At 35.6% G+C, this 144,179-nt stretch overlaps 3 protein-coding genes across 5 annotated transcripts; all 3 read left to right on the top strand.

The window, feature by feature from the left end:
• The first annotated feature begins 7,706 nt into the window (after positions 1-7,706).
• Positions 7,707-10,102, top strand: LOC148955389 (uncharacterized). The gene is made up of 2 exons (XM_089101945.1): positions 7,707-8,328; positions 9,125-10,102. The coding sequence occupies exons 1-2, from the start codon at positions 7,714-7,716 to the stop codon at positions 9,170-9,172; spliced, it is 663 nt and encodes a 220-aa protein (XP_088958071.1). The 5' UTR covers positions 7,707-7,713; the 3' UTR covers positions 9,173-10,102.
• A 45,741-nt stretch (positions 10,103-55,843) lies between these two features.
• Positions 55,844-111,357, top strand: noi (splicing factor 3a subunit 3 noi). Its single transcript, XM_089108175.1, has 7 exons — positions 55,844-56,066; positions 75,738-75,785; positions 87,343-87,598; positions 91,927-92,213; positions 100,897-101,192; positions 107,780-107,960; positions 110,977-111,357. Exons 1-7 carry the CDS (start codon positions 55,971-55,973, stop codon positions 111,307-111,309), a joined length of 1,497 nt encoding a protein of 498 aa, XP_088964301.1. The 5' UTR covers positions 55,844-55,970; the 3' UTR covers positions 111,310-111,357.
• Positions 111,358-116,887: 5,530 nt separating this feature from the next.
• On the top strand, positions 116,888-143,750 carry LOC148955387 (uncharacterized). 3 transcript variants are annotated; one of them, XR_016143722.1, is made up of 3 exons: positions 116,888-117,001; positions 136,766-136,878; positions 143,365-143,747. XR_016143722.1 is itself a non-coding variant. In XM_089108173.1 (3 exons), exons 1-3 carry the CDS (start codon positions 130,398-130,400, stop codon positions 143,627-143,629), a joined length of 507 nt encoding a protein of 168 aa, XP_088964299.1. In that variant the 5' UTR covers positions 130,295-130,397; the 3' UTR covers positions 143,630-143,749. The 3 variants fall into 3 exon arrangements, 2 of the variants coding, with proteins under 2 accessions (XP_088964299.1, XP_088964300.1); XM_089108173.1 differs by lacking the exon at positions 116,888-117,001 and adding an exon at positions 130,295-130,526 and having other exon boundaries at positions 143,365-143,749; XM_089108174.1 differs by lacking the exon at positions 116,888-117,001 and adding an exon at positions 133,874-133,903 and having other exon boundaries at positions 143,365-143,750.
• Positions 143,751-144,179: the final 429 nt, after the last annotated feature.

Genomic DNA, 144,179 nt, shown 5'->3' with positions numbered 1-144,179 from the left:
CCTTCATATTTACAATTCAAACACAACTGGCTGATATTGCAATTTAAACTGATGAGCTTGGCTTGCAATATATACCCATACTCATACATATACATACCACTAATTTACATGTAGAATATTAAAACAATGCATAATAATATTAATGTATACAATTATTAATACATATTACAGCACTAAATGTAGCTTATTTTCACAATAAAACGGCCTAATACTTCTACAGACTTTTTCCTAGCCCATGGTGGTGCTGGTGCATAGCCCAGGATACTTCTGAGCATGAATGCACCAAAATATTTTAGGCAAGCTTTTTTCAGTGGGAATCTTTGTGTCTCATATTTTTTATAATGCATTAAAATATGCCTAACATCATCTATTACATTGCAGACCTCACATAATTTAGAATCTACTGACTTCCATTTAAATAAAACACTCCAAATTCGAGCATGGCCTGTTCTGAGCCTGAGTATGCTGATAGCCAGGTGTCTGCCTGGGTGGCATAGATTAGGAGTTGGGGTACCATAATCATACAGATCAAGGATCTGGTTCTGAGACCTTTGACCAAAAACCTCTTTCTTCTTCTCCTAAAAAGATATAATCTCCTAGATATATATCTCCTTATATCTTTTTATAACGTAAGAAATCATTCACTGAATACTGACATACTAAATTCTCCCCATACCTAGTACCCCATTTTGCCAGCTTATCTGCCTGCTCATTTCCCCTAATTCCAACATGTTCTGGTACCCATGTTGCTACAATCTCGTACTTGGTTGCAATCAGTATTAGCAGTATCTTTTCTAAAAGCAGCACTGATTTTTCTTGCTGGCCTATGACCATACATCAAATAATTCAGCACTGAAAGTGAGTCAATACATATCAAATATTTACCTACTGGCAAAACACTTGCAATAAATTCAGACGCTTTCAATAGTGCATACAACTGAAGTGAAAAGATTGACAACTTGTCTCTTACTTTAAATGACAGTGCATGACTTAGCCCAAGGACCACAACTGGAGCCCCATCCCCAGTGGCAAAGCATGATCCATCAGTGAATACCATCCTATGTGCAGTCTGTGTCCACTGGTCTACCCATTCATGCCACCTAGCTCTTTCCATCTCTGGTGGTTCCTCTGGACTACCCCTTGAGAATGAGGGGTAGTGCTATATTTGACTTTATACCTGTACTAGAAGCTAAACCTACCTCATCAATGACATCAAGAGTTGGGATAGGAGCAGGTGTTTCAGAGATGTGTTTTACTATTCGACAGTATGGTGGAGCTGATTTTGGTTAGAATCTTTGATTCTGATCATATGTTTCAATAAGTTCTTTGTAGGTAATGTCATTTGGGATCAACATCTTCCATGTAAAATACTGTGCTTCCAATTTCTTCATTCTAGTTTCTAAGATTGTCAGTCCTAGTTCACAGTATATTGCAGGTAGGGGGGTTGACTTTAGGCATCCAAGAATTTTCAGTATACAATGCAGGGCTGTATCCAGTTTTTTCAGGAGTTGGGCAGGTGCTTCTTGGGAGGCAGCCATAATCCAGGTTGCTTATTACAACTGCTCTCACAGGCTTTGTGGCAACAGAGAAAGGGGCCCCTCTCTTAGATAGGCAAATTGCATTGACAAAGTTGGCTCTGCTCTTGAGGTTTCCAATTTAATAATTCACATGGTGAGTCCATGAGAGTGACGTGTCAAAAATCAACCCAAGGTAGCAGAACTTCAACTGCTGGGATAGAGGTGTCATTGGTTGAAAGCCTTGGCGTTGAATGAATCTCTGTCCTTGTGAAGAGGAGCAGTGCTGACTTAGCAGGAAAGAATTCCATGTTGTTGACACTTGGACATAAACTAAGATAATCAAGACCCTTCTGGACAGCAGCTTGCAGGACATGCTTATCTCTTGATGTTGCAACAAGTGCAATATCATCAGCATACATATACAGATTGCATCTAAGAATATGTTCAAAACTAATATCACTGCAATAAATAAGGAAGAGGAGTGGGCTTATCGCCCCCCCTCCCCTTGAGGTACTCCCACATCTGGCTTAGTTCTTGATGGAGATTCACTCTCCCCCATATAAATCTCCAGTTCCCGGCTTCTCAAGTGATCTTCTATCCACATCCTCAGTTCTTGGCAGATTCGGAAACTATGTAACTTTCTCATCAGGTTATCCACACTAACCCTATGAAAAGCAGCCCTCATATCCAAGAAGGCTGCTAGTGTCTCCCTACCCTGCTTGAAACCAGATTTTATCTGGTGTTCTAACATTAGAAGTGCATCTATGGTTCCTTTATTAAGGAGAAAACCAAATTGTTCATGCTGGAGTGAATTTCGTAGTTCTGGGAGGATTCTTAACTTAACAAGGTGTTCCATAAGTTTGCAAAGGCATGATGTGAGGGCTATAGGTCTGTAGGAGGCTGGAAGTTTTGGATCCTTTCCTGTCTTCAATATAGAAATAACTGTGGTTTTCTTCCACTGTTTTGGGGCTAAGGTTCCTTAACATTTGATTGTGTATCAATGTCAGGTCCCATTGGCCATTACACCTGATTTCAGTCTCCTTGCTTGCTGAATAACTTCTGATACCGTAAAAGGGTCAAAAGGTATGTTGTATTTAGCAGAGTGGGTCTTTTGGTGATGTATTGCCCTTTCAGGTGCTTGTTCAGTGAACTGGTCCAGAAGAACATTGAATTTTGCTTGGGTTGAGGTAACTGGGATGCCATTTCTCAGGATTGGGGGTTCCTTCCTTGTTTTCCTTTTCTCCACAAATGCTTGGAAACTTCGCCACAGATCTCTAATGGAAGTTGACTTTTTGAACTTTGTCTCAATAAGAGAGGTCCAGCTTGCAGTTGTTTCTTGGATTATGGTCTGGTGGAGTTTTGCTAACTTTTTATTCAGTTCAATACTGTTTTCTGTGCTAGGGTTCTGCTTGATCTTGTTATCAGTTTGTTTCTTCTCATTGTGGGCTTTTTGGCATGTTGAATTCCATCCAGGGATTGAGTTGAGCTTTTTTCCTTAAATTTCTTGAAACCAAATACCTTCTGACCTGTACTGATTAGGGTGTTGGTGATTGTGCTTGTCAGTTTATCTGTAGTCATGGCAACTATATCTTAGATTTTGCTAAGCTGCTGGTCAACTTCATATCTCCAGGCTAGCCACATCTCTTCTTTAAAGCTCCATAGTTTCATTTAGACCCCGGCGCCGCGCCGATGTGGGAAGACCGGCGGCGGTGGGGCCAAAAAAAGCGCGCCGCGTCATGCCACCGGTAATATGTCGGGGGCGCGCCGCCGGGAAGATGTCGGGGGCGCCCCCCCGACGCGTTCAATGTTAAACGCAAACAATAATGTTTTCATCAGTCTTTCTCAAATCACAGCTTAAATTTACACCACATTCGAGCCTATTCATGAGTTCAAAAATTCACAGGTCGCTGGCTGGAAACTGGTCTTCTTCGTTATTCATCAAGAGAAGTAGAAATCTGGTAGAAATGAAATGGTTGTGTGAATTCTTAACATAAATAATTATCAAAATTAGTAGTTTTTTTTTCATCGAGCATTGCTGCATACAAAACATCAAATACTAAACAACCTACGAACAACCTTCTGCTAAGCAACAGAAATATATCAATTACAAACTAGTTTCCAAAAAAACTTGCCAATTTCATTTGGAAACAGCTTATTTCTGATGATAATGATGTGAGTTGGTCTAATGTGAAAACTAATTTTGCATGCTGAAAAGTCTTGCACCAGAATTTTTTTGGCAAAACAGGCCAAAAGCTTACCTTTTTTAACTATTGAAATAAGTAAGCTAATTAATCAAGCATGGAACCGTGTTACCATAACATGTTAGAAATATTTAACACGGAACTAACCCCCATCGGGGACATCTTCTATGGAACCCGAATACAAAGAATTTTGGCTCAATTTAATAATGAACCTATCTCGGTATTGAATATAACTTTTTGATGGTTCTAAATTCGATGTATTAGAATTTTCGCTCAATAGAACATTGGCCCCAGTCGGGCCAAAATTATGTTTTAGGGGACAAATGGCAGAGATCCACATTTCTGTGTTGCAGAATCTCTTTTAGTAGGCTGCTTAAAAGCAGGACTAGAGCTTTCAATTTTAGGTCATATGAGCCTTTTCCTAATCTTCTATGTCCATCGATGTAACTAGTTACGACCCCTGGGGAAATAAAATTCCGTGGAAAATTTTCGGTTACTGTTAGCACAGCGTTTCTTTTCTTACAGTTTACGAGAAACTGTTTGATAGGCAGCACTTTTTATGACATAGAAAAGTCCACAAAGGCGTAAAATTATTAAGGACTATGCACTATGCATATGTCCACAAATGCAGAAAAAAAAAATTAATTATTAAGACTGAAAGAAAAATAGCTTATTCAATCACAGACTTGCCGAATGTCCAATTAGTGAATCATAGGTGAAGTTATCTTTTTTCCTCTACATAGGTGAAATATTGCGAGTGAATGCCTCCCCCCCCCTAATTCTTTATTTTCTCTGTTGCTTTCTACCAGTCAGTAGTCAGTGTGTAAAATTACTTTTACTAGTTTGTGCACATTCTATTTGTTTAGCCTGTATTTTATTAAATTCCTTTAAAACTTTCGAAACTCTCATACAGATCCATTTTCTCATAGAATGGTTCTTTGCTGGGCTGGTTTGTGATATATTTTTGTGTTCTCTTTTATGTTATTTTTATCAGAAAAGTTGAACGTTTCTTTTCGTAAATTTGTTTTGAATAAGAGTTTTTTGGTTAAAATTAATTTATTATTTCTTTTAAGTAATAGTTTTAGTGCTAATATTAATGCAAAGGAATTTAATGCTAATAAAGAATCTGTAGAAGTTTTAACAAGAGCCATTTTTCAGAATGAAATCTTACTAGTGTCAAAATGCTGTATATGCATCCTCTAGTGTATTTGATCTTGAATTTACGTTTAATGTTAATGTTCTGTTTCTTCATTTTGTTTTAGTTTGCAAGAACTTGGTGCATGCTCTTGCGTTTTAGACTAGGAACAATGTGATAAGTCAAATCGACCAGAATATGTTAATTTTGTTATATAACGCTATGACAGACTTAACTTTGTCAGATGAATTCCGGAATTTTATTTTGAACGCGTGCTTGCAGCTACAGTTCTCTGAAGACTCCTTAAATACCCTCTACAAACTAGGACTACATAATAGCTTGTTGCAAATAATCGAAAACTATGCGATAGAAAATGAGTTTGATGGCTGCTTTACTGTAAAACCAAAATTTGAAGTAACTGAAACTGTAGTAGAAGAAAGTGTAAGTGATGAAGAATATGATAGAGATTGTTCCAAAAAGAAGAAACAGTTCAGTACAAAACAAACAGTTTCTCCTAGTCCTGGATGCTCCTATTACTCCCCTCCATCAAGCTCCTGTTCTAGTCGCCCTCTCAGTGCATCGTCTGATGTTTTTCAGAGCTATGACTATGCAAGTGAACCTGAAAATGAAGATGAATCAAGTGTGGTGGATGCAGAAGTTGAGAAGAAAAGAATAAAAAGAGATGAAAAAATTTTCAATGTGGACGAGTTGATTCGTCAAAGCCAAGAATCATTAAAGAGCTCCAAAATTACTGTCGATGATAGTATTTCAGCTCCTTGGGATGGCACTTATGATATTTACCCCAAAATCTGAATAGAGTATGATAAGAAAACGTTAAGAATTAGGTCAAGAACTTTGATCCACACTTTAAGGTTTTAAAGATTTCGTCAAAATGTGAATTGTATTTGAAAAAAAAATTGACTTATAGCCTCACTCAAATCATTGGAGCTATGCTTTCAACATTTAGAGACCAATGAAGGTATTGAAACTAAAATTCCCGATTTTTTGTTTTAGATACAGAAGGACTGTATATAGGAGTTTAAATAAAAAAAGTTAGCAGAGCATAAGTCTGACCCTGAATCAATTCCCGAAAATTCTAGTTGCCTAAATCCAAGGCCGTACCCAGGGGGGAGTACAGGGTTTGACCTCCCCCCCCCGCAATGTTTGTCTTACACGTAGAAACGTGTAAGCTCCTTGGAGCTTGAGTCTTCTAAATAATATTCACTGGAGAATGGGAAAAACAGATATTAAAAGTGATTTAAAAACTCTTGAAGTGCTTAGTACTTATATCAACGCTGGGAAACAACCATTGCTTAAATGTTGTAGTGTACTTAAAAGAATCACAAATAAAACAAGCCGTCTTTCTCAAATCATTTCTGAAGGCTTTGTTACACATCTTGGTAAATTGAAATTCAATTATGAGTGTGACAGACATAGTAATAGAAATCAAATTGCTGAGGAAGCTCTCAAATCAATCTCAGAAGCAGCAGCCACTCCCTATGGTTTACGTCAAATGGAATCCTTGCTGGAATCAGATTTTTTGAATATAGCCCTTTCTCTGCCTTACCTTAAAATGTAAGCTTATTTTATTACCTTATTTTCTTATTACCTTATTTCTCTGGCTTTGTAATTCACCAAAATTTTAAACCAAAAATTGCTTGCCTTTTCTTATTTTCTTATTTTATATTATTTATTTATGTTTTTCTTATTTTATTAGAAGAGCAATATTTTGGCTAACAAATAACTGTTGATCGAAATTTTGCGCATGAAATTTCTAATTTGGATTGCAATTATATATAGGGAGTAAAAGAGAATCTGATGACACCAGCCGAGTGTTCAGTAATATTTTTGAGTAGTTGAGGTTATACGTTAGCTAAGCCTCGCTAAAAGTAGAAATTTCTAAGAAAGTGACTTACTTTCGCACCTGAAGTTTCTAATCCGGGATTGCAATTATACATAGAGAGTAAAAGAAAATATGACGGCACTTGTCAATTGTTGGGTAACATTTTTGAATAATTGAACCTTTTTCTGATAGCTGAGTTTCTCAAAAAGTAAGACATGGGCGCCAAGTTTTGTATAACAATACTAGCTCACAATTTCTCCAAATGTCTTGAAGAAAATGATGTAGAAAGGCAACCACGGTAGCGCTGTACGTTATTCCCATTTTCTTTAATGAGAGCCCAAAAAAGTTTAGCCTCTAAAGTAATCTGTTATGCAAATTAGCTAGTATTCTAGAGAAGTAAATAATATCAACACATATGATTTCAGTGCCTTTCAACATGTTTTGAAACAAGTTTCTGAGAAGCTGAAAATTTTTTCACAAGCCCTGATTGCTGTTGCCAAGTTTCCAGGTTTCTCGAACAAGTCTTTTAGCATAGAAACTCGCTTTATCGATAACCAGTTTTTGTCCTACTACGATATGACGTTTCTCATATCTTTGATAGCTCAATATAAGCCTTGGCATATTTGGGAAACGTTTCAATCTATTTGTTAGCTCTTTCTCCATTTTTTTATGTTTTGTAGCAAAAAAACAAACAAAAAGATATGATTTCAAAGCTCAGACTTCAATTTAGGTATCTAGATTTAGCAGAAATTTTTAGCACTTGTAATAGCCAACATTGAATTATGATTTGTTCAGTCATACGCTCTAGTTGAAAACAATCCGTTTCACTATAATTTTTTATATCCGTAAAATGTTGGCTACTATTGGTTTGCACCATTTTATTGAGCAGTCTTTTTTTTTAGGCTTCTTAGAGTTTCGTCGTTTTATTTTTTTTTTTTCGATTTAATAATGTTCTTTTCTTATGTTTTATATAAAGGGTATAATCTTCACATTGTATATTCTAAAGATGACCGAGAGATGTTAAACTTGTTCGAACAGACCTTTCTAAAAATGATAAATATCAAGGATAACACAAGTGTTTTGAGTGCTATCCGAGAGTATGGACGACGATTTTTCCCTGTTCATGATTCGATCGTCAAGGCAAAAAAGAAAGCCCATCTGTCATGTTGTGTTGACGAGACGAATGTTTTCTTTGTTACGGATTCGGGGGAAAAAATTGGAGCTAAACGGGAGCAAATAAGTTTTGAATTTGAGGCTATGTTGAAGTTTCATGCTACACCTGAGATCCCTTGGAAAGACACAGACGCCAGGCTAGTGAAATATCTTGTACACTATGTCTCTGGGTGTCGTAAAAGTATTCATAAATGCTGTGCTCTGAAGGGCTTGAAGCAAACAGATAAGGGTAAGCTTCTTCACCTGGGCATATCTTATTTTGTTGATGATCTTGTTAGTGATATTATGTTCGATTTGATTTCATCAGAAGTTACATCTGAAAATGTTGCCGAGCTGTATGAAAATCTTCTTTCTTGTGACATCAAAGACTTTGAATCTGAAAAAGTGATCTTTCTGAGAAAAATAGTGAACAACAATGATCTAGACTTGATGAAAACTATGTTGAACTCTAATTTAAGGGTAAGGGAACATTTTTTGGGAGTTATTCGTGATGTTGTTCATGAGCGTTTTGAACGCTTTATTAGAAAATAAGTGTAATGTGTCTATGTTGATGTGTACATATCACTTTATGATGTGTACACATCATAAAATGATGTGTACTTGGGCTTAATATTTTCACATTAGGGGGTCACAGCACTCCGGAGGGGGGATAAAACACATAAAAAATTTGTTTATGTACATTTTTGTTACGTTTCTACGTGTAAGACAAACATTGCGGGGGGGGGGGGGTCAAACCCTGTACTCCCCCCGGGGTACGGCCTTGGATTTAGGCAACTAGAATTTTCGGGAATTGATTCAGGGTCAGACTTATGCTCTGCTAACTTTTTTTGTTTAAACTCCTATATACAGTCCTTCTGTATCAAAAACAAAAAATCGGGAATTTTAGTTTCAATACCTTCATTGGTCTCTAAATGTTGAAAGCATAGCTCCAATGATTTGAGTGAGGCTATAAGCCAATTTTTTTTTTAAATACAATTCACATTTTGACGAAATCTTTAAAACCTTAAAGTGTGGATCAAAGTTCTTGACCTAATTCTTAACGTTGTCTTATCATACTCTATTCAGATTTTGCGGTAAATATCATAAGTGCCATCCCACGGAGCTGAAATACTATCATCGACAGTAATTTAGGAGCTTTTTAATGATTCTTGGCTTTGACGAATCAACTCGTCCACATTGAAAATTTTTTCATCTCTTTTTATTCTTTTCTTCTCAACTTCTGCATCCACCACACTTGATTCATCTTCATTTTCAGGTTCACTTGCATAGTCATAGCTCTGAAAAACATCAGACGATGCACTGAGAGGGCGACTAGAACAGGAGCTTGATGGAGGGGAGTAATAGGAGCATCCAGGACTAGGAGAAACTGTTTGTTTTGTACTGAACTGTTTCTTCTTTTTGGAACAATCTCTATCATATTCTTCATCACTTTCACTTTCTTCTACTACAGTTTCAGTTACTTCAAATTTTGGTTTTACAGTAAAGCAGCCATCAAATTCATTTTCTATCGTATAGTTTTCGATTATTTGCAACAAGCTATTATGTAGTCCTAGTTTGTAGAGGGTATTTAAGGAGTCTTCAGAGAACTGTGGCTGCAAGAACGCGTTCAAAATAAAATTCCGGAATTCATCTGACAAAGTTAAGTCTGTCATAGCGTTATATAACACAATTAACATATTCTGGTCGATTTGACTTATCACATTGTTCCTAGTGTAAAACGCAAGAGCATGCACCAAGTTCTAGCAAACTAAAACAAAATGAAGAAACAGAACATTAACATTAAACGTAAATTCAAGATCAAATACACTAGAGGATGCACATACAGCATTTTGACACTAGTAAGATTTCATTCTGAAAAATGGCTCTTGTTAAAACTTCTACAGATTCTTTATTAGCATTAAATTCCTTTGCATTAATATTAGCACTAAAACTATTACTTAAAAGAAATAATAAATTAATTTTAACCAAAAAACTCTTATTCAAAACAAATTTACGAAAAGAAACGTTCAACTTTTCTGATAAAAATAACATAAAAGAGAACACAAAAATATATCACAAACCAGCCCAGCAAAGAACCATTCCATGAGAAAATGGATATGTATGAGAGTTTCGAAAGTTTTAAAGGAATTTAATAAAATATAGGCTAAATAAATAGAATGTGCACAAACTAGTAAAAGTAATTTTACACACTGACTACTGACTGGTAGAAAGCAACAGAGAAAATAAAGAATTAGGGGGGGAGTAAATATCATAAGTTCCATCCCCAATTTTTTATTTTATGTGACAAATCATTCTAAACCATTAGTTACAGAGCTACGAATGTATCTATCTAAATTATAAAGGAATTTTGCCCTTGTTGGTTTTTTCTTGTTTCATTCAATAAAATCATCAGCTGCTTCTCTTTAATTTATGTTAACGTTTTAGTCTGATTATCCACAAACCATTTTTAGGACATGTGTAGTACTTATTTTCTCACTTGTACAATTATTCATGATTTCGTTTTTTCTTCTCTAAAATTGGAAGAATTAAACTGAATACATTTGTGGATTTGTGGATCGATATGATCAAGTTTAAATATTGACCTATTAAATCTTGCATTTACTCGATTCTTTCGATAGCATTGAAAACCAGAGTTTCGCTCGACTACATGCAATAGCGAGATCTGAGTTTGATGATCATACAGAAACGAGTCCTTAACGGGCTCATTGCAAGGGACTCATTGCCTGATTTACAACAAAATAGAGGGCATGGAAAATTTTTGCAAATAACATATATAGACCGATCATTTTTTTTTTTTTTTTTTTTTTTGAGGCAAATTAATTGAATTATGAAGGATAAGGGAAACTGATTTAATTCAGAATTAAAAATACCAACGCCGTAAAAAGGGCCTGATCGACTTTTGCCCAGTCACAACGGTGCCGACGTACGCGAGGAACAGAATATGTACTTTGATGACCAAAATGCGGCAAAGTGGCTGAGAAATTTATGGGAAGATGATCAGACAACTGATAATCAAACACAACCTATGCTGCATCAACTTACAAATCTGACGATACTGCTAAGTGGTCCAAGTTGGAAGTTCGTGAGGACGTATGTGCATTCGTAAAATCAAATACTTTATCCAAAACACTCAAGAAGTCAGTGAATGAAATCACCTTAGCTACTGTTGTACGTGGCAAAGCTTGAACATTTAGCTCAGACAAATTACAGTTAAAGTCGCTAACTAAAGTACAAGTGAAATCTAAACGTCGAATGTCATCATAGGCATCACAATAGCGCTGCCTAAGTAAAGAACGATGTTGGCACAATGTTTTTTTAGACCAGGGCACTTCGTATCGAAGGAGTTGTCGTAGAAACTTGGAAAAGGGCTCACTCTATTGGAAATTGGAACGGCTAGTGCCCTTTTCAATTGTCGGAAGTGATTGGAAGGCAACTATCACCCCTTCCACGCCCACTATTTCCCCAAATACATCCAATCAAAATTTTGAGATGGTCATTTTGTTCAGCGTAGTTGATTTCCAGATAGAAATTATGTTTGGAGGAGAACACTCCCCCGCAGCCCTCAGGGCAAGGGTTGTAAGTTATGCACTGGGGGCATATAAGGTTTTCATAGAAAGCTTTGTTGTGGAAAATTCAAAAAGGGTTCATTCGGTTTGAAACTTAAATTACTTTTGCCCTTTTATAATCGTAAAAAAGGATCGAAAGGTACCGAGAGTCCCTCCAACGCCTACCATTTATCCAAACACATGCAATCAAAACTTTAAGATAGCCATTTTGCTAAAAGTAGTTGAAAGGTCTGGAATATCTTTCAGGAGAACATTCCCCCACATCCCTCAGAGCAAGGGTTGTAAGTTATGCCCTGGGGGCATATAAGGTTTTTATGGAAATCTTTGTCGTAGAAACTTGAAAGAGGGCTCAATCCATTGGAAATTCAAAGGGCTAGTGCCCTTTTTAAGATCGAAAGCGATTCGAGGGCAACTAAACCCCCTCTCGCGCCCACCTTTTCCCCAAACACAGCCAATCAAAATTTTTAGATAGTCATTTTGTTCAACGTTGTTAAAAATCTTAAAAATTAGGTTTTTGAGGATGATAACCCCTTCAGAGCCCTCGGGGCAAGGATTGTAAGTTATACCCTGAGGTTTCACAAGGTATTTATATATAGTGATGTTGTAGAAACTTCAAAAAGGGCTCATTCGATTCGAAATTAGAAGAGATTTTGCCCTTTTCAATAGTCGAAAGTGATTGGAGTAGAGCAGAGTAGAAGAGTAGAATATTTTTATTCATAACACGTACATAAATAAATGTCACAAAACAGCGCACATGCCTGGTGGCATACTTTAGCGCTGAAAATATTGCCAACGAAAATACACAGCCATTTTCTAACTAAATTTTACAACAACGAAAAAGAAAACCTTAATGAACAAAATGCTTAGCATGTCATAAGATATTTCTTCACCAGTCTTAGAAAATGTCGCTTGTTGCTGCATTCTCGAACTGATGAAGGAATTGAGTTCCAGATTTTTGGGCCAATGTGACGGCTGCTGAATCCCGCTCTCGATGTCGGGCGAATTTCGCATGAAAAGTCTTAACGATGCGTAGTAGGATAATTATGAAATTGAGAATTAGTTGAGAAAATGCCGGAGAAATTTACAGGTAAATTACTATATTGATAATCGTGACAAATAGTAGAGATAGAAATTAAATGAAGTTGGTCCAAAGAGAAAATTCCTGAAGTCCCATATAGGTGTCTAACTGAAGTTCTGCAATCAACATTAAAAAGAATCTTCATTGCTTTATTCTGAAGTTTTTGGAGAGATTTAAAAACGAACGAAAAGGTAGATGCCCAAACCAAAATGCAATAGAGAAAATATGGGTGGACGAAAGAATAATAAATAGATTTTAGAATAGCTGTAGGAAAAAAGTGACAAATACGAGTTAGCTTGCCAATATTTCGGGAAATTTTTAACGACAGTGTTTTTACACATTTATGAAACTACAAATTTTCATCTAAAATAATCCCAAGATATTTGAACTGATCTACCCGTATTAATTCAAGACCATTCAAGAAAAGAGAGAAGGTATCTGACACTACTGATCCAGTTCGCGAAAATAACATATATTGGCATTTTTTTTTTCATTAAGAGCTTGTAAATTCCTTGAATACCAATCAGATGTAGTTAGCAACGTACTTTTGAGGTTCTGGAAAAGAACTGATAGGTCCCAGTGAGAAGCAAAAATTACTACATCATCAGCAAACATTATAATTTTACAGAGGCAAAACTTCTGGCAAATCATTTATAAAAAGAATAAATAGAATAGGTCCAAGAACAGAGCCCTGAGGCACTCCGTAATTAATTGGAAAAGTTTCGGAACGGAGATCACGAGATTTATCAACACAATCTAGTCGTCTCCCAGAAAGGTAAGATGAAAAAAATTTAATAGCTTGTGTTGAAAACCCATAAGACTTTAGTTTAAAAAGAAGCAACGAATGATTTACGGTGTCAAACGCCTTTGCAACATCATGAAAAATCGCCAACGCGTGTTGACCATCATCTTGTGAATCATTAATATTTAGTAAAAGCTCATGAAGTGCCAGTTCAGTTGACTTTCCTCTTATAAAACCATATTGAGACGTATGTAAAATCTTGCTATCAAATAAATACTGTTTTAATTGACTATTTAGAATTTTTTCAAAGATTTTGCTGAAAATCAACAACAAAGAAATGATTCTATAATCTACAGTGTCAGTTGGACTGCCAACTTTAGGTAATGCTTTAACATTTTACTTTTTTAAAAGCTCAGGAAAAATCCCATGCATAAGTGATAGATTAAAAATATGTGCCAACAAAGGTGAAATACTTGACGCTATTTGCTTTACGGTTTGAGCCAAAAATCCAAATTCGTCCTTAGAAAAACTCCGTTTAAGCTTCAAAATAACTTTTTCAATCTCATGAGGCTTAATCTCAGAAAAAGAAAACGAATTTTCCGCATGCTGCTCATTAACTGGAACAGAAGGGGAATTCAGTTGCATATTCATAGTCAATGCAAGTCTAGAAGCAATATTACTGAAATAATCTCCAAAAGCATTTAAAATTTCATTGGTCTCTGTAACATTTTCTCCATTTAAAACAAGGCAATTAACACTAGTATTCTTACGACTATGAGGACGCATCTTTTCATTTATCAATTGCCATTTTTTTCTCATATCCGATTTATACTCCAAAAATTTCTCTTTATAATATTTTCTCTTCTCTTGTCTGATTATTTATTTTAGATTATTCCTATAAACTCTGATTTCTTCAAACGACTCAGGTGTCTGTAATTTTAAATAATTCTTAAATTTTTTTATTTTTATGTTTTAACGATGCCAAAATACCTTCAGTAATCCATGGGTCAAATTTCTGCGGAAACTTTCCATGCGAAACTCGTGTTGAAGAAGCCCGATCCCGCAGTCGCATCATTTGATCAATAAAACCTGAAAACGCAGCATTTGCGTCATCTGAGCCATAAACCGAACTCCAATCATGGTCACCAACTAACTGACGTAGAACTTTACAATCAATCCATGTATATCGCTTTTTTGAATTATCCATTGTTGAATCTCGATGTTAATTATTACTATTATTAAAATTTAAAAGAACACTCACCGGAAAATGATCTGACATATCAGACAAAATTACTGACGATTTTTCAGCATCAAATAAAACAGGGGAGAAAAATATATTATCTAATAATGTAGCTGTGTTAGCTGTAACTCTTGTCGGCAGAGAAATACTTGGAAGAAAATTAGAACACAACATCATAGTTAAAAACTCCTTATTATTTCCAACATCGAGATTCAAAAGATCAAAATTAAAATCACCGGAAATAATGACCGGTTTTTTCAACGCTTCTAGATTTTTCAACAGCGGTTCAAAAACTTAAAAAATCTTTTTGGGTTACCCGGCAGAGATCAATAAACAGAACCAAAAATAAATGGATTACAGCCCAAAGGTAGGCTACAACTTCAACAAAAATAGTCTCACAGAACCCTTCATCAAAAACAGAAAAATCACAGAGAATACTAAAAGACCATTCATCACAAATATACAGCATCTGATCTCTTCTCGCATTCTGACACCTTGTACGTAAAATACACTTCATCCCAGGCAGATCTAACATTGTAAGGGGTGTATTAGCTGACAGAAAAGTTTCGCAAACTCCAGCAATGTCTATAGGACTAGATGCAAGCAAAAGCTTCAGTTCATTGAATGCACTTTGTAGCCCCTGGGCATTTACATGTAACGATCTGATCGGAAAATCACAACTTTTTGTTTTATCCGATAGAAACTTGTCTGAAGAATAATCACATTCAGGTAGATTATTTACATAAGGCATATCTTTATCACTTCCGGTAGCTGAATTTAGAATAACATCTAATTTCAAACGAGAATCAAGAAAACGCTGAAAACGATCCATAAAACAAAAAAGGAAAAGAAAAATTCACAGCTTCTTAGTTTAGACGACAGGTTCATATGACACATTGCGAATCTGAACTACGTCGGAAATCGTTTTACACGAAATGATTTGCGAACCGCACTTGACATAAACAACACCTCGTATAGTCCATACACTTTTCAATTCAAACTTATTGCGCGCAAGCTTGTAGATTTCTTGCCTTTCCCTGGTTAGAGCCTCATTTACATAGATTCGGGTACCTTTCAAATTCTTGCGATTGCGCAGGATCTCAACTGCAGATGCCTCAGTAAAAAATGTAAGTTCAATAGGAGTTTTTATTTCCGAGGCACCTCCCAAACGCCTTGCACCCTTGACAACGGATTTATCAAGATTGAGTCCCATTTCACTGTTAAGTCGAGCTAATACTTTCTCACCAAGGTGAGGTAAATCACGCGCAGGAGATTCTATCCCAGATACAATGACCTTAGTCAGAAGAGAAGACTGGTTTATATTATCCAGCTAAGTTTCAAGCTTCTGGTGCTTAGTGCAATTTTGAAAAATTCTTACCCGCAAATCGCCAAGTAATTTCTCTATCAGTTAAAATTTATCCTTGAATTGCAGATCGATCGCCTCATAGATAGCTTGCGTAACAGTATCAAGAAAATCTGACTTAATCTGTGTCACCGGAGAACTCCCTAATCTACTGCACTGCTCTTCCACTCTCCTACGAATTTCATCCTGTATGTCGTCACGAAGGTTAACAATTTCTGACTGCATCAAGTTAACCGACTCAGATAAATCCCCGGCTAAACCTTCCGAGTCCTCCGTACACAGCCTTATCGCTCTCTGAACATTTTTTCTGTCATCTCTCAGCGCTTCTTCATATTTCTCCGCGTAAGCCCATATATTCTCGGACGTTAATATTTTAAATTCGTCAGTTCCGTAACAGCAAACTTAATAATTACTTCCATCACCTTTGACAGTTATCACCCGCTTAATTTTGCAAGGCCACAGCTTGTAATATTTAAATTGAGCAAACGCCCGGTTTCCCACTTGCATAGCTTCGGCAAATGACAAAATGAAAAAAAGCAAAATCTCTCTCTCAATACGTCCGCACACCTTCTGTGTATGAATGCCTAGCAGCGACTGATGACAGTGGGCGGGATAAAAAAAAAGGTAGAGCTGAAAACAGCCTATGGAAAATTTACCAAGTATCCAAGTTAAAATATCCAAAAAAGTATGATATAATTCTCTTGTGTTAACTAGTCAATGACTGAATCTATACTGAGGATAACTAACACCCCTCTCACACCCACCATTTCCCCAAACACATCCAATCAAAATTTTGAGACAGCCATTTTGTTCAACGTAGTTGAAAGTTTTTGAAATAAGGTCTTTGAGGATGACAGCACCCCCACAGCCCTCAGGGCAAGGGTTGTAAGTTATGCCCGGGGGCATATAAGGTTTCTATAGAAAGCGTTGTCGTAGAAACTTCAAAAAGGGCTCATTGGATTAGAAATTGAAAGGCCTAGTGCCCTTTTGAATAGTCGAAAGTGATTGGCAGGCAACTAACATCCCTTCCACGCCCACTATTTATCCAAACATCCAATCGAACTTTTGAGATAGCCATTTTGTTCAAAGTAGTTGAAAGGTCCGGAAATTGTATCTTTGAGGAGAACATTCCCCCACATCCCTCAGAGCAAGGGTTATAAGTTATGCCCTGGGGGCATATAAGGTTTTTATGGAAAGCTTTGTTGTAGAAACTTGAAAAAGGGCTCAATCTATTGGAAATTCAAAGGGCTAGTGCCCATTTTAAGGTCGAAAGTGATTCGAGGGCAACTAACCCCCCTCTCACGCCCACCTTTTCCCCAAACACAGTTTTCGATACAAATTTGGTCTTGGAGGATGATAACCCCTTTGGAGCCCTCGAGGCAAGGATTGTGAGTGATGCCCTGGGGTTATATAAGGTTTTTGTATATAGTGATGTTTTAGAAACTTCAAAAAGGGCTCATTCGATTCGAAATTAGAAGAGATTGTGCCCTTTTCAATAGCCGAAAGTGATTGGAGGATAACTAACACCCCTCTCACACCCACCACTTCCCCAACCAAATCCAATAAAAATTTTTAGATAGACATTTTGTTCGACGTAGTTGAAAAGTCCAGAAATTATGTTTTTGAGGATGACACTCCCCCCAAATCCCTCAGGAGAAGGGTTGTAGGTTATGCCCTGGGGGCATATAAGGTTATTTTTATTGAAAGCACTGTTGTAGAAAATTCAAAAAGGAATCATTCGATTGGAAATTGAAACGGCTAGTGCCCTTTTTAACAGTCGAAAATGATTGGAAGGCAACTAACCTCCCTCTCACGCCCACCATTCCCCCAAACACATCCAATCAAAATTTTGAGATAACCATTTTGTTCAACGTAATTGAAAGGTCCGGAAATTATGTCTTTGAGTATGACAGCCCCCCCCCCAGCCGTCAGGGAAAGGGTTGTAAGTTATGCCCTGAGGCATTTAAGGCTTTTATAGAAAACTTTGTCGTAGAAACTTCAAAAAGAGCTCATTCGATTGGAAATTGAAAGGGCTAGTGCCTTTTTTAATAGCTGAAAGTGGTTGGAGAGAAGCTAACCCTTTCACACCCAAAATTACCCCAAACACATCCATTCAAAAGTTTGCGATAGCCGTTTTGTTTAACGTAGTTGAAAATTCTGGAAATTAGGTCTTTGAGGATGACAACCCTCTCACAGCCCTAAGGGCAAGCGTATTGATTTATGCCCTGGAGGAATATAAGGTGTTTATAGAAAGCGTTGTTGTAGAAACTCAAAAAGGACTCATTCGAATGGAAATTGAAAGGGCTAGTGCCCTTTTTAATAATCGAAAGTGATTGGAAAGCTTGACATTTTTAAAGTAAAGATCGATGTGGGTATAATGTAATACTTGTCGTAGAACTTCAAAAAGGGCTCATTCAATTGAAAATTGAAAAGGTTAATGACCTTTTTAATAATCAAAAGTGATTGGAGGGCAACTAATCCCCTTCCACTCCCACCCTCCCATTGTCCCATTACGTTTAAAAACTAAATGTTGGCTCAAGATTAAACCATGATGCACGGTGTTAATGCTAATTCCCAATAAGGATTCTCAGCAGTATGCCAAGAACGACCGAGGCTATTATGTTCAAACTTTCGGGGCTACTTCTGCTCTTAAAATTTAACCAAATCAAAATAGTGCAAGGGTTTCCAAGCTATCTAAGAAAGTAAACAGATTGTTTTTACAAATAGTATCAAGTTTTCTATTTCAGGTCAACTATAGGAGGTATAAAACTAAATTAAACACTACTATTTGTGTCTAGATTTTTAAAAGGGTTTATTTTGTTAACAATTGCTGAAACTTTTTCTCCAGCATACAAATAACAGGCCAAACTGTAAAGAACTCCCTTAAACCAAAAATGAGCAAAAATAAAATCAAATAATCTACCAAGCGTGAAACTACCACAAATCAGCATCGATAAATAAATGAAACCAAAAACGAACAGAAATTACAATAAATAACCAAGTCAAACTCAAAACCAGTAGAAATTAACATGAGTAGGGCTAAAAACCTCTATGCCTTCCCAAGGCCAGAACATAATTTGCACTTTACTGAAAAAAATACGAGAGAATGTGCATTATCAGTTTAATATACATGATATTTAGTAATCAAAATATTAATATTATTTGATTTATTGAAGTTATAAAAGGAAAAAAAATAAATATGTTTTTAGTATAGTGCAAATTATGTTCGTTTCTATTCTACATTACTAGAGTCAGTGACGAGGTCATGGGTACAAGGGTTTTCGGTTTTTGTGCACTTTACACAGTAGCACGTGCCACCCTGCGTCTTGCGAAAAATGCAAAAGGCTGTCTTCTGACACGGGGGTATCGGAGGTAGATTTTCGGATTACGATATGGAGCACAAAGTGCTGCTCTTGCAGTCTGCAGCGAGGTGACCGATTCCGTGACAATTGAAGCAACACTAGGATAAGACTACGAACTCTTCATCTTAGATGCGATCATATCCGAGGTTCACTGAAATTTTCGGAAAGGCATCGAGGTTTTTTCATGCCAGGGACAGAATAATTGGAATGTTTCTAAACTTGTCACACTGTAGGGTTTTAGCGTCCTAAAACCCAACAGGTTCCTTGAGAGAGAAGTTGACCGATGGTTCCACCAACTTAAGTGCATCCACTATCTGCGTCTTGGTTTGTTTTGTGTGAACCACATGTTTCCATTTGGTATCAGAGCAACGTTACTTTGTTATATCACCATCCGGACACGGGCAGAATTTTTTGATAAATGCTTTGCGTCCGCTTATGCCTTTTAAAGGTGCTTTCACATTGCTACGTAAGAAATTACGTTATGTCGTTAAGTTACGTTACGTCTCTTAAGTTATGGAGCCCTTTTCACACTATTACGTCCACTTTCACATACAAACCCATAAGCCTCTACATAAAAATCCATAATTTCGTCACTATCAGCAGCAGCAGTGGCGGTTTTTTTTGAACTAGCAATATGTGGAACGGTGAAGACTCAAGCAGCTCTGATGATGAAATTTTGATGCTTTCTGCAGCTCTTTTGTGTGTAAAAGGAAAAAGCCCAAAGAAGAAAAAGAAAAGAGACTATTGGGTCAGACCTATTTTTACATCTGAAAACAGAGATGCATTTGGACAGTTGAACCTTCTACAAGACATGATTCTGTGTGATGATGAAGAAAAGTTTTTTAATTTTACCCGTTTTTCAAGAAGTGAATACCTTGACATATTTGAGCAAGTCAAAGATAAAATTCGGAAGCAGGATACAAAATTTCGAAGAGCTATTTCTCCTGAAGTCAAGCTGGCACTAACTTTGAGGTACCTGGCAACAGGAGCCTCCATGACTTCATTGCATTACGACTTCCGTCTGGGAATCTCTACAGTTAGTGGAATTCTAAGTGAAACTTTAAAGGCTGTTTTTGATAGTCTGTCACCAACTTACCTGCAACCACCCTCAACAAGTCAAATGGAAAAAATTGCAGACGATTTTCTGAAGAAATACAAAATGCCAAATTGTGTAGGTGCAATAGATGGGAAGCACATAAGGATGCAGTGTCCAAACAAAGGTGGATCTCTGGACTTCAACTACAAAGGTTTCCATAGCCTTGTACTACTGGCTGTCTGTGATGCCAGTTATAAATTCAGCTTTACTGATGTAGGCGCCTATGGCAGTGAAAGCGATGGTGGCATATTTGCAAGATCAGATTTGGGAAAAGCCATTGAAAACGGAAGCATACAGTTTCCTGCAAACAAATTGCTACCAGGCTCAGATATAGCTTTTCCCCACTTCTTGATTGGTGATGAAGCGTTTTCACTGAAACCATACATAATGAGAGCATATCCTGGCAAAAAACTGAATGATCAACAGAGGATATTTAATTATCGATTAAACTCGGTCAGGAGGATAATAGAAAACAGTTTTGGGCTTCTATCACAAAGATTTCGCATATTTAGAACAGAGATAATAGCCCAGAGAGAAAAAGTTTGTCAAATTGTGCTGACAGCAATCTGCCTTCACAATTTCCTTATTGTCAATAGAGGTGTCACTCCTGAAGGTAGCTCTTCAGCATCATCTGATGGCTTGGGAGATATACGCCTGGCCACTAGCAACCACAGCTCAAGACCTACCCGAAACCTACGAGACAAGTTGGCAGACTATTTCATGACTGAAGCTGGTTCAGTGAGAGGACAAATGCAGAGGGCATTTCAAGGCTCATTTTGATTAGTCCCAATATTTTACTTTTTTTTTCCTTTAATTAATTTTGTAAACTGTTTATGGATGACTGAAACAAAGAATTAAAGCAAAGAATAATCTCAGAAAGGTTATTAACATTATTTCAATCTCGTAGTGTAGTGAAGTTTGACAAAGTCAATTATTTTTTCATCAAGGGAGTCCATTTATCCCACAAAGCTTGAAACTTTTGCGTAACGTAACGTAAAAATAGAGCCCGACTCTATTTTCTATGTTCGTTATGCTATGTAAAAAATCCTACGTTACGTCGAACGTAAGAGAACATAACGACCAAAACATAACGTAACTTCTTGATGTGAAAGGTTACATAAGACGCATAAGGCAGTGTGAAAGGCATGACGTAGCAATGTGAAAGCACCATCGGGATTAATTGGGATTGGGATCGGGAAAAATAAATTTTTGGGATTTTCGTTTTGCTGCTCACTATAAAGGACTTTTTAGCTTGTTTGATTGTACCATGATCGAAATAGTTTGCTGCACTTGTCAAAATCAGATCAAGTTTCCTTTCTTTTGTCAGTGGTCAGCTTGTCAGTCAAAGCTGGCTAAGTGCCAGCGTTTCAGCCATTACATTCAATCAGAAATAGGTAAAACTAATCTCTGCGAACAGCACCAAATATCCAGGAACACGAGAAGCGTCAAAAATTTGTTCTATCCACGATTGGAACCTTTGCTACCACGGCCTTCAAAAGATTAAGGAGGCGGTATTGCTACTCCGGTTCGGGGCAATTTAGAGGACTTTTTAAGTTTGATTTGGTAATTTGTTTCAATTTATATTCCTTTCGGGGCTTATTTACACAGTTACTGCAGTATCTGTTATCTTTATGTTTGATGCGATTATTCATTTTAATTTCTGTTTGTTTTCGCTTTCATTGATTCACTGATAGTAATTTCCGTTTGTTTTAAGTTTAAATTTCGAAAAACTTTGTTTCTGCTCGTCAAGGTTTTAATATAGTTCTTTACTTATTTTTCAAAACTCATTTTTTTAAATCGTTTTGTTAATTGCAGTTGTTTATTTTTAATTGACATAATTTTATCGATGTCTACAATGAACATTTTTGTGAAGTATTTTTTTCGGTTTTTCTGCTTAAGAATCAAAACCTTGAATCGTAAGTTAAGTCTTAGACAAAATTGAATACTTAGTCAAATTTTTCAATTAACAGTAGCTAATAAATTTTTAATAATAGTTTTTAAAATATCTTTTGGGTGGATAGACAGAAGTATTATCATTCAAACGATCGAAAATCTTCGCAAATTTTGGTTATCTACAGGATTGAAACCACACTGATCCTTGTTCTGTACACATCTTTGAATGTACACAAAAATTTTTTAATGAATCTGCTTAAGCTTTATTTTTCTATTGTTTTTGTTTGTTAAAATAAATGTGTATCAAGGTTATTCATTATATAAATAATTGTATTTCTAATTAATTTGTCTACATGACCTGAAGGCTTGAAGCAAAACAGCATAACATAAATTCTAATTCTTAGTGTTGATTCTTAGCGTTGGGTGTAGTTTTTTTTTTATCGTGAAAGTCATGTTGGTTGGAAAAATCAACATATGGGTGTTTACGGCCAGATAAACGGGCTGCCGATTAGGGACAAAACAATTCGGGTCTATTTCGGCTGATGCCTATTAATAGAACAAACTTTTCCTAAAAACCTTTGTCTTCATTGTATTTAGGCAATTTATTTCCTGTCTTTGAGGTTTCCTTGTTTTTAACCCCATGTTCTCTATTTTTAAGCCAATCTTAGGATACAAATTTGCTATCCCAGTGTCAGGTATTATATTGGTAAGAAGTGAAATCTTGGTCCTATTTTTGACTGTTACAAACCAATGTAGCCAAAGTTAGTTTGTTTGCCGCATAAGAATCCATCTGGCCAAAAAATAATTTTTTTTAAAGCTGATTGGAGAGACGAAATATAAGCTGAGTTTTTGTATATCCAAAGTATTTTAGTCTGTTGGTCTAAAAAGACAATAAACATTCAAAGTTAAGTAACTGGGCTGAACAAAATTATCTCAATTATTAAGTGATCACAAAAGTTTTGGCCCATTGTACAGCAACACGTTTCGTTGCTGTTTTTTTTTTTCAAAGTCTCTCTGTACATAAGGGCTCCCTAAATTCATTAGCTTACAGATATAAGTTTTAAACTTTCATGAAAAAACGTCTTTTCTTTTTTGGGTAAACCGGCAGCGCACAAAATTGTCTTGCATCATGATCCCTTTCCCCAAACAAACTATTAAAAGTATCTTTTCCCTCGCAAAATACTCCTTCAAAGTTTCAACTCAATCCTATTGATCGTTCCCGAGACATTAAGATAAAATATTTTGATAGCCTGGGTAAATACAGGGTATTTTTATTTTCATCAATTCTTCATAAGGAACAAATTCAAAGTTTCGCTTAGGCTAGTAGTTCAAAAACCTTTTCGCACATCGTAAAGAACCATTTTCTTTTCTAAATTTTCTCCTAAAGACAAAATAAGAAAACCCGCCTCCCCCTGTGTTCTCTCTTCTCCCCCCACACTTCAAAAGTCTCAGCTCAATCCCCATCTTTCGTGTCGAACATGCCACAGATATGCCTTTTTGATAACCTGAACATATATTTTCTTTCGATTTGCCTTTGCTCTACCAAATGTCAAAATTGAGGTCATGGCTCCCAGCCTCCCGCCCCTTTGGAATTTAAACTGAATCCCCAGGCTGTTTCTGAGATAACTATATTCTGATAGCCTGGAATCACATGTTTTTTCTAGATTGCTACCTTACCGAGAATAGACTTTAGTTCGAAATGGATTAATAGTGCCAAAGGTTACAACATATTGACGACCAAATCTTTAGAATCTTCCCCTATACCGACTTCTCCCAAGTCAAGATTTTATATCCATTTGCCCCACCCTCCGGGACAAAATTTGAGGCACTTTTGCCCCTCTACACAATGCTTGAAAATTTTAACTACTGAAATGTTGTAGATATACTATTTAGATACCCTTCTTTATATAGTTTCTTTAGATTTACCTCTGCCCCCTCGCCCAAGTTGAAATTTAAGACCAAATTAAACTCACGAAACCTTCTGAAAGCTTCAAATTGATCTTCCAAGCTTTTCTGATGATCTGTATGAACATATCTCATTTGCTTTACCACAAATCTATTTCCTGAGTCAAAGTTAAATATATAATAGTCCCCTCCCCCTTAGAACTCCCTGAAAGTTTCAGCTTGATCCCATAGCCTGCTCCTGAGTTACTGTAGATTTACCATTTGGTAGATCTTTTTGACTCGAAAAGAAAGTCAATATTGCTCTTTATTCAGGCAGCGCTTTGTCACTTCCTTTGGTTTTAGATATGTAAGATTTAAAGAGTTTAAAGTTACCCATCGAAAATTATGATCCTAAAAAATCAAAAAAGGTGAGTGACATTGAAAAAGATGCACCATTAAATTCAGCAAATCAAAGTGGAAATTTTTAAGTACCTATCTGTAAAAATCTGTAACAATGTATTTTTCCAAGAAGGATAGCAAAGAATGCATATTGACTTGTTTGTGTTTGTTAGTTAGATCTTTTCTCCAGGGGTAATCGGACCATACAATCCTTATAGAATATCAGGAGAGGGCTCATTCAGATAGAAATTGTAAGTTTAAAGGATCTTTTTCAGTAGCAGAAAAGGAAAGTTGCCGAAGAACAGTGGCAACTTCAGCTATTTGTGGCACAAAACAACAATTTTAGCTCAAAGAGGGCCAAAAGGCTATCAAATAAAAATTCTTATGCAGCCAATAGATCTAAAATTATTATCGCAGAAAAAATATGAATATTGAGCTTTCTAGTCTCAATGGTAACAATGCCTCATGGTGGCTCACAGTGGTGGATCCAGGGGAGCGCCCCCTTAGCGTAGTCTAAAGTAGTGTACTTTACTTAATTAGCTAAAGTTTGCGTTAATTAAACTTGCTCCTAACACAGGTTTATCGGATCAACCTATTTTGTGCCCCCTCCCACCCCCTGAATTTTGTTTAACGGCTCAACCTATTTTGCCCTCCCCCCCCTTAAAATCCTGAATCCGCCCTTGGTGGCTCATGCACTTTTTAAAGATGTACAAACTATGCAAAATGCGTTATCGGCATGGACAATGATACTAAAGCTTAATTAGGTAATTTGATTCATTTTATAATTGACAAGATTGTTGGCAGGTGTGTGTATTGCGTATAAGCTATTATGAAGAAGGTCTGGTGAATATTTTCTTAGTCCTGAGGGAGTGTTGGCTGAAGCCTAAAAACTGTGTTAATATTTTAGTTCTGAGACATATTCTGGTTTCACCAACTTTTGGCATGCCCACCATGTTTACTAGATATAATTCTAAAGAACTGCATAGCTGCTGTGATGCTTTTGGTGAATCTGAAATGGTTTGTGATGTATTTTATCTGGAATTAATTTTGGTAGTTTTTGATGGCTATTATGCTAAGAAGAAAATGTGTATAGGATGTATTCTCCTTAATTTAGGCTGTACGGCTGGCACTACCAGTGCTTAATTTATTCGAGCTTTGTACTAAAATTTATCTGACCATTCGTTGAGTTGAATTAAACATAACTCCAAAAGCACACAAACAGAGTGAAATGGCTTGAGGAGAAATGTATTTTGCCTGGTTTTTCAATGGTATCAAATAGTAGAACTTTCCCACTGACAAAATCGATTATGAACTAAGAATTTGGATTATAAATTTGCAGTTCCACTTATAATCCAGGTCATGAAAATGATATCCCACAGAATAAGTAAGGATGCGAGCTCATGATCAGTATTGTAGCTGTGACAAAGACGCTTTAAAATACAGCCTTATAAATTGATTTTGTAAAAATTTTTGTACCATTGACAATTATCAATCTTGTTTCATCAATCTGGTTTTGTCAGTGGGAAACGCCTAATTTGTTTCGGTGTAGTTTATGCCAGAGAACTAGCGAAGCTAGTCTTGAATGATCGGTAACAGGGTTGCCACCCTGGCCTGGAAGAATTTACTAAATCTGAGAGGAAAAATTTACTAAATCGCATCTGTTTTTACTAAATGCTAAAAAAAATTTTCGCGTGCCGCCACCGCCGCACGCGCACCATCAAGCATTATTTTTACTGTAGTAGGATAATTAATAGGATTTCCACAATCTTTTTCCCTTTTTTCTTCTTTTTTTCTCTTTTCCTTTTTTCTATCGTTTTCATAGTATGATTGAAAATTCCGGAAACCTATAAGTCCGAAAACACTTTTTTGGATAATTTGGATGTACTACTGGATAGGCTTCATATTCCAAATGCGGTATATCTAAGACGTCAAACAATAGTCTGGAATCTTGTAATCGGTTGGCATCAGCAGCCAACGAGAAATAAAGATCAACCTGACGCCGGATCGTCAAGTTGATCTCTTCCTGTTCTGCAAGTGAATTAACATCCTGACCGTTCATCTGTTGCAGTACTTTTTTTTTTAATTGACATTTTCTCAGTGCCATCAGATGAATAGAGTCTTTTCACAATTGGTTCTGATGGTGCCTCAGTATCACTCGCAATTTCCACATCACTCAAGTTTTCATTGTCTGTCTCGTGTGCATTAGCAGTGCTAGAACCAGCAGCATCCAGATTTTTCCAATAACCAATCTCTTGAACAAATTCTTTTTAGCTCATTTTCTGTCACACTTTTTTTGATCATGTCAAAGAGGAAATCTCGTCGGTTTTGAGACAATTAAAGGAGGTGCTCATCAATTTACTTTAGTCTAACGGTCTCACAATCCAAGAGCACGGCTGACACCATCAAATCGTCTCGATGGAAATACTGATCAAACTTTGCCCTCGGTTTTTGCTTGAGCTCTACTATTGAGAATCTTTCATCCCCCTTTCCTTCCATTTGTGCCTTTAAAATTCCTCTACATAACAAAGCAACGTTCAGTGTCGGAAAGATCTCACTTTCAATTGCTTGCACTGTACTAAGAAATTCAGAAAGCAGCTTACAAAGGGCAGTCATGAACTCGAGATCATCTTCGTCCAGAACTAAGTCAGGTCTGCCAATTTGACAAAGGAGAGTCGATACAACAGTTTTATGGTTTAAAATACTTTCCAGTAGTGTATATGTGGCGTTCCGCCATGTGGGAAGATCTCTATTGAGCATCCTGTTATGGTCTTTTCTTCTCCTGCAGGGTATCTCCTCAGCCATTTGAACAATGGGCAGCTCTGAGTCTGCATCTGAAACCTGATCAAGCTTGCTCAGTTCTTCGATTACAAAAAAGGCTTCGGATTTCTGTTTTTCGAATTTGCAGCTTAAATCAGAGCCTCTGTAAGTCAAGGCTTTGACAATAAGTCGAGCCTTTTTCACCAAAGAACAAACTTTTGTAACTTTTGACACTCCATCAACTGTAATCAGATTGTGAAGCCCATGTGCAATACAATTTCTTGACTTCACATCCAGAATTGTACAGGCTCTTAATACATTTGCACCTCTATCACGAACTACAGTTATGTCCCTCCCTCCAATGTCAAAAAGCTTAACACAGGCACGATATTCTTTTCTAATGTTGTCAGCTGTATGTCGCTCATCACCAAAAAAGTTGGTTGAAAGAGTTATATTCTTCATCTCAAAATTTGAAGTGATGTACATGAGTCTGTGACACTGATAGCTAAGATGACGGTGATTATCCGTCCAGATATCCATAGCCATAGCTCCACTTCTAAACTCTGCCCTGTTGCCAATGATCTTTTTCACTGTTGTGAACGTTGCATCATATATGTCCTGTAAGCAGCAAATGGCAATTTTTCTTTCACTTGGCAATTCTTCTGCACCTGCAACAATATCATACTTTGCACAAAACTGTGAAAAACCTCTTCCATTTACAATATTGAAGGGACGGTTATCCTGTGCACACAGCAAAGCAATATCCCTGCCAAGAACATACTTTGCATCTGAATTCATACTAGCATTGGACCTTGGGGTCCCATATAATGCTGCAAATGGGCTTCTTCTTTGTGTCAGTAGGTCTTTTTTCATCTCAAGCTTGAAGGCTCGCTTTGTCTCTTCCTCTCCTTCGTGGTTCACCTGGAGATGTGTGATCAAGTTTCCCGGGCTTACTTTCCCCTTGTACTTTGCCAAACCTCGGTAAATGTCTTTGAACAGGGCATCCTTCTCAGCCTTTTGTAAAAACAACTTGCAATAAAAATGGTCTTTATGCTTCTTCATAGTACTCCCTTTTTTCTTAAGAAGTAGGCCACACAAAAAGGTCAACGCTGCAGACTTTTCGGATTTGTCCAGGAAAATTGAATAGAGTAATGCAGGCTCATTGTCAAACTGTTTCGGTTACTGGGTCTCCTTTTTTCATCTAGAAAAGATGCATAACATAGAAACAACATCTTGACGAGGAGTTACCCAATTGATATGTTGGTGTAAAATGAGTGCCCGGTGATGGCCAGTACTGGGCCGGGGTTTACAGCTGGTGATATATGAAAATCTGTGATATAGCAATTTTTTCATGAAATTCTGCCGGCACCGTTGAGCGCCAGTCGGTGCCAGGGAGTAGGGAACGCCTCGTCTCCTGATTTGCATTCGAATAACGTGCAAGAACATTATATCTTTTTTTTAGCTTTCGGTGTTGGGGAAAGACTTAAAATTTTAAATATTTAATCATTCAAGAAAATTTTTAAACAGTTAATCAGTCCTCTAAATTGTCGTACCCAGAAATTTTGTTTGAGGGGAGGGGGTGACCTAAAAAAAACTTCCTTTCGTGAGTTTTCTCTAAAGACTTAGAGTAAGAATATTAGGAGATTTTTCATAAAGGCTTAAAAATTAGAGAAAATGTAGGGGGGTTTGAACCTGCTAACTCACCCATCCCCTACATATGGCCTTTGTCTTCTATATGAACTAAAAGAAAATTTGTTGAGTCTATAGGAGTTAAAGTGGGTTCATACACGCTTCTATATTGAATTAATTTTTTTTAAACAACGTTTTCTGAACTAAGTAAAGAGAGAAGTTGAAACTTAAAACGGACAAAAATTATAACTTCACAGCCTATTCTCAATGGCTAGTTCTCAACTGATTTTTTATGTGATAGAAAAGAGCAACTTATATGAGATGAAAATATATGCAAAAATGTATTATCTCTGGATGTTCACTTTTAGCGGCTCATGAGTGAGCAGATGTTCAGTTTTTTCGAAGTTCATATTTACAAGTTTATCTGTTATTTTTAACAAAGCTGTTAATTTTTTTGTACCCCAAAACATGCAAGTAAATAATTAACAATGCCTCATATAGACAATGTACCCTTTTTTCGTTGAAACCACAGTAAAAAAAAAACTTTTTAAATTTATTGATTATTGTATTCTTTTCTGCACTTTTTAGAAAAACATTCCACTTTACCATTATTGTCCAATTTTTTTTTAATATGGGACGAAATCGAGAAAGACTATCATCTAAAAAATTCAGTTAGAAAATTTTTATTTCAGGCAAAAAGTATTATTTATGTTCATGCTACAGGCTAAAAAAGATATTTCAGTTATTAGTATCAAGAAAAAACATAAGAACAGAAAAAAAAATCAATCAATGTTGGTCAGCTTTGACCACCACTTTCTGGGGCTCCAGACCAAGTAACGATGCAAACAGCACCAATACTCTCAAGTTCCATTAGAAACGCCTTCAGAAATGCTATAACTAGAACGGAGCCCTTTTCATCCAGGATAAAAACATTTTGGCCATAAAATCCAGTCAAACAAGCTATATTAACAATCAGAAATAACCTAAATTATATGACAGCTCACAAAAACTCGATTTTTTGACAATTTTTAGAAACGGGAAGAACGCTTAGTTCAACATCCTATATAAGCGAAAAGTTTCAAATGAAAAAAAAAAAATAGGAAACGGTTATACAAATACATTTAAATAAAATTTATCTCACGAAGGGGCTGCAGCACAGCCCCTACTGATAGCTGAAACACTTACTGATATACTAAGAATTATACATACAAGATGACCATACAAAAGCCATGTCAATTTCCATTTGAATATAGGTCTAAATTATTTCTACTATGAGGATGAGCCCTTTTTGCAGTGTGATATCAAGGTGAACTTAAAGGTATGTGCCTAACATAGTAGATATCCCAGCAAATTCTGACACTTTTTAAAAGGGAACAGCTTCAGTTGGGAATCATTGTAGAACTTATAAATCAGAGACTGCATTCAGTAGCCTATATTGGTTAATATAAAAAAACTGCTATAAAAAATGTCGCGGATATTTCTTTATTTTATATATGATAAAGCTAAGATATATGATAAAGATATATATGATAAAGCTATATATGATAAGATTTATTTTATATAAGATTTTTTAAATATTTCTAAAGTGCTAAGACATAGAGTGCTACAAACATCAGAATCAAATTTAGAGGACAAATTATGTTATGGGAAGATGTTTTTGAAATCCTCCTTCCCCCCAAACTCAAAATTTTCCAAAATTCTACTTTAGAAGCTTTTAAAATATTTCTAAAGCACTAATAGATAGAGGGCTAATAGCATCAGAATCGACTTCAGAGGGCACGTTATATCACGGGAAGAGGTTTTGAAAATCCCCCTTCCCCCCAAACTCAAAATTTTGCAAAATTCTACTTTAGAAGCTTTTAAAATATTTCTAAAGCACTAATAGATAGAGTGCTAAAAACATCAGAATCGACTTCAGAGGACACGCTATATCACGGGAAGAGGTTTTGAAAATCACCCTTCCCCCCAAACTCAACCCCGCCGAGCTCTCATCAGCACGCTGACGCCGCTGCGGATACTTACGGCGGTGGCGTCACTAATAAGCCGCCATTTTTCTCTTTTTTTCTTACCGATATCGACCTTCGGGCTTCATCCTTCATCCCGGCTGATCTGTTTCTTAAAGATAAAAACTGTCATCTTGGGCTCGTCATCAGTGATTCCACTTCTACTGATTTTGGCAGTAGAATACTTATTTTTGAGCTTTTCTACTTCAAAATATTAAATCTACTTACTCTCTACTTATTTTTGAAGGCATCTACTCAAGGTTGCTACGGGACACAGTTTATATAATTAGCAGTATGATCATTCTCTATCTCACCTATTATAAAAACCCGGACCGGGGTGCGAGTGCTCCGGAGAACGTTTTGGCAGATATAAACATAGGCGGTATCAGATCTTTTCACGGGTAGACAAGTCAGATTTCTCTTGGACGCGAAACTTGGCTTCAACGTTGGAACACTAATTTTGAAGAAACTAATTTTAAATTAATTTATTCCAATACATGCATGAAAACCGGTAGTTAGTAGTGCAATGTTATTATTAGATGTTTTTAGGAATTAAAATAGGTTTCGAAGTCTCGAGTTGGTTTTAAAGGCATTTTGAGAAAGTTTCTGCCAAAATACGTGTTCCAGGGTAATTGGACTGCTGATTGCAGATCAAATGAGAGGAGCTGTTTGTACGCGCTGATATAAATATAAATATATATATATATATATATATATATATATATATATATATATATATATATATATATATATATATATATATATATATATATATATATATATATGTATATACATATATATATATATAATATATAATATATAATATATATTATGTTTAAGAGGTAATTACTTGGCGAAAAAAAAACTAAAAAAAAAAAAAAAAAAAAAAAAAAAAAAACTGTCGTCCTAATCCAGCAATCGAGACGAATGTGCACTTGAACGAGGCTTTTACCTTACCCATCTATCCAACTACCGAGGACCAAACAATATAACCGAACCATCAACCAAATAGAAATGTCCAAGTCCATGCAAAGTCGTCATCAATAAATGTAAGTCGTTGTAAATTTACAAGCAAAAACACCTTAAATATAGCAAAATATTTCCAAGTAGAACCTTCCATTCAGGGCACACCAGAAGAAATACCACCTGCCTTAACGGGTTTCGAGGCTTTACTTACTTTACCCGGCACGGTGGAGCCTCTACCATAAGATCTATATGGTAACCCTATGTCATGTAAAACTTGTGAAATACATGCATACTAGTCAAGCTATTAAAAATTACACACAAAAAGTGTTTCAATGTTTCCTTAATAAAATCCCAGAGATCACTGACAGAGACCATTCTGGAACAAATGAAGACATGTCCAGATGTATCTTTTATTGGTATCTGGAACCAATTACCAATTTAAAGATCCTCAAGCTTGTTTGAAAACCACTACAAACTCAAACTTCCAAAAAAGAAAAGCGCAAGAGAAATTATATTAAAATATCATTCAGTATTTCTTTATAATTTTTTGTATGTTTACTTAAAAGTTCATGATACATAAAACTAAATTTTTTGAATTGCCAACTAATTTTTTTGGCAGAAAAACCTCTTAAGATCAGTTTTTCGCTCAGCTTTTTACATACATCTATTTTTAAAATCTGTGTAATTACTGTATATTTTTGCATACCTAAATAATTGGGAATAATAAGCCGAATAAGTAATATTTGAATGTATATTACTTTCAAGGAATGGAAAATTAATTACTTCAAAATTAAAATCATCCGTTCTATTATATAATTTAAAAACTAATTTATTATTATTTGAAATATTAATATTTAAATCTAAGAAATGGTCGGAGTGTCCCATCCCATAGCTAGGCTCAAGAATTAACTCTTGTGGATAAATATTTTTTGAAATCTCGATTAACTCTGCACAATTTATTACTAAGAGATCGTCCAGATATCTTTTATTATTTGAAAGGTTATATTTTACATTGCTTGGGCTATTTTTATTTATCATATATTCGTATTCTAATTGACTTAAAAACAGGTCTGCTATGAATGGACTCGCATTCCCACCCATAGGAATACCTACAGTTTGTTTATATAAATTCCCATTAAATCTTATAAATGTACTAATCAGAAAAAAATCCAATAAATCACATAGCATATCCAAGCTATAACATCTATAACTAATACTACTTCTAAAGAAATTCGTCCATCGGTCTTTTTTATTAAAAGTATCCATTTTTAAAAATCCGATATTAGGCAAAAGAAAAGATTTCTTTATGACCATTTTCAATTTTTCGATTACTAAATTAAGTGACGAATTTGTATACAAAGTAGTAAAATCAAATGATCAAATGAAAATCAAATCATATATATATATATATATATATATATATATATATATATATATATATATATATATATATATATATATATATATATATATATATATATATATACTACGAAAACTTTATGAAAAAGAAATTTTTTTTTTAAAGAAAAGTAATGGCCATATTAAACTTAAGATCAGTAGAAATAGAAGCCTACAATAATTCAAACTCAAAACGACCAGAAATTATTATTAAAGAATAAAAAAGGAAAGGAGAATAATTGGTATGGCGGTAACACTGCATATAAATTTATATGAATGTATATATAGTGGGCTGTAATAATGCAAAAGGTAAATATAACATTGGTTTAAAAATGGAAAGAAAGACAAGGAATAAATTTACGACGATAATCAAGTAAAAAATAAGTTTTATTTGAACAATGCCATAAAGCGATGACATTTGATTATGATCTGAGATTATTATCTGAGAAAATAAATATCACGACGTGAAAAAAAATTTATAAACTATCCAGTTGCGGACCCCGAGGGGGGGGGGCGAGGGTTACCCCCGTAAAGTAGTCTAAAGTAGTGTAATTTACCTAATTAACGCAAGTTTGCATTAATTAAACTTGCTCCTAACGTAAGTTTATCGGATCAACCTATTTTGCGCCCCCCCCCCTAAAAAAATCCTGGATCTGCCCCTGAAACCATCACACCTACCCCACCACTGATGAGAAGAAAAAACAAATTCTTAATTTCAAACAGTTCATCAACCCCCCCGCCCGCTTTTTTTATAAAATCCTACAGAGTCCGATAAGGTGTATCCACGTAATAAATATATTTATTCAATCTATTTATATGATTTAATTAAAAAAAGTGAGATGTGACGCTTGCAAACCGCTTGGCTGGCTCACCAAGTTTTTTTCTGCTTTCGCAATTACGAATAATGCACTTGGTAACCAGTTCTCTGTGATTGACGATAACAGACTAATCCGCTAAGGCAGAAATAAGTGGGAGGAGCCTTTTGTTCGCACCGAGACCGAAGACCAGAAATGATCTGCGATAAGCTTACTGTCTATAAACTGAAAAAGCTTGAGATGAAAAAAGACCTACTGACACAAAGAAGAAGCCCATTTGCAGCATTATATGGGACCCCAAGGTCCAATGCTAGTATGAATTCAGATGCAAAGTATGTTCTTGGCAGAGATCATGCTTTGCTGTGTGCACAGGATAACCTTCCCTTCAATATTGTAAAAGGAATAGGTTTTTCAAAGCTTTGTGTATTAAGTATGACACTGTTGCAGGTGCAAGAGACTTGCCACGTGAAAGAAAAATTGCCATTTCCTGCTTACAGGACATATATAATGCAACGTTTACAACAGGGAAAAAGATTATTGGCAACAGAGCAGAGTTTAGAAGTGGAGCTATGGCTATGGATATCTGAACGGATAATCGCTGTCATTTTAACTATCAGTGTCACAGACTCATGTACGTCATTTCAAATTTTGAGATGAAGAATATAACTCTTTCAACCAACTGCTTTGGTGATGAGCAAAATAGAGCTGACAACATTAGAAAAGAATGTCGTGCCTGTATTAAGCTTTTTGACATTGGAGGAAGGGACATAACTGTAGTGCGTGATAGAGGTGCAAATGTAGTAAGAGCCTGTACAATTCTGGATGTGAAGTCAAAAGATTGTATTGCACATGGGCTTCACAATCTGATTACAGTTGATGGAGTGTCAAAAGTTGCAAAAGTTTGTTCTTTGGTGAAAAAAGCTAGACTTAGTGTCAAAGCCTTGACTTACAGAGGCTCTGATATAAGCCGCGAATTTGAAAAACAGAAATCCGAAGCCTTTTTTGCAATCGAAGAACTGAGCGAGCTTGATCAGGTTTTAGATGCAGATTCAGAGCTGCCCATTGTTCATGTGGCCGAGAAGATACCCTGCAGTGGAAGAAATGACAATTACAGGATGCTCAAAAGAGATCTTCCCACACGGTGGAACGCCACTTATACAATATTGGAAAGTGTTTTAAACCATAAACCTGTTGTATCGACTCTCCTTTGTCAAATTGGCAAACCTGACTTACTTCTGGACGAAAATGATCTCGAGTACATGACTGCCCTTTGTAAGCTGCTTTCTGCTTTTCTAAGTACAGTTCAAGCACTTGAAGGTGAGATCTTTCCGACACTGAACGTTGCTTTGTTATGTAGAGGACTGTTCAAGGCACAGATGGAAGGAAAGGGGGATGAAATGTTCCCAATAGTGGAGCTCAAGCAAAAATCGAGTGCAAAGTTTGATCAGCATGTCCCTCGAGACGATTTGATTGTGTCAGCCGCGCTATTGAAATGTGAGACTTTTAGACTAAAGTAAATTGATGATCATCTTTAATAGTCTCACAACCGACGAGAATTTCCTCTTTGACATTATCAAAAAAAGTGTGACAGAAACTGAGCTCAAAGAATTCGTTGAAGAGATTGGTGATGGGAAAAATCTGGGTGCTGCTGGTTCTAGCACTGCTAATGCACAAGAGACAGAAAATGAAAACTTGAGTGATGTGGAAATTCCGAGTGATATTGGGGCACCATCAGAGCCAATGGTGAAAACACTCAGTTCATCTGTTGGCACTGAGAAAATGTCAATTAAAAAAAAAATTACTGCAACAGATGAACGATCAGAATGTTAATTCACTTGTAGAACAGGAAGAGATCAACTTGACGATCTAGCGTCAGGTTGATCTTTATTTCTCGTTGGCTGCTGATGCCAACCGGATTAATTTATTTGAAAATAAAACCAAACGTTAACCTTCTGGAAAAGATACAAACATCAGATCCCGTGGGTGGCAGTTTTCGCTCGTCAAGTTTTGGCTTTACCAGCCACGAGTGCACCAGCTGAAAGGCTTTTTAGAACGACAGGACTGATAGTCACTGAAAAAAGATCAATGCTGGCTCCAAGTAGAGTGAACAAACTCACTTTTATCCATGACAACAATAAACTTGTTCAGAGTGTCATCTCTAAATTAACCTTTTGAATTTAAACCTACAGTGTTACACATGCATACAGTGTTTTTTTTGCTGTTGTTATTTATTTTTTTTACTTCCTTTTTGTATGTATTTGATGAACAGAAGGTGTTTCAACTTCAAATTTCAAAAGTTATACACACATTAGCCTAAATCATTAACAAGAAGTAAATGACTAAACACGGGATTTTATAGGGACGATGTGATGCTAAACATAAACACAATATAGGTTTCCCTGGGTCTAGCGGGTAAAAAGGATAATTCTACTTGGTCTTATTGACGGTGAACATAAAAACTTTTCGCACGGCCCGACAAATTCCTGTTTTGTCATATTGTTCTTGTATATTTTTAGCCAACCATTCAAAAATCATTATTAAAATCAAGTTGAGGCTGAACGTGCTTGGTGAAGTGGAATTGTTATTATTATTTTTAATTAGAAAAATCGGCGCGCCGCCAAAAAAATTCGGTGCGCCTGGCGGCGCGTCGCCGCCGATACTAAATCACACATTCGCCGCCGTCATGTCGGCGTGGCGTGGCTTCGGGGACTGCTCAGAACAGGCCATGCTCGAATTAGGAGTGTATTATTTAAATGAAAGTCAGTAGACTCCCCATTATGTGAGGTATGCAATGTAGAAGAGGATGTTAGACCTATTTTAATGTATTGTAAAAAGTATGAGACACAGAGATTGCCACTAAAAAAAGTGTGCCTAAAGTATTTTGGTGCATTCATGCTCAGAAGTATCCTGGGCCATGCACTGGCACCACCATGGGCTAGGAAAAAATATGTGGAAGTATTAGGTCGTTTTAGTGTAGATACTAAGCTATACTTAGAGCTGTAATTTGTATTAATAATTGTATATATTAATATTATTTCACATTATTTTAATATTGTACATGTAAATTAGTGGTATGCATATGTATGAGTATATATTGCAAGCCAAGCTCATCAGTTTAAAATGCCATATCAGTCAGTTGTGTTTGAATTGTAAATATGGAGGCTCATTTGTGACACCATTGGACAGAGTTGCATACAGCCTGACATTGGTTTATTGTTTTTTGCCTTGACATTCTTCAAAACCCCTCCCTAACCACAGTGACAAAAGCCAGATGGCTTTTTTAAATTATTTGACCCTCGGTCATGACAGAACAACAGCTGGACAGCCGAATTTTGACGTGGAATACCTTTCATCCCTAAAGGCTCTGATGAAATCATGGAGACGTGCACAAGGGGCAGCTTGCCCAGGAGTGCTACAAACAAACAACAACAACTATCGCTCTCATTTTTGCGATTTCGCGTCAACCCTAGCGCTTAAAAATCTAGTAAATTTGAATTAAATAAAAATCTAGTATTAAGCATTTTGCAGTAAGTGGCATAGGGTGCATCAAGACATGGCCAATTGTAGACAGAGAAAAGCCAAGACAGATAGTCCAAGTATTTGAGAGGCAAATGTTTAAATGTTAAACTATTTAAAATCAGAACTGGTATGTTGGCTTAATTTGTTTTCAGAGAATTTTCCCGGACTCTCATAACAGATGCTACGTTTGTTAGTTAGCTTTGTCCCTTTTTCAAGACGCTGCTGGAAACGAACTTTTTCCATACTTGCCCAAGTTCTTTTTGACTCTCTGCAGCTTGCCCCATTCCATTGCTGGAGCAGAGAGACAGTTCTTGATTTTGTTGGTAGTCAAAACTAAAAACCGGAATAGACTAAATGTCTGGAGCGTTTCGTCCCTGATCAAAACGAAGCAACTTGTTCTCAGGTTGTCAAGTGGAGTACATGACTGGATGATGTCCAGCAATTTGATTTGCACTATCAAGAAATGGAAACAAGTACATCCCTTCAGTTCGACACTAGTGGATACTTTAAATTCAGATGAGGCCGAGGACGATTAAAGGCTTTTAAGGGCAACTTTTTTTTAATTGTGACTACATATTTTTCCTCTTACTTTTCAATTTGTATGATTTGCATGATCTGAAGACTGTTGAAACAATATTTTTATTTACTTATTACTGTATGTTATATAAGTTTTCTTTTTCTTGGCAGCACTAGTCCAATTTGAGGTGCACTTTTTGATTTCCATAATTTTACAACTAAACCGGAAGCCGATTACGTTATTTCCGTTTTGAAGTGACATGGATTGTATTGGTTTTTATTCCCTTGAATACGAACGAGAGAGAATCCAGAGAAAATCAGTTAAAAAAAAATCCTAAATTAATTGCTTTAAAATTTGCTAGAAATCTTTGTAGGCAGCTTATCCCTTAATTAAAAACCATCCCAATTACTGCTTACAAACTGGCAAATTTCCTCTTAAAAATGCAAAATTGAAGCGTTTAGATTTCAAACCTAAAATGGGACAAATTTCAAAAGCCGTCACTTTCAAACATACCACAGATACTAAGTACTATCGCCTGCATTGCTTCGTGAATATGAGTTGTAGCTTTTTTTCTTCGTTGATTGTTTTTTTAATTTTTCAATATATCTGAATTTTATGACCTGAATAGGCTACCATTGATAAATTTTAAGCCTGCTTTACCAGCAGGATTTCCAGAATACAAGATTCCAGACTATTGTTTGACGTCTTAGATATACCGCATTTGGAATATGAAGCCTATCCAGTAGTACATCCAAATAATCCAAAAAAGTGTTTTCGGACTTATAGGTTTCCGGAATTTTCAATTACACTATGAAAACGATAGAAAAAAGGAAAAGAGAAAAAAAGAAGAAAAAAGGGAAAAAGATTGTGGAAATCCTATTAATTATCCTACTACAGTAAAAATGATGCTTGATGGTGCGCGTGCGGCGGTGGCGGCACGCGAAAATTTTTCTTTTTAGCAATTGTCAATGGAACAAAAAATTTTACAAAATTAATTTATAAGGCTGTATTTTAAAGCGTATTTGTCACAGCTACAATACTGATCATGAGCTCGCATCCTTACTTTTTCTTTGTGATATCATTTTCATGACCTGGATTATAAGTGGAACTGCAAATTTATGATCCAAATTCTTAGTTCTTAATCAATTTTGTCAGTGGGAAAGTTCTACTATTTGATACCATTGAAAAAGCAGGCAAAATACATTTCTGCTCAAGCAATTTTTTCCATTGAGATTGAAATAAATAATGGTAAAAAGTTAATTGTTTGCCTGGTTTATAGACCCCCTGGTGCTCATCCGGAGGAATTTTTTCAGGAGTATGATATGTTTTTAAGCAGGGCCCAGTCTAATCGATCAGAGTGTGTTATTCTGGGTGATTTTAATTTTGATTTATTGAATTTAAATAGTGTTAATTTAAAATTTTTAAATCTTGCATTATTTCATGATTTGTACCCAGTGAATCTGATTCCTTCCCGTATCACTGCTCAGTCGGCAACATTAATTGATAATATATTTGTTTCTTCAAATCTATTGAGGCAAGCATTCTGTGACGTTCTCCTTCAACCTGCTTCTGACCACCTCCCGATTGTTTGTATGATAAATAGTATCAAAACTTCGACTAAAAACCTAAGTAAGAGAGTTTATAGAGATATGAGAAATAATAACTTGAGAAAGCTGAAAGAGCAAGTTAGTACTATAGCATGGGATGAAGTTAGTGAAGAGCAGAATGCAACTACATCATTTGACAGGCTTATGAATATTCTCTTACCAGTATATGAGGCGTCTTGTCCTCTGAGGAAAATGAGGAAAAAGAAAAATGAGCCAAGAAAGCCATGGGTGACCACAGAATTGCTTGAAATGATGGAAATGCGAAACCAGCTTTTTGAAAAACATTTACAGAGCCCTGAAAATGCGAGTTTATTTGAAGAATTTAAGCGAGTCAGAAACAAAGTTAACCATAAGCGTCGCAGTGAGATAAAAGCATATTATGCTTCTGCTTTTGATGGTAAAAGTGGTGATGCAAAAGGAACCTGGCGACTGATAAATGAGGTTTTAAAAGGGAAGACTAATGATAATGATGGAGTAAAGAGTCTGATGGTGAATGGAAGTGAAATCACTGATAAACAGGAAATGGCTGATGAATTCGGAAAATATTTCACGAACATAGGCGCGAGTATTAAGGAAGACGTAGCTAAAAAGTCTAGAAGACATCTGTTAAAGTCCTTTATTGATAATCGAGGCGAAGGGCACAGTTTTTCGTTCGAGAAGTGCACAGCAAAGGAGATCGAAAGCACAGTGAAAGGACTGAAGTCCAACTCGGCCGGAATAGATGGACTTAATCTTAGGGCTGTAAATGCTATCCTAGTATATATATTACCTTGTCTAACTGACTTAATAAATCTATCACTCCAAACTGGTGAATTCCCTACTGGTCTTAAACTAGCAAAGGTAATACCATTGTATAAAGGGGGGAAGAAACAAGAACTATCAAATTGGCGACCAATATCGTTATTGCCTATTTTTTCTAAAATATATGAAAAGATAATTCACAGGAGACTTTATGAATATTTGGATAAACTAGGAATATTGTGTGACAGCCAATTTGGATTCCGCAGTAAACATTCTACTAGCCATGCTGTTCATCATCTTCTGGATGTAATCAATGGAACTCTAGAAAAAGGTCTTATTCCTTTAACGATCTTTGTTGACTTCAAAAAAGCCTTCGACACTGTGGATTTTGAGTTGCTGCTGTGTCGCCTATCTAGTCTGGGGTTAAAAGATGTTTGCTTGGATTGGTTTAAATCATACTTGTATGGAAGGTCAACTAAAGTAATGATAGATGACATCGTTAGCGGAGTCTATTCTGTAAAATGTGGAGTTCCTCAGGGGTCAGTCCTTGGTCCATTACTCTTTCTCGTATACATAGATACTCTGAGGTTCTACATGCCTGAAGCAACTGTTACAGAATTTGCAGATGATACTGCTTTGACGATTTCTGCACAGTCACTGGAAGAACTAGTAGATAAAGCAAACCGAACGCTGGAAAACCTTTTGGTGTTTACCTCCTTGAGTTACCTTGCTGTTAATACTTCTAAGACAAATTATATGATTTTTAGTAGGGTAGGAAATATTGTAAATAGTGCTTCCGTAGTATTTGATAATTTGTCGCTTTCACAGGTTTTTGAAAATAAATATTTAGGATTTTATGTTGATAATAATTTGAGTTGGAAGAAACACATAAAGATGATTTCTTCTAAACTTGCACGAGGTCTTGGAGTGATGCGGCATTTGAAACACGTGTTACCCTTAAGTGTTTTAAGAAATATATATCATACTGTTTTTCATCCTTTTATTGTTTATGGTTGCTGTATTTATGCATCTAATTTTACTTCAAATATTAAAAGACTGCAGATTCTTCAGAATAAGGCACTACGAGTACTGGGTGAGTTTGTTCAGTATGAGCATACACGTGAATATTTTATCAGTTTTAGAATTTTAAATATTCATCAGATCAGGGACCATCAGGCGGGAGTTTTTACTTACCAGATGCTTAATAGATTATCTCCAGAATATTTTAGAGATTTTTTTAAGTTTAATTCTGATTATCATCATCATAGGACTAGAGGTCGTGGAAGCTTAGTCTCAGAAGTAAGGAGTACGAGTCGATCTAGTTTTGCAATTAGAAATTATGCAGTTAATTTGAGGAATGGTTTCCCGGAGAGCATTAGGGAGTCAGAAAACCAGTTTCAGTTTAAAATTAGATTAAAAAAGTTTTTGTTGGGTGGGAATTTTAAAATTAGGAATTTTTTTTTTTATTAATGAATTTTTTTTGTTTTTTCTGTTTTATATGTTAATTTTTAATTAAGTTTTAAAACAAAATGTTAAAAAAAAAGTTAAATTGAGTTAATTTGTATTGAATGGTATGAAAAGAGTAGAAAGAGTGAACGAGTTTTGGTTTATTATAAAAAATTGTTTGACGCTGCTCAAGTCACAATAGTGGCTTAATAAAACGTCATACGTTCTTACCATTTCTACGTTAGTTGATAATGTTATTCAAAAAATGTGTTGTAAGTGCCAGTTAAGTATGATGTATTATTAGTTGAAAATAAAAGTCAAGTCAAGTCAAGTCAAGCCATTTCACTCTGTTTGTGTGCTTTTGGAGTTATGTTTAATTCAACTCAACGAATGGTCAGATAAATTTTAGTACTAAGCCCGAATAAATTAAGCACTGGTAGTGCCAGCCGTACAGCCTAAATTAAGGAGAATACATCCTTTACACATTTTCTTCTTAGCATAATAGCCATCAAAAACTACCAAAATTACTTTTAGAAGAACAAAATAAAATATAAATTCTTCCCCATAAAAAAACTCCTAATTCCAGATAAAATGCATCACAAACCATTTCAGATGCACCAAAAGCATCACAGCAGCTATGCAGTTCTTTAGAATTATATCTAGTAAACACGGTGGGCATGCCAAAAGTTGGTGAAACCAGAATATGTCTCAGAACTCAAATACCAACACAGTTTTTAGGCTTCAGCCAACACTCCCTCAGGACTAAGAAAATATTCACCAGACCTTCTTCATAATAGCTTATACGCAATACACACACCTGCCAACAATCTTTTCAATTATAAAATGAATCAACTTACCTAATTAAGTTTTAGTATCATTGTCCATGCCGATAACGCATTTTGCATAGATTGTACATCTTTAAAAAGTGCATGAGCCACCAAGGGCGGATTCAGGATTTTTAGGTAGGGGGGGGGGGGCGCAAAATAGGTTGATCCGTTAAACAAAATTCAGGGGGGGCACAAAATAGGTTGATCCGATAAACCTGCGTTAGGAGCAAGTTTAATTAACGCAAACTTTAGCTAATTAAGTAAAGTACACTACTTTAGACTACGCTAAGGGGGCGCTCCCCTGGATCCAGCACTGTGAGCCACCATGAGGCATTGTTACCATTGAGACTAGAAAGCTCAATATTCATATTTTTTCTGCGATAATAATTTTAGATCTATTGGCTGCATAAGAATTTCTATTTGATAGCAGTTTGGCCCTCTTTGAGCTAAAATTGTTGTTTTGTGCCACAAATAACTGAAGTTGCCACTGTTCTTCGGAAACTTTCCTTTTCTGTTACTGAAAAAGATCCTTTAAACTTACAATTTCTATCTGAATGAGCCCTCTCCTGATATTCTATAAGGATTGTATGGTCCGATTACCCCTGGAGAAAAGATCTAACTAACAAACACAAACAAGTCAATATGCATTCTTAGCTATCCTTTTTGGAAAAATACATTGTTACAGATTTTTACAGATAGGTACTTAAAAATTTCCACTTTGATTTGCTGAATTTAATGGTGCATCTTTTGTAATGTCACTCACCTTTTTTGATTTTTTAGGATCATAATTTTCGATGGGTAACTTTAAAATCTTTAAATCTTACATATCTAAAACCAAAGGAAGTGACAAAGCGCTGCCTGAATAAAGAGCAATATTGACTTTCTTTTCGAGTCAAAAAGATCTACCAAATGGTAAATCTACAGTAACTCAGGAGCAGGCTATGGGATCAAGCTGAAACTTTCAGGGAGTTCTAAGGGGGAGGGGACTAGTATATATTTAACTTTGACTCAGGAAATAGATTTGTGGTAAAGCAAATGAGATATGTTCATACAGACCATCAGAAAAGCTTGGAAGATCAATTTGAAGCTTTCAGAAGGCTTCGTAAGTTTAATTTGGTCTTAAATTTCAACTTGGGCGAGGGAGCAGAGATAAATTTAAACAAAACTATATAAAGAAGGGTATCTAAATAGTATATCTACAACATTTCAGTAGTTAAAATTTTCAAGTATTGTGTAGAGAGGGGCAAAAGTGCCTCAAATTTTGTCCCGGAGGGTGGGGCAAATGGATATTAAATCTTGACTTGGGAGAAGTCGGTATAGGAGAAGATTCTAAAGATTTGGTCGTCAATATACTGTAACCTTTGGCACTATTAATCAATTTCGAACTAAAGTCTATTCTCGGTAAGGTAGCAATCTAGAAAAAACATGTGATTCCAGGGTATCAAAAAATAGTTATCTCAGAAACAGCCTGGGGATTCAGTTTAAATTCCAAAGGGGTGGGGGGCTGGGAGCCATGACCTCAATTTTGACATTTGGTAGAGCAAAGGCAACTCGAACGAAAATATGTGTTCAGGTTATCAAAAAGGCATATCTGTAGCATTTTCGACACGAAAGATGGGGATTGAGCTGAGACTTTTGAAGTGTGGGGGGAGAAGAGAGAACACAGGGGGAGGCGGGTTTTCTTATTTTGTCTTTAGGAGATGATTTAGAAAAGAAAATGGTTCTTTACGATGTGCGAAAAGGTTTTTGAATTACTAGCCTAAGCGAAACTTTGAATTTGTTCCTTATGAAGAATTGATGAAAATAAAAATACCCTGTATTTACCCAGGCTATCAAAATATTTTATCTTAATGTCTCGGGAACGATCAATAGGATTGAGTTGAAACTTTGAAGGAGTATTTTGCGAGGGAAAAGATACTTTTAATAGTTTGTTTAGGGAAAGGGATCATGATGCAAGACAATTTTGTGCGCTGCCGGTTTACCCGAAAAAGAAAATACGTTTTTTCATGAAAGTTTAAAACTTATATCTGTAAGCTAATGAATTTAGGGAGCCCTTATGTACAGAGAGACTTTGAAAAAAAAACAGCAACGAAACGTGTTGCTGTACAATGGGCCAAAACTTTTGTGATCACTTAATAATTGAGATAATTTTGTCCAGCCCAGTTACTTAACTTTGAATGTTTATTGTCTTTTTAGACCAACAGACTAAAAGACTTTGGATATACAAAAACTGAGCTTATATTTCGTCTCTTCAATCAGCTTTAAAAAAATGATTTTTTGGCCAGATGGATTCTTATGCGGCAAACACACTAACTTTGGCTACATTGGTTTGTAACTGTCAAAAATAGGACCAAGATTTCACTTCTTACCAATATAATACCTGACACTGGGATAGCAAATTTTTATCCTAAGATTGGCTTAGAAATAGAGAATATGGGGTTAAAAACAAGGAAACCTCAAAGACAGGAAATAGATTGCCTAAATACAATGAAGACAAAGGGTTTTAGGAAAAGTTTGTTCTATTAATAGGTATCAGCCGAAATAGACCCGAATTGTTTTGTCCCTAATCGGCAGTCCGTTTATCTGGCCGTAAACACCCATATGTTGATTTTTCCAATCAACATGACTTTCACGATAAAAAAAAACTACACCCAACGCTAAGAATCAACACTAAGAATTAGAATTTATGTTATACTGTTCTGCTTCAAGCCTTCAGGTCATTTAGACAAATTAATTAGAAATACAATTATTTATATAATGAATAACCTTGATACACATTTATTTTAACAAAAAAAAAATAAAAATAAAAATAAAAATACAGCTTAAACAGATTTATTAAAAAAATTTGTGTGCATTCAAAGATGTGTACAGAACAAGGATCAGTGTGGTTTCAATCCTGTAGATAACCAAAATTTGCGAAGATTTTCCATCGTTTGAATGATAATACTTCTGTCTATCCACCCAAAAGATATTTTAAAAACTATTATTAAAAATTTATTAGCTACTGTTAATTGAAAAATTTGACTAAGTATTCAATCTTGTCTAAGACTTAACTTACGATTCAAGGTTTTGATTCTTAAGCAGAAAAACTGAAAAAAAATACTTCACAAAAATGTTCTTTGTAGACATCGATAAAATTATGTCAATTAAAAATAAACAACTGCAATTAACAAAACGATTTTAAAAAAAATGAGTTTTGAAAAATAAGTAAAGAACTATATTAAAACCTTGACGAGCAGAAACAAAGTTTTTCGAAATTTAAACTTAAAACAAACGGAAATTACTATCAGTGAATCAATGAAAGCGAAAACAAACAGAAATTAAAATGAATAATCGCATCAAACATAAAGATAACAGATACTGCTGTAACTGTGTAAATAAGCCACGAAAGGGATATAAATTGAAACGAATTACCAAATCAAACTTAAAAAGTCCTCTAAATTGCCCCGAACCGGAGTAGCAATACCGCCTCCTTAATCTTTTGAAGGCCGTGGTAGCAAAGGTTCCAATCGTGGATAGAACAAATTTTTGACGCTTCTCGTGTTCCTGGATATTAGGTGCTGTTCTCAGAGATTAGTTTTACCTATTTCTGATTGAATGTAATGGCTGAAACGCTGGTACTTAGCCAGCTTTGACTGACAAGCAGACCACTAACAAAAGAAATGAAACTTGATCTGATTTTGACAAGTGCAGCAAACTATTTCGATCATGGTACAATCAAACAAGCTAAAAAGTCCTTTATAGTGATTAGCAAAACGAAATGCTCCGATCCCAAAAATTTATGATATTTAATCCGTGTGAAGTACCTGCCATCAACGAGGTAATTTACGCACAGCCCACACTGTTGTCTAAATTAAAGAAAATTAAACACAGCCTGCACTCATATTGCCTGACAAATCTCAGTCGTCCAAACCACACCATCGAGACTGTTGTACTGTGTTATTCTCAAGAACCCTTCGAAAGAGTTAAAAGGCATAAGCGGACGCAAAGCATTTATCAAAAAATTCTGCCCGTGTCCGGATGGTGATATAACAAAATAACGTTGCTCTATTACCAAATGGAAACATGTGGCTCACACAAAACAAACCAAGACGCAGATAGTGGATGCACTTAAGTTGGTGGAACCATCGGTCAACTTCTCTCTCAAGGAACCTGTTCGGTTTTAGGACGCTAAAACCCTACAGTGTGACAAGTTTAGAAACATTCCAATTATTCTTTCCCTGGCATGAAAAAACCTCGATGCCTTTCCGAAAATTTCAGTGAACGTCGGATATGATTGCATCTAAGATGAGGAGTTCGTAGTCTTATCCTAGTGTTGCTTCAATTGTCACGGAATCGGTCACCTCGCTGCAGACTGCAAGAGCAGCACTTTGTGCTCCATATCGCAATCCGAAAATCTACCTCCGATACCCCCGTGTCAGAAGACAGCCTTTTGCATTTTTCGCAAGACGCAGGGTGGCACGTGCTACTGTGTAAAGTGCACAAAAAACTGAAAACCCTTGTACCCATGACCTCGTCACTGACTCTAGTAATGTAGAATAGAAACGAACATAATTTGCACTATACTGAAAACATAATTTTTTCCTTTTATAACTTCAATAAATCAAATAATATTAATATTTTGATTACTAAATATCATGTATATTAAACTGATAATGCACATTCTCTCGTATTTTTTTCAGTAAAGTGCAAATTATGTTCTGGCCTTGGGAAGGCATAATAGTTTTTAGCCCTACTCATGTTAATTTCTGCTGGTTTTGATTTTAACTGGGTTATTTATTGCATTTTCTGTTCGTTTTGGGTTTCATTTATTTATCGAAGCTGATTTGTGGTAGTTTCACGCTTGGTAGATTATTTGATTTTATTTTTGCTCATTTTTGGTTTAAGGGAGTTCTTTACTTTTCTTTGAAAAACTTATTTTGTGAAAAAGTTTTTTTAAAATCAATTTCTGTTCGTTTTATATTGACATAGTCTTTTCAGGGAAAAAGAAAATAATACTTTAAATCTTTTCGTTTTTTTAAGACTTTACAGTTTGGCCTGTTATTTGTATGCTGGAGAAAAAGTTTCAGCAATTTTTAACAACATACACTGTTTAAAAATCTAGACACAAATAGTAGTGTTTAATTTAGTTTTATACCTCCTATAGTTGACCTGAAATAGAAAACTTGATACTGTTCGTAAAAAAAATCTGTTTACTTTCTTTGATAGCTTGGAAACCCGTACACTATTTTGATTTGGTTATATTTTAAGAGCAGAGGTAGCCCCGAAAGTTTGAACATAATAGCCTCGGTCGTTCTTGGCATACTGCTGAGAATCCTTATTGGGAATTAGCATTAACACCGTGCATCATGGTTTAATCTTGAGCCAACATTTAGTTTTTAAACGTAATGGGACAATGGGAGGGTGGGAGTGGAAGGGGATTAGTTGCCCTCCAATCACTTTTGATTATTAAAAAGGTCATTAACCTTTTCAATTTTCAATTGAATGAGCCCTTTTTGAAGTTCTACGACAAGTATTACATTATACCCACATCGATCTTTACTTTAAAAATGTCAAGCCTTCCAATCACTTTCGACTACTAAAAAGGGCACTAGCCCTTTCAATTTCCATTCGAATGAGTCCTTTTTGAGTTTCTACAACAACGCTTTCTACAAACACCTTATATTCCCCCAGGGCATAAACCAATACGCTTGCCCTTAGGGCTGTGAGAGGGTTGTCATCCTCAAAGACCTAATTTCCAGAATTTTCAACTACGTTAAATAAAACGGCTATCGCAAACTTTTGAATGGATGTTTTTGGGGTAATTTTGGGTGTGAAAGGGGCGTTAGCTTCTCTCCAACCACTTTCAACTATTAAAAAAGGCACTAGCCTTTGCAATTTCCAATCGAATGAGCTCTTTGAAGTTTCTACGACAAAGTTTTCGATAAAAACCTTAAATGCCTCAGGGCATAACTTACAACCCTTTCCCTGACGGCTGGGGGGGGTGTCATACTCAAAGACATAATGTCCGGACCTCTCAATTACGTTGAACAAAATGTCTTTCAATATTTAGATTGGAAGTGCTTGGGGAAATTGTTGGCGTGAGAGGTCGGTTACTTGCCCTCCAATCACCTTTTAATATAAAAAAGGGCACTAGCCATTTCAATTTCCAATTCAATTATACCTTTTTGAAGTTTCTACAACAGTGCTTTCAATAAAAATAACCTTATATGCCCCCAGGGCATAACCTACAACCCTTCTCCTGAGGGATTTGGGGGGAGTCTCATCCTTAAAAACATAATTTCTGGACTTTTCAACTACGTCGAAGAAAATGACTATCTCAAAATTTTGATTGGATGTGTTTGGGGAAATGGTGGGTGTGAGAGGGGTGTTAGTTATCCTCCAATCACTTTCGGCTATTGAAAAGGGCACAATCTCTTCTAATTTTGAATCGAATGAGCCCTTTTTGAAGTTTCTAAAACATCACTATGTACAAAAACCTTATATAACCCCAGGGCATCACTCACAATCCTTGCCTCGAGGGCTCCGAAGGGGTTATCATCCTCCAAGACCAAATTTCTAAAATTTTTAACAACGTTGAACAAAATGATTATCTAAAAACTTTGATTGGCTGTGTTTCGGGAAAAGGTGGGCGTGAGAGGGGGGTTTGTTGCCCTCGAATCACTTATGACCTTAAAATGGGCACTAGCCCTTTGAATTTCCAATAGATTGAGCCCCTTTTCAAGTTTCTACGACAAAGCTTTCCATAAAAACCTTATATGCCCCCAGGGCATAACTTACAACCCTTGCTCTGAGGGATGCGGGGGAATGTTCTCCTCAAAGATACAATTTCCGGACCTTGCAACTACTTTGAACAAAATGGCTATCTCAAAAGTTCGATTGGATGTGTTTGGATAAATAGTGGGCGTGGAAGGGATGTTAGTTGCCTGCCAATCACTTTCGACTATTAAAAAGGACACTAGTCATTTCAATTTTCAATCGAATAAGCCCTTTTTAAGTTTCTACGACAACGCTTTCTATAGAAACCTTATATGCCCCCAGGGCCTAACTTGCAACCCTTGCCCTGAGGGCTATGGGAGGGGGGTGTCATCCTCAAAGACCTTATTTCAAAAACTTTTAACTACGTTGAACAATATGGCTGTCTAAAAATTTTGATTGGATGTGTTTGGGGAAATGGTGGGTGTGAGAGGGGTGTTAGTTATCCTCCAATCACTTTCGACTATTGAAAAGGGCAAAATCTCTTCTAATTTCGAATCGAATGAGCCCTTTTTGAAGTTTCTACAACATCACTATATATAAATACCTTGTAAAACCTCAGGGCATAACTTACAATCCTTGCCCCGAGGGCTCTGAAGGGGTTATCATCCTCAAAGACCTAATTTTTAAGATTTTTAACAACGTTGAACAAAATGACTATCTAAAAATTTTGATTGGCTGTGTTTGGGAAAAAGGTGGGCGCGAGAGGGGGTTTAGTTGCCCTCGAATCACTTTCGATCTTAAAAAGGGCACTAGCCCTTTGAATTTCCAATGGATTGAGTCCTCTTTCAAGTTTCTACGACAAAGATTTCCATAAAAACCTTATATGCCCCTAGGGCATAATTTACAGCCCTTGCTCTGAGGGATGTGGGGGAATGTTCTCCTGAAAGATATTCCGGACCTTTCAACTACTTTGAACAAAATGGTTATCTCAAAATTTTAATTGGACGTGTTTAGATAAATGGTAGGCGTGGAAGGGATGTTAGTTGCCTTCCAATCAGTTTCGACTATTAAAAAGGGCACTAGCCATTTCAATTTCCAATCAAATGAGCCCTTTTTGAAGTTTCTACGACAACACTTTCTATAAAAGCCTTTTATGCCTCTAGTGCATAACTTACAACCCTTGCCCTGAGGGCTGTGGAGATGCTGTCATTCTCAAAGACCTAATTTCCAGAACTTTCAACTACGTTGAACAAAATGGCTGTCTCAAATTTTTTATTGGATGTGTTTGGGGAAAAGATGGGCGTGAGAGGGGGGTTAGTTGCCCTCCAATCACTTTCGAATAATAAAAAAGGCACTAGCCCTTTGAATTTCCAATCGAATGAGCCTTTTTTGAAGTTTTTACGACAGCATTTTCTATAAAAACCTTATATGCCCCCAGGGCATAACTTACAACCCTTGCCCTGAGAGCTGCGGGGGAGTGTTCTCCTCCAAACATAATTTCTATCTGGAAATCAACTACGCTGAACAAAATGACCATCTCAAAATTTTGATTGGATGTATTTTGGGAAATGGTGGGCGTGGAAGGGGTGATGTTGCCTTCCAATCACTTCCGACTATTGAAAAGGGCACTAGCCGTTCCAATTTCCAATAGAATGAGCCCTTTTGCAAGTTTCTACGACAACTCCTTCGATACGAAGTGCCCTGGTCTAAATAAAAAAAAAAACATTGTGCCAACATCGTTCTTTACTTAGGCAGCGCTATTGTGATGCCTATGATGACATTCGACGTTTAGATTTCACTTGTACTTTAGTTAGCGACTTTAACTGTAATTTGTCTGAGCGAAATGTTCAAGCTTTGCCACGTACAACACTAGCTAAGGTGATTTCATTCAATGACTTCTTGAGTGTTTTGGATAAAATATTTGATTTTACGAATGCACATACGTCCTCACGAACTTCCAACTTGGACCACTTAGCAGCATCGTCAGATTTGTAAGCTGATGCAGCATAGGTTGTGTTTGATTATCAGTTGTCTGATCATCTTCCCATAAATTTCTCAGCCACTTTGCCGCATTTTGGTCATCAAAGTACATATTCTGTTCCTCGCGTACGTCGGCACTGTTGTGACTGGGCAAAAGTCGATCAGGCCCTTTTTACGGCGTTGGTATTTTTAATTATTAATTAAATCAGTTTCCCTTATTATCTCCTACAGAAGTCACTTAATTTGCCTCAAAAAAAAAAAAAAAAATCTGATCGGTCTATATATTTTATTTGCAAAAATTTTCCATGCCCTCTATTTTGTTGTAAATCAGGCAATGAGTCCCTTGCAATGAGCCCGTTAAGAACGCGTTTCTGTATGATCATCAAACTCAGATCTCGCTACTGCATGTAGTCGAGCAATACTCTGGTTTTCAATGCTAAAAGTGTGTGAACATCCAAACTCCAGTTTTGTAAGTTGCATACGGATTTCCATGTAGCGTGATTTTTGCGAACCAAGTCAAACTCAAAACGAGCAGAAATTAACATGAGTAGGGCTCAAAGCCCCTATGCCTTCCCAAGTTCAGAACATAATTTGCACTTTACTGAAAAAATACAAATGAATGTGCATTGTCAGTCTAATATACATATGCTGATATTTATTCCTTTAAATCTTAGTGATATTTGATTTATTAAAGTGATAAAAGTAAAAATATACAAAAGTTAGTTTTTTTCAGGAAGGTGCAATTTATGTTCCGGCCTTGGTGAGGCATAAGGTTTTTGAGCCCTACTCGTGTTAATTTTGAGTTTTTAGTTTGAATCGGTTATTTATTGTAATTTTTATTCGGGTTGAGTTTCATTTATTTATCGATGCTGATTTGTGGTAGTTTTGGGCTTGATAGATTATTTTATTTTATTTTTGCTCATTTTGATTTAATGTAGCTCTTTATTTTCTTCGAAAATTTTTTTTCGTGGAAAATCTAAAAAAAAACAAAGTTCTGTTCGTTTTATATTGACATAGTTTTTTCAGGGAAAAAGAAAAATAATAGTTTATATATTTTCGGTTTTTCTTTAAGAATTTGGGTTTTACCTGATATTGTATGCTGGAAAAAATTTTTCAACAATTTTTAAGAAAATACACCCTTTTAAAAATCTGGATACAAATAGTAGTGTTTAATTTAGTTTTATATCTCCTCTAGTTGACCTGAAAAACAAAACTTAATACCATTCACAGAAAAATCTATCTATGCTCTTAGACAGCTTGGATAAATTTACACTTTTTTGATTTAGTGAAATTTCAAGAGCAGAAGTAGTAATAGAAGTAGCCCCGAAAGTTTGACATAATACCCTCATTCGTTCTTAGGATACTGCAGAGATGCCTTATTGGCTATCAGTATACACAGTGCTTTCGCACTCAGTGCTTTTTATTTTTTTAACATAATGGGCAAATTGCATAACTGTGGGGGGTTTTCCTACGCAATAGCCCGACAGATACAATTACAAGACCGTTCATCATTTATGAACAAAATGGCTATTAAATTTAGACTGGAAGTATTTGGAAAATTATGAGCTAAAGATTTCTTAACCTTACAAGTAGTTGCGAAAGAATTCGTAATTGGACCAATAGTAATAATAATAGTAGAACTAGCAAATGTTGTAATAGCAGTAATATTAGTAGTAGTGTCCATATATTGCCTTTTGATCGATTGATCTTCCCCTCTAAGCATTCTTTGAGAGTTCCAGTTTAACACACAAAAAATTCTTAAGATACGCTTTTTTGACAATATAAATGCACATAGTGTATTTTGTTAGTTCGAATTTAGTGGCAGTAGCATGTGCATATTGCCTTTAGGTCAGTTGAACCTCGCTTTCATGATGCCCTAGAGGTTTCACCTTGATACGTTAACCCGTTCCATAAATATTGTTGGAAGTAGTTATATGATCTTTAGACTATTTTGAATAAAATGACTGTCTCAAATTTTTTTATTTGATGTATTTTGGGAAAACACGACGTGTTGGGGGGGGGGGTGGTTGGCTTAGCTGCCTCTGATCACTTTGACTCCTAAAAAGGGAACTAGAAACTCACATTACAAATCCAATGAGTCCGCTCCGAAGCATATACGACCACGAAGCAATTGTCCTCGTTTTCTTCCTTTCTTCGCGATTTTTTGTTTATACGACCACCCTTTCTACAAAAACGCCATATGCACCCGGGGAATAACTCACAACCATTGAGAGCTGAGATACAGCCCTAAGAGCTGTGGCGAAGGGGTTGTCTTCCTCAGAGACATAATTTTTGGACCCTTTAGCTACAATCAACAAAATTTCTATCTCCAAATTTTGATTGGATGTAATTGGGGAAATGATGAGCGTATGGGGGGGGGGAGCTTGTTGCTTGCTCTCAAATCGCTTTTGACTCTTAAAAAGAGCACCATGATTTCCAATTTTAAATCAAATGAGCCCCATCTGAAGTTTATATGACCACCCATTCTATAAAAACCTGCCCAACGCAGGCTAGCTGCCCAACGATCATTTTGATTCTTAAAAAGGGCACTAGAGGTTCTGATTATCAATCCAATGAGCCCTATCCGAAGTTTGTGTGACCACACTTTCTATAAAATCCTTATATGCCCCCAGGGCATAACTTACAACCCTTGCCCTGAGGGCTGTGGAAAATTGTCATCCTCCAAGACATAATTTCCAGACCTTTCAACTATTTGAACAAAATTGATAGCTTAAAATATTGATTGAGAGTGTTTGGAGAAACAGCGGGAGCGGATTGAGGGGGGGGTCATTTGCCTCCCCCGCCCAATCATTTGTGACTAATAAAAAGTGCACTTCTTCTCTCAATTTGTAATCGCATGAGCCCTTTTTGAAGTTACTACGACAGCATTTTCTATAGAAACCTTATGCGCCCCAAGGGCATAACTTACAGCCGTTGTCCTGAGGGTTATGGGAGGGGGGAGGCTGTCATCTTCAAAGACATAATTTCCAGACCTTTCAACTACGTTGAACGAAATAGACATATCAAAATTTTGATTGGAAGTATTTGGGGGAATGATGGGCGTGGGTCGGGGCATTTGCCCTCCGATCACTTTTGACTATTAAAAAGGACCTTAGACCTCTCAATGTCTAATTGAATAAGCCCTTTTTGAAGTTTCTACGACCACGGTACTATAAAAACTGTATATGCCCCCAGGGCATATCTTACAACCTATGCCCTGAGAGCTGTGGAGGGTTGTCATGCTCAAAGACATAATTTCCAGACCTTACAACTACGTTGAACAAAATGGCAATCACAAAATTTTGATTGGATGTGTTTGAGGAAATGATGAGCGCAGGAGGGGGGTTAGTTGCTCTCCAATAATTTTCGAATGTTTAAAAGGGCACAAGTCCTTTCAATTCTCTTCTTCATAGCTTTGCGAGGTCTGTTGATACAGTTGGAGGTCCATTCACCCTAATCAAATCCAAGAAAACATTCACTAGTTATAAAGTATTCTAGCCATATTCCAAAAAAAATCTGCTAGTTGATTACAGTCAGCACACTACTAGTAATAATGGCATCTTTTTAGGATCATAATCATCAATCTATATACTGTGGCTTACAAATCATGTGAAAGAGAGCAATTAATAAGAGCATCGAACGATATGGGGATCTTCAATTGATGAAAGTAATTTCCCAGTCTTCTCGAATCTTGATCCCCTGGGTTGTATTAAAAAAAAAACATGTTGAGCATTTTCTGAAGTCTGATGGCAATTTCTGCATTGGGATGTGTGGTGGATTCCCCATTAAAAAAAAATCAGCATGAAGTAAAATATTTCCAGCTTTTAGTTTATACTACAGCATATTAGTCCTTATTTTTAAAAGGAGGATGTACAAAATGTTGGTGAGCAATTTTTGTTCGGGCTCTAACGACCTCTCTAAATTTGAATTTCCTTAAATTTTTTAGGGGAGGGATATCCGCTGTCTTATTTGCAAAATTATCAATTTCCAATCGAATGAGCCTTTTTTGAAGTTGCTGCGATAACTCCTTCGATATAAAATGCCCTTGTCTAAGATAAAAAAAAAATACATTGTGCCAACATCGTTCTTTACTCAGGGAGTACTATTACACTGCTTATGATGTAGCAGTCACTTTTTTTTGTAACTTTCTAAATTTTAGTTAATTACTCATTTAATTTCTGTTCTTTTTAGGATTCATTTATTTGGCTTTAACTGTATTTAAATTAGGTTTGAATGTGGTTCTTTACTTTTCTTTGAGACTTTAATTTTTCAATAGACAGATATGTACATTATTGTCATACGACCATGTGATATACAATGGCTATCCTACCTCGTTTTTGTAGAGTTCACTTAATACTGTTGCGAGTCGTTCCTTACTCATAGTTCGCTACCAAAATTGTTTGACAGCGACGATGCGTCTGATGTTTCAGGCTTTTCATGGCAATACTGGTGTCGTAACTTTCTTGAGGGCACTCGAAGAATAGAATAAATTCTTAAATTGGAAACTTCAATCTTAGAAAACACAAAGTGAACTAATAGTCGTAGATTTCCATAAGGAATTACATAAGATTCAAATGGAAACTTTATTAGAACTACAGAGGAGATACCATGAAGAACGAGAAAGGCTCATTCAAGGGATGGTTGAAGAAACAACGCTTAGGAAAAATTCTGTAAGTGTTGCCTAATGTATGGCACTAAATTTTATTTTAACGGTTTCAAATAATAGGCATGCTAAATAAGTATATGGTATAAATCTTGGTCAGAAATCAAATGAAAAATAGCCTAAGATTAGGTCTAGGCTAAAGTAGGCCTATGCTAATGCTGCTTTAACTCACCAGTTTTCTAAATGCCAAAGTATCTTGTCCCCCCCTTTTACTGCTATGGAGTCTTTGCAGGGATAAGTGTTGTGTGTCTGTTTAATATCTTTTTTTGTTTTCATTTAGAATAGGTCTATATCTATCTAGGCTATCTAGCCTATTTTGCCTATATAGCCTACAGTTTTTGATGCTATTTGCTAATTTTATGTAATTTTAAAATTCAATTTCCTCTTTTATTTGACAATGAAAGCTGCACACTAGCCCTGGTAGCTGGACATCCACCACATGGCTAATATGGGAGTAAAGTTCATTTGTGATGCAAATGGGTAGCCTATTATATTTAGATTAAGGATGCAATTCTAGGGGTAAATATCTACCAAATCATATTATTGACTCACACATAAAGTGAATATACCACCCAATGCCTTTTTTATGCTGATTATGAATATCAATCAATCAATCAATAATATAATAATAATTTATATCAGAAATTGAGTTTCAGCCCCCCCCCCCTATATAGGCTATGTCAATTCAGGGTATATATTTCTACATTAGGGGGGGGGGTAAAGTTTAAACTTACCTCGCATTTACATCAGAAACAAAATTTGCCCCCACCCCCCTAATGTAGAAATATAGGTAAAGTTCTACCAAATCATATTATTGAGTTAGGAATAAAGTGAATACACTATTTGATGCCTTTTTTATGCTGATTACAAATATAATAATCATTTCTATCAGAAGTGAATTTCAGCCCCCCCCCCTATATATGCCAATTCAGGGGATATATTTCTACATTAGGGGAGGGGGGCAAATTTAGTTTCTGATGTAATTGGGAGGTAAGTTTAAACTCTACCCCCACCCCCTAATGTAGAAATACATACCCTGAATTGGCATATATAGGGGGGCTGAAATTCATTCCCAATAGAAATGGTTACTATATTCGTAATCAGCATAAAAAAAAGGCATTGAATGGTGTAGTCACTTTATTCCTAACTCAGTAGTATAATTTTGTAGAACTTTCCCAAAATATATACCATGACTTGGTATATATAGGGAGGGGGGGGGTGAAAGTAATTTCCGAAAGAAATTATTATAATATTTGTAATCAGCATAAAAAAAGGCATTGAAAAGTATATTCACTTTATGCGTAAGTCAATAATATGATTTGGTTGAACTTTACTGAAATATATACCCTGAATTGGCATATATAGGGGGGACTGAAATTCATTTCTGATAGAAATGATTATTATATTGGTAATCAGCATAAAAAAAAGGCATCAAGTGGTATATTCACTTTATGTGTAACTCAATAATATGATTTGGTAGATATTTACCATTCTAGGTATATATTTACTCACATTAGGGGGGTGAGAGTATATATTCTGTGAATATATAGGCTCTAGGAAATTCATGGATTTCTTAGAAAAACTGGAAAAACAAGAAAAGAAGTGAAGATAAAGGCTCTCCCCCTGCAAAATGTGTTAACTAGGATTATTCTACATAAATAACTACATAAAACACAAAACATAATAACTTAAACATACAGTAACATACCAAACTAACTGAAACATATCTGATAATAACTGAAACATACCAAAAAGTAAGCATACAAAATAACTGGAAAACATACTAATTACAAAACAGCTAATACCAAAAATAAAAATATTCTCAAAATGGATTGTTATAGGACCTAGTATAGAAATCTTAAGAGGCTAAGCCTTTTTTTTAGAAAGATTAGACCATGGTATTTGCAACTATTTCTGACAGAAGTGCATTCCAAGTCTTCCATACTTGGCTAGATAAAGATTTTTTGCCTAATCTTTTCTGTGAACATGGTGGGTAAATTTTTTGTTGGTGTTGGCAGGTACTACTGTACTCTGTAAAAATGAAGAAGTGAGTTGGAGTGGTATTATCAATGTTCCTAACAGTGGGGAATGTATTTATTAGTTTGGCTCTATCAAGTTGGAACTGAAGACTAGGCAACTATAGTCTTGGCATTCTCTAGTGATAAGGTAGATGTATCAGGTAAGGTATGAGTTTGGTGGCCCTACATTGCACTTTCTCAACTATCTCTCTTATTAAGGGGATATCATAAAGGTTAAACTTAGAAAATTTATGCTTTAGATATAGTAATTGGTAATTTGCATGATGAGTGATATCCAATACAAGTTTATCAAATTTGAAACTTGAATCAAAGCAAACCCCAAGGTCTTGAACACACTCCATTTTTGAAATTGATTTACCATCAACAAAGTAATGGTAATGTTGAGAGAGTCACTGCAAATAGTGCACAGCATTGCACTTGGTTTTGTTAATGAACATATAGTTTGCTGTACACCACCAGTGCAGAGCAACCAAATCCTCTTGAAGTAAAGAAAGTTTCAAGATCTAAAATGGAAGTGGATGATGGGGATTGTGAAACTTGGTTCCTTCTTCCAAAATCTTTTTGGGAAACTTTGGACTAATGCTATAACATTTGACTCAACCTCTTGACAATTTAGATAAACTAGGACTACAATAAATGGCTACAACATTAAAAGAAATTGTGGGCCCAGGTAACTTAACATCAACAACTAAACATTCACTTATACTTGAAGAGATTGTGTCATTAACTTCAGTGTACTTCAATCAAGTATGAACATAAAAGAAAATTCTATGCATATAAATACTGTTTACAACAAAATTATATTCAGGCACTTGCTGGAAATACACATCTTGTTGCTGACAGTTCATTGGTAATGACTCCATAATAACAATGATGTGGGGTTTGAGAGCTGATATTAGGGCTTGAAATTCATCAATTTTTGAAGATAAGCAGTCTGCATTTGTATATAGAACAGATAAATCACTCCCTTTATTTGTACTATGTAGATTCTTCCATTTCATACCTGGAGGGGGCTGCTTGTCCCTAGTGTTGCTTTGAAAAATGTTACCATCTAAATGTCTATTTACACTGGTTACATTACATGGTATAAGATTTAATGTTCTATTGCAGCTGGAAGGGCTGCTAAATATGACTGTTTTTGGGAACTATAGAGTTCCTGTGGATAACCAAATCAGCTTTGCCCTGTGCATGCCTGACCTGCAACTTCTCATATAACTTTGCTTTTTTCTGATGTTTGGTCTTGGAGACATCATTTTGGAACTGATTTGTACCTGATCCTTTTCTTTTGTAAGCCCTCTTATAAAATCTGCTTCTTAGTCTTGAAATTTGGGACTGAGAATAATGTGGGAACAGGCCTTTTTTCAGCATTGGTGGTTGAAGCTTGGCTTTGCTGACTATTAAGACAATGGACATTAGAGACACTTATGTTTGGAAACTCATAATCACTTGTAAGGTATTTTTGATGTAAAGTTCATCACTTGTCTGAGAGGGACACCAAAAACAACAATATTCAGCTTTTGATGCTGATAGTCTCTATCATCTGCAACCATTTTTTAACTTTGGTTTCAAGCTGCATCTCAAGATCTTTTTTCAATGTCTGAATCTCTGACTCAACCAAATTCTGAACAGCATCCTTGTCAAACAAGGGATACTGTTCAAGGGTTGTCAATTGGCTTTCAACATTACTGAAACAGTTTTCAATGCCAGTGGTTAGCTATTATTGCAGTTTGGTAAATGTTTCTTTCACTGCATCTTTAAATTTGGTGTCCAGTTCTTTTACTGCACTAAGAGTTGACTGGAATGGTTCAAGAGTCTTGTCCATAAGTTTTTGAATATCATCCAAAGACTTCCCCACTTGTCACTTGTGGGTTACTCTTGCAAACTGGGCATTTATACTCACAGCCAACTTGTTGTGTCATTTTAGTTAGTAAAAGGTATTATGCCTCTGACACTTCAGAGGCATCAATGCATATCCAGAGGCTATATCTATTGCAGTTCATAGTACCTAAATCTACATCTAAGTTTTCATCACATTCTTGCACACTTATTGGTCCCTTTTTTGGGGCTCTGACAAGGTCTCTTTGGTGGCATTGTGATCAAGCTTTAAAGATTCAACAATAGACAAGACCTGTGGGAAGTGCAACACAAATCGCCTGATCCCAGGAGTTTAAGGATAAAAGATCTTGCTGATATCATATGGCCTCTTGAATGGTTGTTGTTGCTCTCTTCTGCACAGACTATCTCCAAAAAAATCAGCCTGAATTTTATTGCAAAAAATGCACAAAAACAGCTCATCCAATGTAATCTATGGTGATAACAAGATATAATGTTTGGCTATATTTGGCAATATTTGGCAACTGTGTATTTTCAGAAGAAACAGGTGTACTTGAAGTAATCCTTTATTTTCAAAAACTTGTGCACACAACAGCAGCAGCTTTATAAGAAATTTAAAATAAATTTTCTTGTGAAATATTGCATTTAATCAGCAGTTGTACCAAACCAATCCTGCTCAATTCATCCTCAGGGATATACTGTGGTGTTTCTCCTCCCAATAGTATAGTGCAGACGGTTTGATATCATTCTATATCCCTTCTTATTTTAGTTATGTTTTTTTTGTTTAAAGCTTTTTCAAATAGGTAACGATTGGAACTTCTCCAAAAAAAAGCCCTCAGATCCCACCTCAAATAACGGTAAAAGGCATACTAATCTTGGCTGGTCAAGCAGTCTATCTCAAAGTCCAAATGATACCTTCAATTCTGAGAATAGGACAATGATAAGTGTAGGGGCCAATGTCACCATAAATGATGATAATGGGTTTCAAGAGGTCCTTTCTAGAAGCTCTAAGAAAAGGAAAAAAATCTCCCCAATCAAAAGCGTTTCCTCTCTCCCTGCCCAAGATCCTCCCTCCAAAAACTTAGGAATTTACCTTAAAATTACTCCTACTACCCCCTTTGAAATAAAAAAGATTACTGCAATAAGAGTTACAATTTTCAAATCGATAAAATCAATGTTCTCTCTTAATATTAACCATGATGGATCTCTGCTAATAGCTGTCCAAGATCAGAAATCAGCAGACACAATAATTACCCAAAAATACCTTCTGAATACCCTATTTTATGCAACCAAATGGAACCCAAAACAATCACCAACAAAGATAGTAGTTTATAATATTCCCCCAGAGATATCCATTCAGGAGTTAAAAGAAGGGATCTTAGATAGGGCTGGCAACTCAATCCAAGTTGAAGACGTTACCCAACTTGGCAAACCTAACTCTAATGGCGTAAAAACTAGTAGATCCTTCTTATTCACACTGGAGGGAAAAATTAGTATCCCAGAAAAGTTATTCCTATTTGGGCAAATCAAACCACACAAGGAATACAAACCTAAGCCTATCCAGTGTCAGAAGTGTCTCATACTGGAACACACAACAAACAAATGCAATGAAATTCTCCTAGAGTGTAGTAATTGTAAAGCATACCATCCTAAAGAGTTGACAACTTGCAACAACACTCAGCCTACATGTATCAAATGCAAAGGCCCACATGAATCTACAAATAAAAAACTATGCCCTGCATGTAAGAAAAGAGCTCTAACACTCCAAATAGTAACAGAGAAGGCCATCCCATACCCCTTTGCAGCAATGGAAGCAAATGCTGCCCAACACTACCAAATAAAGCCCGTAAAGAAACCAACCAACACCCCCAAGTCGAACGCCCCCACTGCCTCACGCACCCCATAGAAAACACCCACCTCTAAGCCCCCGCGCTCACATCCCTCTCAGAAGGAATCACCACGTCAACAAGCCTCCACAAGCCTCCTTGTCCGGTGACATGAGGTCAGCCTGGCCTCCCCCTCCCAAGAAGAAACAAACCAGAAACACTACCAGGAATTATTTCATTAACTGACAAACAGGATGCACAACCAAACATGCAATCCCCAAATACATGCTTATTCGTTCTAAACAGTAATGCAGTTCAGGCCATGAACATACATCAACTACAGAAAACAAAAATCATTGCAGAATTGGCAAAAATCTACATCCCAGATGATATGCTCATTCAAGCAAAAAAAGATCTTGCTTTACTTTTAACAAAGCTGAACATTGATACACAATCATATGAAAAATAAATCAACAACACAACACATATCAATACTCCAGTTGAACATAAGATCACTCACAGAAAATAAGCTAAATGAACTAATATCTTTTATGATTAATAATTCCATTAATATTGCTTGCCTCCAGGAAACTCATTTAACTCAAAATCAACAAATTAAGTCTCTGGGATATACTATCCTGAGAAGGATAGATCATCAGAGAGAACAGGAGGTGGTGTAGCTCTATTAGTTAAAAATAATATAAAATTCTGTGGCATCAATTTTCCAGATTTTGCTAATGATGTTGATGCAATTGGTATCAGTGTTTGGCTGAATAATATAAAAACCTACATAATAAGCTTTTATAACCCTAATGGCCAAACTACAGATGCCATGGATTTCTTTAATTATATAAATAATTCTAATATGTTACAAAATATCATTATTTGTGGAGATTTCAATACCCACAGCCTTTTGTGGGGGAATAAACCAGCAAATAAAGCTGGTAAATTGATTGAGTATAAGACTTCAAATAATAATGAATTAGCTGTTACTACCCCTCCAAACCTGAATACATATTTCAACCCCAAAAGTGGCAGATTCTCCACAATTGACCTACAAATTGTGTCATTAAATATTTTGAATAAAATTTATATAAATAAAATTGATAGTCTATGTACTGACCACTTTGCTGTAGTGTGCTCCCTAAATGAACCTGCTGAAACTCTACCACATACCTCCAAATATATCAACACTAAACCAAATTGGTCTATGTTCCAAAATAAGCTAAATGATGAAATCACAAGTATCACCCAAAATTCATACATTTCAAACACAACAGTTGACACACATGCTGAAGTATTGACATCTTTACTAATAAATACAGCTAATCATGCTATCCCCAGGACAACACCTAAGAAAACCTACCCTAAACACATTCCTAAAGCCTGGTGGACAAATGAGTGCCAAAATAAATGGAGAATAAAAAAGGCAGCTAGGACAGAATTCATACAAAAACCATCACCTACTACATATTTAAAAAAATTACAAGCAGAATCTAATCTAAAAAGGACTATAATAGATGCTAAATATAATTACTGGAATAATTTTGCAAATAATCTCTCCAGAGAAACACATGAGCCAATCATACATAAAGTCATAAGCCACATCTGTGGGAAAAAGATTTCCCCCAACCCACTCCAGTATGAGCTTATACATAATAATAACCACAATGACAGTGATAATGAAAATGCTAAGGTATTTACAACTCTTTTTGTTAATAAGCTAACATAAAAGAATCAAAGCAAAATTTCCCCAATTCCTATGAACCTAAGTTATCAACAACGCCCAGGATCCAAGAATATAACTAGCCTATTTTCAATCCAGGAAATGAATAATGCAATACATCATATTAGGACCAAAACTAGCGGCAGCTATGACAATATACACCCTACATGGATAAAGAATCTCACCCCATCATACAAACAAGAACTGCTAAATTGTTATAATCACGCTTGGGCATCTTCTAAGTTCCCCAATATAAGGAAATGTTCGTCCCTCCTACCAATCCTAAAGAAAAATAAACCCAAAGGGAACCCTGAGTCCTATAGGCCCATAATGATTACTCCTGTGATGGGGAAAATAATGGAGAAAATGATCTATCACAGACTCCTCTGGTTTGTTGAAAAAAACAATATGATCCTTCACACACAAACTGGATTCAGGAAACACCACTCCTCAACAGATGCTTTCATTTTGCTAACAAATGCAATAAATGAATCATTCTAAAAAAATAATGTCCTAGTTGCAGCTTTCCTAGATTTTGAAGGGGCATATGACAATGTGAACCACCAAATGCCTTTAAACAAACTTGCAAACCTTGGACTACCCCCCAAGCTAGTATCCTTTATAAAATCCTTCATGGAAGTGCGAAGATTCATTGTTTGTGTTGGTTCAGTCTCTTCACCCCAAAAGACAACAACCAAAGGCCTACTTCAGGGAGCAGTCCTTAGTTGCCTCCTGTTTGCCCTATATCTCTGGGACATGAATCTACCCCACACGAATCTACAATATGCTGACGATCTGGTGCTATGGTCATCTGGCAACACCTTCGAGATAGCACAGTCAAATCTGCAAGAGTCACTTTTCCAATTTGAAAAATTCTCTCAAAATTCAGATTTACCCATTGCACCTACCAAGTCAAAAATAATCCAATTTCACTGGAAGTGAAACCATGTTAATGCAAAACTAACTCTAAATAAAACAACTATTCCAGAAGATAATCATATTAATTACCTAGGTCTCATGCTTGAGTAAAAACTCAATTTCCACCTCCACATTTCAAACACCATAAAAAAATGCTATAGAAAAACAATTATACTAACAAGACTTCTTTCCAGACCCTGGGGGTGTAAGGAGAAAACCTTACTCCAGTTTTATAAACTAAATATAAGACCCCATATTGACTATGGGCTCATCATATATGGTGCATGTGCAAAGACCCAGATGCAAAAAATTGAAACAACACAAAATGATATAATACGCCTCATATTTGGTCTTAGGAAACCCACAAGCACCAAGTTTCTGCTTATGGAGAGTGGATTAACAACAATGAGGGAGAGACGTAGCTTTCTCTTGACAAAATATCTTACAAAAATTGAATCAAATAGCTCACACACCCAACATAATTGGCTAAAAAATCCAGCCATGTATAGAGGCATTGCAGATGAGTATGCCAACATTCAGAAGAAGTTCTCCGTACCAGCAGAGTCTATTGCACCCACTTTCCCCCAATCCCCTCCATGGAATTGGTCAAATCCCATAATAAATACTAATTTCTCAAAGTGGACTAAAGATTTAACCCCCATCGCTTTTGTCCAGAAATAATTTGCTGAACTTAATACAATTACCTATAAAAATCACTTCCAAATATTTGTTGATGGGTCAAAAATGAATGAGAAGGTAGCAAGTGGTGCTTTCCTTCCTCACCTGAAAATTGCAATGGGCGAGAGATTATATAATAATTTATCTAAAATGTCTGCTGAGTTAACTGCCATAATCATGGCATTAGAATACCTTAAGGAAAACCAACCTTTGGTTGCAAATTCAAATAATATTATTGTATATTCTGACTCTTTATCCAGCCTTGAGTAGCTGGCCTCAGCTCCTCAATATAAGCTGGATATTGACACTGATCATTGTCTCAGTATTATAGATAATCTTGGTTCAAGTGGCATAAGAACTTATTTTCAGTATATTCCTAGCCACTCTGGCATAAGTGGTAATCATCAGGTTGATGAAATAGCAAAAATGCTATAAATATTGACCAGCCAAGTGGGAGACCAATCCCGATTAGAGATATTTACCGATGTAGACTATCAGATATTAATTTTAATAAGATTAATCCTATCCTTTCCCAATAAGTATCTTTCTAAAATTTACCATAGAATTCGTTCTGGAACAAATGGACTAAATTTTCTTGCGTTCTCGTATAAATTTTCTAATTCAAGTGGTTCAATTCCCCTGTCCCCTCTTTGCAGGCATTGTAACATGAATAATGAAACAATTGACCATTGCCTATTTGAATGCAATATGCTGACGTCTGCACAACATACCTTGTTTTGCAAACTGTTAAAATGCTTCAAACACCACAAAATCTCACTATCAGCCTAGAGCCTAGCCAACTATACCTGCACACAGAGCATAGAAATTGACATCTATCAACTCATAATTGAACTCCTAGAGTCGAAAGATCTACTGAAAGATATCTGAAAATATCTATTAATCATGAGGCAATCAAGCCAGTAGCTCTGTAGCCCACAGAGTGAAGCAAAAGGAAAAGGGCTAAATAGTATCACTGAAAAGCCTGCCTGCTGTTAAATAGAAGAAGAATGTTTACAATCCTTTGTTTGTTTTAATTAGAATTCAAACACAATGGATGAATTCTCCTGGGGATTAAAAATAAAATATCTGACTTGAAAGTCCAGGTAAGTGAATTCACACTTTGAGAAAAGACACTTAAGGATGGATATTAATCAAAAATGATATATGTAGGTACCAATAAATGCTTTTTCACAAGAAATTGGCCAGTGATCCTTTTATCAATTTTCACATGAACAAGTTGCTGTTGTGAACATATAACTTACCATATATACAATATATACAATGTTGAATTTTTTTCCACAGACTACACTGCCTTTCTGTGACGAAACAAATAAGAGTTTCAATAGGGACAAGTCCCTTTATTAGACAATGAAAAACAAATAAAAAAGTTCTAAATATTTTGAAGACACATCTACTGATGGTCTTCAACATCTACTACTTCAGTATTTCTGCTGATGATGAAGACAAACTGTGTCTTTGAAATGTTCAGAACTTTTGTATTTGTTTTTCACTGTCTAATAAAAGACTTGTCTGTATGTAAACTCTTATTTGTTTCATCAATGAAAGGCAGTGTGGTCTGTGGAAAAATGAAAAAAAAGAAGCAGAAAAGTACTGACAGTTCTACATTTTCACTAGCCTTTGTTTACAGTACTGGAAGGTTCTTGCATCAGACAAAATACAAACATAAAGAAACAAAATAAAATACCCTGGCATCAGTGTTATATCCAGGATTTTTTTTTTTTTTGGGGGGGGGTCAGTCTACCTTTTTATAGCAGTAATGTGAACAAGAAAATTATCTATAATAGTGCAAGATTTCAGGTGGGAGGTAGGGGGGGGGGTAGCTAGGGAAAGAAATAAAAATTACACACTTGTCATGAGTATTTCTAGTTGTAGATTTTTTTTTGTTTGAGAATGGATGACAAAGTTTTGCCAACAAAGTCAGAATTTAAAAAAAAGTTGGAAGCAGTGAGAGTTTCTATTTTGGGTGAGTAGATGTTTTGGAACTGCCACAAAGCAGCAGAATTTAGAAAATATAAAAAAAGTGCATTTTTCCTTATATTTGCCTATGGGACCCTTGTTTTAAAGAACCAAATAAATAAAAAAAAATATTATATCAAAGAAAATTGCCCAGAATTTGGTTTTGGAGGGGTGGGGGCCTCAGTCTCCCTATTATAGCAACCATGAAAGCAAGAAATGTATTGATATTAACATTGTTTTACAGAGGATGAAGCACAATTATAGTTTAAAAAAACAGAATCAACTGCACTTAGAGAAATGAGCAATGAAAGACGACCTAACCTCTCACAGTAACAGCTGTCTGTCTTTTTTTTGGCTGCAAATCAATCAAAAACCTGGTCAGCATCAACCTGGATATTGTGGTTCAGGGTCATGTGAGCAAGTCCACTCAGATGCTCCTCTCCCATGGAGCTCTGCAGATAGGTTTTTAATTGCTTAAGAGCTAAAGCTCCTCTCAACAGAAGCAGTAGTCATTGGTAATGTCTGAAAAATTGTCAAACGCCTTTGAATGCATGGGAAAAATCTTGCTTCGCATGATGCAAGAGTTGAAGCAACAGTTGATGGTTTCTCAGACATTCCTAGCTACTTCTGTTTCCAAAGGACTAACTCACATTCGAGCACACATCTACCCCCATGAAATCCCTCGTAAACAGCAACAGCATTCACAAATTCATTAATATTTAGTGACTTGCTGTTAGCTGGCAAAAGCCTTCTGATTTTGAAAGATGCCTCCTGATGGCACAAAAATCTTTGATCAAGTTCTTCAATAAGTGAAGCAAAGTAAGGTTCGAACAATGACTCAGGATAAAAAACCTTGATGGACTTTCAGAAGATAGACCTTGGAACAGCCAGAGCCACATTTACCTCTTGTGCCAGCTCATAGGCTCTCTGAAAATTGTTTCAAAATCTTTTTGTTTTGACTGCAGTAAAGTATCAGAACATAGCTTAATATGCTGACAGCACCCAACTAAGTCTAAATCTTTGGCTTGCAGCACCTTAGAGACAGAGAGCATTATAGCACTTACAAACTAGCATAGCCACTGTGAACATAAAACTAAATTTGGTTGCTGCTGAAACCAACACATTTGCTTTTGAAATAACTTCTGTATTGCACTGTATGTTACCAACTATTTCCTCAAGTATGGAATTAATTGCACAATACAAAGACATAAAAAACTAAAATGCAATCATGATGCTCCACCCATCTCATTTCTCATTGCTTCACAAGCTTTCTCACAAGACTATTGGGACAAACAACAGCAACTGCTTCTAGAAACATATTTGTTCTTTTTGGTGAGGATGATAAAAATGATATAATCTGCTGTATAGTAGCAAAGATTGACTAACAAGTCCTACGCTACTAGTTTTACATAAAGCCAAATTTAAGGTGTGTGATGCACAGTGGTTGTAGATCACATGCAGATATTTTTTCCTAATTTCTGCCTTTGCACCAGAATAGCAGCCTGACATATTGCTGGCCCCATCATAACCATCCCCCACAAATTTCTCCATTTATAAGCCAAATGCAATGCATTGGCCAATTATTTGTTCTGCTACTGCAGAGCTGGTGAGATCTCTGCAAGCAGAAAACCCAAGAAACTGCTCTTCAAGTAAAGCACAAGTTTCATTGTAGTATCTGACTACAAGAACTAACTGTTCCTTATTGGAAATGCCTGTAGTCTCATCTGCAAGAATTGAAAATGCTACTGAACTATTTATATCACTCACAATGCTTGGCACAATAATGGATGCAACACAATTGATCAGGTCGTTTTGAATGATGGGAGATATATTCTGTGTATGTTTTGCACAATTTTCGAAGTGTTATTTTAGACATTGCTCTCCACTCTCTACCATTAAATGCAAAACACCGCGAAAAATGCATTCATTTACTTTAGTTTTGTCGCAAAGTTTACTCTCCTTTCTGTGTTCTCACAGGGGTAACTCATGCCACCCGCAAAAAAGTACTGCATGCAGAATTGGTGTTAGAATTTCGCGATTTTCCTTTTTTATTTCTGCCTCTGCAATCGATATAGCAGACACAATGCTCCTAGTTCGTTTTTCATAAATGGAGATAAAGCTTTCAGCGCTAATCATTGAATCAAGATGGTAACAAAAGTTCTGATGTGCCCGCATGTCTGAATGGAAATCCTTGAGTTCTGTGTATGGTTTCAAGACTAGAGACCCTTCCCAGCAGCTTGACAAGCAAATAAAACGCGTTTTGCACAAATGACACCCATGCACAATGGACTGAAGACTAACCATTCTGGGAAATTTTGTGACCAAGAATACTGAAAGGATCAAACCTTTGTTTTTTCCTTTTCAATAAATGCTTTTGAATGAAATGGAAAGTTCTGGTTTGGCTTGAAGTGACTAGTTAAAAGATTGTATTTTTCTTTGTCTTAAAGCTTTTTGAGTTGATCTGGTTTTCTGGCATACAAGCTGATATCGAACTTTGAAAGAACACAGGACAAGTGTACAGAATCCTGTTCAGTTTGCTGGTGAACTTTGGTCATATCTGAGCCCTTCGAGCAAGAAGCATCCACACTGCTCATGACATAGTCAATACTACTAGAAGCAGAGGTACTACTGCCATCTCCAAAATCCAAGTCTAAAATAAAAAAAAGACGAAATGAAGTGACGAAATAAGCAAAAAGTAAAATACCAGAATAAAAGATAGTGTGAATTACAAATTATTAGATAAATCATAATTAATCATAGTTCTATTAAATATCTTGGTCTTTAATGGACAGGAAATAATAAATACACAGAGATATCAATTCAGCTTTAAATCCAAAGCTTCTTGGAAAAATATAAAAAAAAGGGTGCAAAGATTAGTTGCTTATTTTTGGCAAACCCTATATTTTCTTTAAGCAGGACTGAAGATATTGTCTATATTTTAAAGTTAGATTTCCATTTTCTACATTATGATATTCTTCAAAACTGAAACGCGTGAATTATTATGCTAGTCCGACTCTCTGAGTTTTAGGTTCAAAATTTCTTATGCATTACACAAGACCCAGGTCAACAAGCATGCCAAATTTCAATCTTTCAAAACATGGAATCTAGAGAAAAAATCCAGTAATGGGGAAATGCTGTGTTTTCTGCATGATTGCCTATTGAGCAAAATATCTTAATATGTCCAATTGTTCTGAAGATGTCTATTTTATATGGTATATATGCTTTTCAAATTGAAATACTCGGGATATTGTTGAATTTGCATGAAAAAATGTGTGAGCGCTTCCACACAGAAGCGCTAGTTGTAGCATCATGTAGTGTGACCTTAACAGTAAAGTGCCAAGAAAATGCTCTCTACCCGACTGTTCCAAGGCTTCAAAGATTGCCCTTGAATCATTAAAAGACTCATTTTATCACTTATCTCGCTGTTCCTGGACACAAATCAATTTTGACAGTTAAATCATAATCAGAACATTTTTCCTCCCGATTTCACTAATGATCACAAAAACTCGTTTTCCTTGTAAAACTCGTTTAACTCGTAAAAAAGAAAACAATTAACTTTTGTTAATTATATGATTTGCGTACATGACTTGTTTGGTAGGTCAAAGTTTGCCCACCCCTCCTCAAAACTATTGAATTTTAGAGACACAGCTAAAAATTCTAAAATGGCTCTAAATGATCAATTCACTTGGTAAAATTACCGTTTTTGCTGGATTCTACTTTTTGTTTCTGGAAATTTGGGAATATGAAGGTATTCCAACATTAACCATGCTCATAGTTGCACAAGAAATAGAATATAAAATGAATGAACTAGTAATAATCCTATGTTGGGCTCTAGAAAAAGATTAAGCTTCAAAAAAGTTTGATTCCACCCAAATAATGATCATTTTTATTGTTTCCTTTAATTGATCATAGATAAGAAAAATTCTTACGAGAAGATATCCAAATTTAGTTTTAGCTTTGGTTGTCTTAAATCTAAATTGGGAATTGTATTTTAATTACAAGTGACACATGCGTGTTTCAAAACCCACTAAATACAAACTATCGTCAGAATAGTAGTAAACTCCTTACCTTCATTGCTGGTTTTTGCAAGCTTCAAGAAATGCTTAATGCTGGGCTGGTGTTGCTTCATTTTCTTTCTTTCCTCTCACATGACCTTTCCGTTTCAATGCTTAGCTTATACTAGAATTATAGCAGCGTTTGAATGAACTATCGCCTCTTAGTCTGATTCCTTATCACAATTCATTCATTGCAGAGAAACTAGTGCTTGTAGCTGCAGGGGTTACATAGTGAGAAAAATTTCTTGGCATCTTTTTTGATTACAGGAGGCGATTGCGCATTTGATGATAAAATAATAATATAAGCTTGATGGAGAAATAGATAGCCGCTTAACACGAAATGAAAAAAGGAACGGGTGTTGCAAATAACTTAAAAGCGTGAATATTTCGGAACTTACTATATTGGCACTTAAAAAAAAGAAGAAAAGAAATTTTTCTTTTTAGGGGGGGGGGGAGGGCTGCTCCGCTCCCCCTGGATACGCTACTGCCTGGCATATAGCTAGGGCATAGGTTGAAAAAAATTACCCTGGGTTCAAATAGCTGCAAATTTTTCTGATGCAAAATTGATCCAAACTGCATGTACCAAAACACATAACTTTTCATATCAGATTGTTTTTTTTATCTGTCAAATCCCAACTGGCATTGCTAAAAGCATGGTATTTGTAAGAAAATCTGGTACTTGTTGGTTATTGGAAACATACCCAAGAAGTGATGTTAGGTTAATCCTAATGAAGTATAACAAAACTTAATGATAAAATAACACTTTAGAAACAAAATTATGGAAACCCATTGTAGCCTGCACCCCCCCCTTCTATTATGCAAATATATATCCCAAATTATACAAGCCCAATTCATTCTTGTTTTTGTAGCATTGAAACTGGTTTCCTGAGATGTAACCTAAGCATAATCTTTGATTGTGTTTCCAATAACCAACAAGTGAAAATCTTATTATTAATTGAAAATCTTATTATTATTATCATGCTTTTTGGCACATTTGGTTTTAAACAAGTCAGTCAAATGGTTTTAATTGCAAAATTTTAAACCAAATTATTTTGACAAATCTGACAAGAAATGTAAAAATTGTCATTTCTGAAACATTTGTCATTTTTTGAAGCACTGCTGTGCAAGCATTTGGTTAATTGTGTCTTCTAATTTGATTGTTCATTAAATTATTGATTTTTTTTAAGAATCAAACTTGATTACCTTACTCAAGATACAAAATTTCACTAAATAGAAAAAAGTTACACATTACCACATAAAATGTTTCTTATAGTCTTTAATGCACTCAAAATAACAAGTTCAAGTTCAAGTTCATTTAATTTCTCAATAAATCACTACAAGACAAAATAACACTTTCACAGTATGAATCAATGGGAAACACAATATTTACAGAGGGTGCCTACACAGTGAGTTATACTCGAAAAAGTGTAAAGTCTCTTTACTCAGATAACTACACAGTTGAATGTCTAGAATTTGACACCATATCCAAAAAAATTTATCTATTCTTTATTATGGTTTGAAAATATTCCCAAAAATACATTACAAATATTTATGCAGGTACATCATAAATTTAAGTGATTGTTGTGTCAAAAATAGACTTTACCCCTCCACCCCAACTCCCCCCTAAAGTGCAAATATATACCCTAAGTTGTATATATTCACTGAATTCTCTTATAGAACTTACTAGTGTATTCTTTCCTATCTGTTTCCTGTCCTATTTTATACCTTTATATTTTTGTATTGTCTTTATTTTTTTATGAACTAATTGCTTATGAAAAATAAGCACAAAACCAACAAAGTTTGGTAGATAGCTTAGGGCTGTATCTGATTCTGTACAGGTAGGGGGGCCAGGGTGCAAATTACGGCCAGAAGGGAGGTAAGGGAGTCTAAAGAGAGGGTGAGTCTATTCATAGAAGAAAAACTTCAAATCCTCTTGTAGATTCATCTTAATCTCATTAAGTATTCTGCCTACTGTTCAAATTGTCAGCATATTCAATATTTTAGTTGTAGTGTTTAGATCCCACAAAACAATGCAAACACCATCCATCTGATCACTGCTCTCTGTGGAGTTTATGGTTTAAGATTGCACTGCCTCTATTATTGTAAGCTCCATGGAAATCAAGAATACTGCCCCTAAAATTATGTCCTTTGAGTAAGCACTAGAAATAGTAGTTGTTGAGTTGTGTCTTGCAGAATATTACATTCATGTCTAAGGGGAATCAACAAGATATAATTTGTGTCTTAGGAAAAAGCTGATTTTCTTTCACAAAACCATCTGATATGGTTATACGCTTTTGAATATTTACTAAATACAAGGAGAAGCATAAAAAGATGGGACAGTGATAGGTCATCTTTGGATTGCCCTTTTTTATTGCAGGGATTAGGATGGATGTCTTCCAGGTATTCAAGAATTTGTTGTTAAGTCAAAAATGTCAAATACCTCTAACAAATTTCTTAAACTCAATTTTGAGGAAAGAGAGCCAAAGCGATTTAATATCATCAGAGCTGTGGGGCATTTGTGTGCTCTTAGTTAACAATCTGTTAGAAGGAAGGGATCATGCAAGTTCTAGTTCCTAGGAAGGAGTGAGTTTCACTGTCCTGTAAAGGGTCAGCCAAAAATTCTGCTATATACTCATTTGATTTAAGTTTTGCATTGCCAAGTGTATTGAGGTACTACAAAGGTTTCTTTAACCTTTGCTTCTTATATCAGGCATAAAATGTTGCTGCCCTGTCCATTTTGCTTAGGATGTAAGCTATTTAATAGCAGCATCTTCTGGAGATGTGAAGGTTAGGTGTCTCAAGGATACCTTTATTCAACTACTCACAAGGTGAACAGGAGAGAGAGGGTTATTAGCTGATTTTTTTTTTATAGTTAACCATCAAAAGTTTGTTTTTGAAGCTTTCCCAAGTTAGTAGAAATGGCTGTGGGAGCTCTTCAGGAAATGGGGTGCCTCCTATGCTAACTATAACTCCAAAATGATCCTAGTTTGAACACACTGAACATAACACAGATAATTACCAGGGTTACTCATGTTTACAAACTATGTCACAATGAATCTGTCTAGTCAGAAATTATTGCCTTCTTTTATCCTTAGATATAAGCCTTTAAAATATCAGTAAAGATCTTGTCCTAACCAATTTGGACACCTTGCTGGATGATATTACTCAGTAACATAGACAAAGAGCATTAAAAAGTCCTGCATAATTTGTTTTGTCTTTAAACTTCCACTTCTGTCATAATTAGGTTCTACCATATTCTAGAGACCGGAATCTATTCTCTATCAAGGAACTCTTTGTTTGTCTTTTTATGTGTTTAAAATTGTGACAAGTTCAATATGTACCTTTGGTAAACCTACCCTGTTTCATCTAATAGCTGAGGGCTTCACTTGAAACTTTCGGAGAAATTTCCCTCTTATCTTTTGTAGTTGATGTTCTATTATTTTTTTCTTATATAAAAAACAAACAAACTTTACAAGCTTTAACATTTAATGAAATACCAATTTTATGGGGAGGGGGGGGGGGTGAAATTCGGATAAAAACCTGAAAACCCAATTTTATTGTGTAGGGGTGGCTTGTGGATGGTTGGTTACTTATTTGTTTAGGAAGACTATACAGCCTATATACAAATGGTTTGGATGTAGAAAGATACAGTATTCAGTGGTCTAGAAATTTCTATTCCATTTCGTTTGTTTATTAATTTATCTGTTTATATTTTGTTGGCTGCCAGAGTAAGTCAGGAGTGGCCACTGTGCCCTGTTGGTAGGTAGGTTAGTCAGTAATGTGGGGGCAGGTAGTTGCAATGTTAGTCCTCTTGTTCTAATCCCAATAGCTGGTCACAATTGCAACACAAATCTTCTTTACTTAATGTATGTTTATTTTTCCTCTAGTATTGTTCTTCCAATGTTAATTAACATTTATCAACTTCAAAAAAAGAAGTGAAATATATTATCTATAATGTTAAATACACTAGTGCTTTTACATTATGTTCAATCTTTCCAGAGGTCCTTGAGCTTAGAGTTGCAGGAATATGTATTTCTGGGTGGTCAGGGACCCTTTACATACATTCTGGAAAAAAAAATATATACAGAAAACACAACTCATGCTTCATTGATGTTCCTCTTTACTTTACCTTAAATTGCAGCTTGGAGCAATCTAAGATACTCCTAGATACTCCACTCAAATAAAGTAAAAAATGGTAATAACATTTTTCATCAATATTCTCATTTATCTCTGCATCAAGGTTAGACAGGTCATGTAAGATTATGTCATTTTTATCATTAGAGCAGAAGCTACAAGCAAGTAAAGAGAAACTACTGTCAGAAACTAGAGCTGATTTTTGTCAAGGCAAAATGCATTTTGTTAAATGCATTGGCGCTCTTCTCTGTCTCAAAGCAGGCCTGCCTGTTTTGTGTTTCTTCTGAGTAGGAAGATCTTGAATTGGTTTATTTTTTACTGGTTTATTTTTTTTGTTCTTATTTTGCATAGTTGGCTTGTTAGTTAATTAATTAGCGTGTTTTTATTTGTTTCTCAATGTTTTGACTATAGCTTTTACCATGTTTAACTTGCTTTGAGAAGACCTTTTTAAAACTATTCTGGATTCAAAATCTTATTTTTCATGTTTTTCAGGTCAGGGAACAGTTAAACTCGGATCACAGGAAGAAAACATTACTTGATGTAAGTATCCTAATGTTCTTAGTGGTGTGTATTATCCACAAATGATTAGGAAACAGGTAGTGTTTAATTTGTCAATCAAGACATCATTCTAATTTGATTTGTATTTATATGAAATAGGCTCAGCTCAAAAACAAGAAATCAACCATTTAGTACAATATGTATAGCAGTGCTGTACCTTAAGTCTGTAAGTTCAGTAAGAACATTTTCTTTCATCAGTCATTATTTTTACTTATTGCCCAACTTTCAGTTCAGCTGATATGCTTTTATAACAATCCATGAGAACATAAAATATCATTAGGAACTTTTTCAGAAATTTCTTTTGTCCCTTTTTTTTCTCAGAATTGCATTTTCTCAAGAACTTCTTCAACACTCTCAGAAGTGTTTCTTGGAACAATTTTATTCATGTGTCAGAATACTTTAAAACATATTTATAGCTATAAGTTAACGCTCAGTGAACAAAGCTTAGTGGAAAACCTAGCCATTAAGCTATTGTTACTTGTTTAGTATTTCATTTTAATATCATATAGTTTTTATTTATCTTTCTTATAAATGTCATTATATTTTAAACAGTAAATCTAGTTTCATTAGTCTGAATATAGTAAATTTTCATCAATACTTTCATTCTTTCTTGCAAATGTATGGAAAATCAATTGATGAATCATAAATTGATTCAATTCAAAATGTTGATATTAGAAGATAACTGATTTCTTAAAAAAAAAATCAATGTTTGTTTCAAATTTATGACAAAAAGTTGTCTCTTAAAGTCATAAAATTGAATTGGAAATAATGAATGCTATTATTCTAGGAATTTTGCTTTCCTGTATTATTGATTATCATTTTTATTTTCTTATATTTTTGTTGATGTTAGACAAATAAACAAAAAAATATTAAAAAACGGGGGGGGGGGGGGAGGTTTCCAAAGCTTTTGCCATAATTGGACTGTTCAAAAGCTAAATCAATCAGCTTCATTTTTTAAAATTCTAGACATTGACTTAAAAGATCTTAATTGACTTTTATCTGAAAATTGTCTCAAAATCACAAGTACTACCCAAAAGTTATAACATCATTCCAGCCATCAAATTCTAAAGAGCTTTATTGAAATCTGTTTCTGAAACACTTTCTGCTTTTTTTTCAGCACCATCCTCTATGGTGCTAGGCTGGTAAAAACATAGTACCTTGCATGCCATGGTCATTTTCTATTTACCTTTGGCTTTTGTAGGGTTGTATTTGTATGTACCCTAAAAAAGGGTTGAAAATGGTCTGTGAAGTAGTAGATGGTGTCTTAGGAAGAAAAGTTAGAAACACAGCTAGGAGTACTAGTGAAAACACTTTCAGCTTTTAGAAAAGAGGATGAATTTGTACAAGAAGTATTTAAGTGATAGATCATATCAAAATGAGGGGAATGTAAGGAAAGTAGGGAAACCATGAAAATATGAATTAAAGAGATGTGAAGTGGAGGCCATGGGTAAAAATGCTAAAGATCTGGAAGATGCTGCCAGACAGCATAATAGTAAAATATTTTATTGGCATGTTAAAAACAATATTGAGAGAAAGAAGTCAATCTGGACTTGTCCCAATTAAATTTAGGAATGGGGCCTCAATGAGTGATAAAGAAAGTGTTAGAGGAACACACAGAACATTTTGAGAATGTGTCAATCTGTGATCAAGCTTCAGGACATCTTACAGAGAAGAGTGAAAAAGTTTGTGACAATTCGGAAATAAAAATAATTAATTTTGAAAGGAAGAGTTAGAGACAGTACTAAAAGGATCAATTATAAATAAGAAGACTTCAGGTGCTGATCTTGTGGTAAATGGGGCTTGGTGGTTTTGAACTTAGGGATAAATTGCTCAAGATTACAAATTATTTGAAAAAAGGGGAAATACCTAGCAATTTTTGGGAAACTAATTAAACCCCTTTTTAAGAAAGGTGATGAGAGTGAGTGTGGTAATTATAGAGGCATTAGCTTGCTTTCTGTTGCAAGTAAATTAATTAGTATGATGATACTTTTTAGACTTAGAGGTGTGCGGGTTAAGGTTTTAAGAGAAGAACAGTGTGGTTTTAGGAAGGGGAGAGGATGTGTTGGCGAAATTTCTACTCTTTGATTAATGCTGAGAAGTGCCTGAATCATAAGACCCCTTTAGTCTCCAGTTTTATAGATTATAAACACGCATTTGATTCATCCAATAGAAGACTTCTAGTGAAGGTCCTATCCTCATATAGTTTACCAGATCAATACATTAAAGTGATTAGTGGTATGTGCAAGAACAACATTGCTGAGGTTAAGGTAGGAAATAAGTTTTTTAGCTGGAAATTTGGTGTAGGAAAAGAAAACAGTAATGGATACAGACTTTTGCAATTTTGTAGGTATAACAATCTAGTTATAACCAATACGGTGTTTGGTCATAAAATGGCTCATAAGTTAACATGGTATTCACGTAATGGTAAGACAGCAAACCTTATTGTAACCCAAAGACTGGCAGGATCCATACAAGATACTAGGGTATATAGGAGTGCTGTTATTGATGTTAAAAGTAAAGATCACCATCTAGTAGTGTCAAGGGTTAATTTAAAGCTGAAATATCGGAAGGGTAACTGCCTTCCGGGAAGTTGTGACGTTGGTTGACTCCAGGATAGGACTTTGAGAGAACCTGTCCAGGAACAGTTAAATACTAAACAGGAAAGTTTATAATTTGATAATGTAGAATATGGATGGAACACTTTTAGAAAAATAATTTGTGAAGCGGCTCAAGGTGTCTTAGGGAAGAAAGCTAGAACTGCAGCTAAGAATATTAGTGAAAAAGCTTTATGTTTGATAGAAAGGAGAAAGGACTTGTACAAGAATTACCTTAGTGATAGATCATATGAAAACAAAAGGAATGCAAAGAAAGTGGAGAAAGCATTAAAATATGAACTAAGGAGGGGTGAAGTGGAGGCCATGGATAAAATTCCCAAGGATCTGGAAGATGGAGCTAGACAGCATAATAGTAAAATATTGTACTTGCATGTTAACAAATTGAGAAGGAGTAGTCAATGCAGACTTGGCCGAGTTAAAGATAGGAATGGGGCCGCAATTAGCGATAAGGGAAAAACTAAAGAGAGATGGCCAAACATTTTGAGAATTTGCTTAACCGAGATAGAGTTGAAGGAAGAGATATAGAGGAAAATGAAAAAGTTTGTTATACTTTGGACGTGAAGGAAGATTTTTTTTGTGAGGAGGAATTACTAAAAGGACAAAAAATAATAAGGCTCCAGGTGCTGATAGGGTGGTAAATGAGTTTCTTAAATATGGTGGCTCTGAGGCTAGAAATAAGTTACTGAAGATTATGAATATGATTTTTGAAAAAGAAAAGTACCGAACGATTTTAGGAAAACATTAATTAAGCCACTTTATAAGAAAGATGATAAAAGTGAGTGTGGTAATTATCGAGGGGTTGGTCTCGTCTCTGTAAGTAGTAAATTACTTAGTTATATGATATTTTTAACTCTGAGAGATGCCGTAGACAAAGTTTTAAGAGACTATCAATGCGGTTTTAGAAAAGATGGAAGGTGGGTCGATCATTCTTTCACTCTTAGGTTAATAATTGAGAAGTGCCTGGGTTCTCAAGCACCTTTGTTCCTCAGTGTTATAGATTATGAGTAAACATTCGATTATGCTGATAGAAGAACTTTAATAAAGATTTTATCCTTGTATGGTATACCAGACAAATACATTAAAGTGATTAGTGCTATGTACGAGAATAACACTGCTGCGGTTAAGGTAGGAAATGAGGTTAGCAGCTGGTTTTCCATTAAATCAGGATTTAAGCAGGGTTGTGTTCTATCCCCCTTTATATGGATTATTTTGATGGACTTTGTCTTAAGGACCTCCCGGTCCTTAAGGAAAGGCAATCGGAGACCACGGAATCAAATGGGTAGGAAAAAGTCTCCTGGACTTAGATTATGCTGATGATTTAAGCATCTTGGATGAAAGTGTGAGCAAAATGAATGAACTTTTAGAGGTTTTGCGAGTTCAGGGTGCTAGAATAGGTTTGAAAATTAATGTTAAGAAGACTAAGGCAAGGAATAAGTGAAGATGAAAAGGTGACGTTGGGTAATGAAAAGATTGATCAGGTGGACAGCTTCACTTGCCTTGGTAGTATTATCAGTAAAGATGGTGGGAGCAGTGAAGATGTCAAAAGTAGAATAGCCAAGGCTCAGGGTGTTTTTTCAGAGTTAAAATTTTTTGGAAGAATAGGAAGATAAGTCTGCAAACCAAGATTAGAATATTAGAAGCACAGTTTATAGACAGTAAGCTTATCGCAGATAATTTCTGGTCTTCGGTCTCGGTGCGAACAAAAAGCTCCTCCCACTTGTTTCTGCCTTAGCGGATTAGTCTGTTATCGTCAATCACTGAGAAATGGTTACCACAGAGAATGGAAATCGCAGATAATTTCTGGTCTTCGGTCTCGGTGCGAACAAAAAGCTCCTCCCACTTGTTTCTGCCTTAGCGGATTAGTCTGTTATCGTCAATCACTGAGAAATGGTTACCAAGTGCATTATTCGTAATTGCGAAAGCAGAAAAAAACTTGGTGAGCCAGCCAAGTGGTTTGCAAGCGTCCCATCTCACAGGTATGAATTAATTTATATACAAATTATTACTTAATCTATTATTTACGTGGACTAAACTGATCGGCCTATGTAGGATTTTATAAAAAAGGGGGCGGGGGGTTGATGAAATGTGTGAAAATAAGGAATTTTTTCTTCTTCTTCTAACTTGATTATCGTCGTAAATTTATTCCTTGTCTTTCTTTCCATTCTTAAACCAATGATATATTTACCTTTTGCATTATTACAGCCCACTATATATACATTCATGTAAATTTATATGCAGTGTTACCGCCATACCAATTATTCTCCTTTCCTTTTTCATTCTTTAATAATAATTTCTGGTCGTTTTGAGTTTGAATTATTGTAGGCTTCTGTTTCTACTGATCTTAAGTTTAATATGGCCTTTACTATTCTTTAAAAAAAACTTTCTTTTTTGTAAAGTTTTCGTAGTATATATATATATATATATATATATATATATATATATATATATATATATATATATATATATATATATGTTTGTACGCGCCGATATAAATATATATATATATATATATATATATATATATATATATATATGTATATATATATATATTTATATTTATATCGGCGCGTACAAACAACTCCTCTCATTTGATCTGCCATTAGCGGTCCAATTACCCTGGAACACGTATTTTGGCAGAAACTTTCTCAAAATGCCTTTGAAACCAACTTGAGACTTCGAAACCTATTTTTAATTCCTAAAAACATCTAATAATAACATTACACTACTAACTACCGATTTTCATGTATGTATTGGAATAAATTAATTTCTTCAAAATTAGTGTTCCAACGTTGAAGCCAAGTTTCGCGTCCAAGAGAAATCTGACTTGTCTACCCGCGAAAAGATCTGATAACGCCTATGTTTCTATCTGCAAAAACGTTCTCCGGAGCACTCGCACCCCTGTCCGGGTTTTTATAATGGGAGAGATAGAGAATGATCATACTGCTAATTATATAAACTGTGATTAGAAGCTACAGTGATGACAGTGGTCAAATATGGTTCTGCAGCATGGGTGCTCCGAAAAGTGGATTAAGATTTGCTAGATGTTTTCCAGAGAAATTGCTTAAGGATTATTCTGGGTACCCGGCTGACTGACCGTATTTCAAACAATAGGCTATACGAAAAATATGGTTCAATACCGCTCTCTAGGGCTATAATGAAAGAAAGGTTGAGGTCGCTAGGGCACGTTGTGCGGACGAAGGATGACAGATTTTTGAAGATTGTTCGTTTCGGCCAACCGTCTAGGGTTAAACGGGAAGCAGGTCGTCCTCGTTTGGGGTAGGAGGACGTCATAAAGAAAGATTTAAAGGAAATGGAAACTTCCTGAGAGGGTGTAAAAAGCGAGGCTTTAAATAGATTTGGATGGAGGAGGAGCGTGCGTAGCTTTGTTGACATCAGGCGGCTTGGTGCTGCGGTGAGTTGTTAGTAGTAGTAGTGTCATTGAATCAGGAGTAAGTGGGGTTACATTCTGCCCCATTTAAATGGATTGTTTTGATGGACTTTGAAGTATTGTTAAGAAGACACAACTTTATGCTTTCCCAGTATTGATTGCTATCAGCATCATCTTGTAAAGACAAGGCTTCAAATCTATTCTGCATCTCTAGTTTAAAGACTTGCTTGAATTTTCTCACCCTCAGTTTCTCTGAGTTGAAGACTTGGTTTAAGGGAGCCTTTTTCGCGTTTCTATTTCTTTTCAATTTGTGGCAGATTTTAGCTGCCGTCAGATTATGATCTGAGGCAGCTTCAGCTCCTCTGTATCCCTTTATATCAAGTAGGCTTGATCTCCACTTCTTGCTCCAAAGACAATTGTCAATCTGATTTCGGGTGTGGCCATCGGGAGATGTCCAAGAATATTTGTGTACATCCTGAAGAGAAAATAGGGTACCTCTGATTACAAGGTCGTTGAGGAGTGTCAAGTCGATAAGTAGTTCTTCGTTTTCGTTTCGCTGGCCCAGGCCATGCTCACTCAGAACCTCTGGGGAGAAGGATTGGTCGTTCCCTACTTTTGCGTTAAAGTCTCTTAGAAAACATGGTATGTCATGCCGTGGTATGTCGTTTGCTATGGAGTTGAGAGCTCTTTAAAATTCGTCTTTTGATTCGTCGGTGGCGTCATTGGTGGATGCATAACATAATACTACTGACAGTTTCGCATGCGCGCCGATGAAGCGGGCTTTCAGGATTCTAGGTGATACCGGCGTCCAGTGTAGTAGAGCTTGGGAAGTCTTGTTTTGTCATCATTAGGGCTACTCCGAATTCACGCTTTTGCTGCAATCCGCTGTGTATAATGGTCACATCTCCATCCAGTTTATTTGATTCAGACCCTAGCCATCGAACCTCTGGTCGAGGCGGTAGTCTTGCAGTGCTCTCAGCACTTGTTCAGTCTTGGAGGCTTGAGACATTGTGCAGATGCTCCATAAACCAAATTTTGAGGTGTTGTTTTGCATTCATAAATCTTGTCCTTGGGTATGCAGAGATCGTCATCAAAAGGGGGTTTGATCCGTGGCTCAAACTCGATATTTCAGTTCCAGTTGGATTTTCTCCCGAGGGTAGGCCCTCGAGGTCCTGGGTGTGGGTCGCAAGCCCACAGCCCAATCCTAACATATCTCATCAGAGAAAAAGGCCATGAATGTACTTGTATGAATCAGCCATTGATACCATGTCATATTTCTTAATAAGGGATTGTAATGGTGTCCATTTGGTGCTGTAGCATGAAGTAGACTTTCATGTTTGTTAATATGCCTAATATAAGGGTTACAGAGAGGGATTGTTAAGGTATAGGCTAATTTATAGATGGTAATATGTCCTTAAAACGGGACGTTCCGCCCAGCTTTCTTGCAGAGGAAGACTAGGTTTGATCAAGAATCGAATCATGTCTTCTGAAAACGTGGTTCGTCAGTTTTCTTGGAAGGTTCACCTTCAAAGAGGAATTCAGGATAGAGACATGGGACCTGTGATTGAATGACTAATAGCACCCTTGTCTTGAATGTGTTGAGATTGAACATCTAAGCCATCAGTCCTCTTTATGATTTCCAGAAGATCTTGTTGTTGAGAGAGAGAAGTTCTGACCTAGTCTTTATACTTATGGATGCGTTCATGGATCTTGTTTCTATCAGCAAAATTGTGCAGGGGACTAACAAGATAGTTCTTCGGGACATTTGCGTATACCAGCAAGAGAAAGCATCCTAGCCCCGGGATGGCATATTGAGGGACCCTAGTCTTTACTGGGAATTTGTGAGAAGGAAATCTGTCTAAACATTACGTAAAGTGCCATTGATTGGAAAACTTAAAAGAACGCCAAGTAGACAGCCCCAAATACCCTGCATTTGGAGTTCCTTCTACAAGCCCTAATGTCAGACTATTGAGAACTTTTTTTTTCAGTAGACAATATCTTAATGTTATATTAGTCTACCAAAAGCTTGGTTCATCCCTTGTGCCAGGTATTCAGGTAACGTTTGCTATGGACTGCAGGTGTGTGTAAAGTATTTTAAGGAAAACTCAGTGTAAGGCCTTGCAATGTATGAGAGGAGGCTTAATGGCGTATACTATCCAATATGAGTAGATTTGTAACCCTACTCAAGAAGGCTGAAAATGAATTTTATTTACTGATATTCTCCATTATATCATTATTATTATGGACGGATTTGCCAAACTGAGTCAAGACTCGTGCTACAAAGGCCCATTAGATCTACCCCCCCCCCCCCAAAGAAAAACAACAAAAAAAATAAAAACCGTCTTTTTCTGTAGACAGGGCCGTATCCAGGTTTTTTTTTCGGGGGGGGGGGTGTTTTACGCAAGGTTTTTTTTCGTGGAGAGGGGTTCACAAAAAAAACTCGAAACGCATAAATAATTTGTTTACATCCATTTTTGTTACGGTTTTACGAGTCAGACAAACATTTCGGAGGGGGTTCAAACCAACTACCCCCCATGATACGGCTTTGGCTGTAGGGGGTGGAGTAATATTTAGCTTCCCCATCCCCCATATATTTTTCCAGCTATTGGATGTTACCAGCCCTAGCTGTGTCATGCAGCTTAACATCTAGGTTATGAAATATCTCCAGCTGGTATTGAATCCCAGCTTAACATTCTTTTACTAGATGACTTCTTGTGCCTCAGCCATCTCACATTACTGGAAAATTAGAGAATCCGTTCTTTCAGTTGGGGTGAGAAAATTCTTGACACCTGTAATTGCTTTAGTAACCATTTGCATTTCAGACCTGTTAAAATATTAAAGCAATTTAGTCAGTTGGAGGTTAAACTTTAGGATCACTTGTTTTGTTTCTTTATTTCCCACCTTTCTATGCCAATTTTGCTCCATCATAGTTCCACATCCTTACTTTCTGTTTCCAGCAGATTTGAGAGATAGGAATGAAAGGTTCTCATATCATATCAGTGATGTTGTAGCCTTAGCTGCTCCATCCTACAATTCATTGCCTGTGACAGAGTGTCCTGGAGCCCATATTAGTGTAATTTGATTTCCATTGGATGCTACTCTGTTTACATAACATTCCAACTCACTTTTTTGCCTGCTCTTCATATGCTCAAGAACCTAGAGGTATGTTTGACTATTAGTTAAGTCACATATATCCCTAACTGTGCTTTATATTTGCTTCAGTCTCTTAGGCTTCTACTCTATTCCAAAATTTCAGTCTGCCAAAACCATAGCCAACCCCCATTGGTGGTAACTTGTTAACTTCTACTTTAAAGTACAAATATTCTGGTATATCATTTTTTCAAAAGTTCTTGGACTATCCACATAAAAGATTGTGTTATTATTTTGGGGAAGTAAGGGCATCTCTTGCTTCACATCATTTCTATCCATTTTAGAAATATGAAGTTGCCTTTCACGTCTTACTGACAGGACATTTTTTTATTTGGATATCTGCACCTAAGCAGCGCTGAGCTGCTTGTGTGCCCACATGGCTTTTGATTTTCCAATTTTGTATATGCTGTCTCTGAGTCCATTGATTAGCGATCTGCACCCTGACAGTGCTTAAATTTTTTCTTTCTCTAGAAAATTTTTTATAGCGGAAAAATGGAAAAAAAGAGTAATATTTCCCCCTTCTTAAATTCTCGTGATTTGACTCCCCTTTTTCTTTATATCTCTCTTTAGCTTCTCCTGCTATTGATATCCTCCATACTCACACACAGACTATTGGTGATTCACAATCAAAAGGAAAATCCCGTTTTTCTCCTTTGTTTGTTTGCTAGTTTTAACCTCCCCCCTTTCAAAACATGGATCACGATTAAGCGCATCTGCTCTACCCCATTGCCCAGTTTAATATTCTTTACTTTGACAATTTTCATAATGTAGTTGAAATGGATAAAGCAACTTTTTTTGTTTAATATCAGTTACTAACAAAAAACTTAACATAAAGACAACCCCTACAAATGCCACATCATGATATGGAGACGAGGGATAATCAAACAAATTCACAAAAAGAAAAAAAATGATAATAACAATAATTAACATTAACCTCGGAAGAGGTTAAAAAAACGAAACAACTACATCATGCACCCTCCAACCACTAACCTAACACTCAACTCCTTCCTTAACACACATCAATAAAAATGAAATACTAATCTTAATGATTTAATACCGCTTTATTCTATACATTATGTATCCTAATAAATCAATCATTAAAATGATATTTAGAAAACAATCCATTCTTCAAGAGCCTTTTAAATTCACTTAAAACAATACTTTTAATTTTCTCATTTAACGAATTCTATAACTTAGTCCCTTTAAAAACAAGAGAAAACTTAGACCTAGACGTAATGAAATTACTAATATAATGAATTACTAATTAAACAAGCATCCGTGATCTTTCTTCTGGCAAAATATACAAAATTCCACATTTTTACAGATAGGAGCTTGAAGCCTCTTCAATAGGGTTCTCTGATGGGCTGAAACTGATGGTGTGATTTTCATTAACATTCTATGACTTTAGGGGGTGTTTCCCTATTTTTTCGAAAATAAGGCACATTTTCTCAGGCTCGTAATTTTTAACGGGTAAGAGTAAAATTGATGAAACTTAAATATTTAAAATCAGCATAAAAATTCAATTCTTTTCATGTATCTATTGGTATCAAATTCCGTTTTTAAGAGTTTCGGTTTCTATTGAGCCGGGTTGTTACCACTTAACTTATAGTTTGTTACCACGGACTGTTTGAAACTCAAGGTAGAAAAAACTTAAGATGAAAACAATAAACTGTGTTATAACCCAAATTTTACGGTAGTATTTTCCCAAAGGAAAAAACATTTCTGGTTAAATCAAATTTTTCCAATTTGAAAAAAATACTCAAAATTCTGATTTACCCATTGTACCCACCAAGTCGAAAATCATCCAATCCCACCATAAGCGAAATAATGTTAATGCAAGACTAACTCTAAATCGAATATTCCAGAAGATGATTAAATTATTACCTAGGTTTAATACTTGCCTATCTAGATCGTTTTTTTTTTCGCGAGAATATCCCAAGGTACCAATTTTCCCGAAAAAATATGGAGCCGTTTTCGAGAAAAAAATACATAAATATATACACAATTATTACTCACATAAAGATAGTATATATATATATATATATATATATATATATATATATATATATATATATATAACACAATGAGAAAGAATGGGTCAAGTTTCCTCCATAGTCAGATTGTTTTTGCTAACCATCAGGTAATTGCAATAGAGGTGCGACAAAGAACATTTACACAATCATATCTAGCTAATCAACTATTTGATCCTTGAAAGGTTTAGTTTATTCTCTATTTCAGCCTTTCGATTATGTATTAACATTTTAATTTAGTATCAATAGAGCAGTGATAGTGGTAATAGGCCTACCAAATTTATAAGGCATCTAATATTAGTTTTATAGCGTAAATGATAAGATTCAGTTTTTACTTTTATGCATCTATTTTGTAGCGATTTTCTGAAGTGACAAGCAACTTGAAAGAAGTTTATGAGGATAAAGATGGTCTTCGTAAACAGGAGCTCTCAGCACTTTCTGGGCCAAATGAATTTGCTGAGTTTTACTCTCGTCTCAAACAAATCAAAGACTTTCATAAGAAGTACCCCAATGAAATATCAGTGCCCATGTCTGTAGAATTTGAAGAAATGAAGAAGGAGAGGGAAAATCCTCCAGAAGACCTGACACTAGTTCAATTCTCAGATGAAGAAGGTAGGCTGTATAAAGCAAGCTGTCTTTCCAATTGTTTCACCTGTTTTATTTAGACAAATTAATTCAACAAAAACACGTTAACCCCAACGGTGAGCAGAGCCGGTGAAGTTAAGTATACTGGCAAAACACATATTGATATCCTCATAATAACGATGGCAAAAACGAAACCTTTTACCATCAAGGCTATTTAAAGTAGACAAATGTCTATTAACATCTACCCTGATTTTACGTTCATAGAGATATGACTATATTAAATCTAATCCTTTGCATCATACACCTGAATTTTCCATTTGATCAATGAGAATATTATGGTTAAAGCCATAATTCCCAACTACTATTACTAACAACTCATCGCAGCACCAAGCCGCCTGAGGCCAACACAGCTACGCACGCTCCTCCTCCACCCCAATCTATTCAAAGCCTCCCTTTTTACACCCGCCAACGAAGTTCCCATAATCTTTCTTTATGACGTCCTCCCACCCCAGACGGGGGCGACCTGCTTTCCGTTTAGCCCAAGATGGTTGGCCGAAAAGAACAATCTTCGGCAATCTGTCATCCTTCATCCGCACAACTTGCCCTAACCACCTCAACCTTTCTTTCATTATAGCCCTAGAGTGGTATTGAACCACATTTTTCGTATAGCCTATTGTTTGAAATTCCCAACGCGGGACATTACAATATTTTGGTGGGCCATTGGAAGGACGTGCACCCTTTGGCTGACTATACTTTAGAGCCTTAATTAAAAAAAAAAATCATATGAATGACATCACATTTTTATGCATTGAAAATGCAAATAAGATATATGATAGCATTGCAATAACGTCGTGCATTGTATAAAAGGTGTTTTACACAAACAGTACTTTTCTTTTGCATTAAATGTGCCAAGAGGAATACCAGGAAAAAAATCCAATTGTTGTACCAAATACCAATGGCCTTTTAAGCGTCCTTCAGGAGAATACATGTAAAACTTCGAACAAATAAATATCAAAAGGGGGAGGAGGTTCAGGATCTTAGAAGTGCCTAGGTAAGGAATGACCCGAAATCGGTTGGGAACGACTGATTTAAAGTGTCAAGTGGTTTTTTGACATAATTGAAAACAGTAGAAACATAAAATTACTATCTAAACGATCCTTTATATCTAATAAAAGAGCCGCAACTACTTTTTCTATCCAATGACCTGCCCTAAATCCAGACTGATTTTTGATAAAAAAAAATAAAAATAATAATTAGAAATCCTTTCGTTGAAAATTTCTTTCAGTACTAGATTTGTCTGATTCTTCATATACTTGTATTACACGTGCAATTTCCATCGATTTGGATATATACCTAAACAAGTAAGAATATGAATGAGTGGTTCAAACACCACACTTGCAATAATCTTCAGAAAATTAGCCGAAAGTTCATCATAGCGCAATGAATTACCATTTTTTAGATTCGTAATAACCTTTTAGAATTTTGTAAAAGTAAGCAAGGCCAGAAATATACTTGTATCTTCAGTGGGATGGGGACATGGTGCATGTGACCTACGAGACGAAAAATCGACTTCTGCTGAAGCAACAGATGATCCAATACTATTAAAATCATCACTGAGTATCTTAGAAACAGCTTATGGTCCTCCAACTTCTTTACCATGGCTATCAAATAGCATCTCAGGATGCGACAACTTTTTATTGCTACCAAGTCTTTCCTTGATCAGATTCCAAGTTTTCCTAGGAGAACCTGAATTTTAAATGGATGGCTGGGTGGGTGTTTACAGTGCAGGTCCACACTCATTCTGGGCTTAAATATAAATTGTAAAAAAAAAAAGATTTAAAAATGTTTCAGTCAATATGCCCTCTTAATTCAGTATTAGATAACGCTTACTTACTGGCTTGTTTTGGTTTTATCGAAATTTGTATGATTATATGATGATATTTCTTCTTTGTGTATTCAGTATTTCCGGTATTGTAAATTGCTCCCTTTTTCCCCTCGATGGTACCGTAATGGGAAGATTCTGTCAAAATTCGGGATGAGTGAAGTATTTAGTAAAGTTGCCCTATTAAGTATTGTAGTTCTTGACGGGATGGTCTACAGGGCAAAGTAGATCCAATCACATTTTGGTTTTCCTGATTTTGGTTGCCCTGTTGATTCAGTATTAGATAACGCTTACTTACTGGCTTTTTTGGTTTATCGAAAGTTGTATTACATAATTTGCGGAAGAGAGTGCAAACATACGAACATTAAAATTCCTATCTTAGCATTTTACTCGCAATAATGCCTTACGCTGGCTGATGCCTTATTTTGGCATGTCGGGATGGACGCTACCCCAATTTTTGACTACTCCAAGTTAAAATTTACTATTCACGTCCTTTTGTTTGTTAGACCTTGGATGTTGGATACCCAAAAATTCAAAGATGGTTACACTTAGAAAATCAGTTCAAAGTTCTATTTGCTTACTATTTTGTTATTATTTTGGTTATTTTATTGCTAATGTAATTACTTTATTCTAGTACTTGTTTCAGTTGCATTGGTCTTTATTACAATATACTTGAATGTAAAGTAATCAATTTCGCTATTATTGCAAAGGTGATAAAATTATATAAAACCAAAGTTCTGAAACTCATTATAAGCACAACATGTTGTATTAAGTGCTTATCCCATATTCGAAATTCCCACAAAAGGTGTGAGAGGTTGGATATGACACCTCTTGGGGGTCTTTCATAGAAAACCCAAGATCCTTGAAATAAGTAGGAAGATCGTTTTGTGCTTAAATATTTCCATTGATAGTTATCAAAAATGCAGTAAGAATATATTAAGGTTGCCCCAGTTGGTAAAATCTCCGGATATTAATTGATTCAGTTACATTTTCGAATTTTTACCTCCTTGACAACTGGAGACCTTCTGAAGAAGAAAAAACAAAGCAGCAAAGTACTAGTTGGGAGACTCCTTCAGAGCTGATCAAGTGATCAAGCCATATGAAAAAAACAACATTCTGGTAGATTGGCCTGAACATTGGAGAGTGGGGATACGGTAACGTCAAGACGTTTTCCAAGGGGCGAAGGAGGATCTAAACCGCCCTACCCTCAAATATATCTTTGTGCCCCCATTTTTCGTTTATTTCATATCTCTGTGCTTATTCAAGGTACTGTGTGTATGCGAATGCAGTGTCTTTTCATTCCTTGGTGATGAGCTGTCCAGATATAGGGTTTAGTTTTTGGTCGAAATTGCATTTTCGTCCTAACTTAAGTATTGTGTTTCACTGAAGGTTTATTCTGGCTCAGGGCCTTATCCAAATCGACATAGGCTTGCATTGATAGACCCAGACTCAGCACTTTGGGTTTGATCCCAGAAGTTCTACTCTTTGATTTTGTTCATTATCTCCCTGAATGGAACAAAAAAAGGGAATCGTAAAATTGTGAGGCAGGGCAGGTCTACCGCCCCTTTCCCCCTGCTTGGATAATATCCTCAATATTCTCTCTTTTAGGGTGCAGAATAACTACACAAGTATTATACACATAATGAAAGTTTTACAGTTTCTTAAAACTTGTGTCAATGATATTTTTCCACCACAACTGAAGTATTGCTCTCAGTACAAATGTCTTCTATTCTGATGAGCTAAAATCCTACAAGTTACGTATTGAAATAGTCTCGTCCGGCACAGCTCTAGAAAAACTCTTCTTAAGGTAAAAAAAAAAAAAAAAATTCATGGCATGAACGTGAAGAAAGTACTTTCTACCTTTTATAATCGTTGAAGCTAATTAAAAATGCTAAAATATCAAACAAAAAACAAAACAAAAAAACAAAAAAAAAACGCATTGCTAGGTCTCCTTTTAATTATTAACATTTGCCACAACACTGCAAGTTTCATGTGTTATCTTTTTTTATATTCTTTTAAATATATATGTTACTGTGAAAGACCGAAATTGGAGAATGTCGACACTCCCCGGTGATTGTCCGAAATTACCTTTTTTTCCTTAGATTTAGTCAACTTTTTCAGTTTTGTGCAAGGTTTGATGGTGATAGGTTAGGTTGGGCTAGTTCAATTTAGGTTTGCAACCCATTTCTGAGATTTATAATGTAATTTAACCTAACCCAACATAACTTTAACTTTTACCATCACACCTTGAATAAGACGGGCAAAGTTGATTGAATCCAAGCAGAGAAAAATGAATTTCGGACATTCACTGGATTTTGAATGTCCTAAATGTTGGATTTTTGTCCTGGATTTTTAAATGTTGACATTTACCAGATTTTGGTCTTTCACCGTAACATATGTTACAGTGTTTTGCTTCCTTCCCAATGCTTAATGCTAATGCTGTTTAGCGCTCATTTTGTTTTTATTTTTCAAGGATATGGAAGATATTTGGACCTACACGGTAACTACAATCAATATATAAATTTAAAAGGAGTTGAAAAGGTGGATTATACTATATACTTAATGATTTTCCATCAGCTGTACGATATTCCAAAGGAGAGGAAAGGAGCGGAATATCGAAGTTATCTGGAAGGCCTTCTTGATTATCTTGGGGATTATGTCTCCCGAGTCAAGCCCCTGTTGGACCAATCGGAAATAGTAGAGGAAGTGAAGACTGAATTCAACAAGCAATGGGAAGCAGGCACCTTTCCTGGATGGCCTGTAAGGTGTTATCTTTTTCATTTTATATGTTAATCATGGGGTAGGCATCCCAGGACTATTGTAGCTTATAATCAAGATTGTACCAGTTGCAACCTTGGAGAATTTGGCCACCCAACATGGCACTCCGGTAACAAAAAAAAAAACCTCTGTTATCCATACAGTAATGGAACTTTCAATATTTGAAGATCAAGAACCAGCTCTTTTAAGGCCCATTTCACAATAAGATTTTACAAATATCGAGACTTAGCTAGGACCAATTTGAGCCAGTCAGATTTTCGATTGAATTTTCTGATTGGCTTAAATTAGCAGTTATGAAACTTCATGAAAACTCTTACGAAAAATTCATTGACAGTAAAAATGCTTAGCTTTCTGGTAAATGTATTACTGCCTCGTTCTATCTCTAAAAAAAGCTTGTATTGTATTTTTGAATACTTTGATAGATATATCGAAGGGTAAGATTGCCCTTTTCTCCGAGATTGCCTTTTTAAAGTAATTTAAACATCCACAGTACTTTAATGGTAGTGATGGAAGGCGATTTCAATGTCACTATAATATGACAAATTCTATTTAAAATATCAGTTTCCAATAGGCTCATTTCCCATCTGATTAAAGATTTATGCCATTCAGTAGTAAAGTAGCAAACACTCTTACTTGCGATTTTGTAAGATGCTAAACTTTCAATAGAGACAACACTGTTACAAATATGGGAATTAATAATGCTTTGTTTTGGCTTATGTGCCAGCTAAAAATGACTATTGGTATTAGTTTTTTTTGTCCTTTGATTTTGTTGCCAGGTATTTCTTTCTTTTTAATTCAAAACTAAATGCTCACCAAAAAAATATTCATGGAGACACGTTCAGGTGGTCTAAGATTGGCTAGATTGGGTGCAGATAACCATTCTGTGAAATAGTCAATACATGGTTGGCCAAAAGGAACATGAATGGATGGAAAGGACGAAGAAGAATTAAATGTCAATTTTGTAATCGAACTGGAAATTTTGAGGGTTTCGATCCCGAGTGTTGTCGTGGTTAAGTAAATAAAAAACTAACAGAGAGAAAAAAAAAATAAATGAAAAAACGACAAACGAAACTGCGGTCAGTAGAGAGAAGAGATGAAAACTAAAACAACGTGGATATTTCGTTTGTATGCAAACTAGGAAACAATCCTCAGCACAAGAGAAATAAAGATAAAAAAAAACAAACTAAACTAAAAACAAATAAAACCACTTCCAATATTAATAAAATACAATTGTCACAACTGATCCACGTAGGGAAAAGAAGCTACTAGATTTACTTCGATGAGAACACCAAAGCATCTACTTTTTTTTATTTTTTTTATTAGAGTTTTAAACAAAGCCATTGGACTTAATTGTTTTTTTTTAATTCAGACTCATTTTCAGTGCCAAAATGGGTATTTGTTTTAAAAGATTTCGGATTCACTAATTCCAACTATTTGTAAAAAAAAAATATGTTGATTTAACAAATTTGCATGTTTTTTAACCAAAGAAAAAAAAAAGTTGACAGACGCGGCTAATTGTTGCCTGTACAATTGACGAATGAAAGATCTTAAGCCGAACTGGCCAGCCACGAAAAAAAAAATGGCTGGCCAGTTTGGCTTAAGATATTTCATTCTTTAAGTAAATATCAGTAGCCATTGTTAACTATTGCACCTAATTAAATACAAAATGTCAATAATTAGCATATTTGTAATTTTTTTTCTCTTGATTTAAAATTTAGCGATTGTTAAAATCTAAATTAAAACACAGAGAAAAAAATAAATTAGCCCAGGCGTAGTTTTTCTGCTCCAGCCTTATACAAATACATAGTTCCACCCTATTTTAGTGATTAAATTAAATACGTAATATTTCATGGAGTCCAAAGCCAAGTATAATATCTCACTTTTTAGTGTTTTACAAGAGTCAAATTTTCAAACTTTCCATAAGACAGATCTTTTGTTCTAGAATTTAAATAAGACAAATATACAAATTACAGTGTGTAGCTCATGCAAAATGTACCTGAAAACAAGCCCACCAAATATTTCCGAAAATTTTCAAACATGTGTTTGGTGTCACCCGCGTGAGTCACAGATTTCTGGCTTTGGTCCCAAAAACTATTATTGTCTAAGATTTGGTTAATTTTTAATCCTGGTACTTTGTAGTCTGAGTAGCTCAGAAGCCAAAGGAATTTCGTCCACCTTTTATTTTTTGAGGTTTCAGCACCAATCGGCTAGATACCCTTTTAACTGTGTGTGTTCATTGTTCACAAGCATGTTCCCTAAAACCTGAAGATTAGAGGCAACTCTATAGCGTTGCCTATAGTAAAGTCCATACGGCTCCAACGTTTTATTATTTATCATTATCATTTTTTTGCCAGAGGCACTGTACATGGAAGGGGTTGTCATATAAACTGCCGAGGTGGCTCATTTGATTGGAAATCGAAAGTTCTAGTACCGTTTTTAAGAGTCAAAAGTGATCGGAGGGTAGCTAGCCCCCCCCCCACGCCCTTTTTCCCCAAATACATCCGATAAAAATTTTGAGATAACCATTTTGTTAAAAACAGTTTAAAGATCATATAACAAAAATTTTGGGGTCATACAACCCCCCCCCCCTGGGCCCGGGGGCAGGTATTGTAAGTTATGCCCTGGGGGAATATGATTCTTATAGAAGGGATGCTCGTATAAACTTCAGAGAGGGCTCATTTGATTGGAAATTCAAAGTCATAGTTCACTTTTTGATCGTCAAAAGAGATCGGAGGGCAACTAGTCCCCCCCCCCACATCCTTTTTTCCCCAAATACATCCGATAAAAATTTTAAGATAGCCATTTTGTTAAAAAGAATTCCAAGATCATATAACGAAAACTCTGGGATCGACACAACACCCCAGAGCCCGGTGGCAGGCGTTGTAAGTTATGCCCTGGGGGTATATATTGTTCTTATAGAAGGCATGCTCGTGTAAATTTCAAAGAGGGTTCATTTAATTGGAAACTGAAAGTTCTAGTTCATTTTTAAGAGTCAAAAGAGATCGGAGGGCAACTAGAACCTCCCCCCACGCCCTTTTCCCCCAAACCCATTCGATAAGAATTTTGAGATAGCCATTATGTTAAAGATAGTTAAAAAAATAGATAATAAAACTCAGGGAATCAACACAACCCCCCAGAGCCCGGGGGTAAGTGTTTTAAGTTATGCCCCGGGGGCATATAAGGTTTTTGTGTAAGGGGAGGCCGTATTAACTTCAGAAATGGCTCATTTGATTGGAAATTGAAAATTCTAGTTACCTTTTTGAGTTGAAAGGGATCGGAGGGCATCTACCCCCCCCCCCCACACACACACACCCTCTCTTCCCCAGATGCATCCGATCAAAATTTTGGGATTTCCAGTCTGTTTGAAATAGTCCAATGATCAGATAACAAAAACATCGGGGTCAACGTCATCCCCCCCAGAGCCCTTGGGAAGAGTTGTAACTTATGCCCTGGGGGCATATAAAGTTTTTATCGAAGAAGTGGTCGTAAAAACCTCGGAGGAGTCTCAAATGATTAGAAGTTGAAAGTTCTAATTCCCTTTTTAAGAGTCAAAAGTAATCCAATGACATCTAGCCCCCCCCCTCCCCCCGCCAACCTTCTTTTCCCCAAATGCATGCGATCAAGTTTTTTTTATGTAGCTATTTTGTTCAAAATAGACCAAAGATCATATAACAAAGACTCCAGGGATAACACAACCCAACAGAACCTGGGGGCAAGTGTTGTAAATTATGCCCCAGGGGCATATAAGGTTCTTATGGAAAGGATGGTAATATAAACTTCTTAGAAAGCTCATTCGATTGTAAATCGGAATTTCTAGTGCCCTTTTTAAGAGTCAAAGAGTGATCTGAGGGCAACTAGCCCCCCTCCCTCAAGTCCTCTTTTTCCCCAACTGGCTAAGGTCGAACTTTAGTGTAAAGAGCAGGGTATTGAGGAGGGGGCATATATGGAATAATTTCTGTTCGTTTTAAGTTTTAATGTTACTCCTTACTTTCAGTAGAATTTTTTTATTTAATTTCTGTTTGTTTTTCAAATAATCCCAGGAAATACCCCCCCCCCCATCTACTGTTCCCCATTCCCACAAAAAATTCCTCCATAAAGAGTTCCTCTCACTTTAAATACTTTCCCCCGGGAAATTATCTCCGAACAATTCTATCCTCGCTGCGAATTTACCCTACAAAATTTCTTGCTTATGATTCCACCTGAAAAATACTCCTTATCATAGTTCCATTTAAAAAAAGACTTGTTTTCTGATCGTTTTTCATGTCATGGAATTTCCCCGAAATGCTTTTTTTTATATATATTTAATTTCTGTTCGTTTTTTAAATAGCCCCATGAAATCCCCCTCCCTCCCCCATTGACAATTCCCCATTCCTTTGAATTGGAAAGTTTCTCTTGCAGAAAATGTCCCCATGGAGGATCTATCATGGTGATAATTCCTCATGGAGAGTTCGTCCCGTGGGAATTTCCCCCCATCTAAAAATACCCCAGAGAATTCCAACTCCACTGAATTCAGTCGCCAAAGAGAAACTAAGACAAATAAAGCGAATTTCGTATACGAATTCCAGCAAATTCCTCCTGGAATTTATCCTGGAAAGTTCAACCACTGGAAGTTCCATCCCAATGGGAAATTATTTCCGAAGACAATTCCTCCCCAGAAGATCACCGCTCCCTCCTGAAAAATGTCTGTATACTACTCAATAGCAAATACTATATGTAAACAGTGGACAAATTTCATAACTTGCGACCTTTCCTCTGGGGGGTTAGGTCATCTCCAAAGACAAAGTTATTAAACCCTTTCAACTGTACGCCTACTGAACAAAATTACTATCTCAAAATTTTGATCAGACGACTTTGGGAAAAAGGGCGTGGTGGGGGGGGGAGGGATAGTTGCCCTCCAATTTTTTGGGGTCACTTAAAAAAGGCACTAGAACTTTTATTTAATTTCCATTAAATGAACCCTCTCTCCATCTTTTGGGTCTATTGGTGTGATACAGTCACCTCTGGAAAGCACAAAGAAAAGAAATAAGTAAATAAAAAAAATAAATGAAACCGCATCCGCGATCTTTCTTCTGGTAAAAATACAAAATTCCATATTTTTAAAGGTGGGAGCTTGACAACTCTACAATAGCGTTTTCTGATACGCTGAATCTGATGTTGCAATTTTCATAAGATTCATTTATTTTTGAAGTGTTATTCCCGCTTTTTCGAAAATCAGGCAAATTTTATCAAGATCGTAGCTTTTGATGGGTAACATTAAATTTCAAGCAACAAAAGTACGAAAAACAATAGGGAAATCTTTTTGCAAGACAGTGGAGATAATTTGAATGAATATTTCGGCCCTATGTCCAAGGACTGTCCTCAGCAAGACAAAAATATATGAAAGAAAAAAGACTCACAACAAACATGCAACCAATAAAACCAAAAATTAAAAATTTTTCAAAGCAGTCCTAGCATCCTCACTTCAGCGAAGTTCAACCAGGAGTCAGGACTGATTAAATATAAGTTAAAACAAGGCGATTCAATGAGATAAAAGAAAGATAATTTATAAAAACGTTCTTATTGCTAATCTAGCTTTTTTGACAGCTAGCCTCAAAGATCTTTTTGTGACTGGTTCTGTGTTCATGTCTATCGGTTTTTTAAAATAATTTGTAAGATCATTTTTAATTAAATTTGTGTATAGAGAATTTATTGTATATTCCCCCAAGTTCCTATATAAGGAAATATTATAATTAATCTTAAGTATTATTTCAATTCATTCTCAGACTACCTGCTTTATGCCTAGGTAATTGCTAATAAGTGCAGATTCATAAAAAATTATATTGTGGCTAGGATTTTCAAAAATATTGCTGCCTAATACAGAATCAGATGAAACAACGGAAATACTAGAATTTAGAGCTTTTACAATATCATCTTTATGCTGTTGTATGCGCTTTTCTAAATTCTGTTGTGTTCTACCTACATAATATTTGCCACAATCACATGGTATTTGATAGACCCCTCTTTGGCGAGTAACTGGGGTTTTATCTTTACCAGAATTTAGAAAATTTATGATTCTAAAATTATTTGTGAATACTACATACATATTATTTTTTGTGCAAACTTTTTTAAGATTTGTAGGGATTTTTTGGATGGAGGGGAGGTAACTTATGTTTAAGTGCTTGTCAGAAATATCACATGGTAAACTATCATTAATTTTACGGGAATGTCTCTTCAGTCTACAATTAATTACACTATTTATATATAAAATAAGATACCCATTTCCAAAAAATATGTCCTTGATAAAGTTTAATTCTGCTGTTATGTGGGAATCAGAACAAATGTTTAGGGCCCCATCGACGAGGGATATTACGACCGCTCTTTTAACTTGTGGGGGGTGGTTTGATGTAAAATGCAAATATCTATTATTTTGTGTTGGTTTTCTATAAATAGTAAAATTGAGTTTATCGAAGCTACGAATAACTAACACATCTGGAATGGGATTTTATTTGCGATTTCGATTTCTAAAGTAAACTGTAAATTTCTATTGTACGTATTAAGGTGATCTAAAAACCCTTAAGCTCATTTTCCCCATAGTTCCAGAGTGAAATTACATCATCCATGTAACGTCCCCAAAAGACATGTTTTAAAAAATACGAATCTAATGCCCAATTTTCAAAATGTTCCACATAAATATTCGCATGTAACCCAGAGAGGGGCGCTCTCATCACTAAACCATTAATTTACTTGAAAAAAGAATTACGGAATTGGAAATGCATTGAGTACTTGCTACAGAGTTTAACCAAGGTCATTAAGACATCACAATCTATTCCTGCTGCTGAAGCTTCTATTAAGTGATAATTTTCTTTGATTTTATTTTCTAATAACTGTTCAGATACTGCGACATCAATTTTTGTATACATTGAAATAATGTCAAAGCTGCTTATAATTGTATTTTCTGAGATATTTACGTTTTTGAGTTTTTCAACTAAATCTACCGAATTACATTTATATAATATAAGAGTAAAGCAAAGGTTTAAAGGCTGTACATAACCATTTACCAATATTGGATGTGGGGGATTTCGTACAAGCTACTATGGCCCTTAAGGGTATGCCTTGCTGGTGTAATTTTGGTAGACCACAAAACTTTGGGCAAAAGCTACCGCGGGGGAAAAATTTATTGTATAACTGTGGAGTAATTTTACCATTTTGTTTAAAACTTTTTAGTTCATTTATAATTTTGTTTGCAAATTGATCAGTATGATCGTCGGTTGTAGTTCTATACGTTGTTTCGTCATTTAGATGAGAACAAATTTTTGTATCATAATCTGTCCTATCCATGACAACTAGAGAATTGCTTTTACCTGCTTTATTTATAATAATGGATGAATCTTTATGGAGATTAGATAGTATTTTTAGGGCATACAAATTATCTGGTTTTTTAGTGGCGGGAGAATTAATCCTTTTTTGGATTGTTCTAAAGGGTATCTATAAGACTAGCCCTAACTTCATCTGGGTTGGATATAGATGTATAAAATTTGTGCACAGAGGATTCTAGAGAGGAAATTAAATCTGCTAAAGGGACATGTCTTGGAAGAAAAAAGAATTTTGGACCTTTTTCGAGAATTTGAATTTCCTTTGGTTCATGCGTTCTAGAGGATGGATTAACAACAGCCGGTCCAGGGGTGAATCTTGGAGTGTAAGTAGGGCTATTCCTCGAAAATTCATATCTTAGGTTTTCACATTTTTTAATAAGTCGTTTCCTTGATAAGCGGAAATCATGACTAAACAAATTTCTTTCCAATCTAGCAACCTGGCTAAAATCAACAGAGGAACTGACCTAGACATAAAGCAGGTAGTCCGAGAATCAATTGAAATCAGAATTAAGATTAATAATAATATTTCCTTATATTGAGACTTGGGGGAATATACACTAAATGTTCTATAAACAAATTTAATTAAAATGATCTTACAAAATATTTAAAAAAACCAATAGATATTCACATAGAACCGGTCACAAAAAGACCTTTGAGGCTAGCTGCCAAAAAGGCTGGATTAACAATAAGAACGTGTTTTTAAATTATTTTTCTTTCATCTCATTGAATCGCCTTGTTTTACCTTACTTTTTATCAGTCCTGGTTGAACTTCGCTGAAGTAAGGATGCTAGGACTGCTTTGAAAAATTTTTAATTTTTGATTTTATTGGTTGCATGTTTGTTGTGAGTCTTTTTTCTTTCATATATTTTTGCCTTGCTGAGGACGGCCCTTGGACATAGGGCCGAAATATTCATTCAAATTATCTCCACTGTCTTGCAAAAAGATTTCCCTATTGTTCTTCGTACTTTTGTTGTTTGTTATGGAAAGGCAGTGTGGTCTTCTTCGCTATTTTTTAACATTAAATTTAATAAATTTTGTATTTTTGGAATCAGCATAAAAAGTCAATCCTTTTGATTTATGCATTGTTATCAATATTCTGTATTTTAGAGCTTCGGTTAGGCTACTATTGATCTAAGACGCTCCTTACTTACGTTTCGTTACCATGAACTGTTTGTATCACTTGTATGATATCCAATAGATATCCAATAATCCCAGTTCCTTTTTCTTCTACTAGATCAGGGTAGACTAAAAACAAAAGTGGTAAGGTATCTCTTATATAATTTTTCTTTCTCTGTTATCTTTTTTTATTGTAGAAAGAAGCTGGAGGTAATTTAGCGTATTCTGGAGCTCGTTTGGATCTGAGCGGGTTCAACTCATGGGAAGAGTTAGCCTCTTTGGGTTTGGATCGACTTAAATCTGCATTAATTGCCTTGAGTTTGAAATGCGGTGGAACACTGGAAGAACGAGCTCAACGTCTTTTCTCAACCAAAGGGAAGAGGATGTCCGAAATCGAGCCATCTCTTTTTGCTAAGGGGCAGCCAGCAAGAGAATCAAAGCAAAATGGCAGCAAGGCAAGAGATATTGCCTTTCTTGAAGCACAAGTTTATAAGTAAGTTACTTGCTCTTTTGCCGTAAAACACCTTTTTAACATTTGATAAACAATTATATTGTCCTTCAGATTTTGAACTTCTTAAATGAAGTGTAACGTGTAGACACAAAAAGCGATCTTTAAGCATAAATACAACAAAAAAAAAATCAAATTCCCAAAAATCAAATTCTTGGTCACAACATGGTTTTCTGCACTTGACGATGCTCTTCTATCAACAAGAGTCGAAATCCTGCATAGACAGTCTCAAGCCTATTACCTCAGACTCATTTTATATTCATGCTTACAAATATTATGCTACTATGGGGAAACAACCCATAGTAGACCAATCAGCTAGGAAGAGGTTTTGCACCCCAAAAACGCCCACCAAAAGAGTCCAAGCCCTGAAGAATTATTCATTGATCAGAATCCCGTGTTAATGCTTTGTCGCTTATTAGGCTATAATTTCCTAGAGGGGTGCCACTCCTCAAGTGCGGATAGAGTTGACCGCAAGGTCCCCAGTCTTGTAGGTACCCCGAAAGGGTCGAGACAGCCCTTTGTAGAGGTTGTTGTCTATAGATCTGGCCTTAGAAATTTCCATATCTGGCCATCAAATGTCCATAGAAATTGCCTCTCTCACTTTGGGCCTGAGTGAAAATCAAGACAGTCAACTCAATACACAACTGCCAACTAGCGGTCGGCACCGTTTCTGTTTTTGGCCAAAACAGAAACGGTAAAAAACGGCAATCAAAAAACGGAACAGAAACGAAAACGGTGAAAAAAAAAACGGAAATCCGTTTCTGTTTTTTCGTTTTTTACCGAAAAACAGAAACGACCTATTTTTACTTAAAAAACAGCCGTTTTAACAGATATTTCTGTTTTTTTTTTCAGTTTATTTAGATTTACGAGAGTAAAGTGAATATTTACTAATATAGATTAATAAAAAAACCAAATATATGAAAAGACCGCATAAATTAAAATTTATCACTTAAAAACATTCGGAGTTCAAGTGACTTTGCAGTCATTCGTGAGCACTGCTTTCGCGTAAAGTACCCAGCAATACTAAATGCACTCTCACTGGGTACTAAAGTTGCAGGGACTGATAGATGCATACATGCAATTTCACTTAACTCCGGGTAAGTGTAAAAGTAATCAGACCAAAATTCTAGTGGAACAGAATTATTTTGTCCTGATCTTCGTTTCTCGCTCAAAAACAAAGAAGTTCTCTCCTCATATGCCCTGTTAATATTTTCTGCCACGCGGTCAATGCTTATACCCTTGACATTTTGCCTCGTAGACTTCATCCGTAGCCCAATCGTGCCGAGAAACTTAGAAAACAAGCTGTCTTCTTGATCAAGAGTCTCTGGTGACCCTTTTCGGTTAGTCCCTGCCTTAGTAGGAGCGACGTCAATAGGGAAAGATGTGGAGTTCAATTGGATTGGATCGAGTTCTTCTGTGCTTCTCTGCCGGAGATGAATTGCTGGAGAAGCGAGGAGATGGACTGACGAGCTGACTCTCTGTCTACATGTGCCATTTTTTCATAAATTGCAGGGTCCAAAAAGCCAGCTCTTGTGAAGAGCATCATATCAAACTTAGGACTGGCTGAAAAAGTATCTCCTGAGCTTAACAACTAGAAGTTCCTTCAGCCCATTGATTGACTCAGCCATAATACTAGTATCTGGAGTCTGACAAAACAACAGTAATCCCTTAATCATCAGCACGACTTTGCTTGCCGAAACATAATTGTATCCACTAGCTATCACTGTTGCCTGTTTGAACGGGCGAAGAACCTTAATGACAGCTTCCATGATGGACCACTCATTGCTGTGAGGTTTGAGCTCTCTAATCTTAGCGTCACGCAGGTTTTGGTTGAAGAAGTCGCGCAGTGGCTCTTTTCGGGCACAATACATTTCTATCATGGTAAGTGTGCTGTTCCATCGAACATTCATGTCTTTTGTGATGGATGGACTAAGATTATATGTCTTGCAGATATCTTCAAAAAGATCGTGGGATTTGGAAGATACTTTCAGGATTCTAACCAGCTTTCGTATTTTTACCAGTGCTGGTCCCAGCATCAATACTTCACTAGAGACGCCTCTTTGTCTAGGTATTGAGCTCTAACTATCGCTGTCAAGGTCTGGATCATTTAATTCTGAGCTACTATCATCATCATTACTGCAGTCGGTATACCCAGTTTCTTCAATGTCATCATCTCCTACAATCAGGTCAGGAAAGTCATCTTGTTCAGCAGTATCAACGTTGTCATCAGATTCTGAACTGGATCCTGAATCATTTAGGTGGGGAACACTCACTAAATCTACCGGGTTTCTGCATTCCCACAGCTTAAGGGTATTAGTCACCACGTTATGCAGGTTTTGTGCAAAGCATGAGCCTCGCATAATGGCACCGTCTCTGTGAGCCTTTACTATATTAGCTCCCGAATCAGTAATTATAATCAGACTTTCCGTAGAATTCTGAACTTCTGGAGGCTACTACGGATTGCACGAAGAATGTTGGCGCTAGTGTGAGCAACTTTTAGTCTTTTAAACTCAAGGATTCTATGGACCAAAGTGAGCTTGCCATCAGTGCTTTTCATCACATAATGAGCTGTAATACCTAGAAAGCCAGACCCCGTTCTTGAAGACCAGCAGTCTAGGGTCAAATTTACTTTCCGGACTTTCTGGAGTTCAGCTTTGAGCTGCTTGACCTTCCTTTTCTTTGCTGTAACTAGATGTCTTGCAACAGTGAGAGCTGAGTGGCCAGTAAGACCTCCTGTAAGTTTAGAGATTAGAGCCTTTACTCCTGGTTTTTCAAATATTGAAATAGGAAGCTTGTCAATGCAAACCGTTTTTCTACACAACTTGTTCAGCTTCAGCTGCTGCTGCTTTTTTTTACTTCAAAAATTTTTTTACATCCCTTTTCTTTCCAGTGCCTTCAAATCAAGTTGGGTTAGTTTCACATGATGTGCTCGGCATGCTGAGCTGAGACAAGGCTGTAGAATGTGACTTCTTTGGAACAGTACTTGGTTTAGGTTGTTCAGCAATTTTGTGTTTAACCATAAGGTGATTTTTAAAAGATGTTGCAGACCCCTTTGTTGACTTCACATCTTTTTTGCAGTAATTGCAGGTAATTACAGCTGCTCCCTTATTCCTGGTCCTAAGTTGCTCCCAGAACTTGACTTTCTTTGATGGAGGGCCCTCTCCAAGTTCTGAGTCAGAACTTGATGAAATGTTTGATGCCAGATTTGATGCCATTTATGACAGCATGTGTATCGGTACCTGCAAAGCTTATCATTACTAAGTGCATGGAGCAGTGCAGGTCTAGTTACTCCTGTGATTGCAAATAAGAGTATGAAAGAAGAACATTCAAGGAAAAAAGACACTTCTCTGTAGGACAGAGCATAATTTTATTCCATAAGCAAGTATCTTTTTCCTGTATTTGTGAATACTCCTCATATGGTATATTAAGGGAAATAAAAGTATAATATTAATAATAGCAAGAAATAGTAAAGCGTAGGCCCAGGACTCTCTGATGTAGCTAAAAGATTTTATAATGCAGATAATAGATTGACTAATTAGACCATTGGAAATAAGCTGCTCCAAATATTTACTAAAGTATATGACATGTGCAGGGTAAAGAATATCGAGGCTATTCACATTTTCTTCCTGGGTGCTGCAAGTGAACATGCCTAAAATCAACATGTCATTTGGAAATTTTATACCCTCATGCTGAAGGGTAGATCATCAACATGTTCAGCCTACTCCTTTGTTTAACAGTCCCTTGATTATAAATTTCAATCAACTAATTCAATTATGTTAATGTGAGAAACCAGGGGTAAAGGTGCAGATTAGTTCCCCTGATAAAACAACTTATTTCTTTCTTTATATTATTCAGTCCATTGGGCTGTAAAGTTGCACATATACTCTCCAGTAGAAACAGGATAAAAGCAAATCTCTTACTGTGGCTGGGTTCCAACCTTTTACTTCTCGTAAGCCTAGTAAGCCCTGCAGCACTAGCAGAGGCAAAATCAGCAAGATTCGTTTAGTAGCTCCTATATCTGACCATTGGATATCAAAGATTTTCTGTAGTTCCGCTTCTACTAGTGCTACAGGGCTTACTAGGGAATGAAAATTAAATGGTTGGAACTCACCCTGTATATCCTGGTTCTGTTGGTAGGGCCTCTGTGCCCTACACTACAGGGGGAGCTAATCTGGGTGAAGGTGCTGTTTAGCAACCCCTGATAAAAACAACTTATTACTTACTGTATATTATTCAGTCAATTGGGCTGTAAATTTGCACAGATAGGGTTCAGTAGAAGCTGGATGTAAACAAATCACTTCTTAGTGTATATCCTGGTTCTGTTTGCAGGGCCTCTGAAGCCTACGCTACTGGAGTAGCTAATCTGCACCTTTACCCAACCAGGTAACCATCTACTTACCAAGACTAACCGAAGGGTATAAATCCAAGTAGACTGCTTTAGATTAATTTTTACTATGGCGAATGTTTCTTCAATAGCAAATCTTTTCTTCGGAAGATGTAAAGACAGCGCTTTTCGATAGATGGCAAGTATCGCTAATCCAATAAAAGTCGCTAGACTGCGCTATGGTGCTATTCGTAATCAAAACACGGAAAATGAAGAAAAACGGGTTTAAAAAAACAGAAACGGCAAAAACGGCCAGAAAAAAAAACGAAACAGAAACAGGAACGGTACTAAAAAAACGGCTACCTTTTTTCTGTTTTTTCCTTTTTCCAAAAAAAAAACAGAACAGAAAACGGTAGAAAAAAAAAACAGAAACGGAAACAGAAACGGCGCTGACCCCTACTGCCAACATACATTGAAAGGTAAATGAAACTTAACCTGATCGAATAGCACAATATTTTATTAGTACTGCTCTTGATTGACTTTCTCCTTATAATCGTCTTGTTAAATTTTTCTACAGTTCATATTTTTCGTTTTTGTATGTTTTGTATTTTTGTGTGTATTTTTGATTACTTTTTGCTCCATATTTTAGTACTTATTGAATAGTTTTTTTTTGTGGATTATAAATAAATTGTTATTATTATAATATATACCTCGGGATAAATGTAAAAAGCAGTAAAAGCTAGAATTATAATTATGCATGCATGATTGTGTGTGAGCGTATCCGAACCCTGAACTATGATTGTTGAATATAGTTAAATTGACTAGAGTCGAGTTAATCGTAGTTCTTACTGTAGCTGTGACATGGTCCGAACGTCGAGTTTGCTTCTTAGTCAGTAAGGCAATTGTCAGAATTCGTGGCAAAATTTTTAGAAAAACTGAAATAGAGTCCTCTTTTAAAGTACTTAAGACCACATTTGTCGAAAATTCTAAAATCCATAAGCGGAATTTCTAATTTCCGTCTGTAGTTATGCACTGATTCCATTAAACGATAGGAGTTAGAAAAAGTCAATTACAGTTAGAGAGTAAAACGATCAGGGAACTGTGACTACGAAGGGCAAAACGTTTGAACTTGAAATCTAACATAAATTAAAGTTTAAATCTGATTAAATCAATTTCATTTAATTGGTATTGACGGTAACTCCCACCCAATCAGTTCTAAAAATAATCACGTCACGTTTTGCCTTGAGTATCTTAGCCAAGAAGCGAATATTTTCCCATTGCACAATAAAGTCGGTTCCATCAAAATTGAGTTTAATTTAGCATCGGAACTTTGGTAAGTCCGTGTTTTGTCTCATGATTGGGGAATTGAGTTGAAACTTACAAAAAATATATATTTTTGTCTTCTTCTTTTTTTTCAAGTTATATTTTCCTCTTCTTCTTTTTTCATGGGAGGGGGGGGGGTAACCAACGGAAGATATGAAGTCGTAGAAATAATTAATCATCTTAATGTGTAGGATCGATTTAACGCTTTCAGAAAAAGTTTTTTTTTGGAGACTAGAGTAAGGCGATTTTAAATTTTGTGATTGGTAAAAGGGGCAGCATGTTTCTTTCCCAGTCTACACAAAAAAAAAGTGTGCGCTAAGTTTTTTTTCTTTTTATGTTTGTTGTCTGAGAGGCTCTTTGGCTTGTATTGTAGGTTTTCTTAGTTTTCAGTCATGATTATATTATTTTGCGGGATTCCAGTCTTAATATTTGATTTCGTTTTGTTTTTAAGTCTTCATTTTTTTAAGTATATTCTGATTTCGACGCTGCGGATGGATAGAGAACATCAATCTGAAACATCGACAATTTTTTTCGCTGTTTTTAGCCATGTCATAGTCTTCTTGATTTAGCAACCCTGTTTTTCTTATGCTGGCCTAAATAGTACTGCTTTTTCATAATGTCACTTCCACCAAAATGTGAAATAAATAAGCAGAAAAAAAAAAAAATCGTCAAAAATCGTAGAGATATGAGAGCTGAAAATGAGAAGAAATTAATGTATGTGAGGAGCCAAACTTAAACTTTCAGTTGAAGAAATTTGACATAAAAAGGTGTAATAAATAAAAGGGAACCCTGGTCATTTCATTGGAGTCAAATACGTCTTCATAACGGTTGATACATAGTTACCCTATTGATAATTATAGTATACAGCTCCGCTATCTTCATGGCAGTTTTCGTTATAATGGAAGCGAAATGTATTTATTTTTAGGTTTACAGAATTATTATCAGAGCAAAGAGAAGCCACCAAGGAAAATGTGGAGAGAAAACTTGCACGAACAGAAGGAGAGCGTCAAGAATCCGACGAAGAGCAAGGACTACAATCAGATGATGAAGATGAGGACGATATTCCCTATAATCCCAAAAATCTGCCCCTTGGCTGGGATGGCAAGGTATTAATTTTACTCGGTAGTTCCTAGGATTTAAAGTTCAAATTAGGCCGCATAAATTCTTTCTCGTTTTCTTTGAATCATGCTGTTCCTCCTCTATACGAATTAGCTGCATTAAACTTGGTTCCCATCAGTCGAATTTCACATTACGAACGTAACTTTTGGTGCTAAGTGGTTAGCTTATATTACATTTAGTATAATCCTTCACACTTAAACAAAACATCCGTAATCCTTAACGTAAATATCCATTAAGATCATGTATAATAAGACCAAGAGGAAAGTACTGAAAAATTAGAAACATGGAGTGGAGATGGAGATTCCAGCTCTTATGAAGTGTGACTGGCTTTCTATGGGAATTTTATTACTTTGTTTTAGAAATTTATTAATTGCTCTTCGAGAAGTTCCTAGAATTGCTGCTACACTGACATTTCAATAGAATAATATAAACTTACGTTACGTAAAATTTTAAGCAGAGTCTGAGTCTAATAAGCACTGTCTATGTTACTGTCTATGTCACTGTCTATGTCTATGTTCGTTTTCTTTGAATCATGCTGTTACTCCTCTACGAATTAGCTGCATTAAGCTTGGTTCCCATCAGTCGAATTTCACATTACGAATGTAACTTTTGGTGCTAAGTGATTAGCTTATATTACGTTCAGTATAACCTTTCATGTTTAGAGAAAACATCCATAATCCTTAACGTAAACATCCATCAAGCCATCATCGTTTAAAATAATAAAGATCATAAGAAAAGTACTTAAAAATTAAAAATATGGAATAGGGATGGATCACTCTTATGAAGTGTGACAGGCTTTCTAGGAGAATTTTAATATTTTGTTTTAGAAATTTATTTATTGCTCTGCCGGAAGTTCCTGGAATTGCTGCTACACTGACTTTTCAATAGCATAATATAAACTTACGCTACGTAAAATTTTAAGCAGAGCCTGAGTCTAATTAGCACTGCCTTTGTTACGCACAAAATTTGCTCCGGCAGTTTACATTGCATAACGCAAAGTCGAAAGTTATGCTAGTATTAAAGCTTCTACAGAGTAGTCTGAAAGAACCTTAAGGCTATCATTTCTAGCCTGAGCACTCGCACTCGACCTCCATCCCCCTCCCCCCGGTGTTTTATCCCGTATTCATGATTTTTCTTTTTATTTGACAACACAGTTAAATTAGCAGACAATATGCGGCGAGATAATAGGGCGAGAAATAGATAGATTAACAAAAAAACATTTTTTTAGTATTGATGGTTTAAATTTAAAAAATATTGTCATTTGCTGCCTTGGTTTATAATGGCCACTTTGCTTGATTTGTATTGGTGTTATACGGTTTTATAGTCTTATGGTCATGTAATTTCATTAAAGGTGTCATTCGGTGAAGATATTCTTCTTTGCAGTTCAACCATGAGGCTCAAACTCTCGGGTGGGCCACTCCATATAAAATGAACCGAAAAGAAGGCATTCTCACACCTATCTCTATGAGCTTTGACAAAAATTAGTGGGTTTACTCCTTCCATGGATTCTCTTTTGCTCAACTTTTTGGTTTTGTGGCCGGCTAAAATTTTGACTATCTGGTATCGTGGAAGACGAATTCTAAAGTTGTGTCTCTTTAGAATAAAATGCATACCTCCCTTATTTACAAATTAATTTAAATCAAAACTTGGAATTTTTGTAACTGTTATATGAGAAGTATAGCAAAGATAATTTGAGTATCTAGGTACTTCCTAAAGGTCACAAACAAATTATGCTAATTAATAAATTTAAATATTTTCCTAGAAGCTGTAAGTCTTGATATTGAATAATATTATGATATTGAATATTATCACGCTATCATTTAAAACAATTATTACCTGTTGTTTAGATTGTTGACCATAGTCTATTCTAGATTATGATAAAATAAATCGAGTTGGATGTCTAAATAAGCATGCTTCTTTTTTTTCTTTTTTTTTTGCTTAGATGTATCGGTAACATTTTACGACACTTATTTTGTCCTTTTTTTTATCAACTTTGTGTGTTTTTGTATCCTTCCAAGTATTGAATCTTGTTATAAAAGCCCAAGCAAGGCGTACAAAGTGATTTTCAATCCTCCCCTTCCAGGAACAGCGAAGGAGAGGCATTCCTTAAAGTAGAGTTTGACGTTTTCTTCATAGTTCAAACTTTCAGAGTGCATCAGCAAGAAGAAAAAAAGGAAGTAAAATATGTTTCAATAATCGGTAGATATGGATATGGGGGAATTATTCAGCGTTCATTACCGTTCATAATTTAACGTTCATTACGTATTCTTTATAATGTGGATCGCATTGATCACCATGCTTCGTTATTCCTTAGTAACATACACACCTTACTGTCGTTTCGTTGATCACTTTGTCAAAATCAAGGAATGTTTCAGGACCGAATAAGTTCGTCAGAGCCTTCTAGAGGGCCAAAGTTTTTCTAACTAGCGAGAATAGAAAAATATAGTTTTTGTTAACTATACGGAAGCGTATTATGTCTAGTAGGAATCAAGCTGAGACAATCACACAATAAGAGACAATTTATTGGTCACGCAAGTCCCCCCCCTCAAATTCTAGTTTTTAAATAAAAAATCTTTTATTAAAGTTAACCTGTAAAAGTATGGAGCAAAATAAGTGTAGGATTGCTTATATCCACGTCAGGAATAAACTTATCAAGTATCTTAAGAATTTCGAAACCATGGGTATTTAAATGCCCTTTTTCCGTTGATTTCAAGTGGAACAATCTGAAGAGCAAAGCTTTTCAGCCCTTTCCCTCTCCCCTTGTAAGCAATAAAAGTCCCTGCAGGAAGTGACATCCTAGTCTAAAAATAAGAAAAGAGCGAATATTTTTTTTTTTTTTTTTTTATTAATATTATCTAGATAGACTCCAGTGAGCTGCTTAATCCCAATTTTTTCTTTTTTTTTAATTTTATTTTTTTAAATGGTATATTCTGCTATAGTTCTGTTTGTGTGAAAATTAAATTTTATATCGTAATTAGTATTTTCATCTCATTTTCTTTGCAGCCCATCCCCTACTGGCTGTATAAACTTCATGGACTCAATATCAGTTACAACTGTGAAATTTGTGGCAACTTCACCTATAAAGGTCCTAAAGCTTTCCAAAGACATTTTGCGGAATGGCGTCATGCACATGGTATGAGATGTTTAGGAATACCAAATACAGCTCATTTTGCAAATGTTACGCAAATTGAAGATGCAGTAAATTTATGGGCAAAGTTGAAAACTCAGAAAACAAGTGAAAGGTGGCAAGCAGAGGAAGAAGAATATGAAGATACGCTAGGGAATGTAGTAAATAAAAGAACTTACGAAGACTTAAAAAGACAGGGGCTTCTGTAGTTTATTTATTGTATTACTACCACGATTTTGTAATATATTTTTTTTATCATTTGATTACTACTTTTTTATTTAATTGATCTACTGATACAAGAAGGAATCACTGTAATTAATAAATAAATAGCTTAGGTGATGGGGTACAACCATGCCTAACTCCAGAACTTAGTCCTATTTCATTCGAAAAAACGCATCTTGCACTCCTAACCACAACTCTAGCTGTTACATATATTCTCACCAGTAGCCTAACTATCCTCCTCGGTAATCCTATCTCAATTAACTTAGACATTAAAATCCATCTATCAACCTTATCGAACGCTTTACGCAGGTCTAAAAACGCTACAAGTCTCTTCTTCCCTCTACCATATTTATCAAAAAGGCCTTGCATAACTAACACCTGGTCGACCGTCGAATACGATTCTCGGAATCCAGCTTGCTCTTCTCTTACCTAGTGAGGATGCTTGGCTTATTAGCCTGTAGTTCTCTGGGTCTTTTTGCTTTCCCTTCTTAAATAATAGAATTCCTGTTGTAAGGTTCCAAGACTCGGGCCATATTCCCCGGTCCAGAATTCTATTAAATATTGTAAACTACTATTGGCAAGAACAACGATATAAATTTCTTATAGAAAAGAGTCGGAATTCCATCGGGTCCTGGGGACGAGTTACCTTTCATGGACTTCAGGACGGCTCGCACTTCTTCTGTTATCTTTTCTGTCAGGGCGTAATCGTGCTCCTTCATAGGGTATTCTCCAAACCCTTTTTCTTTGAGTTCGTAAGCAGTCAAAAAACCTCCAAGATCTCGTACACAGCCAGGAGCTTCTGCAAGGAATTGTTCTCAAGCTTCTGGGTCGGGTTCTTCCTGGTTCTTGCTAATATTTGTTTGCTCTATTCTTTTCCAGAATTGACGGAGGTTGCTCTTTTTTAAATCTTCTGATAAAACTCTAGCTTGTTCTTCTCGAAACATCCTCTTCTTAGTTTTAATTAGCATCTTATATTGACTTCTTTCAGATTTAAAACTAGCCATTAGTGTTATATCATCTTTTCTCATTTTGACAATTCAAGTTTTTCACTTAATCTAATTTTAGCCGCTAGACTAAAAAAGACTCGAAAAAAGCATCATCGAAAAAAGACTCCTTCATTCCTCTTCCCTTTTCCTTGAGTTTCTGCAGTTTTGACGTTGTCGAATATAGAATATCTGTCAGGTCATCTACTCGTTCTGTAATCGACCTCTCTTCGCCTTATCTATGAAAATTCAAAAGAACTTCTTCCGAACTAAGGATCCTTTCTACTTCCTTTTCTTCACTACTACTCCGTGACTTTAATCTTAATGCAGATCTAGGCTTATATTCCCCCTCTTTTCTGTTTTTATCTATTCTCTCTTTATCCTTTCCTTTAATTCCTACATCAAGCACTACCGATAGATGATCTGACCCTCCCCAATTTAAAACTTCTACCGAAACACTAGATCCAACCATATTTACATCCATAAAAAAAAATCAATTATGCTAGGCCGTAGCCCTGAATAGCAAGTGCACTGGCGCCGCCCATGGGATCATCGGTGTTAGAAGCAGCTAATCCAGGGGTAGTTGGTGGTACTTGTTGCGGTCCTGAATTTGTGTATGGAACTCTTTTCACTTGTTTGACTTTGAAGAGTTGTCCGTCCACATACAGCTTATCTGCTCTTAATCTCACATTTTTTCCTTCGTCGATGGCCTGCTTTATTTTCGGCTTTAACTGTTCACGTGCCTCTCTTTGTGGCCGGGTGTAATCAGGGGTTACGGAAACATTGAAACCCCTCAGCAGGGGATTTTTTCTCAAGATAAAGTGTAGTTTTCTTATCGTTAAACTTTACAACAACTGGGCCTGACCGTAGCCTGTACACGTCGCGAATGTCATACCTTCCGATCTGTAGAGAGGGTATCGCATGGTTTAAGAAGCCCAGGATTTCATCTTTCAGAGTTTTCCTAGATGATCTTACATGTGGTATGTCGTAAAGCACAATGTTGGTTCGCTTTAATTCAGCTTCGAAGTCATTTGCACGCATGGTAGAGATCAGAACCTGTTCTCGCAGCTCTCGTAGCTTCGAAGAAATTGCTTGGTTTGAGGCCTTATTCCCAGCGATTTCTACTTGAACATTTGTGAGCTATTGTTGTATTGCAGACACATCCAACACAAGAGTCGGAATTGAATCAAGATTCGCAAACTTGGTGTAAATGTCCTTAATTACTTGCTTAAGAGTCACCGTATCCGATAAATCCAACTCTCCGCTTTCCACCAACTGTGACATTCTTCCACAATTTATTTTTCCGCTTTTCGAAATCCAAATCTCAATCTAAAATTAGTTTTTATTCAATCCGTATAGTTGTTAATCGTATACACAGTGAAATGTCTCCGGGCTCTCAGAATAATCACTGATAGCCAAACATAGCTTATTCCACTTATAATTGATTCAGATAATGCACAAAGGCATATAACCAAAAACTGTTTTTTTTACATGCAATCCTCTCAGCATAAAAGAGGTGTTATATATATATATATATATATATATATATATATATATATATATATATATATATATATATATATATGTTATATTATATATGTATAATATATATATATATATATATATATATATATATATATATATATATATTATATATATATATATATATATATATATATATATATATATATATATATATATATATATATATATATATATATATATATATATATATATATATATATATATATATATATATATATATATATGTGTATATAAATACGGTTTTAGCTGATAAGGATATTTTTCTCTGGGTCGCTCCCATCTTATATATATATATATATATATATATATATATATATATATATATATATATATATATATATATATATATATATATATATATTTATTTATATGTATATATATATATATATATATATATATATATATATATATATATATATGTTTATTTATATGTATAATATATATATATATATATATATTTATATATATATATATATATATATATATATATATATATATATATATATATATATATATATATATATATATATATATATATATATATATATATATATATATATATATATATGTAAACATACGGTTTTAGCTGATAAGGATATTTTTTCTCTGGGTCGCTCCCATCTTATAATCAGATTCCCATTTAAAACCCTATGAATTTAAAGAGACCTCTGAGTGCCTTTGGCATAAACCTGAACGTAGCACCCATGTGATTGCGAGCATTTGCGATAAAAGGAATTTTCAGGTGACTTTTAGAACTTTCGCGCGGAAAAGTTAAGAGATTCGCCTTCACGTTTGGATGTTTCAACGTAGACAAGTTGATGATAATTGCACTATCAGATTCCGAGTATCAGTGAACTTTACTGTTTGAGTTTCAGCTTCTATCTACAAAATGTAGAATTTGTATATTTTGCCAATCCATATGAATACTACCACTAGTAAGAGTATTAGAAAGATCTCCGAACTCAGCCCTAAAAACCTAAATATTGCGCAAGGCAGAATCAGCTAAATAAAAGTCTGATAATATAGGGGGTGAGCAGCTTGTTCTTTCTCCATAAACATTTCAATGTCCTCATAGAGTCTGTAGGCCCCTTAAGAAGATGGTAGTGTTGGTATGTGAACCTAAAAAATAATAAGAAATTATTATCCCTTTGAAACACTTTTGATTTCATCCTGAAAAAATAATTTATATTAGGCTGAAAAAAAATATGTTATTAGTCTGAAAATTTCTTGAGAAGGCAAAGTGACCGTTCGGATATGGAAATCCCATATTACCAGCTAAAGGTGTAAGGACCAGAAAGTATACCATTCATGAAGTCAAAGTGGTCGTTCGAACTTGATGAGGGTATTTTACCAGCTAAGAATTTAAGAGCCAGAAATTGCTTATACATGGGGGTATGTTGCCCCCTTTACGCTTAAGTTATTACAAGTTTCCCCCACTGAAATTATGAGTCTTAAAATGCTTACGGAGGGAATGCTAGTGTCTGCTAGTGCAGCTCCTATGCCATAAAAATTGGTGATTACATCATCAATTAATTGATCGAAAACACTTTCGGTAATCTGGGAAAAGAGTGACAATTGTTATTGCTTATGATTTTAAGTTGTAAAAAAGAATAATAAGCTGAAAAGAATATATATTAATAATCTGAAGAATAACATAATATTATTGTTAATCTAAGGACTAGGGTCCTCAAATCCCCTTCTTAGAGGCGGGGAGATGGCCCCCTTTCAACAGCAGAACGCTACTAATGGCTAAAAGAATGCATTACTTTCATTGTGGTGAAAAACCTATTTCTATCAGGGGCAGGGGACCAAACAGCAGCATAAAACTAAGGGATTGTCTTTAATAGTATGTAACTTTAGGCTAGTCTTAGACCATCAATGTTCTAATAGTCTTACAAATTTATCCCGCATAAAAATTTAGTTTTTGCCGTTAAAGTATGTTGAAAAGTCCATTTCATTTGGGGTTAAGGGGGCTCCTCAAAGCCCCTCAAAACTATCGAGAGGGCCGTGGTATTTTTCCTCTATTAAGCTGAAAAGAAACATTTTTAAAGATAGGCAATACCATCGATATTCTAATAGACTGAAAAATTTATCTCGCATAAAAATTTAGTTTCTTAGCGCTAAAACATTAAGATTTTCGAAAAATCTATGATTTGCACTTACACTAGGGCTGGCAGCTCCACCTTGCATGCTGGGGGCAGCTTGTGAAGGACTCACATCATAGCCTTGTAGAGCGGAAGTGTCCTTATTCTCCTCAATTTGATGTGGGACCGCGGAAGGGCCGAATCTTTGCTTCGTAGGGTACTGCTTTTTGCCTTCTCATTGTACGACCTATCCATTTTTGGGGAGTGGGGCATTACTCAGGATTTTCCTTAAATATAAATAAATTTTGGTTTTTCATATTCATTTGCAAAACGTTGAAACGAGAACCTGTAGTCCTCATCAATGGGAGTGGGCAGGTAGGGAAAGCAAAAAAATGTGACTTAAAATTTAATTCAAAGATGTTTTGTAAACTGAGAAAACGAGTGCACTGCTTTGAGCAGCAAAACAGAGCGGAGGGTGATTTAACATAGTTCTTGTAAATTCAAATTTGAACTATGTGTAAATGTCTGGATACCATCGGCACTCTACACCTTTAATAGAAAGTAAGCAACCCCTCACTTGTCAAGGCACTTTTGAGGGTCAATGAGCTCTATCAAGGCCGGGTACTCTTGAGGATTGATGAGCTCTATTAGCGCCAGGGTATCTTGAGAATCAATGAACTCTATCAAGGCCATCTTCTAAGGCGCTCTTGAAAGTCACTGTACTCTCTAGCCCTCAGAGTTAGTACAGCAATGACTTGGGATGTTATTTGCACAATAGATTCTGAGAGTTTTATGACTCATGCATCATTGAGTCGTATGGATTTGAGTGGCTCAAAGTTTCTTTGCGCTGGAGGCAATGAACTCTTACATATTGTATTTCTTTGGCCTTGAGTGTGGATATAAAAAACTTGATGGAGAGTTAATATCACAGTTCCATATAGACACTTGACTAGCTTACATTGATTCAAGTTTGAAAAAAAACTTTGAACTGTGATTAAATTGTAAACAATTATTTCTAGTAGAGAAGTTACGATACAGATACGGATTCTGATGCACCATTGGAACAGGTTAGTGATCTAGGTTTTTTTCGTTATAGGTTTAGTGGAAGGGGTTGCTCTTCATACAGTTTTGTTTTGTCGAAAACACATTTACAATCCCTTTAGTTACCAAATTGCAGGTAACTGTATGTCATATATCATCTTTCGTTTAAAAAACTCCCCTCTCTACTAGTTATTCTTGAACCTTTGAATTCAATTCGTGAAATATTTTGGAACTTTGACCTTCATGGGACGATAAAGAGCATTACCAAAACTAAAAAACGCATAAACACTGCCTTTGGGTGGTTTACGAGATTAGCCCTTGAGGCAAATCTTAATTATTTTCGATTCTGAACATTTAAATTCTTTTTTTTTTGGGGGGGGGGGCTTTTTGGAACAAGTCGATGCTAATAAATTAGAAACATATTGACAGAAACTCACATATGACATTATGAATTAACGATTAAATGAAATGAGTAGTATCCTATTAATATGTCGGATCGCGCCCATTGAACTTATGAAATATTTTTCTGTGGTGGAATCGAATATGAGACCTGAGATTTCCTATGATAAGAGAATGGTGCTTTAGACATCTGAACCGACAATTCGGTGATTCTATTGCATTTCTACAACTAAAGTATAAACAAAAAGCTTCAAGAACTTGTTATGTCAATGAATTGTACCAGTTTGTATATCATATGTCATCTTTAGTTTAAAGAACTCCCCTCCCTACTAGTTATTTTTGAACATTTGAATTCAGTTCGTGAAATATTTTTGAACCTAGACCTTCAGAGGACGGTAAAGAGCAATATAAAAACTAAATAGTGAATAAACAGTATCATTGAGTGGTTTGCGAGCTTAGCCCTTGAGGCGAATCTTACTTATTTTTAATTCTGAACATTTTTTTTTGAACTGAAGCTTTTCAAACTTTTTTCCATGTCATAAAATGATATACAATCTTTAATGAACATGGTTTTTGGATTTTTTTATTATCTATCTGAACCAATAAGTCAATGATATTTTGTGTTCTTACAAATAAATACTACTCAACAGTCTTCGTGCTTTTGTTAATTCATTGATTTGTATGTCTTTATTCATTGTATAACCTTTCGTGTTTAATAAAACCTCCCTACAAGTTGTTCTTGAACCTTTGAATTCAATTTGGGAAATATTTTTGAACCCGAACCTTCAGAGGACAGCAAAGAGCAATATTAAAACTAAAAAGTGCAATAAAAACGTCACGAAGTTAAAAAAGAGTCGCGAAGAAAAAAGAGGACGCAAAGCAAAGAAAAAAAGTCGCAGAGAAAACAAAACGTCTCCAAGCTAAAAAAACAACGTCTCGAAGGGGGAAAACGCTGAAGAGCCAAAAAACAACGTTGCGAATAAAAAATGTCTCGAAGTTCAAAAACGTCGTGAGGTAAAAAATGACACAAAGCAAAGAAAGAATAACAACTACGCAAAGAAAACTAAATGTCGCCAAGCTAAAAACAACATTGCGAATAAAAAAGTCTCGAAGCTAAAAAACAACGTCTCGAAGGCAAAAACCGTCACAAAGAAAAAACAACGTCTTGAAGTTAAAAAATCTAAAGAAGTTTTCTTCGTCTCGAAGTAAAATCAAAAACCTACTACTGCTACTTTTACTACTTCAGGGAACTTGAGGGAACATAAATGTGTATCAAAACTGTATTTTTGTATCCTAGGACAATGCACACTCATCGGGAAAAAGAGCAAGGAAAGATGAGTTTAGTTTTAAAGCTATTTTAGAGGAAGGTGGCATACAGTCTTCTGGTCTATTAGATATGTCAACATTAGACGATTTATTGGCCATGGTGGACAGTATTCAAAATCCTCGAAAATTCCATTCTTCTAACTTGATAACCATGGACTCATCATGTGAACATTGACCAGCTCTTTTGTTGGAAACTTATGAAAAGATGAATTTATCTTCCCCTCTTGTATGTGTGTGTTTTGTGAGTGTGTGTTGTGTGTCTGTGTGTTAGTGTGTCTGTATCATGATATGCTAGTAGGTTAACCTAATGTAACCTACACAGGCTAGGTTGTGTTAAGTTAGGCTAGGTGACACGTTATCTAACCTAACTTAAACTAACCTATCCTGTGTAGGTTAGGTTGGCCTACTAGTATATGATAAATTCAGTTTCACGAACAAAAATCGGTGCACAACAAGTACCATGAAGAAAATCAGTTTCATAAGAAGAAAAATTAATGTATAAGTTTTACGAAGAGAAAAAACAACATGCAACATGTCTCACGAGCAAAAATCATGCTACAAGTTCCACGAACAAAATCAGCATTCAACAAGTTCCGTGAACAAAATCAGATTCGTAAAGAGAAAAATTCAATGTACAAGTTTCAAGAAGAAAAAAATAGCATGCAACAAGTTTCTTGAACAATAATTAGCATGCAAAACGTTCCACGAACCAAAGATCAGCACGCAAAAAGTACCATGAAGAAATAAGTTTCACGAAGAGAAAATCAATATATAGCTTTTACGAAGAGAAAAATCAATTTACAAGTTCCTTGAACAAAAGTCAGCATACAATAAGTTCCAAGAACACAATCAGATTTGTTAGGAGAAAAAATCAATGTAAAGGTTTCACGAAGAGAAAAATCAGCATGCAACACGTTTCTTGAACAATAATCATCATGCAAAATGTTCCACGAACAAAAGATCGGCACGCAACAAGTATCACGAAGAAAATAACTTTCACGATGAGAAAAATCAATGTATAACTTTTACGAAGAGAAAACGTCAATGTACAAGTTTCACGAAGAAAAATCAAGATGGGAAAAGTTTCACGAACAAAAATCAGCATGTAAAAAGTACCACGGACAAAAAAAAGCACGCAACAATTTCCGCGAAGAAAATAAGTTTCATGAGGAGGAAAATCAATGTACATGTTTCGCGAAAAGAAAAATTAACATGTAGCACGTTTCACGAACAAAAACCAACACGCAACAACTTCCTTGAACAAAATCAGTTTCATCAGGAGAAAAAATCAATGTACGAGTTCCACGGAGGGAAAAATCAACATGCAACAAGTTTCAGGAAGAAAAATCAGCATGCAACAAGTTCCACGAACAAAAATAAGCATGCAATAAGTTCCATGGATAAAATCAGTTTCATGAGGAGAAAAATCAGTGTACGAGTTTAACGAAGAGAAAAGTCAGTATACAATAAATTTCACATATGAAGCGAAGAGAGGAAAGGAAATAATAAATGATAAATAAAACTAAAAAATGGCGAGAAAACGAGGATTTTGTCAGCCAGTGGTAAAATATGAAGACGAAAAACCAGCGAATATTTCGACAAGGACCTCCGCCAATTCGTCCGTAGTGATAAAAAAAAAAACAAAAAACAAAAAAAACAACAAGAATCTAACCTTTTAGAGTTCACTGCACAAGATCCGAACAAACACTGAATGAAAGACCAAAGCCAAAATCAATGAAAAAAAGGATTTTACCGAAGAGATTGTGCAAGAATCTTTTGCGTAGCATTGCTCTTCTGCCATTTCGGTTTTGATTAGATATGTTAATAGGTTCTCTTAAATTTGATTGGGTGCAAATATCAAAAGAATCTTTTAGTATTAAATTGTTATAAGTTGGGCTTAATGAAATGTCTCTGGTGTCCCTATTTATAGCCAAAATTCCTGTTTATATATTTGTTTATCTCAATACCTCTTTGAAAGATTGCGGTAGGCCATTTACAGTAGATATTAAAATTGCCTCCTCAAAAAGGACAAGATGTATAGGATTCTCGAAAATATGCTGGGGCAATGCGGAACCAAAGTTGTCATTTTTATTTTTCAATCTCGAGGACTTATTTTTGAAGTTTTGTGTTCTTACAAACGTTCACCAAGTTGTTGATGGGTCCTACCAATGTAAAATTTCCCACATGAACACGGGACTCTGTAGACACCACTACCCAGTACATTGTCAGTTTTATCTTTTCCTGAGTTGAAAAAATGTTCAACTTTTTGTTCATTTTTGAAAGAAACAGAGAGATTGTGTTTTTTAAAATTTTTCCAAGTTTATCACTAAGTTTTGAAATGTATGGTAGAGGGGTTAAAGTTTTTTTCTCAATTGCCGGAACGACTGAATCAAGTGGGACGAGTTCCTTATTTTGGTTCCCTTTTTTGGTTTTATTTATTATTTCCTTTCCTCTCTTTGCTTCATACGTCATGTATAGCCAGTGTGGTCTTAGAAAGTAATAAATTTCACAAGCAAAAAAATTAGCACTCAACAAGTTCCAAGAACATAAATCAGCAAGCGACAAGTTCCATGAATAAAATCAGTTTTAGGAGGAGAAAAAACAATGTACAAGTTTCACGAAGAGAAAAAAAAACATGCAACAAGTTTCACGCGCAAAAAATCAGTATGCAAGATAATCCATGAACAAAAAAATCAGCACAAAACAAGTTCCATTTACAAAGTCAGTTTCATGGGGAGAGAAAATCAATGTACAAGTTTCGTGAAGAGAAAAATTAACATGCATGAAGTTTCACGAACAAAAATCAGCACACAGCAAGTTCCACTAATAAAAATCAGCATATGATAAGTTGCACGAACAAAATAAATTTCACGATGAGAAAAATTGATGTACAAGTGTCATGAAGAGAAAAATCGACACACAACAAGTTTCACGGACAAAAATCAGTATGCAACAAGTTCCACGAGCAAAAATCAGTATGCAACAAGTTCCACGAACAAAAATCAGCTCACAACAAGTTCCACGAACAAGAAACATCAATTTACATGCTGTGTGGTAAAGTGGGTTTATGGCTTTAAAGTGAAGTTGTAGTTGATACCTTATTACTCCCTTTATATGGGATATAACTGTGGTACTAAGGTAAATAAACTTGGGTAGCGTGCCTCAGGCTTTGACCTGACTAATTAGGCGCACCAGCTGGGATTTATTCGAGAGACTTAATTAAGATTGTAGAGAGGTTGGCTATAACATAATACTTTTATTTATGCAACGCACAACATACCTTCTGGAAATATAAAACCGCCGGGACTAGTTGTACCAGAGAATCAACAATTATTTGACTACTATGATAATATAATAAGACACTTAGACACTTACGATATTTGACATATAATCCAAGGTATTTCTAATAATATATCAAAGGGGCAGAGGTTCGCCCGACAACTGAATTAGTGCGAACTGAGTCTCAAAATCTTAGTATATACATGTATATATATATATAATGTCAATCGTGTCTATCCGGCCAGTTGATGTAATTAGCCAGAAAAATGGCTATTGAGTAAGTTTCTTTCAAGCCCACACATTGCAGGATGCGTACTTTTATTTTAATAAAAAGTGGTAATTCAAAACTTTACATCTTGTAATTTTTTCACGTTATAAATTTTTTTATTTCATATTAAATTATTTTTGTTTAATTAGGCAATTGCCACAGTACTCTCCCCTTTAACAAGAGTTGTCCCCAACTCTATATGTTTTACTTTTATAACAACAAATTTTAAGTATTTTGTACATGCTTCTCATGCTGCCGTTATTTATCGGTCATTCTAAGCATATAACCTGAATGGGTTTCTTTAGGGCCTTGCTTATGGCCAAATGTTTATGGCATCTCTGTTCTTCCAATGATATTGATTTTGTTATTTATCCTTTTTATTATATTCTTATTTTTTATTTTATCTCTTCTGGTGTATGTTTTAATTCTTGGTTCTCTGTGGTGTGTCCTGGGTGTGTCTTCTTTCTTTTTTTATTCTTTTCGTATTATTATAAATTTTTCTTTTAAAACTCTTTTTTAAAAATAATATTATACTTTATTATTAACCACAATTTATTATGCATTATATCAGTGTCTTTACTTAACTAGATTTAAAGTTATATTTGAAACTATTTGATTAATTTGAGTTTAAAGCTAATTCCTATTAAGAATTTAATTCTTGGATGATGTGGTTGATTAAATATTTATCTTCCGGGGATAGAAATACCTTGGATAGTCAATATATAACAAAAGTTTTTTGTAACTACAAATTTCTTTAGATACAACACTTTATCTTGGGATTATCTTGGGAGATACTAACTACAAGCTCTTGCAATGCATCAGCAATTGGTTGATATTGGCATAATACATGAACCAAAAATTGTCTAAAGTTGCATCCAACTTTGGTTGATATCGGCGAAAATTAACCAGAAATGAGTTGTAAAAAAAACTAGGTCTGTGGTCTAAAGAAAATTTTTATATCAGTATACACATAAAGCATTAACGTTTACATACATAAGGGAAAGAATCACACACTAATATATACATATAATTTTTTTTGTTAAGTAAGAGGCTTATTGCTTTCTTACTTCTTTTCTAAACACAATGTGCCGCTAGAATAAAAACATTATGTTTCTGTGTTTTTGTACATTAAAATTAGCATTAGTTATTAAAAAATATATATATTGACCAAAAGTCACAAAACTTAGATAGAACATTCTACTACTGGTTAATACTTAAAGTATTTGTGAAAAATAAAACACGGTATATACACTTGCATTGGAATTAATTCCGATTAGTACTTTGTTAACTGTTTACAAAGCATTAATACAGAATATTTTTTGAACAACACCGCTGATTTACACATTGACCAGAACTCACAAAACTTAGATAGAACAACTAAAGTTACTTTAAGCCACTATACAGTAATATAACCACACAAGAAACATTTTTTTTTCATGTAGATTTCTCACAAAGAAAAACTAAAAATTGGTATAACTCTCTTTTTCTAAAACAAAATACTCAATATACCAATTTAACATATTTATATATAGTTTATACGGACATAAGTTGTGTTGATACATAACTTAATTGTTTAAAACAAACATTAATTATGTAACCTTAAAATTTATTTAAAAAACTGCAATGTTTATTCTTTGTACAAATTTTAAATCAATCCAGCAAGACTTTTAATCTGATAAATCTGAACTGCAATTAAAATATTTACACAACAATTTTTTAAATCGAACAAATAGTTTTTAAACAAATTATTTTTGTTTAATTAGGCAATTACCATAGCTCCACGAAGAGAAAAATCAGCTTGCAAATAGTTTCACGAAAAAATCAGCATGCAATAAGTTCCACGAACAAAAAATCAGCTTGCAAGAAGTTTCTTGAACAAAATCAGCTTCACGAGGAGAAAAATCAAAGTACGAGTTTCACGAAGAGAAAAATCAACATGCGACAAGTTTCACGAACAAAAATCAGCACTCAAAAAGTTCCACGAGCATATATCAGCACGCAACAAGCTCCATGAACAAGATTACTTTCGCAAGGAGACTTGACTTACTTGACTGAAGTCCCATCCGTCCTTGAAGGTCGTCTTGGGGCCTCTTTTTTAAGAATTAATTTACAAATTTTACGAAGTGAAAACACAACATGCAACAAGTTCCGCGAACAAAAATCGGCACGCAACAACTTCAATGAATGAGGGAAAATCAATGAATCAGTTTCACGAAGAAAAATTCAACATGTAACAAGTTTCACGAATAAAAGTCAGCGCGCAACAAAAATCAGCAAAAAAAAATCAGCAAGCACCCAGCTCCATGTATAAAATTAGTTTCACGAGGAGAAAAATCAATGTACAAGTTTAACAAAGAGAAAAATTAACATGTAAAAAGTTTCAAGAACAAAAATCAGCATATAACAAGTTCCATGAACAAAAACCAGCACGCAACAAGTTCCATGAACAAAATAAGTTTCATGAGGAGAAAAATCATTGTACAAGTTTCACGAAGAGTAAAAAACAACATGCAACAAGTTTCTTGAGCAAAAAAAATCAGCACGCGACAAAATTCATAAACAAAAACAGCACGCAACAAGCTCCATGAACAAAATAAATTTCGCGAGGAAAAAAAAATCAATTTGCAAGTTTGATGAAGAAAGAAAAATCATCATGTAACAAGTTTCACGAACAAAAAGTCAGCATGCAACAAGTTCCACGAACAAAAATCAGCACACGACAAATTACATGAACAATATAAGTTTCACGAGGAGGAAAATCAATGTACATATTTTACGAAAAGAAAAATCAACATGTAGCATGTTTTACGAACAAAAATCAGCACGCAGCAACTTCCTTGAATAAAATCAATTTCATCAGGAGAAAATGTAACAAGTTTCATGAACAAAAAGTCAGCATGCAACAAGTTTCACAAACAAGGACCAGTCATAGTGTGGTATAGGTTGGGAATCGTTGGAAAATAATAGCAATAGAAAACAGAAAATAAATCCATTGGGGTATTCAAACGTTAGAAAACGCTTAAATGATAATGAAGGGTTTCGCAGGGTACCACCATGCTGTCAATTTTTATAGAAACCATTGAAAACTAAGGAGAAGGATCATTCAAGAAATGTTTTAAATCCTAAGTGGTGTGAACTACCTTGGACTATCAGGTTCTAGCAATGAAATGCTAGGTCCCACCCTTCAAATGAAAACAGTGTTTAATTTAGATTTACAAGCTTATTTTTGGGGGAAAGATTGAAAACATTCTGGGGGGTGATGCCAAGGGCAGTAGTGGAGTAAGGTGTTTTGAGGAGCATCATGAAAGGGTTGACTAGTGAAAACATGAATCAGTGGGTTGAATGCATAATTTTTCACAAGAAAATATCTGGAAAACGTCTTAGGAATGGTGAAGGGGATGTTGGAGGGGACAGTAAAATAATGCCATTGTGGCGTGAATTGCTTGAAGTAACATGTTCTACAGCTTAAAAGTTAAGGTGGAGGTGTTGAATGAATTTTCCGGGGTGGTGTGGTGACTGAATTCTAACATGCAGTCAAAGAAATATGGTATTTTCATTAAAAAAAAGCTCTCAAGACGGCCTAAAAATTTACCTATAACGAGACTATTTGAAATTTGAAGAGAAAATAATATTGAAATGCGTGCTAATCAGCTAGGGGTGCATAGTCTTTCCAACGCTGTATTTTCATTAATAGCTCTCAGAAATACCTCAATACAGGGCTTAAATGTACCTCTAATATCAACCCCGCCCCTCTGGAATTGCCTGCTAGGAGCCCCCATCTTTTTATAATTCATACATGTTTTTGCGTATGTTTTATCCTTTTATAAGCACTTTTTCACGTTTTTTTTGTTTGTCGTGTTTTTAAGTGCTTTTTCTGTGATTTCGTGATTTTTAATCGTTTTTATCCTTTAAAGGGTTTTTCAGGTTTGTTCTTTTACGTTTATGGTGATTTTAACTGCTTTTTCTGTGATTTCATAATTCTATAACATTTTTTATCAATAACTTTTGTATTTCCAATGGTCTATGTCTTTTTAGATTCCATGTCCCATGGAGAATCTTCAATATGTAAACATTTACACAATTTAAGTGTCTTGTAGCCCATCTCGCTTTTATTAGTAAAAATATACGCTAGCAGCATTCCACAATATTATTTGATAATACTCTTTAAAAACATTACTTAATGACCAGGTGATATCAAATTTCTAGTAATCGATTTCCCCCTTGCATGTCAATTATCTCAACCGTAGGAAACACACAATTAACATTCTAGGATGCGTGAAAAGGGCGCTCTCCTTCCGTGCAAAGGTTTTTTCGAAGAATTTATCAGCCGAAACAGAATATTAGAAATAGATTGCTGGCGCCTTTCGTTAGGGCACAGCTCCATTGAATGGAAATGAACTTACGAGTCCTAATCAGGACAAAAATCATAAGAATATAATGGTCCTCTGAGGAAAATACATTGAAAGAAAATGAAGTCTCAAAAAGTATTTTGTAACAGCCCACGTGTGTGTCCTCTTCAGTTAAAAGCGGGGATTACCCTCGAATTCTAAAAAAACAGGTCACATTCGAGTCATCTGTAAACAGTTCCCATTACATAAGAGTTAAAGTAATATTGAAAAACGTCTTGGAAAAAAAGTCTTGAAACGACTTGAAGCAAAATGTCTTAGAAAACGTCTTGAGATGTCCTGGAGCATCTTGAAACATCACGAAGAGAAATGTCTTGAAGTATCTTTTAAAATAATGTCTTAATAAAATTCCTCTGCCTGGCGCTGTCATTACGTAAGTTTCACGTGTGTGCCGTGCCCAGTTACAATTGGGGGTCCCCCCACGAGCTCTGAAGAAACAGTTTACGTTAGAAAGTGTCATCCGTAAAAATTCCCCATTACTTAAGAACTAAAGAGAAAAAACACCCTGAAAGAAAAAAACGCTTTGAAAGAAAAATAAAAACGCCTCGAAGAAAAATGCATTGAAAGAAAATGAAATATCAAAAAGTATTTTGTAAAACTGATGTGTGTGCTGCCATTGCGTAGCACTCACGTGTACGTTGCCATTACATAACACCCCACGTGTGCACTGCCCTTACGTAACACCCTCGTATGCTTCGTCATTAATTTATTCCCGATATATCTACTAACTCACGTACGATTGCATTAACCTAAACTCCAATTACGTAGGTAACTCCCGGTACTTTTCAATTAGCTGGTACCCACGCGATATATTCTATAGAGAAGATGCCAATGGAAACTAGTCAAACGGGTATCTTTCAATAGAGAATTGGATCGCAAACCGTAGTTTGTCATTACGTTTACAACACTTAAACTCTTTTTTGGGGGTTTAGGGGGAAAAAGGTACCTAGGTAAGGTTAGGTTACGTATTTAATATATGCTATGCTTTACCAACCCCCCCCCCTGCCCCTACACCCCTAAAGTGCAAATATATATAGCCCAAAATTGTTTCTAAACTCTTGTATTTTCATCATGTTGTATTTTATTTCATTAACATTAACCAAACTTTTACTTCTAGCGTGGGTATCAGCTAATTGAAAAGTACCAAATTCCCTATGATATAACACCTGTTGAGTTACGCAAGACTCTCAACCCTAATTACGAAGCAACAGAATGTAAACATTGACATCACTAGCACCTGTGCCTGTTAGCTTCCCCCTATGACTTAACTAAAACCTGCTCTCGTGATCCCTTGTATTCAGGGAATATTTGACCATTTAAAACAGGGCTGTACTTGTATTGCGGGGATATCTGACCATTTAAATAGATTGAGGCATTACTATTCCTGTTTACTTGTTAAATTAGAAGTGTGTTTGGAGCCTATTTAGTATAACAAGCTTATGACTTCTGTCTTGTCTCCACTCTGAAGGCATTGTCATATTCTCTTTGGACTATTGTGAACAAAATGGGTTATCACAATTTCGATCTGATGCGTTTGGGGAAAAGAGAGTGTCAGGGGTGGGGACTAGTTGCCCTCCATCATTTTTCACTTTTAAAAGGGAACTAGAACAATAAATTTCGAATCAAATTAACCTCCTCTAAAGTTCACACAACCACGCCTTCCATAAAAACCTTTTATGCCCCCGGGGCACAGCTTAAAACCCTTGCCCCCAGACTTTGAGGGCAAGGATTCAAAGGTCTTTGTTCCATCCCCAAAGACCTTGCTATGCGACCTGTGGACTGTTTTTGAACAAATGGCTATCTCAAATTTTTATTGGATACATTTGGGGTCAATAGGAAGTGAGGGGTTTGGGGCTAGTTGCGCTCCAATCACTTTGACTCTTAACAAGAGCAATATAACTTCTGATTTTCTGTGAGCCCCCTGCAAAGTCTAAAGGACCACTCTTTCCATAATAATCTTTTATGCCCTGGGGCATAATTTACATCCATTTTCCTAAGGGCAAGGGGGTATCATCTTCAAAGACATAATTTATAGATCTTTGAACTACGGCGAGCAAAATTGGTATTTCAAAATTTTGATGACCCTTGCCCCCAGACTTTGAGGGAAAGGATTCAAAGGTCTTTGTTCCATCCCCAAAGACCTTGCTATGCGACCTGTGGACTGTTTTTGCACAAATGGCTATCTCAAATTTTATTGGATACATTTGGGGTCAATAGGAAGTGAGGGGTTCGGGGCTAGTTGCGCTCCAATCACTTTGACTCTTAACAAGAGCAATATAACTTCTGATTTTCTATGAGCCCCCTGCAAAGTGTAAAGGACCACTCTTTCCATAATAATCTTTTATGCCCTGGGGCATAATTTACATCCATTTTCCTAAGGGCAAGGGGGTATCATCTTCAAAGACATGATTTATAGATCTTTGAACTATGGCGAGCAAAATTGGTATTTGGAAATTTTGTTTGGATGTGTTTGGGAAAATGATGAGCGTGAGGGGGGGGGAATGGGATGGTTGCCCTCTAATCATTTTCAACTAAATGGTCACTAGAACTTTCAATTTTCAATCAAATTAGCCCCTTTCGAAGTTTTGACAACAACTCCTTCTATACGAAGTGCCAAGGTCTAAAAAAATGTATTGTGCCCACATTACTCTTCACTTAGGCAGCGCTATAGTGCTTCCTATGTGATCGATTTGTTTTGCGTTTTATTTGTTTATTAATGGTTATTAGTGGTAGTTTTAGGTATAAAAAATTATTTCACTATATTTCGGCTCGTTTTTGGTTTAATGTAGCTCCTTACTTCTCTTTAAAAACTTCTTGTGTGGAATAAGTTTTTTTTAATTAATTAAGAGAACAGGTTATTTGCACAGCAGCCAATCATTTTTGCATTATTTATTTTCTTATAATCAACCAAGTTACAAAAAACAGTTAGGGCAATGTTCTCGCCAAAAGCATTTAAGTAAATAGTATTTAAGTAAATTGGCTTGGGTATCTCTACGAATTAATATTATGCCTTGTTCACGCATTAACTGAAAAGTGTGTTAGGAACCTATATAGCATAATAAGCTTTTGACTTCTGTCTTGATTAACAATTAGTCTACAGATTGAATGGTATATCCAAATAGCAACAACTTCTCAGTAGAACACATCAAAGTTTTTATAATTACCGTTACTCTAGTTCTCAGAGGATTGCCTGTTTTATCCTCTATGAATACTTCTTGCAGCCGAATTGCAGTTAGACTAACATGGGTCAATACTGCCTTAGTATGAATCTATGCCAGTGTTGTCAGTATAGCCTACTAGAGTTTTGAAAATATTTTTTAGGTATTTTCATTGACCCCCTTCCCCTTCAACCCGAAAAAATAACCCCCAGCTTTGAAAAATAAATTTGCCCTCCCTCTTCCATATTTTTGTAAGTTGGTGCCACTATTTTGTGTTTGGGATTATTCACTCATTAATTATTAAGTGTGTTATCGCATTACGAAACTATTTTTGCTACAGTGTTTAAAACATAGGCTTTGTGCTGATTCTCAATTAGCTTGCAGATTTAAGTTTTACCGTAATCACATAAATCTTTGTTCGAAGCAAGGGAAGTTTTAGATTCAGTTGTGGACTAGTGGAATGAAGTTCATAGTTTTGATTGTGCTACTAGCAATATCTCAAACATGTTTGAGTATCGATGGTTTTGGAATATTTTCTGGCTATATAGGAAGATTTGTGAGGCTTTCAACCACACAAGGATTAATTATGTCCATTTTTCTTCTTTTATTTTTACAATTGAGGTTTTTCGACGTGTTTCCTATTAAAACTATGACATTTAGAGGGAAAAGAAGCGTTGACACCGCCTTCACCCAAGATACAAATGTTCTGCTTCAGGTACTTCTAAATTTATGCTTTATCACCAAAATAAATTAAATCACCTCCTAGAATAAAAACAAAGGAGTAACACAGTTGAAAAAACCGTAGGGGCAGTTGATAAAAGTGAACTCCATTGAGAAAAGAAGAAGCGTCGTAAAAGACCTGCTTCAACAGGAATTTATCTGAGGAAGGGAACTACGACAGGCTTGTTTCTGAGCATTTTTGAAAAGTACTAGCGGAATATTTGCTGCAAAACCTTTACTCAAGGTTTTAGGTAGGTAAAAGATGCTCTGTGTAGATTTGTTGGTTTTGAAATGATCTGCGATATCTTGGATATGGCATCGGGAATCGGGTTGAAACTTTCAGGGAGTCATGGGGCGGGTAGGGGTAGAGTGAACTCAAATTCAGACTTGGGGGAAGAAACAGAAATAGATATAAAGACACCCTGTGTACCCAGGCTATCGAAGTAGCATATCTGCAGTATTTCGGGAACGTCGCCATGTTATCCAAATACATGATAACATGTTGCCATGTTATCCAAATGGTAAATCGTACAGCTTGGGGTATTGAGTTGAAATTCTTAGAATATGCTAGGGAGCAAGTGAAGTTGATTTGTTGGTACTTGCTTACTAAACGTACTCTTTTATATACTGCTAAAGAAGTCAAGTTTGGTTAATGCTAATTAAATAAAATAAAATAGGATGAAATTATAATAGTTTAGAAATAAATTTGGGCTATATATTTGCACATTAGGGGGGGGGCGAGGAAGGAGGAGTAAAGCATATCATATATTAAATACGTAACCTAACCTAACCCAGAGTGGTGTCTTGAAATAACCAGTCTGGCGGGTAATTGTAGCATCTCCAGTTTTACATTCCATAAAGAGTACATAAAAGGGTACGTTTAATGCACAAGTACCGATTTGCTACTAGTTGGTGAAGGCCCGAGCGAAATCGAAAAAAACTATATGTATCCAGTTTATGGGTATAGCAGATATATATTATATCGGAAACGGCTTGGGGGTGGAGTTGAAACTTTCAATTAATATTGGAAACGAGAGGGATGAGGGGGGGGGGGCAGAGGGATTCCAATTTCAGAGGGGCAACATTAAAACTTAAGACGAACAGAAATGGTTTCGTATATGAAGGGGACTGTCCCCTCTTTAACACCTCGCTCTTTACGCTAAAGCTTTTTAGTACTTTGAAAAAAATGTTTCATGAGTTGTTCTTAAAGGATTGGCACATAATTAAAAATTTAGCGTAAAGAGCGAGGTGTTGAAGAGAGGGAAATCCTTTTCATTTACGTAATAATTTCTGCACGTTTAAAGTTTTAATGTTACTCCTTACTTCCAGTTGAAAAAACTTGTATTTTTGTTTAATTTCTGATCGTTTGAATAACGCAAGGAAATCTGGCCCAACCTCCACGAAGAAATCTCCCTCCCCACGGAAATACCCTCTAGACAATTCAATCCTGGTGAAAACTTACCCCTGACAATTACCCTCAACAACTCCACGCGTAAAATTGAGACGGAAAAAGAAAGCAATACATATACAAAGAATTTTGTTTAGGATTTCTGGCAAATTTCCCCAGTGTATAATTTACTCTGATAAGTTCACCCCTGGAAACAACCCTCCCCATGCAAAATTCTCCCGTGGAAACACCCCCAGAAGAAAATTAGTACCCCCCCCCCCCAACGAAAAAGTATACATACTTCCCAATTATAAATACTATGCGGAAAAAAGGGGAAATTTTATAACTTAAAGACCTTTTCCTGGGCCCGTGGGGGGGAAGGGTCATGTTATGTACAAAGGTGTAATGTTATGTAAAGTCAGTGATCCAAGGCTTGCTATCGTTGAAAAAAGCGAGGGGGTGGCTCACATCAGCCGCAGTTGGTTTGAAGGTGGATTTTAGGGTAATCGTGGGCACTGATAACGAATATCGAGGTGCACAAATTCGCACGCGTGTAGAACATGGTCATTTAGCCTATAAAGTCAAATTTGGCCTATAACGACGTCATACCGCTAAACCGAAAACCTTATAAACTTGACATATTCTGAATTCTAAGAACTAGTACTTTCACGTGGTATTTTTAGTTTTTCCCCATAACCTTTATTTTCTTAGTTAATCCCTATTCAATTTTGAAAACAAGGTTTTTTTTATATAGTTTTCTTAGATTTTTCTGTTTTTCTGAAAATATTTGCCTACATAATTATATTTTTTTATGCTTTGTTTGAATTCTTCTCGTTATTACAAGTCAAACTATGTGCCTATTTTCCGAAAAATCTTAATTCTTGAGCAACTATTTATTTTTTTTAAGAAGCATCATGGCTTTAAAAAATGAGCCTACAATGACCAAGTTTCTTTTAATTTTCTTTTAGCTGTTAAAAAAAAGCTAAAACGAATCTAACTGCACATCATGTGAACCGTCAGAATGTCCTTTACACGTTAATAAAAAACAAAGTCGAGACTTGAATCTGCAAGAATATATAAGCGTTTGAACAAGAAAATCCCCCCCCCAAAGGAAATTTTTAGAATACTGGCGTTTTACTCGTTGTTTTATCTCACCAAACGATAGATAACTCTTTTCTGAATCAAATCATGTATTTATATTCTATACAACTAATATTTTTAACCAGGAAAAAGAACAACAGATTCCTCGTTCTAGAATCACTTGCGCAAATTCGGTTTCCACTGCTATAAAAAAAGCCAAGCATCTTATATATTGGGTTTTAGTTGCATAAAGTATGTATCCATAAAAGTCTAATTTCTCCTTTATAGGCTAAAATCGTCAAGTTCTACATTAGTGCGAGCATGTGCACCCCAATATTCGTTTTAAACACCTTAGATTACCCCAGAATCCGTACTCAAACCAGCTGCGGCTGATGTGAGCCACCTCCTCCCTTTTTTTGAACGATAGCGAGTCTTGGATCACTGCCTTTTGCATAAAGTACTGAAAGCTACTACAAAAAGGAAAATATTTAGAATATTATAACGACTCTCTTTATGCTGAAAGAGCTGCGGACTGGGGATCACACTTAAACGCCACAAAAAAGATGATTCCGATTTTCTTCGCATCTAGAAACCATAAATACACCGCAGCTGCGCTTAACTATCTAGAAGAAATGCTACGCCTGCCTGAAAAAGCACCAGAAGTTCACAGAGAGTTTTTAAGTGGCAATTTTGTTTTTAGGAAAACAACTAAGCCGTTTTGCAGAATTGCATGCGATCTGCCTTTAGAGTCGACCGTGAATCTGGACATCAAAGGTCATCGAGGAATTTCTGGTATCGTTGGTGCAATAACGAATGAAAATGCCACAGATTGATATCTGGCTACTCCTCCCTTTCTCACAGCAGTCACCAGAACACTGAAAGCAAACCTGAATATGGATGACGAGGTAATAAAGCATCATGAAGATACCACTGCGTTTACAAATCCAACAATAAAAGGCAAAAATCGGGTTATGGAGTTCCTCGGAAACCCATTCAAGACGACGAGAACAGAGCTGCACAACTTTATGACAGGGGATAGAGCTCCAAAAGCCGTAGCGAATAGTCTGCTTCTTTGACTGGTCCAAGGTTTTGGATTGTCAGGATGTTAATTCAGCCACAAATGGTTTTACAAAGGGACTGAGTGATTTTATCAGTTCAACCTTTCCAGTCCTTAAATCAAGCCGAAAAACTTCCCATATACGCCCCTGGAGGTCCAATAGCCTGATAATCTCTTCATACCGTAAAATGATCTAAATAAGTTAGTATGCAAAACCAGTAGCGTTATTGACCTAACTAATTATAAAAAATACAAAAACTTATATACCAAACTCGTCCAGGAGGCAAAAAAAAATTATTGCTATTCAAAAATCTCTCGCTACAAAGGGAACTTGCAAAAAATTTGGTCCACAATAAATGACATTCTTAAAAAAAAAGAAATTGAAGATCTATACCTATTAACCTTAAGGACATCAGTGGCAGATTAATTGACCCAATTTCAGTACCGGATTCTTTTAATAATTATTTCAGCAATATTCCAAATACTAACTCCTGCCCCCTCCTTGTCAGTACACCCTAGTAAAAATCTCAGATCCATGTATTTCTCTCCAACTGATAGTAAAGAGGTGCTTCAAGTTATTGAATCTCTTTCTAATAGTAGTACATCTGACTTCTTTGGCATAAGTAATAAGCTTCTTTGGACCGTATCTTCCGATGCTTGTGAGCCCATTGTGCACATAGCAAACCTGTCTATAACCAGTGGAGTATTCCCATAAATATTTAAATCAGCAATTGTTATCCCGATTCATAAGAAAGGCGATCCGTCTGAAATAAGTAATTATCATTCAATCTCGCTTCTCCCAGTTATATCTAACGTGCTCGAGAGAATTATCTTTCGAAGCCTTTCTCTCTTTTTATTTGGGATTCATCCTTCAGATTTGTTTATTTTTCCTCATCAATATGGCTTCCATTCCAAATTTTCAATTGTTCATGCACTAATCAACGCCAAATAGTTTATACGTCCCCAACTTGACCTTAAAAATACTGTATTGGGCTTATTTTTTGATTTTCTTAGGCCTTTGACATGGTTTATCACAGTGTTTTATTAAGTAAACTCAACAACTTAGGGATTCGTGGAGTTCCTTTCTGATGGTTCAGCTCTTATCTCTGTGGTAGAGTACAGAGTGTGAGTCTGGGTGGCATGACTTCGTATCCCCTGTCTGTCCGGAGGGGCGTCCCGCAGGGCTCTGTTGTTGGTCCAATACCTTTTCTCCTTTATATTAATGATTTTGTTATGGACCTGGGTCCATCAGTGCACCCAGTACTTTTTGCTGACGATAGCAACTTTTTCATCACCGGCCTTAATTTACCATCTGTCGTCACCTCTGCTCAAATCCTTCTGAATAGAGTACCGGAGTGGTGTCTCATTAACCGCATGATCATTAACAGCAAGAAAAGTCAGGTTGTATTATTTCGAACCCTTTACAAAAAAAATGAAGCTCAGCAGATTCCTCCCTATCATTTGCAACACACGTTTCCTACACCAGAGCCATAATCTTGCAACAGGTAAGTATGATTAATCGTGTGAATTATTTTCTTCCTCCCGATATCCTTGTCACCCTTTATTACTCTTTTATTTACCCATATATCTCATACTTTGGATCTGTTTGGGGCAACACTTATCCTTCAGTTACCAGCAAATTAAAACCTGCCCGAAAACGTGCCGTCAAAGCAGTTTTTCGGCTGCCCCGACTATATCCCACCAAGGACTTGTACTCCGATTTTAGTATTATCGCTTTTGAACAAATCATCAAAAAATTAAATCTATCCCTACCATCCTCTGCTTACCATATAAGTCTTCCTCCCCAATTATTATCTTATTTTAATTGTAATAATTCTGAAGGCCTCTGTCTCCGTTCATCCAACGGTTCCTTCATTCTCCACAAGCGTGTCTCTAGTTCCGCCCAGCAATCCCCCATTTAAAAATCTATGCTTCAATGGAATATAATACCCTCCAGTGCCGAGCTATCCACAAGTTTTCGCAAGCTGTACAACAATGTTACTACACCTTGACATTATAATTCTCTAAATTTTTAATCAATTTGCTTTAATTTACCCGTGTTTTCTCTTTCTTTTTTCTTTTTTCCTCTCTTCTTCATTTTCAATTTTTTGTTGTTATGGTCCTCAACAAGTTCGCTTCCAGGATCTTTATTATTATTGGTGTTATGTTTTATTTTTATTTGAATAAATGGACTTGAATTGAATTAAATTGAGTACTTGTCATACAAATCTCGTAGACAACAAACATGGTTTTCTATAAAAAGTTTAAAACAAGTGGGGCAAATATCAGCTATGCGTTATAAATGCTTACTCTGGAAGCTGATAAGCGAATGCGGGGAATGAATGAACTGATCAAATTTCCGAAAGGATCTAATCAATATTATTGCTTTTTATTTGATACCATAGATATACTAAATATATAGATGGCCAAATAAGCGAGAATATACGTGACAGGATAAGACTAAGGCACTAGAGCTGAATCAATTTTATCAAATAACCAAACCATCGACAGTATTTAGTCTTTTAACAATTATTTTTATCGGTAGCCCAAATTTCATTGGTGTTTCATTGGCAAAGGTAAAATCGAGCTAGACAACCTGCAACTGAGAAAAATCGATTATTGCCATTCTATTTAAATCTAATATATCTATGTTTATACACTCGGTTATCGAGGTAATTTGACATTGATCTGTGTTTTTTATTTCTTTTAGATTGCACGAAAAGTAGACACACATGATTGCAGCTTTAAATATTTATGTGACCTGTCTGGCAGTAGAACAAGTAGAGAAAATATAATAGATAAGCTGTTGATGAATTTTTCCAGGTACAGAAGTAACACGTTTTAAAACTTATATTCAAGTGTAAAAACCCAGCTTAAACGTTTGGCTTGATTTTTTTTTTATGAATTCAATATCTCGATTTCCCTAAGATTAAGCACGAACAGAGCAATGTTCTAGGTCATGGAAAATTAAGTAGTACTAAACTTGGTACTTATGTGTTATAGTGATCACACTTTGTTCTTGATCTGTAATGAGACCGGTTTTCTGTGTCCACTCGTAGATAATCAGCCTAGTCTGAGCGAGATAAAGTACTGTGCAGGTATATTTTCATTAAATATTTAATATTTAGAGGTAGTTAGGTTAGGTTTTTAATATATTGTGTTGCGTTCTGGGCGGCCTGCTTTCCATAATTCTCTGTTGTAGTTTCCATAATTTTGGTACTAAAGTATTATATTTTTATCATATTTTGGTATATTTCATTATGATTAACCCAACTTCATTTCTTGAGTGTGGTTGCTATACCACGTAAGTACCCTAAACTTAGTTGTTAAATTCCTTCTGGTAAGTGGATGTCCCATTATTTTGTTATTTGTGCTAAAATTAACCGTAAAGCTTCTTCTATTTTGAAGCAACTGTAGTGTCATTTACAGGGTGGGGTCGGTTATACTCATCTAAACGACCTTTGGCTAAAATTTTAACATATTCTATTAAGCTGGCCTATAATCTTGAACTCCAGCTTTGTGCTTCAGACCTATCGAAGGCTCTTGCGCCCGTCCAAAGTTTGCATTTGCTGAAATGGATGGATTGAATTGTATAGTGTTTAAACTATCAATACGGACTTGGGTACTTGCGGCTTAAATTAAAACCTAGGAAATGCACTCCTATTTGTTTTGGTGTGCGTCAAGGTTATGTTCTTCCTCCAAATATTTTTTAATCTGTGATTCATTACTACTTTAGATCTTATTCGATCGAAATTTTAGTTTGGTTAGTAAGATGTTTCATATTTGGCAAAAGCTGTTGGTATTTTGTTAATTAGTCGTTGAAAATACTCTGAATTTTGAAATGATGTGTTGTCTGAAATAATTGAAATTGTACATGGTTCATATTGTCAAAATATGTTAACTTTGAATTTTGGAAACATTAGATATTAAGTTTTAACTTGCGTGCAGTTTCTTCATCACTTTTTGTCAAGATTATATAAAGAAAACAAGTATTTTCAACAGAGAGTAAGGAGCAACATCAAAATTCAAAACGAACAGAAATTATTCCGTATATGAAGGAGTTTTTCAGTTGAAAAAAATTATTTTTTTATTTAATTTCAGATCGTTTTTCAAATAATGCCGGTAAATCTCGCTCCGCCTCCATGAAAAATTCCCTCCCCTCACGGGAAGCTCCTCCGTGGGTACTTCCACCCACGTAAAAACACCCCCCGTGCAATTCTCTCTCGAAAATTAAATCCTTGATGATCCCCCCCCCAACGGAAGATTTCTTGCGGACGATTCAGTTTGAAAAATTCTCCTTACCATACTTTTATTTGAAAAAAACTTTAATTCCTAATCGTTTTTCCAATCACTCCGGAAATCCCCCTTCCGTGGAATTTTGTCTCGGAAATCAAAACCCGCTGAAATGTTTCCTCTGGGCAATTCCCTCGGAACGTATCCACCTGCAAAATTGAACTGGCAAAAAGAAAGTAAGAAAAATAAAAATAATTTCGTATAGGAATTCTGTCAAATCCACCCCGTGGAAAAATTTTTCTGGAAAGTTCATCCCTGGAAACCGCCTCCCCGAAAAATGTCTGTACTTTCCAATAGCAAATATTATGCGCAAACAATTGGCAAATTTCATAAATTACAGGCCTTTCTCCACACGTTATGGGGGTCATGTTACCCCTAAAAGCATAGTTAATGGATCTTCCAACTATGCTGAACAAAATGGTTTATCTCAAAACTTTGATTGAAGAAATTTGGGGAAAAAGGGGCGTGGGAGAGGGGCTAGTCGCTCATCAATCATTTGCCTAAAGGACACTATAACTTTTAATTTCCGTTCAAATGCACGTTTAATTTCAGGTCGATGCCAACGCCCCTAAAAAAAAAAGAAAAAAAAGCACATCCGTAATCTTTCTTCTGGCAAGAAATGCGAAATTCCGCGTTTTTGTATATATAAGCTTGAAGCTTCTACAGTAGGACTCTCTGATACGCTAAATCTGATGGTGTGATCCTTGACTTTTAGGGGGTCTTCCCATCCTTTTTTCGAAAATCAGTCAAATTTTCTCAGGCTTGTAGCTTTTGATGGGTAACACTAAACTTGATGAATCTTATATATTTGGAAGACAGCATAATAGGCCGATTCTTTATATATATATATATATATTGAAATCAAAATTTTGTGTCTTCGAGTTTCGGTTACTATTTAGCCGTGTCGTTCCTTACTTATAGTTCGTTACCTTGAACTGTTAGAAAATGAAGAAAATTGGGAAGATTGGGATATTTTTTTGAAGTTCCGTTTTTTAGAGGGTTAGTTGGGTTTTTTTTATAGGGCCGAGTTGCTCCTTACTTACAGTTCATTCCCACGAACTGTTTGATTGTTTAATTGCAATGGTTACATCTTTTACATGGCTTGGTATCTCCATTTGTTCTCCGACAAATTCTTCTTTTCTGAACAGATTGAAACTTAAAACCAGAAGTCTCAAGGGCTTAGTAGAGCCTAATTCATAAGCCCAATTTGGTTGCAGGAAACGGCCTCCTCCAAAATAGGGATCTAAAGTTCCATTTAGACAGGGCCAAGAGAACTTAGATGAAGACATAAGATTTTGAAAAAATAAGTTGCATCGGTTCGTGACTTCTCAAAATAAACAAAATTATTTCCTATGTATCTTCTATGGTCTACCACCTGACATACTGTGTTGCGTGAATGGTCAAATGTGACTTGTATTTTGAAATATACATCAGATTAGCTTTGTTTAACTGAAATCAATAAAATTTGTCATTGGAGCAAAAACAACTGGACTCCGAATTGCTCCTTGTCCCATGTCTTAACTACGAATTAAATAAAACAAAAACAAGTTTTTTCAACTAAAAGCAAGGAGCAACATTAAAATTTAAAACGAACAGAAATTATTTCGTATATGAGGGGGTTTCCACATCAATTTCAAAAATTTTGCCAGAATGTTTTTTAACCGAAATTGGCCAATTTGATACCCCTTCAGAATGTTCGAAAGTGTGGCTGCATACGTCGCACACCCCTCAAGCCGGCCCTGATCTTTTGCATATGAAGTGGCTCTGGGGAAAAAAATAAGTAAATATTTATAACAATAATAAATAATATATAGGACGCTTATAGCTCTGTATAACTCGCAACGCTAGAGAGTCGCCTCTGATAGCAATTTTATTTTATTTAAGTTTGAATTACTATATAAATTTGTTTTTGTTCGATTGAAGTTTGACCCTGGCTCTTTGCAATTCTCGGAGAAAGTTCTTTTTGGGAAATGTTTTAAGCAAATTCATTTTATTATTTTATATTTTTATTGGTTTTAAAATTGTATATTATTGCAAAAATACAGTTTCAGTCAGAAACATTTAAGGCTTGGAACAATAAAAAGAAAAATAGAGGGATGTGCGGAATGGAACCGCGGACCTCCCGCACGTTTAACAGGCCCTCTACCGCTGAGCTACATCTCCTTAATAATTCCGATGCTAACTTGTGATTATCATATTGTAGAAAAAACGGATAAAGTCAGACGGTAAAATGTTTATTTTTCAAATAAAGTTGAGATTATAACTAGAGCTATGCAGTAACCATCTAGACAGTCACTTGTTGGATAAATAAAGAGCAAGTAAAGAAATAGTGCATAAACACTTGTGAATGACACATATTTTTAAAATGAAAGTAGTAGCCTATATTGTAGATAAAGGAAATATCATAAGGTGGTTGTTTGAAACAGTATGAAAAATATGGGTATTAGCCAACAGTTGGGGCTATTGAAAAGAAAGCATTTTAAGAAAACAATTCTTACTTCAAAATATGCAGAAAAATCCTAGTTAACACATTTCGAAGGCGCTTTCACTAAAGTTTACCCCCAGCTCTTCCCCAAATGAACAAATATATAGCCAGAATTATGGATTTTCCATTCATTTTGCCATGCGTCACTTTTGCTTCATCCCAAATTTCAACGCAATGATTTGGGCTATATATTTGCACATTAGGCGGGTAGGGATTTAGGGATTTGGGGGCATTTCGATTCAAACTTAGCGAATCTTCTATTTCTTCGACACTCCCATATCAATATTTAAATAACAGAGGGTATGTTTTGACGGTTAAGTCTCACTTAGCAAATTGCACACATATGCGCAAACTTCTTTGAAGTGCTTGAAAATAGTTCATTGAAAACATTTTGCTCCTCTTAAAATATATAGAGGATCAAAATAAGAGGAGCGAATATTCTCAGTCAACTGTTTTAAAGCACTTCATAGAATTTGCGTATATGTGTGGAATTTGCTAAATGAAACTTAACCGTCAAAACATGCCATCTGTTGTTTTGTCCCAACTGTTTGGGACAAGAAAGTTTGAATTTTGTCCCAATCCTGTAAGAAAAACTCCTGAAAAACACGGTTCATTTAATAAGAACAATAAGAACCTTGTTTTTAAAATATTAAAATACTTTAGTATTTTAATGCTTTAGTATTAAAATACTATTAAATACTTATATACGTAATAATTTCTGTTTGCTTTAAGTTTTAATGTTGCTCATTACTTTCAGTAGAAAAAACTTGTTTTTTATTTAATTCCTAAACTAGAAATAGCACCAATAAGTGTCATTTTTGGTCCCACGTAGCACTTTACTCTGGTGCTATGAAAATATCATGGTTGCACCGGTATCTGCAACCTAGTAAGGATAACTTAATAAAAAGCACTTAGATATGAGCACTAGCTTTCTATTGAGCCTACAATGAGTCTACAAGTCCAACACAACTAAATATAATTCCCAATAGCCTAATAGCGCTGGCGAAAAAGCGAGCCATATCGCTGCTTCAAATACAAAACGCGATTTAAATAGTTTTCAAGAGGAGATGGGGGTCTGTATATGTCTGTATATGTTTTCATTTTGAACCATGAAAATCTCATATGATGTATTCCTTATTTGCAATTTACGTCATGTTTGAGCGGATTCAGAGCCAATCAAAATACATTAAAAATTGTTAATAAACTATTGTACTCTTGAATCGGAACTGCCTTGTCGGCCAACCGTCTAGGGCCAAACAAAAGCAGGTCGTCTCGGAATGGGATGGGAGGATTTCGTAAGCAAAGATTTAAGGGAAATGACAACTTCTTGGGAGGGTCTAAATAAGGAGGGTTTTAATAGATTGGGATGGAGGATGCGCACACATAGCTGTGTTCGCCTCAGGCGGCTTAGTGCAGCAGTGAGTTGTTAGTAGTAGTAGTAGTAGCTATAGTTGGGTCTGAATAGTGGTTATTCTTTGGAATCATCATCCATTGAGCAATGTTCCTTACTAGATTCTTATACACTAATTTTTATAAGTTTTATCATGTATTTTTATAATTTTTCGTGGTTTTTATACACTGGTTTTATGTATAAGTATTAATATGTGTTCCTTCCAGACTGTTTTACAGGAATATTTGGGGAAAGATCCGATGTTCATTGTCACGAAACTCAGACAAGTAGAGATATTGAGGTTCCTTGCCTTGTTTCTAGTAGGACTGCTTTTTCAGTTATTTATAGAGGGGCTAAGCTGTGGAATAAGCTTGCCCCAAGTACTAAGGAATTACCCATTATTCAATTTAAATCTGAGCTACGTGTAGGGTTGCTTGGTAAGTATACCTTCGAAACAGATTGAGATTGATGGAATTGAATTTGGCAGTAAATGTTTATTGTTTTTTTATTATTATTATTATTGCTTCGGGATCATGATATTATGTTGTTCTATTGTGTATGAATTATTTATGTAAGTTTATTTTTCGGTACACGGTTTCACCCTTCTGCTTATTATCGATTATACTTGTTTTTTTTTGTTTCTTTTTTATTCTTCTATCTTTATTTATTTATTTTTTATTCGTAGCATACCCTCGCAAGCGACGCTTTTGGTGTGCTACCGATTGATTTTGTCTCTGTTTTTGTTTTTTTTTGGATAATAAATTGCTATTACTACATAGACAGTTTCTTAGAAGACGTGTTTTTAAACTTTGGGTATCTACTCCATGGTCCATTCTTCAACAGGTGGCAGGTGTTGCAGCAAACATGACTACTTACTTCATCGACTGTTTTGTCAATAGTTTCATATGTTTTTTTTTTCATCAGTGTCCTATGTCAGTATTTTTCATTACTTTTAAATATATGGGCTGCTTAAAGAAAACGGCAGATTACCATGAACAGATAAACTGAAAGGCATTTTTTTTTCTTATCTTTCACTGATTTCAACTTTAGTAACTTCTGAAAAACAAAAATAGAAAAAGCCACTTTTCTTAAAATTTTAGTGAGTAAGAGCACATCAGATCAATATTTTTTTCTTTTACAGGATGGAACAGAAGAATACATTTAAGTTTTGGAAAAGAGAGAAGAATGGTAGAACATATCCTTACAAAGTTGCCAGTTACATTGGAGAAACATCAAGAGGCAGAGAGTGCGCAAATACATACAAGAAATGTCCACTTACCTATGCAAAAATGCACGAAATATTAAAACACAATCTCTTTAGCAGAAAACCAGAAAAGCAAAAAGTACATTTTGACCCAAGACTTCAAATTTGGGGTCGGGATAATTCTTTCCATTGGTATTTATAGACACCAACAAATAAAATTTTTATCAAAGATTGGATAGATATGCTATAGGGTCAAGTTTGTCAAAATCGAAGTGTAATATAGGATTATGAACTAAATAATCAATCTATTGCTCATATTGATGTTGATACAGAATGTCTGATAATCCAGGGGACTATAAGATTGCCAGATCTAGGCAAATTTAAAAAATTATGTTTTCATTTATATAAAAACTAGGGTCAGTATAGAATTCAGGAATTAATGCCTACCATGTTTTGTCGTAAACTCTATGTGCGTTAATGTCCAAAGTCCTAAACTATGTGCGTAAATGTCTCAGAATAGCAGGAAATACATGTCTTTGCTTTCATCAACGGATGATTTTAATTGGTAGGGTTACCGGCAATGGCAAACCTTAATAAGGAAAATCATTCTGTCATTGCTAGTTCCTGCTCAGAATTGCTGAAGTGAAATGAATAAACCTAAATCATGAACCGCTTAGATTAAAACAACTTAACTAAAAAACTAAGCAAAATTCAATTTGTAAATATTAAGATCTGCCTGAATTTATCTTATA

Source organism: Artemia sp. Qi Xiang Cuo, chromosome 2 (genome assembly GCF_049724085.1).
Source record: "Artemia sp. Qi Xiang Cuo chromosome 2, ASM4972408v1, whole genome shotgun sequence".
Lineage (NCBI taxonomy): Eukaryota > Metazoa > Arthropoda > Branchiopoda > Anostraca > Artemiidae > Artemia > Artemia sp. Qi Xiang Cuo.
Note: the sequence above shows the minus strand (reverse complement) of the source record. Positions and strands in the feature narration are given on the sequence as shown.

What these genes read in the sequence shown, in the direction of transcription:
- noi (XM_089108175.1), top strand. Translation starts at nt 55,971, where the DNA reads ATGGAAACTTTATTAGAACTACAGAGGAGATACCATGAAGAACGAGAA. An exon ending in GGAAGAAAACATTACTTGAT is followed by an intron (nt 75,786 to 87,342) that starts GTAAGTATCCTA and finishes TCTATTTTGTAG; the next exon opens with CGATTTTCTGAAGTGACAAG. An exon ending in CCCTTGGCTGGGATGGCAAG is followed by an intron (nt 107,961 to 110,976) that starts GTATTAATTTTA and finishes TTTTCTTTGCAG; the next exon opens with CCCATCCCCTACTGGCTGTA.
- LOC148955387 (XM_089108173.1), top strand. Translation starts at nt 130,398, where the DNA reads ATGTCCATTTTTCTTCTTTTATTTTTACAATTGAGGTTTTTCGACGTG. An exon ending in ATACAAATGTTCTGCTTCAG is followed by an intron (nt 130,527 to 136,765) that starts GTACTTCTAAAT and finishes TATTTCTTTTAG; the next exon opens with ATTGCACGAAAAGTAGACAC. An exon ending in CTGTTGATGAATTTTTCCAG is followed by an intron (nt 136,879 to 143,364) that starts GTACAGAAGTAA and finishes TTTCTTTTACAG; the next exon opens with GATGGAACAGAAGAATACAT.
- LOC148955389 (XM_089101945.1), top strand. Translation starts at nt 7,714, where the DNA reads ATGTTAAACTTGTTCGAACAGACCTTTCTAAAAATGATAAATATCAAG. An exon ending in TGTTGAACTCTAATTTAAGG is followed by an intron (nt 8,329 to 9,124) that starts GTAAGGGAACAT and finishes CTTCATTTTCAG; the next exon opens with GTTCACTTGCATAGTCATAG.